This window comes from Oryctolagus cuniculus, chromosome 8 (genome assembly GCF_051225735.1).
Source record: "Oryctolagus cuniculus isolate XC-2025 breed Fujian yellow rabbit chromosome 8, ASM5122573v1, whole genome shotgun sequence".
In the NCBI taxonomy this organism is placed as follows: domain Eukaryota; kingdom Metazoa; phylum Chordata; class Mammalia; order Lagomorpha; family Leporidae; genus Oryctolagus; species Oryctolagus cuniculus.
Window position 1 is genome coordinate 126,993,128 of NC_142874.1, and position 102,437 is coordinate 127,095,564.

Sequence of the window (102,437 nt, forward strand, 5' to 3'; positions counted from 1 at the left end):
TAAACCACTGTGTCATCCCTCTACTCAAAAAATCATTAACCACTGTAACTCATTGTTCTAGGAGAATATTTTATATATTTTATGACCCAAGTTTAACAGAGATAAGAATAAAAGGAAGCTCAGATTCCTGTGTAAACGGGAGGGATATTTTGAAGTGAGCACATTCAGGTCATGACAACTGAATGAATATGACAGACCAAGGAATGGATGCAGGGAAATTAGAAAATAATCCCTAGTTTACACATATTGAATTTGACATGTCAGAAACAAATTCACATAGGATTCTAGGAGGCAGAAGGTAATCCAAAACTTGAATGTGGAAGAATTATAGCAAATATGTACAGAAATTTGTGGATCTAATGGATTACATTTCCCAATTTAAAAAACAATGCTCTGGATCACTGGTGAAATGGATGTTGGAATGATATCTGGAGAAATAAAAAGGAAAGCCAAAAAATTACTGTTATGTAAACCAAAGGAGGAGAGAATTTCATTAGGAGTAAATGATTTAACATTATAGGGTACTATAAAATGATCAAGAAAGGAACAAGTTGAATAGCCTATAGATTTGACATTAGAAGAAATTGTTTTCTACAAACACTTTAATATTAGTTTGTGAATGAGTTTTTATTGGATTTTGCTTGTTTTTTTAAAAAAAAGATTTATTTATTTATTTATTTGAAAGTCAGAGTTACATAGAGAGAAGGAGAGGCAGAGAGAAAGAGAGAGAGAGGTCTTCCATCCATTGGTTCACTCCCCAGTTGGCCACAGTGGCTGGAGATGTGTTGATCCGAAGCCAGGAGCCAGGAGCTTCTTCTGGGTCTCCAACGCAAGTACAGGGGCCCAAGGACTTGGTCCATTTTCTACTGCTTTCCCAGGCCATAGCAGAGAGATGAATCAGAAATGGAGCAGCCAGGGTATGAACTGGCACCCATATGGGATGCTGATGCTGCAAGGCGGTGGCTTTATCTGCCATGCCACGGTGCCAGCCCCAGATTTTGTTTGTTTTTAACATAGAGTTTTGGAGTTTGAAAAGATTGTGCAAGTCATTTATTGTAACCATCCATGCAATAAATTCTCTCCCAGATTGTATTAGTTGGCTCAGGCTGCCATAACAAAACACCATAGACAGGGAGGTTTAAACAATAGAAATGTATTCTCTCACAGTTCTGGATGCTGGAAATCTGAGGTCATGGCATCCTCCGGTCAAGTTCCAATGAGGGCTAACTTTCTGCCTTGCATACTGCTGCCTTCCCACTGCGACCAGTAGAGAGTGTTTTGGCACCTGTTCCTCTTTTTGTAAGAGCATTACCCCTATATATTATGTCCTCTTTTAAGCTTTATCAGTTCCTTACTGGTTCTATGAGAGTACTTTGAAAGGTTCACAGAGAGCTGGGCATCTGGCCTAATGATTAAGATGCACGAATCTCATGTTAGTGTCTGGGTTTTAAGCTTGCCTCTGACTTCTGATTCCAGATTCCTGCTAATGTGGACTGTGGGAAGCAGGATGATGGCTCAAGTAATTGAGTTCCTTCCACCCATGTGGGAGACTTGATTGAATTCACAGTTCCCAGATTTAGCCACAATCCAGTTCCCACTTGCAGATATTTGGGAAGTGAGCCAGAATACTGAAGCTATCTTTTTGTTATCTCTCTACTTCTCAAACAAATAAAAAATGCTTAAAGTTCATGGAAATTTGCATTATTTTATTTTTATTCTTTTTTACAAGTTTTTTTTTAATATTTTATTTATTTATTTATTTATTTGAGAGGTAGAGTTACAGACAGTGAGAGGGAGAGACAGAGAGAAAGGTCTTCCTTCCATTGGTTCACTCCCCAAATGACCACAACAGCCAAAGCTGTGCACATCCAAAATCAGGAGCTAGATGCCTCTCCTCAGTCACGCATGCAGGTACAGGGGCCCAAGGACCTGGGCCATCCTCCACTGTTTTCCCGGGCCACAGCAGAGAGCTGGATTAGAAGTGGAGCAGCCAGGACTAGAACTAGGCATCCACATAGGATGCCAGCACCACAGGTGGATTAACCCACTGGGCCCCAGCCCCGGCCCCCAGTACCAGTTTTTTTGAGTGGTATTAAGGATTAAGGCTTCTAATACTTTTCAAACTATTCAAAAATATTGAACAGGATGGAATGCTGCCAAACTCATTTTATGAGGCCAACATCATTCTGATTCCAAAATTGAACAAAGATACAAAACAAAAAAAAAAATACAGACCTATATCCTTGATGAACATATATGCAAAAATTCTCACCAAAATATCAGTAAACTGAATCCAACACCACATCAAAAAGATCACACATTACAAATGGGATTTATCTTGTACAGTATGGTTCAATATTTGCACATTGATAAATGTCAGAAATCACATCAGGAAATGAAGACGAAAACTATTTGGTGTTCTCAATGGAAGCAGAGAAAACATTGGATAAGATTTCAGATAAGATTCAACATCCCTTCATGATTAAAATCCTACACAAATTAAGTGTAAGAGGAACATGCCTCAAAATTATAAAGGCTACATATGACAAACCAACAGCCAATATTATACTAGGCAGGGAAAAGTTGAATGCATTTCTCCTCAATCTAGGACAAGACATGGATATCCACTTTTACCACTCTTAATATAGTACTGGAAACATCAGCAAAAGCACTTGGGAGAAAGATATAAGGGTAACAAAACTGGAAAAGAGGAGGTCAAAATACTCATGTTTGCAGACGACACGATGTTGTACACATAAAAACCTAAACACTCCACCAAAAAGCTGTTAGAACTGAAAAATCAATTCAGTAAAGTTGCTGATTACAAAGCTAATATACATAAACAGGAGCTTCTTTAGATGCTAGTGACAAACTCACAGAGAAATCAGCAAAGGAAATCTCATTCACAATAGCCACACACAAAAATCAAATATTTAGGAATAAATTGAACCAAAGAAGCTAAAGAGATGTACAATGAAAATTATAAAACATTTGATGAAAGAAATTACTGAAGACTCAAAAAATTGGAAAGATATTTGTTGCTCATGTACTAGAATACTTAATATCATTAAAATGTCTATGCTACCTAAAGCAATCTACAGATTCAATGCAATTCTTATTAACATACCAAAGACATTCTTTACAGAATTGGAAAAAAATCTTAAAATTCATGTGGAATCACGAAAGATCCAGGATAGCCAAAGCTACCCTGAGGGAAAAAAAGCAAGCTAGAGGCATCACAGAATATTATAAAGCTATTGTATTAAAATATCATGCTTTGACATTAAAATGGATACATAAATCAATGGAACAGAATAGAGAGCCCAGAAATTAATGCAAACACATACATCCAATTGATTTTTGACAGAAGTGCTCATACCATACATTGGAGAAAGGATGATATCTTTAATAAATAGTGCTGATAAAACTTGGTGCACATATGTAGAAGATGGAAGTTATATCCCTACCTCTCATCATAAAGATCAACTCAATATGAATCAAAGGTCTCAATTTAAGACTGAGAATAAGAGGCTGCTGGAAGAAGATCCAGGGGAAATTTGGTGTAGGTGACTTCTTGGAGAAGACCTCCCCCAAAGCTTGGGTAACAAAAGCAAAACTAGAGTAGTGGTATTATATCAAATTCAGAAGCTTCTGTACTGCAAAGAGAACTATCAATAGAATGAAGAGACATCCAACAGAATGGAAAAAAATATTTGAAAGCTACCTATGTGACAAAGGATAAATAGCCAGAAGAAATCAGCAACTAAAAACAGTCAGCAACAACATAACAACAAAAAATAAATCCTGCTAAGAAGTGGGGAAAGGACTTCAAGAAACAGCTCTCCAAAGAAGAATTACAAATGGCCAACAAATACATGAAAAATGCTCTACATCACTAGCTATCAAGGAAACACAAATCAAATCCACAGTGAGCTATCTCCTCACCCCTTTCAGAGTGACTGTTTTACAAAACACAGAGAGTAACAATGGCTGGTGAGGAAGTGGAGAAAAGGAAACTCTTATACACTGTTGGTGGGAATGTAAAGCACTACAACCATGTAGAAAATAGTACAAAAAATTTTTTTTAAAACCTAGAAATAGACTTCCATAAAATGCAGGAGTCCCACTACTAGGTGTATATCCAAAAGGCATGAACACTTTGTACCTAAGACATATAAGCACCATTGTTGCTAGCAACACTGTTCACAATAGCCAAAATATGGAGTCAAACAAGGTGTCCATCATCAGATGAATAGGTAAAGAAAATGTGTAGATACACACACAGACATACACACAATGGAATAATACTCAGCTATAAAAAAAGAATAAAATTCTGCCATTTGCATCAAAATGGATGCAATGGAAGACATCTGATTGAGTGAAATAACCTGAACACATGGATATAAATACACATATTCTCCCTTTTATGTAGAGGCCAAAATTTAAAAAAGGAAAAAATCAAAAAACAACAAAAAAGAAATTTCTGTGTGTACCAGTATTACTGCAAATATAGTTTTGTCAAGCTTTGTTTTATATATTTGTCAAACAAGTGGCTAAGAAAGATATCTATTATAGTTTTAATAATCTTTGATTATTTTAAAAATTTATTGTATATGAGTGGAATGAACATCTTTTCATTAGTTTATTGCTTACAGCCTTTGCATATATCCCTGCTGAACTGTGGCCTTTTTACTTGTTGAATGCTTTATTTAGTGGAACATTCAGCCTTTCACTATAATGTAAATTTAAAATGTTAACTCAAAAATTCTAAAATGAAAGAAGGCAAAAAGAAAGAAAGGAAGGAAGAGAAAGAAAAAAGGAAAGAAAGAGAGGGGGAGAAGTATCATTATATTCTTAGAATTGGATCTATGAACTACATTAAATCTGTTCTTTTTGTATTAATATCACATTAACATGAGAATTGTGTTATAGCAATTGCCATGCACTTGCTGTGACTCTAAGAATCTAATATATTAATAAATTATTTAAAATAAAAATAAATTTTATAAGTATAACTTAGAATTAGCTGTAATTATATTAATATAGTTATTTGATATTTATGTTATTAGAAAAAAATATGGTGGTTTCCAGGGACTGGAAGTCAGGGCAAGGAGTTGTTGGTGTTTAATGGATACAGAATTTCAGCTGGAAAGATGAAAAAGATCTGGAGATTTACAGCAGTAATTGTCACAAAGAGTCGGATAGCCTTAATTCTAGAGAACTATATGCTTTAAAATGATTACAATGGTAAATTTCATGTAATTATCATTTAATCACAATAAAAAACAGAGAGACAGGAAAGTAAAGGTCACAGAGAGAACAAAGGAGATGACCATGAAAGGGTAGAGTCAGAGACCAGAGTTAGCAAGACACAAGTTAAACAGCTCCTGGTATCCCTAGCGCTACAAAAGGCAAGGAAGAACTCTCCTCAAGTCTCAGGAAACTACTAAACTTGTATAGGAAGCAGAGTTGTCAGATAAGAGAATCAAAGAGAAGACAAAGGGTTTTAAGGAAACAGGAGAGATGAGAAATTTTTGCATAGGAAAGTGTGAAAGTGCACGGCTGAGGGATATATAAAATGACTTCCTGCAGTGTTAGGGAACCGGCTTTAGGATCATGGTGAAGAATTTAAAATTGCATCAGTATGTTTGTGTTTGTGTATTTCCCTCCAGCTGTAAAAAACACTAAGGAACAGGTAAAGGATTGTGGAACTTTGGATTTATCCAAAGTAACCTTTCCAACAAGAGAGTGTAAATTATCGGAGAGGTAACAGAGTTTATAATAAAGTAAGGAATGATTCTTTCCTTTTCCTATCACTGCCTTACTCATCAAGTACATTAAGAACAGAATAAGAACTAAGCAATTATCTGTGAAATGCTCTGCTTAACACATTAGGTTCCTCTGGAATATCATAATATAATAGAGTCTGAGCTACTATGCGCAATGATTTCTTAACAGGGTGATATTTTCCATCTCTTCATTCCAACACGACAATACTTGTTTGTCACCTGGTACCATTTTAAAAATTTCCCTTTTTCAGACAACAGTCTGAAAAACTATTATTAATTCCATTTACACTCGAGGAAGCAAACATCAGAAGGACCAAACAATTGCGGGGTAAGAGCCCTGATTTGCAGGCAAGTGTGTCTCCCTCTAAAGTCGAAGCTCCGTATACCAAGCCTGTTGCCACCCATAGTGAAAGCTGCCATTTATTGCCAGGGAGTGTGCTGGACAGTTTTGCAAACATTTGCAGTTTATGCACAGAAGTTCTGCACATAGATGTGCTATCAATTCACTTTGTGTAGGAGAAAGATGCTGCCCAGAGGGTTTCATTAATCTGTGCAAGTTCACATAATTAGCAAGGAGGACAAGTGCCATTCCAAGCCAGTGCCTTTTTCACTATGCCAGGGAAAAGAGGGAAGAGAAGAATATAACTATGTGTATTCCTTGTTTCGTTCAATAGAACGATCTTAACTGTTTTCTCTTTTGAACAGGGCATTTAGCCTAGCATGTAAGACATGAATGTCCCACATCAGAGTGCCTGCGTTCAGTTCCTGGCTCAAGCTCCTAACTCCATCTTCCTGCTGCAGCAGAACCAAGTAGGAAGAAGGTGATGGCTTACATAATTGAGTTCCTGACTCCCTAGTAAGAGACGTGGGTCCAATTCCCAGCTTGGGCACAAACCCAGTCCCAGCCGTTGTGGCATCTGGGAAGTGAACTAGTAGATGGGAGTTCTCTATCTATATCTCAATCTCTGTATTTCTGCCTCTCAAGTAAATTTTTAAAAATAAAGTACGTACAAATGAACTAAAATCCTAATAATAATAGCCAATATTTCCCTACTGAGGCACTATGCAAGCATTTTACATATATTAAAATTCATTTACTTTTCACAAAAATCTGTGAAGTCGTTATTAGCATTATTTTTATTTTATGAACATGGAAACTACTAAGATTTGAACTCTAGCACTTTAATTCTGGAGTTTCTATGAATTAAAGCACCATATTGTCTCAAAGTTTTGGAAGCAGTGATGCTAAAAATCTTTATTTAAAGCAGTGTTTCCCTTTAAACAGGTACCATTTGGCTGTCACAGTGTAATTAGGAGCAAACACTAACTATTTTTACTCTTCATGTTGCTGTCAAAAAAAGGGTAATTTGTGACTAATCAAACAGAAGGAAAGCAAGATTCCCCAGGAATATAAACAAAACAATACATCTTAAGTAAGATGCATTTATGTTTCTCTGTAGAGTTGTGGGGGGGGGGGTGCTATTTGTGTGTGTGTGTGTGTGTGTGTGTAAAATAGGCGAATGGACCCCAAAAACACTAGCTGCTGCTTAAAAGGAAAGGGGCCAAGATCAGAATTTGCTCAAACAGGGTTTCAGTCATATTTTTATGGTTTCAACATGCAAAAAATCATGTATTCATAATGTTGTCTAATTAAAAAATGTGTTTCTTCTTTTTCAGTTGCCTTCACTCCCGTAAATGTCTCTATTCATATATTTATTCCATTAACTCACTTTGGGAACATCTTTGTTTGATATTCATTTCTTTGTTCTCTCAGAAATAGGTATCTTTTTTAAAAAATATAACATATTAATAATTTCAGTATTCCATTGTAAGGCATGAAGATATCTGCTGTTCAAAAAGAATTTAAGAAGTACTTCTTGAGTTGTATTTAAGAATATCTGATTGGTTTTATTGTGAGCTTTCATGTGAAGGTTTCTTTAAGATATTTATATACCCACAAATCTCCTTTAAACTCCTAGTGCATTCCTAAAATATTTTTCATTCAAATCAAATCCTTGCAACCTGTTCCTTCTCCTTTAACAAAATTGGCCAATACAAAAAAAAAAAATATTGCATTCTTGTTGAGACTGTGTTGTCTCTGTTTTCTTCAAGCAATTCTATGGGTTGAGGCTTCTCTGTTGAAACTTGTTGAACTAGTTTCATTTCAAGGACTTGTAATCTGTTTCCTTAATTTCTTCCCGCTGTAGACATCTACCAAATCTAGAGATGTCATTCAGTTGATTAGAAAATCGAGTTCAGTGGGTGCAGACCTACAAGATCATATTCTTCCTCCTGTTGGTGATGTATCGGTAAGTTCAGTTTTGTGGGATATACACCTTGTTTGCTGTCCTGTGTCAGAGGCTAGATCCCGGATGTGTCGAGGAGGACTACTGGTGAGGTATCCTTAATGGATTCAACCTGCATTGTTTCTTCTCATATTTGTGGAATTATGATAGCAGGCCAGATTAAGTAATCTCTGTGTTTAAAGTCAATATTTTTGTATTAAAAAAAAAAACTCTCATTGTTGACATTACTTTATGTACCAAGAAATAGCTGGGCTTTTAGAAGAAAAACTGTATTGTTCTGTGTACTGACTGATTCTGAACTTCTTGGTGGAGGTGTGTGTGTGTGTTCTTTTCTTTTAAGAAAAACCTCTTTTCAGCACTCTGACAAAACTTACCTTCTCTGGCACTTCCCCTTTAGCTGTTTTTCCTTGTCATTCATGGCTGGTCCTTTTGGACTAATGCATATAAGGGAGCCAGGAGTTGTAGAGACATCTGCCTTCACGGCAGAAGACCAAAACTTTTTGATGGGAGAGTGAGAACACAGGAGAGCAATCATGAGGGAAACATATCTACTCTAAAATTCTTCCCATGAAATAGTGAAGAAAAATAAAAACATACATTAATTGAAATTATTTTTTTTCCAAAATAGGGTTGTCCCACAGAAAGAAGGAAAAAAATTCCTTGGCATATCTTTATGTACAACTAAAATAGTGATTTTAAACAATTATGATAACAATAATAATGTTCATTTTAAAATGTATGCCATTTTAAAAACATTATTATATTTGTTATTTCATTAAATTGTCAAAACAGCTTGGTAAGTTCATGGGACAGACATCATTAGCATCCATCTTATAGTAAGGAATCTGAGAGAAATAGGAGTTAGGGGGCTTTTCCATCTCTACAGGATTGTCAACTGTCAATATCACAGCTGTAATTCCTCAGAGTTCGTTTTTCCTTATTCTTTACTGCAATCTCTCTAGTAGCCATAATTATTCAAGGAAAATTTCAGCGATAAGAATTTGGTAATCAACTGAATTCTGTTAATGAACTTCTCTGGGTTTCTTTCCCACTCATAAAATACCCATTTGTACCATTCCTTCAGTGAGCACACAGTGATTTTCAAAAGGGTGCTTTTGAGACCTTTTAAAAGAATTTAAAATGCGTCACACATATTCAACACTCCATAAATATTTAATAAACAAATTAATGAAAAAGTTAATATCTTGAATTAATGTTTTGCTTATTTATTAAAACCTGCTGAATTTGAAAATGTTTCCTACATTTATAAAAATCATTTTTGTTAAACAGGATTTCCAACTTCTCATCTCACATTCCCAATTATTCTTTTTAAGTTATATCTCAAAATTATAGACAACACAAGCCCTCTTTCCTTGTGTTACAGGAGTATATTCAGTTTATGGGATGTTGCATGATTAATATTGGTGATCAGCGCTATAGTTCTGGACAAGGGTAACACAAATTGGTAAAGAATAGTGACAGTCGGAAACACTAAATGCTTACATTTTCTTTAAGCCAAATTCATGCATATTAATCCAAGATTTGGAGGATTTCAAGAAGAAGGCATATCATATTAACAAGCAGGCTTAAGCATTGAAGAAATGCAGATGTCTAATAATTACAAGGACAGCCTCGGTCTTATTTTATTTTATTTTATTGAAAGATAGAGTTACAGACAAAGAGAGGGAAAGACAGAAATTCTTCCATCCGCTGGTTCACTCCCCAAATGGCAAAAACAGCCAGAGCTGGGCCTATCCAAAAGCCAGGAGCTTCTTCAGGGTTTCTCACTCGGGTGCAAGGGCCCAGGTACTTGGGCCATCTTCTACTGCTTTCCCAGGCCATAAGCAGAGAGCTGGGTTGGAAGCAGAGAGCAGCCAGGATGCGAACCAGTGCCCGTATGGGATGCCAGCTCTGCAGGTGGAGACGCTGGGCCCAGCAGCGTCAGTCTTACCTACACTCGTTCTAAAAGGTGTTTCATAGTCATGCTTACCATTCTCATTTCTCCACTAACAAGAAACGCAATGTGGAAAAGCCTTGCCAAAACATGATTGATTCAATTCTTGCTGTTTCTACTATCATGAACCTGTGGGTTTTGTGACCTCATTCTCTATGTTTTTAGCGCTCTGATTTTGGTGCAACTGTCCATCTGTTGGCCTTTGCCTTGAGGAATATCTATACTCCTATTCTTTCCTATACTCCTTGTTAATTGAGTGATTCATTCTTTTTTTTTTTTTTTGACAAAGTGGACAGTGAGAGAGAGAGAGACTGTGATTCATTCATTTTTAAACATCAGTTGTGTTCCTTATATAAGATGAAATGCCAATTGACTTCTTTATCTGAGATTGTTAGCCTGTTGCCAGAAGTCTGGTATCTCTAATTTCCATATAGATATTTATTTTAGGTGATGCTTAATAAATGATAAAGTTCGATTCCTCTTTTGCCTCATCATTTTTAGAGGAAGAGGTAGTCCGGCAAGTGCTTTCTAAGCACTCCTGCTTAACATTTTGATTTCATTCTAAATAATCGTTCCAGTCAATGTGCTAATTTTCCAAAACCATTCCCTAATACATTCTAAAATTGTATCTACAGAGTTAATATCAAAACAGCAACTAAAACATGCAAGTTATCTACAGATTACTAAACTTTATATGAATTATCAATTAACTACAACTTTTCAGTTGGTTTTCAGTAAACTCATAGTGCTTACTATATGCCGTGGACAAATTATGCTATATTAGCTCATTTTATTCCCACAACAATCCTACAACAGGCACAATTATTTTCTTCATTTTATAGATAAAGAAAACACAGTAGCAACATGAGGCATTTAGTAGGAAAGCTTGGATTTGAATCTAGGCAATGGAGCCAGAGCCTGAGTTTAACTAGTAGAAAATTTGTTTTTCTTTTATTAATTTTCAAAAGAAAAGTAGCTTTGTTTTGAATTTAAAAATTGAGTAAAACATGTATACTGATAGTCACTAGTCACTCTGTAGGTTTCTATCTGTATTCAGGGAAATGAAATATGTGTTCATTTCATTGACATTTGAAGGTTGATTTATCACATTTTCTTCTTGGTTCTGCTTTCTTTCTTTTCTAATGGTCTGGTATATTGGGAATAACATTTTGCACATTAAAAAGAGGGGGATGGCAGACACATCCAATTATTCGGTACTTGTAAGCCAAGATTTCAGAAACTTTTGAACAGATAAGAATATGATTTCATAGTGGATGGTGAATTATTTGTGATTATTAAAATAACAGCTACTATTTATGTTCTGTTTACTAAATATGAATCATTTGGCAAATATTATTTATTTTTTATAATTCTCATGAGTGAGGCACTATGATTATCGTTTCATTTTGCAGCAAAAAAAAAAAAAAAGTTGCTGGATTTTAAACTGAAGTCATCCATACCTTCCTATTGCCAACATAAAAGCGTTCACATTCTTTTTTAGGGTGGTCTAGTTACAAACAGGACAGACAGTTTGGAACTCAGATAATGCATTCCCTTCCCTTAGCTCTGTGGCCCCTGTCACTTTCCTTTCTGAATCTCAGTGTCCTCATTAACAAAATGGTAACAATAGGTCTACCCCTCCGAACTGTGGCAAAAATTACATGAGGTTACTTATATGAACACTCCTGACCCAGAACAACATGTGATATGTGTTGGAGTTCTTCATTTCTTTACAGCACACCTCTGGGAAGTATTTGTTACCATCATTTTTAAGCTGAGAAAGCTGACATTCAGAAAGGTTTCCTACATGTAAAGTAAGTCATTGTAAAAATTAAAAGAATATTAAGAAAAGGAGGAGGAACAATGGAAGTGAGGAAGGGAAGGAGGCAGGGGATGAGGTGGAAAGTATCTTTATGCTCTTAGAACATAAATACAGCCGGCGCCGCAGCTCACTAGGCTAATCCTTCACCTAGCGGCGCCAGCACACCAGGTTCTAGTCCCGGTCGGGGCACTGGATTCTGTCCCGGTTGCCCCTCTTCCAGGCCAGCTCTCTGCTGTGGCCAGGGAGTGCAGTGGAGGATGGCCCAAGTACTTGGGCCCTGCACCCCATGGGAGACCAGGAGAATCACCTGGCTCCTGCCATCAGATCAGCGCGGTTCGCCGGCCGCAGCGCCCCGGCCGCGGCAGCCATTGGAGGGTGAATCAACGGCAAAGGAAGACCTTTCTCTCTGTCTCTCTCTCACTGTCCACTCTGCCTGTCAAAAAAAAAAAAAAAATTAAATACATGAAATGTGTTCCCTTTATATAAATAAATTTTAAAATCTTTTTAAAAGAGTCACAAGTAGGGATGGAAGCCAAAGTCTTCTGACCCTAAAATGTAAGTCCTAGTGTGCAATGTCAGATGCCTATCAAAGATTGCTCTAGGCAGACGAAGAATGAGAGGAACCTTACAACATCTTGAGCTTTTGTTTTTGTTAACCTAATGGAAGTCTGCTATTTGTGTTGTTTTAAATATTTTTCAGAAAAGACATTTACAATACTTGATTATTTTCAATTTTATAGCATAGATGGAATCAAGGGTTTAATGATTGTACCATGAGTTTCATGAGGTTAAAAAACCATAAACCATCTTACTCTTCTATGCCTCCCAAAGCCAAGCATGATGTGTAAAACATAGTCAGAGGCTCAATAAAAATATGGATGGATGGATGGATGGACGGACAGACAGATGGACGGATGGACGGACAAATGGCAGGGTGGAAGAGTAGATAACTGAATCAATGGACAGTTGGACAAAAGAAAGGACAAAGGAGGAATAGGAAATAATTTAATAGTTGGTAAATTCCTTGAAGCAGTTTGTAAAGATATATTGATGTTTCACAAGACTCTAATATAAGCATTTTAATATAAACAATTCATTTTATATATATACATATATATGTATATGTATTATTCCAATCTGGGCTTTCACCTGCAATTTAATACACACCTTACAAATTTTAGTGGGTGGGACTGAAACTTGGGCCAAAAACATGTTAAGACTAAACTCACACACACACGCAATATAACAACATTAGGCACGACCTATCTTTGCCAGCAAAGTAGAACATTGTGTAATGGGCTCTGTTTTGTGAATGAAATCCTTACACCCTTATTAATATTCTACTTATTAAATGGCATTTCCACTTTATTGTGGCACTTTTGGTCACAGCGGAAGACATATTTGCTAATTTATGTTGCATCAAAAATATTTTGGAGACTTTCTGGAACCCTACCTATCTAAGCAACGTGCTGTGGGGCAACCCTGAGATAATCTTAAAATCCAAACTGCTGTTTTCACCACATCATTTTCTCAGCATGGCTGATTTCTATCAAGTTTATAAGCAACACCACAGAGAATGATAAACGATCGCGTTTACATATTATTCACTATGTGCCAGTAACTTTATGTGTGTTAATACGTTAAGATATTGGTTTTATCTGCATTTTACAAATGGAAGAACTAAGACTCAAAAAGCCAAGTGCCTTGTCTTACACTGTGGAGCTAACAAGTGACATGAATGGGACTTGAACTCAAATAGTCTGACTCCAAAGATTGGGTACTTATCATCAATGCTTTATCACCCCCAATTAAAAGTCAATTCAATCATGTTGCTTTTTCTAAAAAAAAAAAAATTATTTATTTATTTGAAAGTCAGAGTTACACAGAGAAAGAAGGAGAGGCAGAGAGAGAGGTCTCCCATCTGCTGGTTCACTCCCCAATTGGCTTCAATGGTCGGAGCTGTGCCAATCTGAAGCCAGGAGCTTCTTCCAGGTCTCCCATGCAGGTGCAGGGGCCCAAGGATTTGAGCCATCTTCCACTGCTTTCTCAGGCCATAGCAGAGAGCTGGATCAGAAGTGGAGTAGCTGGGACTCAAACTGGCGCCCACATGGGATACCAGCACTGCAGACGGCAGCTTTCCCCACTATGCCCCAATAATATTGCTTTAATTCAAACTAGCATGTGATTATGCTCTATCAGTAATTCAGTGACTAAGTACCACACTCTTTAAGAAAGGCTTTGCGGATACAAAGTTCCTGATTTTCCTATTCTGATTTCCCTGAGCTCCTCCCTAACCTCAATGTATATACCATTTCACACAGAAAATCATATTTGGCCTAAATTCACATATTTTACTCTATTTTGTACCTTTTTGGCCCACCCTCACTCCCACTTGTTCCTGGAAATGAGATACAGAATTCCCCCTTTCTGTTGCTAACCTTCTTGACAATGAAGTATTCCACGAAGCACCATACTGGTGAGACTGCAGCTATAGCCACATTCTCAAAACTGCTCTATGAGACAGAGGAGTCCAGGAAATATCAGGAGAGGTGACAGCAAGAAGTATATTTGGAAACCTTTGTCACAAACAGTGACAAAGATATCAAGTGACAAAGATCTAGGTGGTGTAGGAGACACTTGAGTTGTATCCATGCTTGGATATAAAAAACCAAGACTGGTGGCTGGCGCTGTGATACAAATTGAGCCAAGACTTGCAACTCCAGCTTTCCTTTTGAACACTGGTTCGAATCTTGGAAGCTCTACTTCTGATCCAACTCCATGCTAATGGCCTGAGAAAGCAGCAGAAGATGGCCCAAGTGCTTGGATCCCTGCCACCCATGGGAGAGACCAAGAAGAAGTTCCTGACTCCTGCTCAGCCTGATCCAGCCCGAGGCATTCTGGTCATCTGGAGAGTAAACCAGAGGATGGAAAGCTTTCTTTGTGTCTCCTTCTCTCTCTCTCTCTCTCTCTCTCTCTCTGTGTGTGTGTGTGTGTGTGTAACTCTGCCTTTCAAATAAATAAATCTTAAAAAAAAAAAAAAGACAGAAAGCCTTTACTCCCATTTGAAAGTACTAAAGGCTTTAAGACTTTCAGTGGTGAGATCTTATTTAACTTTATTTAAACCAGTTTTTCCAAACCCACTTAAATACAGAAAAGTCCCCTTTTCCCTACTACTTGTGACATGGCTTAAGAAATACTACAATGCTTTGTATGAGTTATTCACTATCTTCAAGTTCTTTCAGACTTTAGAAGAAGATAATGTCCACAAGTGACATATCAATAATTGAAATCTACAGAGAATTCTTGACAGCATAGAAAAAAGGCATCAAATTTGCTAAAATCCTCCAAAGTTTACAGTCAATCCCAATATGGTCATTAATTTTCCCTATACACACCTGCCTCACAGCCCTCCTTCCCTCCAGGTTACCTTGGCCCACTACTCTGGGGAGGGGAAGGAAGGGAATCCTAATTTTTTGAAAGTACATGCAAATTTTTTTGTTTTTTTTTTTTGAAAGTACATGCAAATTTAAAACCAATAGAAATGGAGAAGATAACAAAGGAAAATCAAATTCGAGACTTAAACACAATGAAGATTAGTGGAACTTCTGGTTGGTGGAACCTCTACCATCATTTCATAAGTCTTTTCCCTACCTTCTATACTGCTTGAAATTCCGCAAATTATTCAGTTGCATTAATAGGAGGATTGTTCTGAAAAAAAAAAAGTCTCTCAAAAGAATGGGCTTTGGAGTCAGAGTCCCCCAGAGTGAGGTTAACTGCCTCCTGGCTGTAGGAACTCAGCAAAATTACTTCTCTCTCAGAGCAAGTTGCTCATCTATAAAATGACCAAAAATAACTCTGCTGACAAGGATATTTGAAATATAAGATGTGACAACATATGAGGGAATTTTAAAAGGTTCATGGAAAATGAAATTAGAAGGTAAAATTTTTAAATATAAACTCTATTACTCAACATAGGCTCTGTCAAGCTCAAGAAACTTTTGGAAGTGAGAACCGTATCCATTTAGTCTATCCCTAAAGATCTGAGAGTTCTGGGAATTTGGCATGTCATTTCAGTCCTCTTTACATTATAACTGAATAAAAATGGGTGCCTTTTAAATATTTATGTATTCATTTATTTATTTATTTGAGAGATCTAGAGGCAGAGAGACAGAGAGTGAGCTCCTCATTGCTGGTTCACTCTCAAAATACCTGCAACAGTCAGAGCTGGGCCACGCCTGAAGCCAGTACCCAGAAACTCAATCCAGGTCTCCCACATAGGAAGCAGCAGCCTGACCATTTGAGCCATCCCCTGCTGCCTCCCAGGGTGCACATTAGCAGGAAACTATAATTGGAAGCAGATCCATGACTGACTCAGGCACTCTAACATGGGTTGCAGATGTCCCAATTGGAAGCTTAATTTCTAAACCAAACACCTGCCCCTCAATGCATATTCTAAGATTATGAATCAAAAAGGAGTCATAAGGAGTGCCTAATGATTTCACTCTGAAGATCTCACAAAACTGCCTTTGTCGATGAAAGCAATGACCAAACACATGTGGTCAAGGTTTTCCCAGTTGTTTTTGTCGGCAGCTTTAGCCAACATTCTCAAAACACTCATAATAAGCAGTGCCATTCCTTGTCCCTCCAGAAAGTCAAAAATCTGGTGCCATGACTTTGTTCTTAACCAGTCTGTTTTTTTTTTTTTTTATTTTCCTTCTCAGAGGCAGAGTGATAGACTCAGACAGAAAGGGCTCCGATTCGCTGGTTTACTCTCAATTTCCAGGTCTGGGACAGGCCAAAGTTTGGAGCCAGGAACATGATCCAGATCTCCCATGTGGGTGCTTATAACCTAATTAATTTAAGTCATCACCTGCTGCCTCCCAGGATCCATATTAACAAAAAGTTGGAATCAGAAGCCAGATCTTAGAATTGAACCCAGATGCATCTCAACCTTTACCTACTAGATCAAACATGCACCCCGATCTATCTGCTTTTGCTTTGACTAGTCCACTTTCCCTCTTGGTAGCCATGGCTTTGCTTATGCTTTGCATTCATGATCACACTTGGAAACTGTGGGGAGCAACTCGGACTAGACTAAGTTACTGGAATTAAGACTTATTCTATGCATCTGCTCTCCCACAATATGGCGCTGGGAGAGAAGAAAACAGCTTCTACGCAGCTGCCTCCAGTTCAGCCAATAAACTGTAGGACTTGCTCCTGATTGGAGGAGAGCAGCGTACTTGGCGTGTGGGCAGCCGAGTTGGGATTGGCAGAGGAGGACTATAAAGGAGGAGAGAGACGGCATGCACCAGGAACATCTAAGGGGAACATCTAAGGGGAACATCTAAGGGGAACACCTGTGCAGCCCCCGAGAGAGCCGGCCGGCGGTGTGCCGCTCCCCCGCGGAAGTGGGGAATGTGGCAGGGGGAACCGCCCTTCCACGGAGGTGGAAGGACCAGCAGCCAACCCAGGAAGGACCAGCAGCAAACCCGGGGAGGGCCGAGCAGACGAAAGAACAGCGCAGGGTCCTGTGTCGTTCCTCCATGAAGAGGGGGAGCGACATAATGGTGCCGTGACTCGGATATGAAGCCTAGGCAGGGTTTAGTGTCGTTCCTCCACGAAGAGGGGGAGCGACAGAAACCATGTTTCATCCCCTGTCACAGTTCTTCAAAGAAATACTTCAGGATCTGGATCTCCCTTGCTTAAAATTTCTCTTAAAATCTCTGCTCTTGTCTGCAGGCTACCTGAGCACAGCAGTTTTGGTACCCACTGAGTTGAATGCTTGCTCAGCTTTGATTTTCAAGCAGAATTTTGTAAGTGGGACCATTTGAGGTGTCGTCTGCTGTATTTACTGTTTCTGCTGTTAGTTGTGAATCATCTTCAGTTAGGGCACCAGTGAGATTAATTTTTTCCTCACAAATAGATGTGGATGATCTGAAACTGCAGGCTTAATTTTCAACATTGTCCTGTCACATTTTTTTTTATTTATTTATTTTTTGACAGGCAGAGTGGACAGTGAGAGAGAGATACAGAAAGAAAGGTCTTCCTTTTGCCATTGATTCAACCTCCAATGGCTGCCGCGGCTGGCGCAGTGCGGCCGGCGCACCATGCTGATTCAAAGCCCAGAGCCAGGTGCTTCGCCTGGTCTCCCATGCTGGTGCAGGGCCCAAGGACTTGGGCCATCCTCCGCTGCACAGAGAGAGTCATAGCAGAGAGCTGGCCTGGAAGAAGAGCAACCGGGACAGAATCCAGCGCCCCGACCGGGGACTAGAACCCGGTGTGCCGGTGCCACAGGCGGAGGATTAGCCTATTGAGCTGCGGCGCCGGCTGTCCTGTCACTTTTTGAAATGAAGTATCTATTTGTAAGTGGCTGATCATTTTGGAGCATTATCTCTATAAATTTTTCACAAAGTATCGGTGGGCTCCTCATTTTTCCATTCAAGCTTCACCACAAAGTTGATGTTTTTTCTTGTTTCAGTTTTAATAAGGTTCATGTTACTCTGATTGGGGCTCTTTTCAGCTGACTCCTCATACTTCTAAGTGCCTCAGGCATGTCATTACAAGTTAGTGTGAGTTTGAGTCCAAAAATATACAGGCATACTTTTTTTCATAATATGAGTTTTCTGTGATTATTTTGAACACATTTTATAGAGAGGTTGTTGGTATCAACAATCCCCATAAAGTTGTCACTTCCTAAATAGTATCTCTTTTTAAAAATATTTTATTTATTTAATTGAGAGATAGTTACAGAGAGAGAGAGAGAGAGAGGTCTTCCATCAGCTGGTTCACTCCTCAAATGGCCACAATTGCCAGAGCTGGGCCGACCTGACACCAAGAACCAGTAGATTCTTCTAGGTCTCCCATGTGGGTACAGGGGCCTAAGCATTTAGGCCATCTTCTACTGCTTTCCCATGATATAGCAGAGAGCTGGATCAGAAGAGTAGCAGCCAGAACACAAACAGGTGCCCATATGGGATGCTGGCACCACAGGTGGAGGCATGGCCCATAGTGCCAGCCCCAATAGTATCTCTTGTTCTTATCATTTTTGGTACTAAATGATGATTCTCTAAAAGTCAAAGAGTACACAAACATTCAAATATCAGAGTATATTAAGTCATCATAAAAGGTTGTTTTTCATATAGCAAATGACTGAGTTCACCTGCTCAGAGAGAAATATAATTTACATTGATTAAAGAGGAGTTAACATTTCTGTTCTTTAAAAAAAAAAGATGTATTTATCTATTTGAAAGATAGAATTACGCAGAAAGAGGGAGAGACAGAGAGAGGGAGCCTACCATCCACCAGTTCACTCTTCAAATGGTCTCAATAGCCAGGGCTGGGCTGGGTGGAAGCAAGGATCCAGGTGCTTCCTCTGGGTCTCCCACATGGGTCTTAGGAGCTCAGGTACTTAGGACTTCTCACATTCCTTTTCCCAGTTAGTCAGCAGGGATCTGGGTCAGCGGTAGAACATCAGGGACACGAACCAACAATCATATGGGATGCCAGCATCACAGCAGCCTTACCTGCTACACCACAATCCCAGCCCTACCATTCTGGTTCTTTAGGAAGTTTCCTTCAGAGATGTACCCCAGTCAACTTGAATGGGTTCTCTTTTCAGTTACATTAGAAGTACATGAGTTGGCCTGGGAAGCTGACCAACAATGCCTTTTTAGATGATAGTATATTTTGAACTTGAAAAAGCTGTTTAATGAAGTTTTATGTAATATAACCTACCTGTAAATGGGCATTTGTATAAGCATCACATGCATCTACATGTGTATAATGGTACCTTATATCCATCTACAAGAGAGCAGAAAAATAATCGTGAAAGGAAAACTTTGGCACATGTAGGTAATATGATAAGAGAACTGTAGCTGGAAGCAGAGTAGTAGAGCAGTTGCCTATCAGGGAAGGCTTTTCTGGGATCAGAAAGATCCCTGAGGAGTAGGGGGTCCAGGATGTCTTCCACTTAATTCAGAATTTCTTTGGACTCAGGTATGAAAGCCACCAGCTTAAAGATGGGAGGAAACTGCATGTCCCAGCTCTGTTTATTGAAAATTCATGCTCTTCCACACGTTCCTCAAAGTGTTTATCTTTCAGTAAGTAAGATATGAGAAAGCAAAGTCACAGAATCACTCAAATTTATCCATGTTTTCATTAACATCTCTAGAAAAATGTGTCAGGAATACACCCTTTGAAATACTGAATCATCAAACATAATGAAGGTGTAATGGATATGATAAATTGGATTTACAAGAGATTATAGGTTGTATTACTCAGAATAAGATCATCTGTACTTGCCCTTTCCTTAAAAGAATGCAGAGTGCCAATTAGGTCATGATCTGGGATTACATGTAGCTTTCTTACCATTTTAATTTCTAAGGGTTCACTTTGTACTCCTGAAAGTATGACTTGATTAAAACATCCCTTAATCTTGCAATTCTATGCCAGCATAGAATTTTCTTTTCATGGAAGAGTTCACAAGCACCACTCCTTACAAAAATTAAAGATTTAAATGTCACAAAATTTCTTTGAAGGCTGCAGGTTTCTATTTTCATGAAAGTCATATTTTCAGTTGTGGTAGGCAGAATTCTGAAAGCCTTCAAAATTCCCACCTTCTGGTGTACTTACACATTCTCCAGCAATTCAATCAAACAGTAACCTAGATGTTGCTATGAGAGGAGTTTGAAGATATAATTAATATTCCCAATCAGCTTGACTTTTTTTTTTTTTTGACAGTGAGAGAGAGAGAGAGACAGAGAGAAAGGTCTTCCTTCCATTGGTTCACTCCCCAAATGGCCACTATGGCCGGAGCTACACCGATCCGAAGCCAGGAGCCAGGTGCTTCCTCCTGGTCTCCCATGTGGGTGCAGGGCCCAAGCACTTGGGTCATCCTCCACTGCCCTCCCAGGCCACAGCAGAGAGCTGGACTGGAAGAGGAACAACCGGGACAGAATCCGGTGCCCCAACTGGGACTAGAACCTGGTGTCCATATGGGATGCTGGTGCCGCAGGCAGAGGATTAACCAAGTGAGCCACGGCACCGGCCCCTGAAGATGTAATTAATATCCCCAATCAGCTTGACTTTTACATGGAAGAGATTATCCTTAGTGAACCCAATGTAATCCAGTGACATCTTAAAAGGGACTGGACTTTACCTAGAGAAAAACATGAGCAGGTGAGAGAAATTCGATGTGAGGGAAATTTTCTTCAATGAGTCTAAAGATGGCATGGGTCCCCTGGTAAAGAGTGGAAGAAATCCAGAGGCTAAGAGGAGCCCCTTAACTGTAAGCCAGGAGGAGAATGGGTTAAAGGCACTGGATTCTGCCTAATAGCTGAGTGAGCTTGGAAGAGGATTGCAAGTCTCATATGAAAGAGCAGACCCAACCAACACCTTGATTTCAGCTCTGTGAGATCCTCAGCAGAGCCCAACCATGCAACATACAGAATTGTGAGCTAATACATGGGTATTGCTTTAAGTAGCCAAGCTTACGATTATAATACACCTTCGTCTGATAGATATTCAAGGGCAAAATGGTGCCTACCTACTTATAAATAGGCAAGATTCCAAAGGGCTTTATTAAGTGCATTTCTTTTCCAATCCAAAGTAAAAGTAGGCAAAGAAATAATAACCTCCACAGGATGGGAAGGTGATGGCACATTTCTGTTTGCATGAATTGCTTATTTATGTCTATAAAAGTTGGTAGTAAGTTGAAAGTTTACCCATAAACAATCAGGTGCCCACAGCCTTGACCTACGTTTCCTAAGCTTTTGTCACTTGGCCTGGGTGCAGGCTGTATTCTCCAAGAGGAGAAACATTTTGATGGATGCTTATCTCCCTGGGTTGTCTGTCAGCATTTTCCTCCAGGTGGTCACAGCTGTTTCTATGGGACTGAAGGTGCCACTGCCATGCACTTGAGCAGTGTATCAATGACTGCCGAGTTGCTCTTCTGCTAAGGATACCATGGTTCAGCCCATTACACCATGAGTTTCTGTGTCTGGACAGTGGGGACTGTGAACTCCTATCATCTACTTCCCCTGCCTGTTCACCATGATCAGCTGTGCTGTAACAGGGAGATTGGTTTAAAAGTTGTGAATACCTTTGAGTTCTAACCTTTCTCCTTTGGACAGTTTTCATTTTCAAATAGCTTAGACATACAGAGAGGATTCTCTGAGAAAATGAAGAATCACACCAATAGAGAATGTAGGATTCTATGAATAGATAAATACGTAACAGATAAATGTCCTCAATAATTAACCAAATAGCATCCATGGCAAGGGAATCTGGATCTGAGAATAAACTTATGTCCTAGAAGTTAGAAGACTTGAGTCTGAGATGATTATTTTATTATATTACAGAGGTCACTTAATCGTATTTGGACATCAGTTTCTTTGTTTGGAAAGTGGTTAAATTATACTAAGTAATATATAAGGTATCCTTCACTTCTGAATGTAGGCTTTAAGCTATATGAAAGGTTAAGTAATGCCACATCACACGATGCTTCTGTTTGTTATATTAGCATTAGCCTTTGTTCTCAGAGGACACACTGACTTTCTACAAACAGTTCTCTATTTTTTTTATCTTAGTTTATTTGAGATTCTGAGATAGAGAGACAAAGAGATACAGAGATGGTGAGAGAGCAAGAGCGAGAGAGAGTGTGCTCCTATCTGGTTCATTCCCCAAATTACCAAAATGGCTAGAGATTGGGTAGAGCTGAAGCTGGGACCTGGTGAACACAATACAAGTCTCTCTTGTGAGTGGTGGAATCAAATTATTTGAATCATTACCACTGCCTTTCAGGATCTGCATTGACCAGGAGCTGGAATCAGAAGCTGGAGCTGGGGTAATCAAACCCAGGCACCTCACTGTGGGATATGGACATCTTAAGCAATGTCCTAACTACTAGGCTTAATGCCCAAGCCTACTAGATTCTTTTTAATCAGTCAATACACATTTGGAACATATTCTCCATACCAGCTAGAATTCAGGTATCCAAGTTTCACTAAGTATGTTGGCTAAAATTATTACTTATGGCCAAATCATCATCTTAACTGCCTAGATCTAGTTTGTACCTTTTATCTTACTATTTACGTATAAAAATATTTTTATATTTGACAGGAAAGCTCCTATAAAATCAACCAATAATTTCAAAAAAATCTGTTTAGTACAAAGCATTGCAATAAATTCTGTGAAGGAGATATGCAAAATATATTCTGCTCCCAAAGAATCTGGGCTATCAATATACATATGTGATAAGATAACCTTTGATAAAGTAGTTAAAATTCATCACAATAGCAAGTTGAAAGGAATGGGCATTAGAGTTGGATAACTCTGGTCCTTCTAAGACACTTGACATTAGCAAGTTTGGTAGCTACTCACTCAGCCTTTGTTGTTTCACATGTAACACTGGTATAAACCTGCCTGATTCTCATAGAATATAAAGTTCCTGCTCTGTGCCAGGAAAGGTATTAGGTGTTAATGTAAAAAGATGGACAGCCCATTGAGGAGTTCCAGTCAACTGTGGATGAACATAGCTGCAAACAAATACTTGACACAATGTGATGATCATAAGGTGCTAGAAAAAAAGTGAAGCTATTTTTCCTCCAAAATTGTGGAAATGTTCTATATTACTGGTGTGACACAGAAAAAAAGAGCATAACACCACATATGAATTTTCAAAAATCTAACCTAGGTGTTGGACCTAAATTCCAGTGCACAGGAAATGAAAGAGATAGAAGAACATGTCAAATATAACAAAAAAGCAATCAAACAGGTTCAGAGAGTGGAGCATTCTTTTCTTTTTTATTTAAAATTTTTAACAATGTGTAATGCTGAATCATTATCTACAATCACTATACTATGCAAAAGAACCTCCTACTTTCTTACTTCTACCTAGTTATAACTAAGTACCCACTAATCAACCTTCCCCAATCCCTCTCTCCCCACTCTGGTAACCACCTTTATATTTTCGAATGCTGTGAGTTCATCTTTTTTTCTTTAACTCTACATGAGTGAGATCATGTGATACTAATCTTTCTGTGCTTAGATTATTTCACTTACCATGTCACAAATGACAATGTTTAATCCTCTTCTATGATTGATTAATATTCTATTGTGCAGATGTACCACATTTACATTATCCATTCATCAGTGAATGGGCACTTACACTGCATCCATTTTTTTTAGTCACTGCGAATAGTATTGCAAGAGACATGGGCATTCAGATGTCTCTTCAAGAGACTGATTTCATTTCCTGTGGGCACATAACTAGTAGTGGGATTACTGAATAATACAGTAGTTCTACTTTTCACTTTTTGAGAAATCTTCATCTGTTTTCCGCAATGGTATTCTAATTTACATTCCCATCAACAGCATACAAGATTTCCCCTTTCTCTGTATCCTCACCAACACTTGTCTTTTTGATAACAGCCAATATAATTGGAGTGAGATAGTATCTCATTGTACTTTTGATTTGAATTTGACTGATAATTAATAATGTTGAACATTTTTTTTCACCTACCAGTTGATCATTTCTATGTCTTCTCTTCAGAAATGTCTGTTCGGATCTACTACCATTTTAATTAGGTTATTTCCATTTTGCCATTGAATTATTTGAGTTCTCAATAGAGTCTGGATATTAACTCATTGTCAGAATGTAGACCTCCCAAATATTTTCCCCCATTTTGTAGATTATAATTGGAAATTTTTCATTTGCTGTGCATAAGTTACAAAAGAGACTTAAAAGACATTACAATCAAGTGTACTACATTGGTCCTTGGCTCTTCTGGTTTGTTAAAACAATATATAAATATAACAAGGACAATAAAGAAAATTAGAAGATTGAGTATTATGAGATATTGGAGTAATGTTATTAATATTTTAGGAATGTTAATTATGTGATTTTGTTGGAAATGTCCTAATTGATTATAATAATTATTTGCTGAAGAAACTTGCTGTCTATTTCACATTAAAATGCACATCAGAGAATGAATGAAGTAAATTCTGTAAAAATGTTAACAGCTGATAAAGTGATTTGATGAATATGAGTGTCCTATTATACTATTCTTTCTAATTTTCTATGTGTCTGAAAGATTTCACAGTAAAGATAATAGATAAAAAGTGAATGAGAAATAGATTTAAAATCAATTCCTAAACTCTAAAATTTAGATGAACAAATAAAGAAATAAGTAACAGCATTGGAGAAAGGAGGAATGGTCCTCTTTTCAAGCACCTGAACTACATTGGACCACTCCACTGAGAGAAGTCAGACAGGGTTACCACATGCCTCTAGAAATAGAAACCAAGAGCAACATATCCATCCTACATCCTGATGCTTGTAACAATCTCCATCAGGTCAAGATAACCCGGATCAAAATTGTAAACAAGTGTCTTGCTGGCAAGGGCAAGAGAAATTACAACTTTTCAAGGAGAACAAAAAAAGCCAATAACCACTATAACTGTAACGCGAGAGTAACTTGTGGGCTTTTCTTTCTGCAGGGCAGTTGGATTTGGTACCCGAAGGAGAGCCCTGCAGCCATGGATGATCACCCTTCTGGTTGTGTTATCAATGATAGTGGTGGCAGTGGTCATCGGTCTTCTAATTCACTTCTTAGTCCCTGGTAGGTAAAATTAAGGATTTTACTCAGTTTGATATCATTTTTCTGACAAGCTTAATTTGCATATAAGTTAATAAAATTTTATTCAAAAAATTACGATTCTACTGTAAATGTCCATTCTTGGAATATACTTTTAATTTATTCAGTCATTTCATCAGCAAATAATTACTGAATGCCTATTCCATGCAGGGACTTTTCTGGGTACTCAGGACATAGCATTCAAGCAAAAAACAAATTTCCTAGCTCCTTGAAGCTCCTAAGCCAATACTGAACTTTAGGAATCTACATGAAAGATCAAAATTAATAATTGGCTGAAATTTATTAGTAGTCATAATATATGACTTTCATCATTCATTATATATTTAAATGAAAAACTATGATAAGTTGGTTGCTAAAATTGGTTCTTTTAATCACAGCCATCATTTTATTTCCACTAAACTTCTAAAGCAAAAGGAAAGCATATATTAATGAAATAATGAATTACAAAATGATAAATTATGATTCAATGTTATCACTTATTTTTAGAGAAAGAATTTTATTCTTACCCAAACAACAGCAAAGGACTGTATCTTTATTCGCTAGTATGTTTTTAATCACACAAATAAATCATTTCAGAATTCTTTCTTTTCATATTGCATCTCTGAGGAAAGTAAAAAGCATTTACATTTTTTAACAAATTCCCACAATGTCACTCTCACGTGGAAGTATAGTACAATTATTATCTAAAACTGCTTACTTCAATGGTTTTGTCAGTTGTTATCCTCCAATGATATAACAATCACATAGTTTACAACAGTGACAAAAGATTCTCAGGGCAGCTAATTTGGTTTCATAAAATCCTTTATAAAATGAGAATGTGACTTGATAACAGCATGGAGTATAGTATAGTATAGTATAGTATAGTATTATTACTTAGTTAAGGGAACCAAAAAGCATTGCAGGGCCCAGTAATGTCCCAGTTAGGAGACTGTCCATCCTAAGACCCTTGTTTCTTTTCTAAATCTATGATCAGGAAACCCATTGCTTCCTCCCTGAGCCACGTTGTGCAGGGATCAAGGGTGTTGATCTCTATTGTTAACTCTTTTCAGCTTTCTTGCCTTTTCCGGGCCTTAAGATAACCAGATTCCCAGGAGTCTCCACTGCTTGCTCTTCTTGTCTGTCTTTCTTGATAGCCAAGCAGAGATCTGATCAACTTACCTGTGTGACCCACTATTTTCAACTTTACCTTCAGACAGCCTTTTCCCTGGTCTTTCTTACCATCATTTTTTAGTGTGCCTGGTTCTTTCATCACAAATTAAAATTTTCAAAGATGGTCCTTTACCTCTGTTTTCAGTAGAGTACAGTCATCCCTCAGTTTCTGCAGAGGACTGGTTCCAGGACCACGTCAGTATATTAAAATTGGTGGATGCTCATGTCCCTTATGTAAAATAAAACAATGCTTGCATAGTACCTGTGCACAGTATCCTGTATACTTTAAATCATCTCTAGGTTATTCTGAATATCTAATACCACGTAAATGCTACATAAATAGATTTTATATGGTATTGTTTAGGAAATAATGACAAGAAAAAAGTCTTAACATGTTCATCAGAGACCCAATTTATTCATTTGTCTAATTGATATACAATCATTGTACATGTTTATGGGGTACAGTGTGACATTTCAATACATGTATATACTATAGGAGTGTCAACTTAGGATAATTAGACTATCCATCACCCCAAAATCTATCATTTCATTGTGTTGGGAACATAGTCCTCTTTTCTAGCTCTTTTGAAATGCATAGTAAATTATTGTTAATTGCAATTAACACTCCTGTAATTTTATCTCCATTAACCAACTTCTCCCAATTCTCCCTCCCTTATATCCTTCTCAGTGTCTGGTTAACAGAGGCAATTTATTTTTTAATATTTTTCACAAACAGTTGATTGAATCCATGAATACAAAGGCTGATCGTATTTGGAATACACATTTCAATTCAGCAGTGGGCAATATAGTAAAGAAATGTTCAAGCTCTTAAGCCAACATGTGTCTAAGTTATTTAATGATCCTGTGCCTTACTTTCTTCAACTTTAAAATGATGGAGATGTCAATCTTAGAAAGCTAACCTGAGGACCATATAAGTTACAACATGTAAAATATTCAGAACAGTACATAGCAAATAGTAGGCACTCAATAAATATCAACTACTGTTATTAACTTAGCACATTATGATGTCTATTATTTTTACAACATTCAATTAGAAAGCAGCTTAGAAGTACATTCAGGGCTTCATACAATCCCCATTACATTGAGTCTTAGATTCAGACATCTTCAACCAAACCACTTAGTTCTCCCACTTTTCACTCTCGTCACAGGCCAAAAAATGGAGTACTATCATGGCACCTTTAAAATGTCACATCTACAAGTCAGTAACAATTTTGGACAAAACAGCACATATCAATTTAAAGATTTAAGGGAGATGAGTGAAAACATGGTAAGTTGGATAAAATTTTTTCTAGCATAAAATAAAGGTGGAAAGAATTTTGTGAATCATTTCCTCTATTTCCAAAAACATGATTTTTGATTACCTGCACCCAAATAACTTTGCAGATTCCTGAGCTCTGCCCCAGACCTGCTACATCAGTGTCTGATGGAATGGGTAGCTAAGGAGAAGAGAGGGGGAGGAGAAAATGAGTTTTCCCATGAAACAAATGGATAATTCTATAACCACTCTTTCTATCTCAGCCCCTTATTTAAAGGTAAAAATTGAAGTCAAGATATCCCAGCTTATTGCTCCCCAAATTCCAACACAATATTTCCATGATGGAAAAGACAGACTGCACCAGAACTACTTTTTTTGTATGATCATACATTTTTTAAAATTAGACAAAATTTTAAGATTTCTAGTATTTTTAAAATATATGAGATAAGCAGTGCCAATCAAAAAGGTCGATTTTATCTTGCTAATATATTAATGAAGACCTATTGTGTAATACTGAAGTTAAATAATGAAAATTTTCTTAAAACTAAAATACAGGACTGCCCCAATACAGGAAAACAAAACTTGGTTGGGTAATAGTTCTGCCAAGATGTCCATAAGTCTTCACTCAAAAACTAAGTTCAGATTCCAATAAAAAAGTACAGAATTCCAGTTATTTTAAAAGGGAAGAAATGACAGTTGTATTGGTTTGATTTGATCAAAAATGAACCTTTATAGTTTTCATAAACTTTCATTTCTTTCTCAAATCAACTGTAAATTCTTCATATTACATCTATTCCTATCCCACAACAGACTCAACTGCATCATATTCATGGTAATATCATAGATGATGTTTATAATCTATATTTTCAACTAACATTAAATCATGCATAGTTTTTCTCTGGCAATATACCCCCCCCAACCAATAATTAATGTTTACATATTGATATGTATCCTTCCATTCTTTTAAATTCAGAGCCTCTTAGAAAATAACAACTGGGCCGGCGCCGCGGCTCACTAGGCTAATCCTCCGCCTTGCGGTGCCGGCACACCGGGTTCTAGTCCCGGTTGGGGCGCCGGATTCTGTCCCGGTTGCCCTTCTTCCAGGCCAGCTCTCTGCTGTGGCCAGGGAGTGCAGTGGAGGATGGCCCAGGTGCTTGGGCCCTGCACCCCATGGGAGACCAGGAAAAGCACCTGGCTCCTGGCTCCTGCCATCGGATCAGCGCGGTGCGCCAGCCGCAGCGCGCTGGCTGCGGCGGCCATTGGAGGGTGAACCAACGTCAAAGGAAGACCTTTCTCTCTGTCTCTCTCTCTCTCTCACTGTCCACTCTGCCTGTCAAAAAAAAAAAAAGAAAAAGAAAAAAGAAAATAACAACTGGCTGGCGCTGCGGCTCACTAAGCTAATCCTCCACCTGCGGCACCGGCACCCCAGGTTCTAGTCCCAGTTGGGGCGCTGGTCCTGTCCCGGTTGCTCCTCTTCCAGTCCAGCTCTCTGCTGTGGCCAGGGAGTGCAGTGGAGGATGGCCCAAATGCTTGGGCCCTGCACTCACATGGGAGTCCAGGAGGAGGCACCTGGCTTTGGGGGGCGAACCAACAGAAGGAAGACCTTTCTCTCTGTCTCTCTCTCTCTCTCTCTCACTGTCTAACTCTGCCTGTCAAAGAAAGAAAGAAAGAGAGAGAGAGAGAGAGAGAGAGAGAGAGAGAGAAAGAAAGAAAGAAAGAAAGAGAAAATAACAACAGCTATTTTTTAAGGAATGTTAGAATGAACCTGGATCAGCACATATCCTCCAATATCTCCTTTACTCCCCCAACCCTGTGATATCACAAAACCTTCTCAATGTAATAAGAAAAATAATCTAAACCTCCTTAGCTAAAAAATTTTTGAACAATGGCAAGTGCTATAATATGTTGAGAAAGTATGAAATCTGTATACTGTTTCATATCCAACATTATTGTTGTTAACTAAAAAATTCTCTTTACTGAAGTGAATGGGTAGGAATGCAAGAGGTCTTAACTAAGTGAGAGAAATACAGAGGTGCATCTGTTAACAGAAACTGTGTTTGAAAATGGAGTCTTAGGGTGATGTTAAGCATGTTTCTCTGAGTTCAGAACCCTCAGGTTCAGAAGCTGAGTTAAGTAGTGACCCATTTTGTCATCACAGGCACTTTCCAGACTCTCCCCTGTTGTTTTTTGTTTATCCTCCTTATTCCTCTGATATAACCCCAGTTCCCTACCTCTGCAGGCCGTTATGCTGTACTTCCATTGCATTCTTTTGTTTGTATGCATTTTTGCAAAAATATATGTTGCTTTGTGTGCACATATTTTTAACATCTTCTGTGTTATAAAAATAACTTGATAAAGTCAGTTTGTGTTCATCCTTTATTTTCTCAGAACCTTTAAAGATCTATTCATGACAACATGGATAAAAGTAGATTATTATTAAATGACACATGATGGTTCATAGTGTATATCTACCATATTTTACCTGCATACCTGAGAGTCACCTCCGAAAATACTGCACTAAACAGATCCCCACTTACCTCTTTTGAATCCATGCAAGTTGTTCTGGGAGCAGCATTACTAGGTTGTTGAGCCTGCACATGCTTCATTTGACTCACTGGAGCAGAATTGATCCTTAGAATGGCTTTCTCAGAGCACACTCCAATCTGCAGGGTTCTATGTCTCATACATTGGTTTCTTAGTCTATTCAGGCTGCTATCAAGAAAACACCAACCACGGACTGGCTGATAGAGCAAACATTTATTTCTCACAGTTGTGGAGACTGAGCATCTGGTGAGGGCCCTCCTCCTGGTTCATAGAAGCCCATCTTCCTGCTGTGTCCTCACCTAGCAGAAGGAGCAAGAGTGCTCTCTTTTATAAGAACACTGATTCCTTTCATCAGTACTCTACCCTCATGACCCAAATAACTCCCAAAGGCTCCATCTCCTCATCCATCAACTTAAGAATCTCTAAATATGAATTTCGCATGGGATACAAACATCCAGTAATACTATGTTAACAGTACTTAGTATTATTTTACTTTCTATTCTTGCCCACATAATAAACATAAAATAGTATCTTATCTGTGGTTTAATTTGCATTTTTCTATTTACTAATGCACACATTACTTCATATGCTCTTAGCTTTCGAGGTCTTCATTTCTATAAAGTACCTATCATAGTCTGCCCAGTTTTCCAATAGAGTTGTCTTGTTTGTTTAATTCATATTTTTTCAGGCATTTCTCATATTTTCTATGTGTTAATTGTGCATTTGTTATAGACATTGTGATCATTCATTCTGTCTTCTATTGATACTAATCATGTTGTCCTTTGTGAAACAGAAATCCAAAGAACTCATATTCATCAATGTTCTTGGCCTCATGTTTATGTTTTGAAGGTTTTTAAAAAAATTCCCTCTCTCCTTCTAAGTCATAAAAATATTTTACTGCATTTTCTTTCACTAACTCTATAGTTTTCCCTTTTATATTGGGTCTTTAATGCTTCTAAAGTCCACTTTCGAATGTGATATTAGGTGGGGATCCAGGCTTTATATTCCATATAGGGTTCAGATATAACCAACTAAACAACCTGAGCTTTTATGAGTATATGGTATGATTAGTGGACTCATTGCATTTCTTGGCACTTGGGTCTTGTAGAAGAAGATACCTGATCTGTCTCCTCAAATTTCTCCCAATCTCTTCAGAGAGATGTGAATAACATGAAATTGAACAGCATGACATGATATAATTCAGGACTAAATTATATACTGAAGACAGTAAGTTGAGGAGAATATCATAGAAATGGAATATCAATGAGGGTTGCCATGATTAGGAAAAACTTTGTATTATGTTACCCCTGGTCAAAGCAGTCAGGTATTCTCCCCCAACCCCCACCAACTGAACTTTAGAAAAACTATGGGAAGGGTTCACGCTTCATCCTGAGCCACTCCTGTTTATTGTTGCTAAATCCCAATGAATAAAACCAGATTCTTCTCTCTGTCCTATATGAGTGCTAATTACACAGCCAAGAAAGACAGGTTGTAGGTCCTGTTCTTCCTCATAATTTGGGTTTTACTGATTTGAATACAAATAGAGATAGAAAAGTAAAATGAGTTCATGTGCTCAGATACTGCTAAAACCCATCTCAGTTCCCTGAGATAATGAGATAGACATATCTCATCATTAATATTCAATAAAGACTCTACTAACCAGACACCTGTAAAGATCCCCCTCAACTTACAATAGGGTTACATCATGATAAAGCATATGATAAATTATAAGTTGGAAATATTGTAAGTAAAAATGCCTTTAATGTACTTAACCCATCCAAAATAATAGGTTAACCTAATCTATCTTGAACACTTACACATAGGTGGAAAAATCATCTAATAAGAAGTCTATTTTTTAACAAAGTGTTGAATATCTTATGCAATTTATTGAACACCTGGATCCAAACAATGCTGGCAACACAGTACAGTATTGAGTCTCAGTTATTTCCCCTAATCGTCACGTGGCTGCCTGGAAAGTCTGGCTCCCTGCCACTGCCCAACATCATAACAGGGTTTGCTAACACATATCTCTAGCCTGGGACAGGATCAAAATTCAAAGTTCAAAGTAGTTTCTACTGAATGTGCATTAATTTTCCACCACTGTAAAGTTAAACATCCTCACTTGGGAGCCATCTGTAATTCGTGATATTCTCAAATAGGTAAATAATCATCATTATTCAATTTTACTTGTTTAAGTGGAGTTGCTGACTGATGGAGTGTTTCACTTAGAGAATATACTTCAGAAATAGCAAAATATTTTTAAATCATACACTCATGAATGTGAAAGTTATAAACTTTAAATACCGTTAACAGTAGTAATAACTAACATTTATTGAATATCAAGTATCACTCTAAACACTTTATATGTATTATTTTAGTTAATCCTCAAAAGAAATATCATGAGGTAGGTGCAATTAATATCCCAATTTTACAGGTGAGAAAAATAAGGCCATTGAAAGATTGACTTGCTGAAGGTCATATGGATGGTAAATTATACAGTTAGGATTTGATAGCAAACATTCTGATTTGAAACTTCTGTCCCCATGATGCTTATCATCCAATAGAATCATCTATGTGAGTTTACTCCCCATCATCCATCCTTTAAAATAGCAGAGGTTAAAAGTTTATCCCTGGTATATCATTCGTTCAATTATACGATTCACATGGGCCCACAACCACCATCTGAATTAGCAATAGCAACAGTTAAGGGAATTTACTTAAAATATTATAACCTTCCTGTCCCAAAAAAACACTACTGCTGTCCCTAATGAACTCCTAAATTTTATCTCTTTTATACTTAAGTACACCAGAAACAGGGTCCAAAATGATCTCAAAAGATCCTGGAGACTATAAGTATAGAGTTGTAGAGAAACAAGAAGTGAGTTAAAGAGATAAATATAGGATAGAATCACTCTCTAAAGGAATTAGATGGCAAAGATGAGAGGTATGGCTCTTACAGATATCACAGCAGGAAGTTCTGTGCAAGAGCAACAGGCTCCGGCTGGCGCCGCGGCTCCCTAGGCTAATCCTCCGCCTGCGGTGCCAGCACCCCAGGTTCTAGTCCCGGTCGGAGTGCCGGATTCTGTTCCAGTTGCTCCTCTTCCAGTCCAGCTCTCTGCTGTGGCCCGGGAGTGCAGTGGATGATGGCCCAGGTCCTTGGGCCCTGCACCCACATGGGAGACCAGGAGGAAGCACCTGGCTCCTGGCTTTGGATTGGTGCAGCGTGCCAGCTGCAAGGTGCCAGCCATAGCTGCCACTAGGGGGGTGAACCAACGGAAAAAGGAAGACCTTTCTCTCTGTCTCTCTCTCTGTCACTGACTAACTCTGCCTGTCAAAAAAAAAGTACATAAGGAAAAAGAAGTAAAAGTTAAAAGTTGTCCACTGCTTGGAGTCACATTATGGCCCTGTGCCCAGGGAGGAGATCCAATTTGGAAGCTTTGAGGAAAAAAGCAAGCAGAGACTAGCAAGGAATTTCATGTTTCAGTGATTAGATTAAAAGTTCAATGATTAGGAGAGCTGTATGTGGAATACAGCTGAGTTCTTAAGATCTCAGTCTCACATTCATTCCATCAGTGAAGATCAGGCATGAGAGAAAGAGAAGGATACACATCACTACATTTCCCTTCAACGTGTTAAATTTGAATACTGAAGGGAAAAGCTAGTCACTGCGCATTCCACATCTAATCCGAACTGTAGCACTGCAGGGCAGGATTATTGTCCCCACCGTACGGATAACAGAACACACCTCTGAAGTTAAAGTCCACAGCTAACAAATGATGAAGCGGGAGGGCTTTGAAGCTGCAGAGTTAACCCCAAAAGTGTGGTCATTCCACTAAATTGTTCTACTTGTCACAAAGACTCGTGTAAGAAAATAGGAGACAGAAATATTAAAACCCATGTCAATTCTCTCATGTAAATCTTTAAAATATTCTGAGTCAGATGCCAGATTCCTTTCTCTCTCTCTCTCTCTCTTTTTTTTTTTTTTTTTTTTTTTTTTTTTTTTTTTTTTTTTTTTGACACGCAGAGTTAGACAGTGAAAGAGAGAGACAGAGAGAAAGATCTTCCTTCCATTGGTTCAGCCCCCAAATGGCTGCTACGGCTGGCACGCTGCACTGAACCGAAGCCAGGAGCCAGGTGCTTCCTCCTAGTCTGCCATGCAGGTGCAGGGCCCAAGCACTTGGGCCATCCTCCACTGCCCTCCCGGGCCACAGCAGAGAGCTGGACTGGAAGAGGAGCAACCGGGACAGAATCTAGCGCCCCGACCAGGACTAGAACCCCAGGGTGCCGGCGCCACAGGCGGAGGATTAGCCTAGTGAGCCACGGCTCCAGCCCAGATTCCTTTCTCTTAACCAATACATCGTGTTTACTTATAATGTAAAGATGGCCTCATCCTCATTTACTCATTTCTCTGTGTCAGTTTTTTTTTTCCTTTTTTTTTTAACTTTTATTTAATGAATATAAATTTCCAAAGTACGGCTTATGGATTACAATGGCTTCCCCCCCATATCGTCTCTCCCACCCGCATCCCTCCCCTTTCCCACTCCCTCTCCCCTTCCATTCACATGAGGATACATTTTCGATTATCTTTATATACAGAAGATCAGTTTAGCATACATTAAGTAAAGATTTCAACAGTTTGCTCCCACACAAACATAAAGTGAAAAATAATAGATGATTTTTTAAATGATGATGAAATCAGATAAGACCTATTGTCATGTTTAATCCCAGTGAGAGTCAAGTTGGGAATTGATAATTTCTTCTTCTTTTTTTTTTACAGAAGATCAGTTTAGTATACATTAAGTAAAGATTTCAACAGTTTGCACCCCCATAGAAACACAAAGCGAAATATACTGCTTGAGTACTCGTTATAGCATTAAGTCTCAATGTACAGCACATTAAGGACAGAGATCCTACATGAGGAGTAAGTGCACAGTGACTCCTGTTGTTGACACTCCTGTTTATGGCATCAGTAATCTCCCTATGCACCAGTCATGAGTTTCCAAGGCTATGGAAGCCCCTTGAGTTCTCCGACTCTTATCTTGTTTAGACAAGGTCATATTCAAAGTGGAGGTTCTCTCCTCCCTTCAGAGAAAGGTACCTCCTTCTTTGATGACCTGTTCTTTCCACTGGGATCTCACTCACAGAGATCTTTCATTTAGGGTTTGTTTTTTTGTTTGTTTGTTTTTTTTTTGTTTGTTTGTTTTGTTTTTTTTTTTTTTTTTTTTTTTTTTTTTGCCAGAGTGTCTTGGCTTTCCATGCCTGAAATACTCCCATGGGCTTTTCAGCCAGATCGGAATGCCTTTAGGGCTGATTCTGAAGCCAGAGTGCTGTTTAGGACATCCACCATTCTATGAGTCTGCTGAGTATCTCGCTTCCCATGTTGGATCACTCTCCCCTTTATTTATTCTATCGGTTAGTATTAGCAGGTACTAGACTTGTTTATGTGCTTCCTTTGACTCTTAGTCCTTTCATTATGATCAATTGTGAACTGAAATTGATCACTTGGACTGGTGAGATGGCATTGGTACATGCCACCTTGATGGGATTAAATTGGAGTCCCCTGGTATGTTTCTAACTCTACCATTTGGGGCAAGTCAGCTTGAGCATGTCCCAAATTGTACATCTCTTCCCTCTCTTATTCCCACTCTTATGTTTAACAGGGATCACATTTCAGTTAAATTTCAACACTTAAGAATGTGTCAGTTTTTAATGAGAAGGCAACAGTAGAATCAATCAATAGAGAGAGGAAGAAGGTTGATGCATATGTTTGTATATGTATAACCAACAGAAACTAGAGCTGGAGGAAAGGTGTGGTTTGTAAGCTTTCTGAGGGAAGTTCTTTGACAAAGGATATAGTATGAGCCATCTCTAAACTTCCTGATAATTTGCCAATATAGCACAGTCTTTACTTTGCCCAGATACTCAATTTAGATGACCAATCACAAATATGGCACCACATTTGACACTAAAGGAGAGGTCAAGAGAAATTATATTCATAGAATAATCCAAATATTTAAAAGACAAAAAATCTGAAAAGGACATGAACAATCTGAATAATAACCTTTCCTGGCTTCTGGCATTCTGGCTTTAAATTTCTTTACTACAACTTTAAACAGACCCAAATAAGATATTTTCCTCGTTTAAAAAAGGTAATTTTTGGATATCTAGGCTTTTGAGTGTACTGAACATTAATATGTTATCCTTTATAATAGTAAATTACAAAACTACTTTGCATTTCAACTTCAGCAATATATACAACATAGGATGAGGTTTTCCTGTGTTTTGGTGTTTGCTGTAAGTGTGTAGTTAGTCCCAGGTGTCTGTCTGTTTCCTTCTTACAGTCCAAAGAGAAATACTGAGGAAGGACTTGTGCAATCAAAGAAATGACTGATAATATCACAAAGCACACCCCATACAGTGACCTCATTACCTCCTGCTTAGGGTAACCCGAAAGTCACACTTTCATGGCACTCCACCCAAAGCAACCACAGACCTGGTATGACCCCACATCCATCTCCTTTCTCCAATAGACTCAACACTAACTTAAAGCTGTGGGAGTTAGGTGCCATCCACAGAAGGGCACCTCAAAATCCTGTGGGCCTCACTCAGTACTCAGGTTGGCCCAACTGTATGCAGGCTTAAGAAAATGATCCACAGTTGACTTCTTGAATCAAAATGAATCAAATTTAAAAATCCAGAATTTTTAACTAGATGCAGAAACACCTCTAAAGGACTGCAATCAGAACTACTAACATCATAGTCCTTATCTTGTAAGAAGTGAAAAATACTGGCTCCAAAAAGGATGTAAGAATTACTGGTCCTCTTACACACTATTCACTGCTCACCAGCGTGCAGGTCCCTGTGAGCTCAGCCGGAGGTCAGCACCGTGAGCAGATCAACCAGCTCCAAAGCTGGACGGCCAGGCCCCAGTCCCAGCTCTGTGGCTCACTGCTGTGTCACCGTGGGCAAGTCACTTCCTCATCTGGATAATGCACATAATAATACTACCCATCTCGGATGGTTGATGTGAAAAGGAAATGAGCTCCAATACAATGGAGTTTGTGCTTGGTACATAGTTGGTAAACATACATAATTATTAGTACCATAGCAACTATCATAGTCTCATCGTGGAACAGGTTTCTATTGTCTGTAAATGGCCACAAAGAGGAAAAAAAGTGCCTTCCGATAATCACGTGTAATTTTCTTCTTTCTCTAGTAGCATTGTTCCTAATCTGATATAAAGTGCACACACACACACACACATTCATGTGAAGATGTCCTGGTAAATGCAAGGCTTTCTGATTCATTCTATACAAAGATTCATACATACAGCATGCAGAACATTCTCGGCAATATTGTGGAATATGAAAATATAGATCACTGTCTCTTTGCTTAAAGGATTTGCCATATAATAAAGCAGATAATATATTTGCATAACCATACTAAGGAATAGGTGTAAGAGGGATAAGAAAAATTAAGACAAGGGACGGTAGAGATTAGTCTGGGGATCAAGGAATAGCGCTAAAGAAGGCAGTATCTAAGATGTCCCATGAAGGACAAATGTGATTTAGAAAAGCAGAGCTAGCAGAATGGCAGAAAGCTACAGACCAAAGGAACAGTTGAGGAGGGCAAGAAAACCGGAAAATGAGGGCCACGTCTGAAAGAGGCTGGTGGGTCAGACACTGGGCAGGCAGCTGGATGGCAGGTAATGAGGTTCTTGAATGTCTGACACCATGAAAAGAAGCTCAAAGGTAAATGTACCCATCTGTGTTTCTATCTTCAGGTTAGCCTTTGTAGCAATCAAACTTCGGTTAAGCCTGACTTAAAATTACAGGTGTATTTTTATTTTTTTTAAAGATTTATTTATTAATTTGAAAGTCAGAGTTATACAGAGAGAGAAGGAGAGGCAGAGGCAGAGGCAGAGAGAGAGAGAGAGAGAGAGAGAGAGAGGTCTTCCATCCACTGGTTCACTCCCCAGATGGAGCTGTGCTGATCTGAAGCCAGGGGCCAGGAGCTTCCTCCGAGTCTCCCACATGGGTGCAGGACCCCAAGGACTTGGGCCATCTTCTACTGCTATCCCAGATGATAGCAGAGAACTGGATGGGAAGAGGAGCCACTGGGACTAGAACTGGCGCCCATATGGGATGCTGGTACTACCGGCTGGGGCTTTAACCTGCTGCTCCACAGCGCCAGTCCCCATAAAGGTTTTTTTTTTTTTTTTAAATGATCTTATACCATACTTTGCATGGTGCTGTTACTATAATTAGGAGAAAGCAACGGAATCCAGTGTTTTCACAGATTTTTTTTTTATTCCCTTAGTTCTGAGGAGCTCAGGAGGTGTTCTAGTGAAAGAAACTGCTTTGTTATATTCCATTATCCCAGCCTCAGGGACACATTATCTTAGGCGTGCAATCTCAACCCTGAAACACCCCTAATATGAATATGTAGACAGATGTCAGGGCTGCTGGTTTGGGACGCACCTGACAGAGAATGGCTGGCGACATGTGTAAGCAGAGTTACCTGGAGAATGCAAGCTAAATGGCTGGGTGCTTCTGTTTGTTTGACTTTGTCAGCCTCTCCCTAACTTTCATTAAATACCCAACTAACCTTCAATTGCCCTCTTAGAACTTAATCTCAGTGCAACTTCCAACATTCGAAAATCATCAAGCAAAGAGTGATCTACCCTGATACGGGGGTCTTTTATTCAATATCAGTAGATGATTCCAACTATAAAATTCTACAAATGGCCCAAAATGCAGGATAAGATAGATTTCCAAATCACTAACTCTGTATAAGACTGTGTAAATTATAGTGTATTTAGAACAAACTAGCAAGTAGCCTTTTTGAAAGAAAAATAAAGTACACCCTGAAACTTCTGTGAAGTTGGAATGTCATGATGTAGATGATGGCAAGAAGAACGTTTCCATAGAAGCAAGCCTTAATCTGCAAGGAAACATCAAATCAGGGAGTCTAGAAAGATGGTATATAAGGTTACGTTTATGTTTGTGCTTTCTCTGATGCCCCTGATGTAAATCCTTTAGTATAGAAACCCTTTGACCAGATCTTTTTCCTGTATTTCTCAAAGCACTATCCTCAGACCACCTGTGTTACCGTAAGATTCCTCAGGTTTCCAGAGACAGGTCACGAGATTCAAATTATAAAGGTGAAACTTCCGTATTCTTATGATCACTGAAGTTACTTCTACCTTGATTCTTCTGTTGTTATTCCTTCAGCTCTTCTCTTCCCACACAAACTACCCATTCAGAGATGGAGCCGATACTGGATTTAGATATTCTTCTTAGCAGGCACATTGCCAGATGCATGATGTCATTTACAGAGTCAAAAACAATCCAAGGCTTTCCCCAACAAGTCGCAAACTGCCAGGAATCAGTTGTGGGTAGAACTTATTCAGAGGATAATTACAAACCAAACTTCTTAAGCACCCAACTGCTGTTTACTTTTCTTCCTTTTAAAATGTATCGCTTTCTTCCCTGTGCCTTTGTGTTTGCTTTATTTTCTCTTTAACACCCCCACCTCCAGATATTGAGTAATAGTACTGATTAGCAAAAGAAAAGTGATTATAATAATGTCATTCTTGCAAAAACATGCCCTTAAAATAGTTCTGTTTCTTACATATAAACCCTGAACCATTTAGGTTCTCCTTACTTGATTACAAACGAAGGTACCTGGATACTTCAACCTCTCTATTATCTAAATGCTGTCTTTAATCTTAAGTTTATAGCTATCACCAAACATATTTTTACAAGTTTTACACTTTATCTTTAGGTCAATCAACTATTCATTTGAAAACTTATTGCCATATGTTTTAAAAAGGAAATTCAGAGGCTGGCAGTGTGGCATATTGGTTAAGCCCCACTTGTGATGCTGGCATCCCATATGGGCACCAGTTCAAGTCCCAGCTGCTCCACTTCTGATCCAGCTCGCTGCTAATGTTCCTAGGAAGGCTTCGGAAGATGGTCCAAGTACTTGGGCCCCTGCTATATCCATGGGAGAAGTTCCTGCCTTCAGCCTATCCCTGCCCTGGCTGCTACAGCCATTTGGGGAGTGAACCAATGGATGGATCATCTCTTCTTCCCTGTCTTTTCCTCTATGTAACTCTGCCTTCCATATAAATAAATAAATAAGGCTTTAAAATAATTTTTAAAAATGAAATAAACTGTCACAATTATCAGGATAGCTGTGTGATAGAGTAGAAAGACATGGACCCCACAGATGGAAGACAAAGTTTATTATTTATCTGTGTGATGACAAGGAAATTCATACAATTCCTCTGAGTCCCAGTTTCCACTTCTAATTTTTAAAAAATGAATCAAAAATAATTCCTATTTTACATAATTACTGTAAAGCATAGGGAGATCATATATATTTTGGTTTCTAATGAAACATTCATTTGTGAATGAATGCCTGGTAGTACTAAGAAAGCCATAACTTGGCTTTTGATCCCTGAAATGACCTTCTCTTTATGTCTGTGTGTGTGTGTGTTTCAAAAGAAGAGTTGGTTTCCTTGTTCTTTCCTTTGGAGATTTTTGTTTTGTTTTTACACATCTGGCTCATATAGTGACAGAATTATCACTGCATTCAAATGGCACTATTGCCACCAAGTGGTTCCTAAGAGTACTGCTGGTATGACAAACCACAGCTTTGATTAAAACTGCAAATGGACCAAAAAGAGTAGCTTTTCTTCTTCCTTGGTGACATACACTGAGTAACAGCACTTTAACCAAACACTGCAATGACATTGTACTCTTTCTTCCTCCATTATTTACTCTGGAAACTACAACCAACAGCATGTATTCAAAAATCTTTGGCTCTCTCCTAACTCCCTAATGCCTCCACCTTATATCCTACAACTAAAGACCTATAGAGAAAGCTGAGATCACAATGCCAGGATAGGGGCTGCAAATCCACCAGCATTCACAACCAAAATATACCCAGTATTTTATATAAGCTTCATTCTCATATAGGCCAGGAAATGGAGACTCAAACTGATTCAGTACTTTTCCCAGATTGCCAGTTCAAAAGTAGCAGGACAACTCAAACCTGGGACTGAGCCAGGGTTTTCTCTACCATCTCTCAAAGCCTCTCTTCATGCCCCATCTCTGTAATGAGCCTTTCTGTTATTCTTTCTCTGCAGATTTAGGAAGATAACTTCTAGCCCACAAACCTACATTAGCACATTAGAATGACGTAGCGAGATTTTTTTTAAAATGTATTTATTTATTTATTTGAAAGGCAGAGTTACAGAGAGGCAGAGAGAGAGAGAGACACAGAAAGAGAGAGAGAAAAAAAAAAAGAGAGAGAGAGAGAGCGTGTTCTTTCATCCTCTGGTTCACTCCCCAAATGGCTGCAATGGCCAGAGCTGGGCTAGGCAAATGCCAGGAGCCAGGAGCTTCTTCCAGGTCTCCCACATGGGTTCAGGGGCCCAAATACTTGGGCCATTATCTGCTGTTTTCCCGGGTGCATTAGCAGGAAGCTGATCGGAATTGGAACAGCCGGGACGTGGGATGCCAACACTGCAATTGGCAGCTTTACCCACTATGCCACAGTGCTGGCACCCCTAAGGAGATTTTTGAAATTATGAGTACCTAAATCCCTAGCAGACCAACTGAAACCAAAATCCTGAGAAAACAATGTAATTTTTTTAATTCATCAAATGATTCTGTTGCATTATGAAGGTTGAGAACCAGCAATTTAAATAACGATATTATTTCTGTGAATTTTTTCTATTGCTTTAACAATTAACTAAGAGTATATTCTTATAAAATATCTCATTAACATAATTTCTGTCTTGTAATAACAGGTGGATGAGATATTTATTGACTCGACCTTGAACAAGCACTACATCGAGAATCGGGTAGTCAGATTGACGTACGTATATTTGAGCAAAAGACAAATCACAAACCTTGAGGGACAGAGGGCAGAAGAGACAGGGATCCTCATAGATTGTGTGACTCTATGAGCTAGGCTCTTAGTTTTCCTAAAAATATCTCCACTAGTCTCAAGATATAAGTTAACCACCATTCCGTAAATGAAAATGCTAAGATTTGGGGAGGTTGAGTGATATGTTTACAGTTCCCCAAGGGACAGTTTCCCCAGGTGATAGATCCAGGGTTCAACCCCTTCAACTGATTGGAAGGCCACGGATTAATCAGAACCAGATAGCCTTGGGGAACCCAGCGGCACCTCACTGCATGCACCAAGTATGTTCTCACAATCATTTCAAAGGATCAAAGAAACTTTGATACGTCATTTCAGAAATGTTAAGAAAGCAATGTTGAGTAAAAATGGGATTATAAGTTTTACTTGTAATGAAGCCTTAGGGGCAGGATCATGCCCAAACAAAAGGATCCCCTGTTGTGATTAATTTTCTTTTCGAAGTGGTGGAGGAGGAAGACTCATATCAGTTGAAGAAATTGCTTGGAGGTTGCAATTATGTTATCCTAAAAATCACTAAGCAGAACCTGTTTGCCCTGGGCACAACCTAATGAGCCTCTAGGACTCATCTTTTTAAAGAAAAAAATATATCCAGAGCAGAATTTATTTGAAGGACATAATAGTCACTTTTCTTACAATAGACCAATTTTCTTTTTTTGGCAGACTTATTTCAAATCTTTACATCTTTACTGAGTAGTTAGTGAGGAGGCAATAGGCTTATAAATGATGGAACTTTCTAGATTTCACACCCTCTACTTTCAAATTCTGATCTGTTATAGAATTCTAACAATATATTTCACAGTCCTATGGACTACTTTGGATTTGCAGGCATTTCAGCATGTAATTTTTATATGGATCCAGAGAAATTCTACTTAGTAAACAATGTTAACTTCATTGATTTAAGATGGAAAATTACCTGATCGGGTGTTTACCAATTTGCTATAAAATTCTGTTTATTTATATCTTTGTAATCCAGAGCCTGAATAGACTACAGTATATAAAATGTCTCTGATTTAGTGTGATTTCCTGTTGTCTAGCCAAAAGATTCAGGAAGGCAGGCTTCTAGTGTTTTCAGAAAATGGACTTTTTCTAGAGTAAAAATAGGAGACATGGAAGATCAATACAAAGTAGTTTAATTTTTTTATTTAAATTTTTATTTAAAATTTATTTTAAGTTTATTTCTGTTTAATATTTTATTTATTTTTAAAATTATTTTTAAAAAGGAACCAATTTCATATGTAACAGTTTTAAAAGCATAACGATACTTCCCACCCTACTGTCCCTCCCTCACTACCACTCTCTTCTTCTTTTCTTATTTTTTTTAAATTTTACAATGACATGCTTTCAATTTTCTTTCTAATCACAAGACTAACCCTCTACTAAATAAAGTTGTCAAGGATGCTGTAGAAACAATCAAGATATCAGATTATGACTGATTAGTCCAAAATAAAATGAAGGCTTCCTCCCATCCTCAACATTTATGATTTCAACGATTATTTTTAAATATCTGAGTCTCTCCCAACTGTTGTAACAAGCCTTCAAATTGATTATAAAAAATGCACCCAAATCATAAGGAAAGCTAGAAGAGGGGGTATATGAAATTACTCTGAGCACAAGTGACTTAGAGAAGAGTGTGAATGCGAGAGGATTAGCCCTGGACACCCCAGCCTCTATGTCATAATTCTGGGGAAGATGATAGGGGACACTCTGTAGGACAATACTCAATTCTTTGATCATCCACCTTTCCCTTATATGCCATAGTCCACAAGAAGATGGTGTGAAAGCAGATGTCATTATGGTATTCCAGTTCCCCTCTACTGGACGAAGAGCAGTTAGAGAGAAGAAAGTCCACAGCATCTTAAAACAAAAGATAAGGAACATAAGAGCCTTGAGGATAAATGCCTCATCAGTTCAAGTTAATGGTAAGTTGATGCCTTCCTATGTGATCTGAAGTTCTTAATAAGGTCCAAGTTTTGTCTAATCTTAAACTTATCATATTTTCTATTCCAAATAACAGCTATAATTCAGATGGAAGAATTCCATGTTAAAGAAGTGAAATTTTCAGGTTTTATTATTCTCTGATGAAAGCATATTTAAGCTTAGTCATTAAGTGGTTTTCTCAGTAGTAATTGATTGGCACTCATCCCAAAATAAACCCAAACCTCTACCAGTAACAGAAGGTTAATCTGATCTAGTCACTGCCTCTATGACTAAGTAAGGGAAAACACCATGAGTTGAGTAACAGCTGCATTTCTGGGTGGGACCTTCCTAAAACACACACTCATCTCTTGCCTCTGAAAAGTGTGGATAGTTTCTGTATATGGTGACATTGCGAGGTTTCTGTTAGCTTTTTATCCCATAAGCATTCGGGAAAATGATAAAACAACTCTGGGGACATTAAAGCCATCAGAAAAAGAATGCTTTAAAAATCACTAAAGTAGGGGGAAAAAATCACTGAAACTATTTATACATTGTTCTGATTTTCTTATGTTGTTGTTCGCTTAAAGCTGGTTATAGTATTACCACTTTTCTTTAAAAATTTTATTTATTTATTTATTTATTTGAAAGTCAGAGAGAGAGATTGATCTTCCTTCCACTGGTTCAACCTAAAATGCTTGCAACAACCAGGGCTAGGCTATACCAAGGCCAGGAAAAAAGAAGTCCTTCCAGGCTTCTGACATGGGTGGCAGGAACCTCAGTTCTTGTGTCATCACCTGCTGCCTTCCTAGGCACATTAGCAAGAAGCTGGCTGAGAAGCATGGAATGGCCAGGACTCAAACCAGATATTCTAGTGTCTGATTGTATGTCCCAAGTGGTGCCTTGACCCCCTGCACCACAATGACTGCATCTATCACTGCTTTAATTTTTTTTTTTTTTATTTTTTGACAGGCAGAGTGGACAGTGAGAGAGAGAGACAGAGAGAAAGGTCTTCCTTTTGCCGTTGGTTCACCCTCCAATGGCCGCCGCAGCCGGCGCACCGCGCTGATCCGATGGCAGGAGCCAGGAGCCAGGTGCTTTTCCTGGTCTCCCATGGGGTGCAGGGCCCAAGCACCTGGGCCATCCTCCACTGCACTCCCGGGCCACAGCAGAGGGCTGGCCTGGAAGAGGGGCAACCGGGACAGAATCCGGCGCCCCGACCGGGACTAGAACCCGGTGTGCCGGCGCCGCAAGGCGGAGGATTAGCCTAGTGAGCCGCGGCGCCGGCTTATCACTGCTTTAAATGAAAGAAAACCAACCTGCATCAAAGCCTATCTCTATGTTCTTACAAATATTTATTTATTTATTTATTTGGAAGGCAGAGAGAGAAATTTTCCATCCACTTGTTCATTCCTCAAATGGCCATAATAGCCAGGGCTGGGCTAGGTTGAAGCCAGGAGCCAGGAACTTCAACCTGGTCTCCCACATGGGTGACAGATGTCGCTCCCCCTCTTCGCGGAGGAACGACACAGGACCCTGCGCTGTTCTTTTGTCTGCTCGGCCCTTCCCGGGTTTGCTGCTGGTTCTTCCCTGGTTGGCTGGCAACCCCTCCACCTCCGTGGAGGGGCAGTTCCCCCTGCCACTTTCCCCACTTCCGCGGGGGAGCAGCACACCGCCGGCCGGCTCTCTCGGGGGCTGCTCAGATGTTATCCGGATGTTCCTGGTGCATGTTGTCTCTCTCCTCCTTTATAGTCCTCTTCCACCAATCCCAACTCGGCTACCCACACGGCTGCTCTCCTCCAATCAGGAGCAGCTCCTGCAGTTTATTGGTCGAACTGGAGGCAGCTGTGTAGAAGTTGTTTACTCCTCTCCCAGTGCCATATTGTGGGAGAGCAGATGCATAGAATAAGTTTTAATTCCAGTAACTTAGTCTAGTCCAAGTTGCTCCCCACAGACAGGGGCCCAAGCACTTGAGCTATCTTCACCTGCCATCTAAGGCACATTAGCCAGAAGCTGGATTAGATGCAGAATAGACAAGATTCAAACTGGTACTCTGATAAGGGCAAGCAGTGGCTTAACCTGCTGTGCCACAACGCCAGTCCCTATTTCTACGTTCTTTACATGGCAATATCTAATCTGATTTCTATATTCCAGTGGAGTAGGTAATTTCACTTTATTGATTTAAGGGAAAAAAAGAACTTAGGGAATCTAATAACTAAAAGGAGCTGAGATTAAAATCTAGACTTCTAATTTCTTGAGAGGCTACATGAAAAAGGGTTTTGTATTCAAACACATTTTAGACATATTGCCTATGAAACTCATCCCTTATATTATCATTTCAAAGACTTTGTGGAGTGCAGCTAGACAAAAACTGGTTTGCCTTCACCCACTAAGTTGTGTCTGCTTCCAGCAGACAAGTGCAGATCCCCTCCCCAAAGCCCAATAGATACCAGACTTAAGCGAGTCACAGATGAGAACTAAGTGATTTAAGTCAGACATGAATCAGGATGCCCTTCCCTCATAAGGGTCTAGCTGACTCTTCAAGAAGAAAGCTTATCAGGAAGTAAAAATCTGAGGTAATGGAATGGGTAGACTTTTGCTGATCTGACAGAGTCAGCTACTCAGAGCATAAAGCTGTGGGCCTCTCCCAGCCAGGAGGAAGGAAAACTGCCAAGCACCTAATCCACCTCCTTTGTTGGGTAGGAAAGCAAATGAATTGAGGTTGTGCAATAGTGGCCATTCCAATAAGTTACATGATGAGTTCTATGTAATTTCCAATAGCCAGTTAATTTGTCAGGATTTTAAAAGCCTGGGCCATCTGAAACCAGAAATGAAACATGAAATGATCATTGGCTGCCTGGCTTTTTTGTCTCTCACAGGCTCAGCTGATGAGTTTCATCTTATTTTATTGGCTGTACAAGATTAAAAGGAAGGATGTGCTGATTTAAGAGCCCCCTGACTGATTCTAACCCTAATGAGTCACTGTAGGACCACCCACATAATCAGCCCATGCCTTTCACTCCATATTCTCATCTGCAGAATTGTGATGATAAAGTTTATTCTTCCTGAAAACACAAAAATGTTGTGAGAACATATGAGAAAGTAGAAAACATAATGCCAGAACATAGAGGCTATTACTACCTAAAAAGCTGTTAAGTTGCACCTATGCTTTGGAAACATGAAAGTATTAATGTGAATGATTGGTTGCAAAAAGATCTAGACTCTTGAAGGTTTCAGAATTTTTTAATGTAAAGAGTAGAAAAGACCTTAATGGAGAGCTCAATGGAATCCTTCATGTAATTCTTAGATGCATAAATACTGCTATTCAAGAACCCTTAATTTTGAGACTTCCAATAAATAGAAAATTGCAGAGATTCCAGACCTAGTCAAGAAATTATGCTGTAGCCCAAATTTTATCCATAATTTGTCAGAAAACTGTGCTTTGTTTGGGCAAATAACCAGGTGATGTGAGTCTCCCACTAGATGCAATCTGTCAAAGCAAAGTGCTACTGGTAAAGTACTACTGGTAAAGTAGTGACCAGGGCTCTGGTAAAGTATCTCATGGCCATTTCTAACATGTGCTCCATTTCCCATCATCCTTTTAGTTCAGAGAGCCCTGAATACTATTAAGATTTTCCAAATTCAGAAGTGTGTTAGGTGGTGGCCACTTTTGAGATTAATGTGTTAATGTTTCTTTTTATTCCTATATCTGAAAAGTAAAACTATTGGATCAAAATTAAAATATTATGCAGTCAGATACTTGTGAATTGACAGTTTATCTCCAAGGTATAATCATTCTCTGAAAATCCCATCCTCAAAAATCCAATTATATTCACAAGCATGATGCTCACCCTAGAATTATTCTTGGAAGTGGATGACTTGCAACTTGCTGAGAATAAGCTGACAGTTTTAAGTAAGGAATTCTATCATTACACTATTTTTCATCTTAATGGATTACTAAGGACAAACTAAATCACTTTCTAAAGTTGAAACAAGTTCCGGAAGAGTTTCCTCTGCTGCTTCTTCCCCAACTCTTCCTTGAACCTGCAGTATCTCCACTTTTATTAAACTGTCTGTACCCGGACTATCAGTGTGCTCCCTTCTATTCCGCCATCTTGCCGCTCTGCACTTTTGGAAAACCATAATTATATAAGGATATAAACTATTTGTAGATTTTAATCATATACTGTTTGTGCCTTACTCATGCACTTATGTTTAAGATATTATCCACCTAATTAGAAGTTGCCCATAAGTCTCTGCAAACATTATTATAGCAGATAGCCATTATCCTGACTGATCTACATACCCAACTGTCTAGAGTCTATATACGGTCAGTTTTCTCTGATAATTCCTGGTTATTGAAACCATCCAGGAGAATCTCAAATTATCACTTTGTTCTATTTGTTTTTCAGCAATGAGCTCATCAACAGGGAAGCTAACTGTCCAAGCATGTAAGTCTAGCTAGCGTATATAAACAAGTTCAATTTCCACATCAGAAAGGACATTTTGAAATATTAGCTCATAATTTCCTACAGATATTTTACACTGTCTTTGGGAGACAATAACAATTGGGTGACAGGTGTTACATTTTTTCCTAGCTCTAAGACTTATCTTTTAGTCACACTCAAGAAAGATATTTTACAATTTGAAGAAACTATATGTTTCTGGTTTGGAAAATGTGGACTTGCTTTTCAAATTTATCTAATGTTATGAAACATGTTTTCTGCTGAAAAATAAAATAATGTGAAAATGATCCATAGAGAGGAGAGAAACTCTGTTATCTGTGACTGACCTACAAAATGTGCTTAATATTCTCACCCTCTTAGCTGGCAGAGGCTTTACTGACTGACTTCAAATAACTTTCTTATATACTGGAAGATTTTACAAAATGGGCTGAAATCGAGCAGTACTTTACATGCATTCATCTCTGGATTTTGCAAACACCCTAAGCGTTTGTATTTATTTATTCATTCATTCATCCATTCATTCGTTTGTTCAGGAAATATCTTTTAATATCTGCCAAGTGCCAGAAAGTGTGGCAGGAGCTGGGAGTATGTATCATTGAGAGAAAAAGACATGATCCCTACCCTAAAATTAGTGTTCAAAAATAAAGACATAAACAAGTCAGGAAGTATTAAAATAGTGTGATACAGTCTACAAGTAGATACATCCTCCACAGTGCTAGCAGAATCCATCCCAGCTATCCTGTTCTTGTGGGATCAGGAAGTGACACCTGGTTCAGAGGAAAGAGAGGCCACAAATCAAGCAATAGGCAACATGGGTGTTCCCAGGCAAGGGCAGCAGTACATAAAGATGTCTTCAGCAAGCAAGAAGGTGGTCATTTCTTATCATTGAAAGAGGTCAGAATGGTTGGAACATAGAATAGGAACTGGGAGTCATGGGAAAGGGGTGTGATTAACAGAAATCAAGGACCAGAACCACAGGGAAGCATTTCATTGTATTTAGAGGGCAATAAAGAGTCCCTGAAGAGTTCATCCAGTTCAGAAAGATCACTCAGGTTACAGCGAGGAGAGAGGATTGGAGGGGCAAGACTGGCATCAGGAAGAGGGATTAGGAAGCTGTTGTGGTGTTTAGGATGATGGACCACACATTGCTACAGTCTGAACTATAGAATGGCAGTGACAGAAGTCATGTTCTAAAACAGCTGGCCAATTGCAGTATAATCAGTACCAGCAAACTGGATTTTCTTTTTTGATACCTAATTACTGGGAACAAGAATTAAACCTATCATATTTTCTTCATTAGTACCATGACCTAAATAGAATTAATCCATAACATGAATAGCAAAATAGCAAGGTAATCTAATCACATACACATACTAGAGTCCATGCTTATTCCTGACAATAGTGAATGTGATATTTACATGGAAACATGGATCTCTCCCTATTGAAACTGGTCCTAATACATTAACACCTGCACACTTTAGAGACCATTTATTCAGAAAACAGAGGAGAAAGGGGATTCAAACAAATACACAATTGTTTGGCCATGGGGAGTTGTTCTGTAAGGATTTCATGTCACGATAACACTGCTGGATTCCCTAAAACTGGGAAACAACAGTCTTAGGTAGCAGCTCCCAGGATATCTGGATAATTGATGCTCAAGTCTCCAGGATTGGATCATGTATGCTGTGCCAAATCTTTTCAGCTTAACATAGCTTCTGTAGGCAGTATATATCTACATCTACAGAGGTAGGAAATGGGGAAAACTTCAATACATCAGGAAATACAAAGAATGGACAATGAACTAGTACATCCTTATATAATGGTAAATGCAAATATTGCATGGTGATACTTTAGAGTCTCTGCTTCAAAGATTAGAGATTTCTTCTCACTTCATGATCTCATCTTTTTCAGGTTGTGGCAAACGTACTGTCCCATTAATTGTCAACAGAATAATGTCTGGAGACATTGCAGCCAAGGCTGCTTGGCCTTGGCAAGCTTCCCTTCAGCGTGATAACATCCACCAGTGTGGGGCCACCTTAATTAGTAATACGTGGGTCGTCACTGCAGCACACTGCTTTAAGAAGTAAGTCATTGACCTTAAGTTGGACCACTGTACTGGTAAAAATCCTTGAGTCTTATCATGTTCTGGATACCAAGCAATATACCAAATATTATTAAAGTAAAATCAGGAAATCTTTTTTCAGATTCTTTTCAAAAATAATGCTACACTTCAAAACTTATTTGAAACATTTGGTGAGTATAGACAGAATAGCAGTCATTATCCCAGTATTTTACATGAAGTCTTCAGAGTTTTAAACAGAGAAATGGTGTAAGAAAGTAGATATCATCCTACACAAGGTATTGTCTACTAACATAGCAAATGGGTCCCTTCTCAAACAATGATCTACACTTCATATTAGTGTCTCTTTCTGCCAAACACTTGGGCTACTTTCATGCTGATCATAAATAATCAAGTTAATTGCAAAAATGAAATTGAAATCTTCAATGAATACAGAAAGTTGGTAATTATAATAATGAAAAATTGCTCAAATCAAATTTAATGGGATTGATGTGTAAAGAGTTGGTTGAATTTGAACAGTTCACAAGCAAAATGAGAAACTGACAGAATGATAAAGACTTCAAAAGACATTCCTTTGCTTATATGATGGTAGAGGCTCTCTGTGATCTTTATATAATAAAGCGCTCTTGACAATATTACAATATTGCTACAATAGCAAACCTGAAATGAAGAATATAGAATTATGCTTTCATATAATTGCTTTTCAAAGTAATAAAAACTTTATTATTTTTTATTAAATTTAATAAAATCCTAACTAAAATGTTTTCCATAATTTTTAGTTTTACTTCTCAAGATAATAACCAGCCAGATTTTTTAAACCACTATCACATCGAAAATTTTGGATGTCTTTATAAGTAGATTAACTTCATGACCTTTTCCCTGTACCAATTATGAAGATAACAGATCTTCCTGAATATCTCTGTAAAATCAGTAGCAACAGGATTTAATGGACAAATTATGCCCCAGCCAACAGCAGAGCTGAGTCAAATGTCTGTGACCACAGTCAAGTTATTAAAACTTAGTGTATTAAGAAACAGATAATCAGATCTTCTCACATTCTTTTTGACTTCTAATATTCTAACTTTTATTGCCATAAAAAATTTTATGTACCTATGAACAGAAATCTCTATATCAATTTTTAGTGTTCTCTAGATATACATAATCTATGTAGATTGTTTTATATAAATTATATTACTACTTAAAATTTTGATTCACATGTAACTTGTATGTTTTTATGGATAGAGTGTAATATTTTAACACACATGCACAGTATAAACCAACCAAGCCAGGCAACCAGCCTTCCCATTCCCTGTGTTTTTCTTGTGTTTAGATTCTTCCAGGTCTTTACCTCGAGTTCTTTATACAGTATACATTACTGAGATCTATAGTCACCACATTATATTGTGGAATCCGAGAACTTGTTAATATCTGACTGTGCTTTGGCATCCATTTTATCTGATCTCCCTCTATTCCCTTCCCATGCACCTTTCCAACCTGTGGTATTCACTACTCTGAGTTCAGATCAACTATATTTTAACTACCACATACAAGGAAGAACATATTGTATTTGTCTTTCTGTGTCACATAATGATGTCCAGTTCTATCCATTTAGTGGCAAATGTGAGAATTTCATTCTTTTTATGACTGAATGATATTCCATGATGCATATATACCACATTTTCTTTATCCACTCACCTGTCGATGGACATCTAAGTTGATTTCATCTTGGCTGTTGTGAATAGTGCTGTAATTTATCAATTTCAGTGTCTTCAGATATATAACCAGAAGTAGGATAACTAAGGTGTATGCTAGTCCTAGTTTTTAATTTTTTGAGAAACCTCCAGACTGTTCTCCATACTGGCTGTATTAATTCGCACCTCTCACCAACAGTGTATGGGGTTCCCTTTTCTCCACATTCCTGCAAGTATTTGTCATTTTTTTTTTTTTGTCTTTTTGATAACAGCTATTCTAACTGGTGTGAGATGATATTCCACCGTGGCTTTAAAAACTTTTTATTTATCTACTTTAGAGTCAGAGACAGACAGTGAGTTTCCATCTTCTGGTTTACTTCCCAAATCCCTGCAACAGCTGATGCTGGGTCAGGCTGAAGCTGGGAGCTGGGAACTCAAATCAGATCTCCCAGGTGGGTGGCTCCAGAAAGGATCCAACTTCTTGAGTCATCACTTCTTGCTTCCCACGCTGCGCATTAGCAGAAGTTGGAATCAGGAGAGTATCCAGGCACTCGTATATGGGTTGTGAGTATGCCAATCAAAAATGCCTTAACTGCTAGATCAAGTGTCTGCCCCATTCCTGGGCTATTGACTTGCATTTTGCTGACAACTAATGATGTTGAGCATTTGCTCAAGTATTTGTTGATCAGTTGTGTTTATTTTTTGTTTTTGTCTTTGGGAAACATCTATTCTAATCCTTTGTCCATTTATTAACCAGATTGTTTCATTGTGTTGAGTCTTATATATTCTGGATGTTAATCCTTGTCAGATGAATAATTTGCAAGTATTTTCTCCCATTCTGAAGATTTTCTCTTCAATCTGGGGATCATTTCCTTTGCTGTACAGGACCTTCTTGGTTTGACATAATCCCATTTGTCCAGTTTTGCTTTTGTTGCCTCTGCTTTTGAGGTCTTATCCAAAAAGTTGGTACCTGTACTGTTGTCTTAAAGTATTTCCTCTATGTTTTCTTCTGGTAGCTTCATAATTAATCTCAAGTCTTATATTTAGATCTTTGGTTCATTCTGAGTTGACTTTTGCTTAGGGTGACAGGATGGGGAGGGGGTCCAGTTTCAATCTTCTGCATATGAACATCCAGTTTTCCCAGTACTATTTAGTGAAAAGGCTGGCCTTTCTCCAGTGTATGTTTCTAGCAGTTTTGTCAAAGATCGACTGGTTGGAGATGCATGGATTCACTTATAGAGCCTCTGTTCTGTTCCATTGGCCTCTGTGTCTATTTTTATGCCAGTTCCATGTTGCTTTGGTTATAATAGTTCTGGAGTATATCTTGAAATCTGGTGTTTTCATGCCTCCAGATTTGCTCTTTTTGGTCATGATTGCTTTGACTACTTGACTTTTGTGACTTAGAGATTTTTTTCTAGTTATATGATGAATGTAATTGATATTTTTATGGAGATTGCATTGAATCTCTAAATTGTTTTTGAGTAGTATGCAGGTTTTAATAACGTTCTTTCATTTCATAAACACGGGTTATCATGTCAAATTTTTGTGTCCTGTTCAATTTATTTCATTGGTATGTTGTAATTTTCATTGTATGAGTCCTTCATACCTTTGGTTAAATTTAGTCAAAGGACATTTTGTGTTAGCCATTGTGAATGAGGTTGCCCTTATTCTTCCTGTCTTAGAAAATGTATTATATATGTATAAAAATGCTATTGATTTTTGTTAGTTGATTTTGTATCCTGGAACTTTATCAAATTTATCAGCTCTAACAGTCTCTAAGTAGAGCCTATAGGTTATTCTATAAATAAAACCATGCCACCTGCATACAGGTATAATCTAACTTCCTATTTTCCTATTTGTCTGCCTTTTATTTCTTTGTCTAGCCTAATTGCTCTAGCTAAGACTTCCAGTTCTGTATTGAATAAGAGCAATGATAGTAGATATTCATGCCTGGTTCTGGGTCTTAAAGGAAATGCTTTCACATTTTCCACTATTCAATATGATGTTGAAAATAGACATCATATATACCCTTATTATGTTGAGGAATATTCTATATAGATCTATATGATCAAAAGACATGAGAGCTCAATAGATTATTAGAAAGTTTGAAGTCTCTTATGTAGATGCCTACTTTTGGACTGAATACTTCAAAGTAATAGGGCACTTACTTTGCCAAAGTTAGCCAAATTTATGATAGATACATAGTTTTAATTTTCTATTGCATTTATTTTATTTAAGAGAGAGGTCTCCTATCTACTGATTCACTATCCAAATATTCTCAATAGCCAGGGCTGGGCCATAGCAAAGCTAGGAGCCCCAAACTCAACCAATGTCTCCCATATGGGTGGCAGAAACCCAAATACTTGAGCAATCACCTGCTGCCTCCCTGGGTGTGCATTACCAGAAAGCTGGAATCAGGAACAGAACTGGGGCTCAAACCCAGATGCTTTGAAATTGATGTAGAGACCCCAAGAAATGGCTTAACCACTACACCAAAAACTGACCCCAATAATTCTACTTTTGCAAATATCTTTGTAACATCTAACACCAAATGTGAAATCTAATAACTTCCATAACCAATATTTGTTGTTTTACCTGGAACAACAAAGGCCAAATTTATTTGTTCTTTCCTGTAACTGTTGTTTCTTAGTTCCTCTTTTTCAGACCAAACATAAAATTGCTCAGACTCTCCAAACCATAAGTGAAAAATAAACATTATTGTTTTCCCAGTGCCAACTTCAGATACCCTATCATATTTCTTCTTCCCCAAATGTCCTGTATTTTGTCAGTGAATCCTTTCAGTATGCTTCCAAGAAGTAAACAGTACGCTTCCAAGAAGATAGTAGGACTAATGCCATCCATGACAAATAAAATAGGAAGCCTTCAAAAAACATAAAGAATGTAAATTAAATGCACAGGTAACAAGCACCTTAGTAACTGAACAACTCTATCCAAAGCCTGATGATTCAGAGCGTCTGTTGAAATACTGAGTATACATTTATAGCCTATGAAAGACACTTAACCTCTACTGTGTCCTAGACAGTATATTTTATAGATGTGGCAGATGATGTAGAAGTTATGCTTGACCAATTAGCTAATGCCATAGACTGGAGAGGAAACAGACGTGTTGGGTTTAAAAAAAGAGAGAGAGAATGAAACTTTAAAAGACCTTTAAATAGCTAAGAGCAATGAGGAGCAACTAAATGATTAAATAAATGTAAGCAGAATAAATGTAAAACTCTAGGTTGGTTTAAAAAAAAAAAAAACCAAGACTATTAGTAGAGAAAGTAGGAATGTGCTTTAAGTTGTAAAAATGATTAGAAATTTTTGTCAAAAGATAGTTCACTTTGAGGCAGTTTTCCCACAGCTATTTTGCAATTTAGACTGCATCAAAAATGTAGAACCCAGAATACATGAGATGTTAGACACTTCGTGGACAAGATCTTACTTGGGATAGTGAATTCTGTCCAGGATGACACATTTAAAGAACTTGACAACATGAAATGTTTTTACAGTAGACAATGTAGGGTGGTAAAGGAAAGGAATATTATTTCCATACAGCCTTGTCCTTCGAAGTATGATCCATGGATCAACAACTCCCCAACACTAGGCAGTTTGTTAGAAATGAAAGCATCTGGGGGCCTGAGCTATGGCAGAGTGGGTTAAGCCACCATCTGCAGTGCTGGCATTCCTATGAGTGCTGGTTCAAGTCCCAGCTGCTTCACTTCCAATCTAGCTCCCTGCTAATGCACCTTGGAAAGCAGCAGAAGATGATCCAGTTCCTTGGAGCCCTGCATTGATGTAGGAGACCTGGAAGAAGATCTTGGCTACCAGCTTCTGCCTGGCCCATCCCCAGCCATGTGGCCATTTGGGGAGTGAACCTGCAGATGGAAGATCTCCCTGCCCCCATAACTCTGCCTTTTGAATAAATAAATAAATTCTCCAAAACATGAAATGAAAGAATATAAAGACAATCCCAGACCTACAGAATCAGGCAGGAGGCACATTTTAATAAGATCCTGTGATTAAAGTTTAAAAACATTAAAGTTTGGGAAACACTGACTTAAGAGTTTTATCTTGAGAAAGCTGTAGTACAGCTGATAGTTACATTAGTACATATGAAGTACTCTCACAAGGAAGCGAATTGGGGAATCAAGAAAGGACTTGCCAACAGGCAGAGCTTCTCAAAGATGAAAGGGATTACAAGGTGAGGAAAGGGATTCTAAGGTACAGAACATGCCCCCATTTGCAGAAGAGTTCAAGCACAAACAATCACTGATTGAAAGTGTTTTTGTAACAACTATTGCCAATTATTAAGCTCCACTATGCTATTTGGTTAGGAGCCTAAGATTTGTTTTATATAATTCTTATATCCAACCTACTAGGTAAACTCGCCTTGCAAAGCCTTTTTTATTTATCTATTTTTTTACTGAGTGGAAAAGTACTGAAGGGGATAAGAAAATTTAAGAAACTTGTCTGTCGTTACAATACCAGGAGATGGTGGCATTGAAAAAAAAGCTTAAGTCTTCCTGATGCTAAAATCTATCTTTCAAGCTCTGGATCAGTGAGAACAACAAATGATTTTTTTATGACCTTTCCTGCTCTGAGACAGTTTGATATTATTTCACTGTAATACTGAGCTAATACTTAAATCTCATCACATGGTTGCTTATTTAATCAACAAAATTTCCAGGTCCTGTTTTGGGGGTGACTTTCAGGTCAGGTATCACATTTTGAATTTTCACAATTTACTCTGGAATTTAAATCACTGTGTAATTTATATTTATCACTATTAAATTTCACCTTATTGATTCTGGTCCAAGGTAGAAGTTTATAAAGTTTATTCTTCATCATAATTTTGTAACTGATTAAGATTTGCCATATAGAAATATAATAAACACGGGCTATATTAAATGGTATCAGGCCACTGCTTGAAAGGTCCAGAAAAATCATTCCCACTCTAGTAAACAAAATTCGAGGTCTGAGCATGTCCAAGTACAAAAATTTGAGTTACAAGTTCATCCAGGAATGAAGTTTTTGTGGATTTGCACCAACAAAAATCACAGAAGACTGACTGATAAACCAATAATGTCAATAAATTTATTTTATATGTACCTTTTTAGTCAAAAATCAATCAATATATATTTAGTTTTTCTCATTTGAGGATTTTTTGCTATCAGCATGGCCTATGAAAAAGTTTTAAATAATAATCCCAGTACAACTAACAGCTGTCAAATTGGACTTACACTCCAGGGATATGTTTATATGCTTCTTCCATGACTAAAGCTATCTATTAAATAAGTAGATTGAGAGACAAGTATCTATATGGATAGTACTTGTCGCTTTGCTTGTCCCTCATGGCTAACATTAGTTCAAGTAATTAGTTAAGGAACATTAATCTTGCAATTAACAGATATGTTTTGGTGGGGAGAGTATTCTATAAAGTAAAAGCAGAGAAAAGTTAGTAGGCCTGCGATACTAGGCAGAGGTTCACCCACCTAAGCCTTAGTGAAGCAAAAGCTTTAGCAGACGATTGCTCATCGTTACTAAGTGATCTCTCTAGAATCTGTGTGCATGGTGATCAGCAGTAGCGCAAGCCCACCAGTTGTGAGTCCACACTCCACCGTAAACCAGGAGACTGATGCAGCGCTCCTGGCACCCTTGCCCACTTCTGCTCTTGCTCTGCAACAATGTATTCCAGAAAGAACCAACATTATTTTTCAAAAGATAAATTAGACTACCTCACTCCCCCACCTTAAAAGCATCTAGTGGATTCTCCCAAATCACTTGAATAGATCTGACCTAAAATCTGATCCCTGCCTCTCTCTCCGATCTCATCCTGCACAATTCTTCCCCTTGTGTCGTGAACTGTAGACCATCTGGCCATGGCCTTGGGACATTTGCCTAGAAACCTGTCTTTGATCGTCCCACAGCTGACTGCTCATCAGCTATGTCTCAGCCCAAATATGCCACAGCCCCCCACAAAAAAAAAAAAAAAAAACGTTCTTGACTACTCCTATTTTTCTTTCTCACTACCTTATTTTATTTAATTCATAGCCTTTGTTTCTGAAATTATCCACTTCTAAATCTGTGTTAATCTTTTTTCTTCTCATATTCCCATGGGCAGGAACCTTACTGTCTCGTCCACCACTTTATCCCTAGCACTTTGGATAAGACTTGCCACACAGATGTTCAATAAATATTAGCAGAAAGAACACATGAGTGATGTTGTAGGTGCCTTTTATTCCTAAAATCCAATAATTCTGTATTGAATGTCAGGTCTAACATGTCATTTGTATATATTTTACCTATAGACTGTATTTAAATGGTAAAAAAAAAAAAAAAAAAAAAAGCCAAAAACAAACCTGTAATTGGGCCAAGACGTCTCTGTATTGCATTTTGTTAGCCTAAATGTAATGAATGCACACATTCTGTGCAGTTCACGTCTTCTGTGAATGCCTAACCTTTCCCAGCAATGCGAATCCACGTCAATGGACTGTCAGTTTCGGAACCACGATCAACCCTCCCTTGATGAAAAGAAACGTCAGAAGGATCATTGTCCACGAGCGCTACCGCTCCCCAGCGAGAGAGTACGACATCGCGGTGGCGCAGTTCTCCCCCAGAGTCGCCTTCTCAGACGACATACGCCGCGTTTGTTTGCCGGAAGCTTCCGCCTCCTTCCGACCGAATTCGACCGTCTACATCACCGGATTCGGAGCGCTTTTCTACGGTGGTGAGTATCCTAGAGCACCTGCGGCCCTGTCGAATAAGCTCCATCAACATTGCCCTGCCAGCCACTTCCACACAACTGGGTAGGAAACGTTGAAGCTCCTGTTTGACAAGTAACAGAAACAGAACTCAAACTAAATAACGCAGAAACAGAAACACAAAACCAGAAAATGTTGGTCTGGGTAACTTGGAAGTCCAGTTAAGTCTGCTTTCAGACAGATTCAGCATTTCGCAGGGTTTGGGGGATTCTAGCGCCACATAGTGGTAAAGCTGGCTAACAACAACTCCAAGCTCACACCAGCGTCACTCGATGAATTGAAGGGGAAGAAATTTTCCTTTGCCACAATAATCTGAAAAGTCATCGCACTGCCCCAGCTGTGTCCAGCGGCACTCACACTGATTGGCCAATTCAAATGCGCTGATATGTATGCAGCACAATTTGCTACAGTAATCACGAGACTAAGAAATCATCAAAGCATTTCACTCTCTCTCAAATGATTGAATGCCATATATTAGCTTAATTTCCGCAAAAATAATAATGATTTAGTTTTTAATTTTTTAGGCACTCTAATTCAGGCACACTCTGGATTCTAGAATGTGGTCCACGAGGAATTTCTTTAATTCTGCAATTGCAAAAATGAAAAAGGACTCTCCACATAGGACAAAATCTACCCATCAAACTCAATACAATACATAAAAAATTTACTAGTAATAAGCCTTTCATTCTCAGTCTCCCTTGAGGAACAAGAATAACCTTTCAGTATCTTGGCCAGAAATTGGCTTTGTGATCTCCAGATTATTTGCAGATAGTCCATGTTATTTGGTTCCACCTTCAAGAAACTAAAATATTTATTGCTTTCCTTCATGTCAATTTATCAGTCACTGAAAATATTACCATGGTTTATCAATTTTAGTAGAGCTGCAAGTCTGACACCTGTCTCTGCACCCCCTCCAATGGGTTCTGTCATTAGTTTGCAGTCTGTGCTTCAAAATGACGGAAGGGACATCACAATTTCCTTCTGGCTTGGTGGGAAAAGTCATTTTTTGCCCAAAGTCTGACATAATAGATGTGAGGAGCAAGAAAACCTGATGTTTATAGAATACTCCAGCCCACAACAGCAGCATACACAGTGATTACAAGCATCCATAGATCACCCACCCGGAGAGACCATACCCAATTTCATAAAACACACATTAACAAATTTAAAAGAATCATACCATGTGTATTCTCTAATCATAATGATAGAAAACTAGAAATCAGTAACCAAAAGATTGCAGATACTTTCCAAAGCCCTAGAAATCAAAAATCCCTAGGAAAATTCTTAAAAATACATAGAACTGAATGAAAACTATACACATATGTAATGAAAACTATATATTTGCAGGATACAGCAAAAACAGTATTAGCAGAAATGTGTAGCAAATACATACATTAAAAGAGAAGGTCTTAAAAACTGAAAAAGTAAAGAAAGTAGAACCCTAAAACATACCAAAGGAAGGAAATAATAAAGAGTAGAACTGAGTGAAATTAAAAGCAAGGACATAATAGAGAAAATAAATTAAAAATTTTGATAAATTCAATATCTTGTGAGAAATGACATTAAACATTCCCACAGTCATTGATATATATTCAGACTTGCCCAGATTTATAGATTGTGCTTTTAATAACCTGGAATACATTTGCTAACTAGTTTGTTGAAAAAGTTATGAATTTACACTGTCACCAACAATATGTAGATTGTCAGTTTCATAAAATTATTTTATGTATTTTTGTATTTATTTAAAAGACAGAGTGACATAAAGAAAAGGACAGAGACAAAGAAATATCTTCCCTCCACTTGTTCACTCTTGAAATGCCCGCCACAGCCAGACGAGGCCAGTCTGAAGCCAGATTGGAACTCCATGTGGGTCTCCCATTAGGGAGGTAGGGACCCAAGTACTTAAACCATCACCTGCTGCCTCCCAAAGTGTACATTAGCAGGAAACTGAATTGGAAGCACAGGCAGGACATATACGCACGTGTGTGAGTGTGTGTGTGTGTGTGTATCAATTGTATTCAAAGAACAGAATAACATGAAAATCCTTTGGCATATTTCTGAGAAATTTTAAAAATCCAACTTTTTTTAAAGACTTTATTTATTTATTTATTTGAAAGTCAGAGTTACACAGAGTGAGAAGGAGAGGCAGAGAGAGGGAGAGAGAGAGGTCTTTCATCCACTGGTTCACTCCCCAGATGGCTGCAATGGCTGGAGCTGAACTGATCTGAAGCCAGGAGCTTCTTCTGGGCCTCCCATGTGGGTTCAGGGGCCCAAGAACTTGGGCCATCTTCTACTGCTTTCCTAGGCAATAGTAGAGAGCTGGATCAGAATTGGAGCCACCAGCACTGGAACTGGTGCCCATATGGGATGCCGGCACTGCAGGCAACGGCTTTACCCGCAATGCCACAGCACTGGCCCCAGTATTCTTCAACTTTGCTGAATTCATTTTTCAGTTCTAATAGTTGTTTGGTGGACTTGGTGTTTTCTATATGTATAAGAACATGTCATCTGCAAACAGTGACCATTTAACTTCCTCCTTCTCAATCTGGACGCCCTTTCTTTCTTCCTATTGCCTGGCAGCTCTGACTAGGACTTCCAGTGCAATGCTGAATAAAAGTGGAGGAAGTGAGCATCCCTGCCATTGTTATTTATGGCCTTTTATGCTTCTATACTTGATCTGTTCAGAGTTTTTAGTCATGAAGGGATATGCATGAAAGCTCTTCATAAAATATAGACGATAAAGTAAAGCACATAGATGTATAGTTGTTTTATCAAGTCTAGGAAGAAGACCATCTAGGCATTCAAAGTCTCTGTGAGCAATCTGGAACCCATAAACACAAACTTTATGAAATACAATGTCCACCTTAGATATATTAACTAATTATTTTAAAAGTAAAGGTACAAAGGTTTTACACACACACAAAAAAAGAAAACAATGGTTTTCTTACTTATAAAAATGTTATAGGATAATAAGTATCATTAAATTTACCAAAATGTATTCAGAATTTTTTTTCTTTAGAAACTAGTTATATTAAACTCATTATGCACTGAAAATTTTAGCATGAAAAATATTAGGTTGGTGTGTTGGTATAGTAGGTTAAGTCGGCCACCTCCAAATGTGGCATCCCATATGGGCACCGTTTTGAATCCCAGCTGTTCCACTTCTCATCCAACTCCCTGCTAATGCAGCTGGGAAGGCAGTGAAAGGCGGCCCAACTGATTGGCCACATGGGAGGCCCCGATGAAGTTCCTGGCTCCTGGCTTCAGTCTGGCACAGCCCCAGCCATTGAGGCCATGAGAAATGGAACAACAAATGGAAGATCTCTCTCTCTCTGTCTCCCTCTCCCTCTCTCTCTCTCTTTGTGTGTGTGTGTGTGTGTGTGTGTGTCCCTCTCACTCTGTAATTATGCCTTTCAAATAAATGAAATGAAATAAAATAAAAAAGTCTATCTACTTCAGTCTAGCTAAGGATGCTGATTGTGAATATTAAATTTACTTTTTTTCTCCTTAAGGGGAATCCCAAAATGATCTTCGAGAAGCCAGACTGAAAATCATAAGCAATGACGTGTGCAAGCAACCACAGGTGTACGGCAATGATATAAAATTTGGGATGTTTTGTGCCGGATATCTGGAAGGAATTTATGATGCCTGCAGGGTAAGTTGAAGAGATTATTTTGATATCACTAAGTTAAAAACCTTATCTGGCCCAGGAAATGTTGTATGTTTTTAATATTAGTATAAAATGCAGATATTGTGCTATCTTGAAAAAGTTCTGAATGTACATTTCACAACACAAATGTTTCTGAATGGTTTCTTAAAGTAACAAACATAATTTAAATTTCTTAATAAATAGAAATCCAAAAAAGTTCTTTTCCTTACAGGAATAATAGTCTAGAATGTAAATGATTGCATTCAATGAACTATAATGTGAAGTTACATAAATGATATAAATTAAGAGCAAATTTTTTTCTTGCGTTGAAGATTTGGGCAACAAGTATCATAGAAATGTTGTTAAATGATGCCTGATGAATAAATGGCACTTACCTAGTTACAGAATAAGAAAAGAATATCACAGGAAAGAGAAGGAGAATCAAAACTGTGAAGGTGTGGCGTTACAATCCATATTTGAGGAAACCCCAAGGAACCTGCTGGGTCAGAGCTTAAGGAGTGTAAGAGGCGAGAGAATACTTCACAGTGGAAGGTGGATTAGGCCACGTTATGCATGTGGGCTCGCCTTTCCTGGTGATTTCCTGTCTCCTTCAACATCTGCCCGGAATGTATATTTTCCAACAAAAGTTTGACTGTTTCTTCCTGGAGGAACTTGCTTTTTTTTTTTTTTTTTTTTGGAATTCTTTTTTTTTTTTTAATTTATTTAATGAGCATAAATTTCCAAAGTACAGCTTATGGACCACAATAGCCTCCTCCCCACCCCCCCGTGTCTTCCCTCCCATCCACAACGCTCCCCTCTCCCACTCCCTCTTCCCTTCCCCTTCACATCACAATTAATTTTCAATTATCTTTATATACAGAAGATCAATTTAGCATATGTTAAGTAAAGATTACCACATTTTGCTCCCACACAGAAACATAAAGTGTAAAATACTATTTGAGTACTAGTTATAGCATTAATTAAACACCTAAGAGTAATTGTGTATTAATTACAGAGCTCAACCAATAGTTTTAAGTAGAATATAAAACGCATCTTTTGCATTGTTGTGGCTTCCCCCCCGACCTCCCTCCCTCCCGTGGCCCTCCCCTCACCCACTTCCTCTCCCCTCTCCCCCCTTCATCACGTTTCATTTTCAGTTACCTTCATATACCGAAGATCAATTTAGTATATACTAAGCAGGGATTTCAACAGGTTGCACTCACACAACCGAACCAGGTATAGGGTATTGTTCGACTAGTAGTGTTGTTTTTGAGTTTCATAGATAAACATATTAAGGACAGAGATCCTGCGAGGGGAGCATGAACCCAGTGACTCCCGTTGTTGATTTAACAATTGGCACTCTTATTTATGACGTCAGCAATCACCCGAGACTCTTGCTATGAGCTGTCTAGGTTATGGAGGCCCCTTGAGTTCACCAACTCTGAATACTCAATCAGACCTACCTCCAATGGTGGAACTGGAAATGTGCCAGGGGATTTCAACTCAATCTTACCAAGGAGGCAGGTTCCAATGCCAGCACACTTGGTAAAGAGACAAATATAAATACACAACTGATCCAAAAAGATAGGGTAAGTGTCGAAGAGAGTACACAAATAAGACCAGTGTAAGCAAATAATGAAGGATAGAATCAAAAGGGTTGAGAATGATCCTGCGGGGGAAGCAGGTCACACAGCAGACTCATAGAATGGCAAATGCCCAAAACAGCACTCCTGCCTCAGAATCAACCCTTGGGACATTCGGATCTGACTAAAAGGTCCATGAGAGTCTCTCAGGCATGGAAAGCCATGACACGGTGGCAAAAAACAATCTAAATGAAGGATCCTGGCGAACAACACTCCAGCAGAAGGATCAGGCCATCAAGGAGAGAGGCGCCTTTCTCTGAAGGGAGGAAGGAACCTCCACTGTGATATGGCCTTGACTAAACAAATTCAGAGTTGGTGAACTCAAGGAACTTGCTTTTTAACTTGCAATTCTTGGAAACTCCAAAGAGGTGACCCTACATAGTGAGATCATGAAAATGACGTTGATTTCAGGTAGCAGAAAGCTCTGCCCAAAGTCTTCCCAAACTACACAGCTTCTGTCTGGAAATGAGCAGGGACTTTGTAGCCTATGGGCTGGGCAGGAATAGGAAAAAGAAAGCCAGAACTGGGGGACTCCAGCAAGAGGTCAAAACCGTGGGAAACAGGTGGAAAGGGGCAAGAAAAATCCTGGAGTAGATGGGATTCAGGAATCCAAACAGTGAGATTAGCAATGAGCCTCAGGGATGATTCGTGGTGACAGGGAGGCTCCACAGGATAAGAAGCAGAGGCAGGAATCCTGCCTGACAGTGCAAGTGAGTAATAAGACAAAGCTTTGGTCATAGAAAAACAGGGTGAGTTATAAGCAAAGTGACTCAGGCATAAGAATTGAGTGGAGAATACAGTGATTGCAACCAGGGGATGAGCTGAGGGCCCTAGTCAGATAATACAGAAGTCGCAGCACCAGAATCAGTTTGACTTTCTCAGATTTACCAAATACTGATCTACAGCTCAACAAATCCTCTTCCCTATGTATAAGGTTGGTCCCAAATCCTGCTTGGAGAGGAAATAAGACAGAGAGAGGGAGCCTTTAATTTTTCAGTCAGAGATCTAGGTAAGACCAAAACACAAATGACAAATGGATCAGAACTGCTGAAATGCAAACCTTTGACAGCTTTGTCCAGATTTGTGATTCTGCTAACCCCTCAATGGCCACTACAAAACCAGGAGCCAGGTGCTTCCTCCTGGTCTCCCATGCGAGTGCAGGGCCCAAGCATTTGGGCCATCCTCCACTGCACTCCCAGGCCACAGCAGAGAACTGGACAAGAAGAGCAACTGAGACAGAATCTGGCGCCCCAACCGGGACTAGAACCTGGGGTTCCGGCACCACAGGCAGAGGATTAGCCAAGTGAGCTGCGGCACCGGCCAGGATCTCTAGTTGCAACCACACAGGCACTACTACTCTGATTGGAAAGCTCTCTCAAAATGGTGTTCAGAATCATTCCTGAAAACAGCCAGTGGATTTTGGCAACATTTTTCTTTAGGACCCATAATTTGAAATTAGGTAGCTGGTGACATGATATATGGAAAAATTAGTCCTGAAGTATCCCAGGAAGAAACAGAGGAGCAGGGACTTAAACCAGGCACTCCAATATGGGATGCAGCCACCCCAAGCAGCATCTTAATTGCTATGCTAAATGCCTGTCCTTAATCTTTTCTTTTAAAGTGTATTAACCAATAAGAACAAAAGAGAAAGATTGAGAAGAAAATCTGGCACAATTTTGAAGGAGAGAGAGAAGGTGGAAGAATTTTAACTGACTTAGTAGAGAGCTTAATCCATAAATGTTTTAGGTAGAAAGAGGTGCAGAATGCCAATTTTATTTATTTTTTTAAAATATGATTTTATTTATTTGAAAGAGTTACAGAAAAAGGTAGAGACAGAGAGAGAGAGGTCTTCTACCCGCTGGCTCACTCCCCAATTGGCCACAACAGCTGGAGCTGCGCCGATCCGATGCCAGGAGCCAGGAGCCCCTTCCGAGTCTCCCACGTGGGTGCAGGGGCCCAAGGACCTGGACCATCTACTGCTTTCCAAGGCCATAGCAGAGAGCTGGACTGGAAAATGGAGCAGCCAGGACCAGAACCGGCGCCCATGTGGGATGCTGGTGCTTCAGGCCAGGGCGTTAACCCACTGCACCACAGTGCCGGCCCCCAAAATGTCAATTTTAAGTAAAAGTCAGCATCTGAGAGAGAACAGCACACTGAAGGTTGGGGTCAGACATAAGCTAGAAAAACAGAAGGGAGTAGTTAAAGACCTCTCAGAGAAGACTTAACACCTCCCATTTCTCCCTACTCTTAATAACCAGGAAACCACTCCCTCCACTTCTCACAGCACAAGCCCCTCCCTCCAATCTAGAAACTCAAGATCTGGGAAGTAGCTAAGTAGCCACTGAATCTGAGGCCCTTTGAACACAATGACATCAAACCCAGCTGAGAGCGGAAGGGAGTCCTCATGGGCTGACAAGGTGGAGACTATCTGGGACCAGTCCTCAATCTCCTGCCATGTAGCGTCACAAAACACAACAGCAGGTATATACCATTCCTCCAGCTTTCTTCTAAAGCAGGAGATTGTAGTGTTCTCCTCTAGAGAAGACCAGAGCCTAGAGAAAAGTTCCCCACATGCCAATATTTAAAAGACATTTTGCAGAATAAAGAGCCTCAGCCAACACACAAGCATGGAGCTTCAAATCTAGGCTCTAGTGCCTTACTCTACAGCCAATCAGAGAGCAATTAGCTCTGCAAATGTGGCAATAATACAATCATAATTTTAAAAGTCCAGTGGAGGGACTGAAAGCTAAAGTCAAAAATATTTCAGAAAGAAAAAAATACAGTGAGGAGGAAAATAAGAAGAGTTAAGAAAATTAGAGCATAGATGAGTAGGTCAAGCATCAAAAGATGTGAGTTTTGAAAGCAGGAAACATGGGTAGACTTATCAAAGAAGCAATAAGAGCACTATTTCAGGTCTGAAGTGTACTGCCTTCGGTTAAAAAAAGAGCCCAGATAGTGTTGGGTGCAATCAATGAAGAGATTCTTTCCAAGGCCTAGCACTGCCAAGTCTCAGAATACTAGGATAAGGAGAACTGCCTTAAAGCTTTGAAGGAAGCCACGTCAGGCCCACCCAGAACTTCAACATTAATACTAGAAGAGAAAAGACTGTGGAAAATGCAATCAGATTTCAAAGAGAAAATGACTCCAACCAGATCCCTGCTCACGCAAACTAGCTATCAAGTGTCAGGGTGGAATAAAGAATTTTAAACGAGCAGTGACTCAAAAAAAGTACCTCCCATAGCTTCTTTCTTGAGAAACCTCCTGAGAGGTTATCTCAGCAAAGTGAGGGACTAAATCCAGACCGTGGAAGAGTTGGGGTCCAAACACATTGTGAAGCCAACACAAAAGAAGGGTGACAGACAGTCCCAGGATCATAGCTTGCCCCAGGAATGGAGTAACCAAGTCACAACAGAAGAAAGGAACAGGGTGTGTGTGTGTGTGTGTGTGTGTGTGTGAGAGAGAGAGAGAGAGAGAGATTGGGAGAAAGAGAAATATTGACAGAGTAAGAGAGAAAGATGGAGGAAGAGGGAAGCTCTACGCATGTGTGTGTTAAGATGAGGAATATCTTCAGAGGAAGGGGACGAACTCTCAAGTTGTCAATGTTCCTTACCATTAGTAAATGGTATTGCTAGGTCTTAGTAGAGCTTTCAGAGTCTTCAACATTTGCCACAAATAGGTAAGAAACTAGCCACGTGAAAAATGAAGGCATCAAAGTCTGCCAAATGAAGGTAAAATAATCAAAATGTTACTTTACTCATCAAAAATAACACAAAATGACATTAATGTACACCTCAGTTGCATGAGCATGAGTAGTCCAAAACTAAGATGCCATAAAGATGTTGTGAGGGAAAGTCACAGAGAGGTAGTAAAACAGCTAAATTCCTGGGACTAGCATTGTGGCATAGCAGGTTAAGCTGCCACCTGCAATGCCAGGGTGCCAGTTGGAGTCCCAGCTATTCCACTTCTGATCCAACTCCCTGCTAATGGTCTGGGAAAAGCAGTGGAAGATGGCCCAAGTGCTTAGACCCCTGCCACACACACAAGAGACCTGGACAAAGCTCCTAGCTCCTGGATCTTGGATCCTGGATCCTGGCTTCAGCCTGGCACAACCCTGGCTACTGCAGCCATCTGGGGAATGAACCAGTGGATGGAAGATCTCTGTCTCTCCATCTCTCCCTGTAACTCTGACTTTCCTACCTACATAACAGAAAATTTAAAAACTGTGTGTTTTCTTTTAAGAAAAAGATTTATTTTTTATTTATTTGAAAGGCGGAATTACAGAGAAAGGAGGAGCGACAAAGAGAGAGAGAGAGATTTTCCATTTGCTGGCCCACTCCCCAAAAGGCCACAGCAGCCAGGGCTGGGTCAGACCAAAGCCAGGAACTGGTAACTTCTTCCAGGTCTCCTACATGGTTGCAGGGCCCAAGCACTTGGGCCACCTTCCACTGCTTTCCCAGGCGCATTAGCAGTGAGCTGAATCAGAAGTGGTGCAGCTGTGTCTCAAACCAGCACTCCTATGGGATGCTGGCATTTCATATGGAGGCTTAGCTGCTATGTCACGACACTGACCCATCTAAACATTTTCTAAAACATTTATTTATTTGTAAGGCAGAGTTACAGAGAGAGAGGGAGATACACACACACACACACACACACACACAGAGAGAGAGAGAGAGAGAGAGAGAGAGAGAGAGAGAAATATATTCCATCCAGTGGTTCATTCCCCAAATGGCCACAATGGCTGGAACCAGGCCAGGCTGAAGCCAGGAACCTAACACCAGCCCACTATCTAGAAAACAGCAAGCTAAGCGGATAATTTAGTGATATAGGAATAGGATCAGGTATAATATGAAATTATTATACAGGCATTAAGTGACTATGTCTTGGGAACAGGCTGGCCAAGGAAATGTGGGACATAGGAGTATGATTTTTCTTAATCCTTTCACTTTTTCTTTGAACTCTGGATTGTTTACTCTAACAAAAAGAAAATTTAATTTGAAAATGTGGAAAGTGAATCTTAATTGAGCCTTTGTATAATGTTTAAATCTATGGTTAATTCAATGTTCTACATTGGTAATCTATGCATGTATTTCCAGTAATAAAATATGTGGTTCATCAAAATATGTTAAATAATAAATGTTATATTTAGACAATTTTCATTTTTTTTATTGTCAGGGCGATTCTGGAGGACCTTTAGTGGCAAAGGATAATAAAGATACCTGGTACCTCATTGGAATTGTGAGCTGGGGTGATAACTGTGGTCAAAAGAACAAACCTGGAGTCTACACAGAAGTGGCTTATTATCGACGCTGGATTGCTTCCAAAACGGGCCTTTGATTCACTTCAGAAGTTAGACAAAGGGCTGTATGCAGGTCATACATGCATGAGAGTCCAAGTATTCACAGGGCATAGCACAATGACCTGAGACAAAGACTAGGCCTGGCACCATGAGACACTGATATGATGTAGTTTACAACCACGTTAGTTGACCAGTAATCCTTAGGCAATTTATAAAGAGTTTTCTTTATAAATTAAAAATAAATAGAGCAGAGAAAGTTAGATGTTTAAATTGTAAAACCTGGAGTATGAGTCACACAATCAATTTTTGATACTAGTCCATGACATTTTTAGAAGGCCTTTGTCAGGGGTTTCCCCATAAGGGAAAAACCTTTTGAAGTCTTAATGAGGCCAGGAACTCCTTACAGGTATACAGTTCCTCATCATTCCTCCAGGGTCCAGAAATACATTTTTTTCTTCTTATTCTTTCAGGCATTACAAAGAGTTTTTTCCACAAGAAATGAATTCTCTTCTTCTAAATCTATCTCAGGGACACTTATGAAAGAACGTTCTATTCATAAGAAACAAAGTCTAGTGAGAAATCAAGCCCGAAATCACATACCAGTGTTTAGTTGTGAAACCCTTCTTACTCTCTTGTTGATTTTTAAATACACACACACATACACACACACTCACACACAAATAGACCTTACCCTATAGACACGAACAGAGGAAACCTGATTAATGAATGCTATGTGTGAAAGTATCTGAAGAAGTTTGTGGAAGACAGAATTAAAAGAAAAAGTTTGTTTTGGTTCAAAAAATATGAAAATCAATGCAGTTTTTTTCATAATATACATTTTACATGAACTTTCTGAAGCACATTTATATAATAATTAACCAAAAATGTATTTTTGCTTCAAAAATATTGGACAAGTTGATGACAACTTCATGAACAGTACCAGAACAAGTCCAAGAATTTATTTTCTAAATGTAATTACATGCCTTGACCACCAGAGGGAAATTGTGTATGTTATTATAAGATTACATGCCTGGAAAAATGGAGAATTTACTAATACAGGGAAGAATCAAAGAGTGTTGTCTTTCGCCATGGGAAAAATAATGTGACTCCCTTGTATTTCTACCACCAATCATCCCCTACCATGTGTGTCCTGCCTACTACAGCCATGGAACCCTACTTTTTTAAAGTTTTTTAAATACTAATTGTGAGTACCTATCCCATAGTTGTCTGAAAGAAAAAACTCCCTATGTAAAGTATATCATGAATTCATTAGAAGAGTCAGGCTTATGCATTCCATAATAAAAATTAATTGAAAGATTTGTTGAAGCTGCTACTCTGCTTAGCAATGTCCTCAAAACTATCAGCTTGTGGGCTGGAGAATCATTTAGTCATTGAGCCCAAATATAAGCCTAAGCGTACACTTACTTTATTATAATTTCTTTCTAAAAGAGATTTGCAATTCAATCACCAAAAAAGAAGTTGATATGTAATTTAGACTCACAAGATTTTAAAGTTTGGAAGAGACTGCCCAAGTCAGACAGTCCAATGCATTCGTTGTGTCTAAGAGAAGTGAAGCCAGGAAATTTAAGTGGCTGAAGGAAGCTATAGGTAGTTTGCAGGCACAACAAGCCTAGAACTCAGGTACCAATTCCACATTTCCTTTTTCAGACAAAAGATCTTTATGATTGTGCATATTTATTGAATCATCAAATCTGTAAAACCTTTGGTGAATGCTCTGGAGTCTGTTTTAAATTAGGAAACATGAATTTTAAAGGATAGGATTTACTTGGGCAGCTGGCTGTCAATTCTCTGAATGAACTTCAAGACAAGGTCATTGTGTGTGTGTGTGTGTGTGTGTGTGTGTGTGTGTGTGTATGTAAATACATATAGGCATGAAAATTATCCTACATTCAGGTGGTAAGGTAGTACTCTAACTTCTAATGTTAAGATTCAGGAAATAACCTTAGAGAACTTTGTATTTCTAAACTGCTTTGTACGGCTTTTGGATCACATGTAGGCAAATACTGATATATTGTAAATCGAATAAAATTGGTGATTAGAACATTCCAAAAAGAGTATCATGGAGTCTGTGTTAGACCAATAGTATGAATCTTTCAACTGAGATTAAGAGTCCTATTTCCTGGAACTGGTGCTGTGGCATAGCGAGAAAGCCAACCCCTGCAGTGCCGGCATCACATGTGGGCACCGGTTTGAGTCCTGTCTACTCCATTTCTGGTCCAGCTCTCTGCTATGGCCTGGGAAAGCAGTAGGAGATGGCCCAAGTCCGTGGGCTCCTGCACCTATGTGGGAGACCCTGAAGAAGCTCCTAAGGACTGAACCAGTAGATGGAAGACCTCTCTCTCTCTCTCTCTCTCTCTTTCTCTCTCCCCCTCTGCCTTTCAAATCAATCAATAAATAAATCTTAAAAAAAAAAAATGAGTCCCATTTCCTTTAAATAAGTAGTTTGGGTCACCCAGAGGCAGAATTACTCAGCTTTGGCACTGCCAATATTTCAGCCTGGATAATTCTTTGTTGTAAGGGGCTGTCCTATTCATTGTTTTATATTTAGTAGCATTTCACTAGAGGCCTAAAGCAAACTCCTTCCGCCAAATTCTGAAAACAAAAACAATTATCTCCAGACATTGGCAAATATCTTTCAACCAATAACACTGCCCACTGTTGAAACTATTTTGAAAACAGTTGCTAATTTCTAGAAATGTGACAGACTCCTTAAAGTTATGACACTGAGTATTCAAAATCTATAGTATAATGATCAAGATTTGCATTCACTCCTATGTTCCTAAAAGGCAACAGGAATGTCTGGATCCTCACTCACTGGCTATTTTGAGTACAGACTGATCTTCCCATGGATATCCTAATTTCTCTCATGCCTAAACCATAGTCACAGAGAATCATTAAATATTACCATAAAGAGAAAGTTGTATCAAAAACACACTCTAGTGGAGGTTCACCACAGGTTCACAATCCACAGTAAGAAATATTTTTATATCACATTTTCATACACACAACAAAACACATTCAAAATAAAAATCCAAACAGAAATTTCACAAAACAGTACTTACCCTTACTAAATAGGATGAAATTTAATATTTTTATTCTATTCCATAATATTCTATTCTCTTCCCTCCTTTTTAAATTTTTACTTCATCAACTAAGGTGATTTCACAATCTAATGGGTCACAACCTGTGGTGCCTTGAGAACATCCTAGAATAATCCATCACTATTATTAACACTGAGTTGTTAATATCTCATCTAATCCTACCTCCCTCCTCACCTTCAGCTTCTCATTATACTCATTAAGCAAACTGTGTTAAGTTTATTATTCTATTCAATAATGTTAATGCCATGCTCTCAATTTTCCCTTTGCCTGAAAAATGGAGCCCAAATCCGAGTCACCTTAGTATCTGAGGCCCTTTACAATCTTCCAACAGTCAAAAGAATTTTTCATTGCTGTTCTACTAGATGTTACTCTTTATCTTCTAAACACATCTCTCCTTTGGCCAGCCTGTTCCCTTCATTCTAGAAGATCACCTTCAACTCTCACCTCTGCCAGGAATACTTTTCTTATTATCCCAGACAACATTATTCGCCACCCAAACCTCTTTGAAATTATTTTTGCTGCTCCTGTAAAGTACTTTTGACACTTGCCTCTGTGCTATAGTTTTTATGAACATGTAATGTCCCTTAAAATATTGTAAGTCCCATAGGGCTAAATTCTACCTTAGGATTTTTGTATCCTCTACGGTATTTAGAATAACACTCAGCATTTTGTGTTTTAGGTAAATGATTAGTGCAGAATAAAATAATGGAGCCTGCCTGTTACCTGCTCCCCTCAACTCACTTTTCTTTACCAGCTCTTCCACCTGTACAGACACATTTGGCCTATTCTTGAAAGTTCCTAAAGACCTTCCCACACCAGAAATAACCAAACTATATGCAGACTCTCACTCCTGACAGTCATCTCCCTGAAGTCCCTCTAACTCCTAAACTTTTCCTATATATCCTTAAATGAGCACACCCCAGTCTACACTTATACATGGAAATGAGTTCAAGAAGCAAACCTCGTTGAGGTTTCACTTTAAGTTCCCTTTTTTGTTTGTTTTTATTTGATCCACCAGTGCTGCGTTTCCTCTCATACTTCAAAGAGGGAATGGTAGGCATCCATGTATACTCACCTCACTGAGGTTCTTTCTTGTTGAATTTTCCTAGTGGGAAATAATAGAGATAAAATAAAAATCCTAACAATATATACTTTTAAAAAGTTCACAGAAATAAAGGGATTTGAATTTCATAAATAGTATGTTTCGTAGTTTTTTATAAATCCATATAACACATCTGTTAGTTTCATTTTTCCATAAACTCTTTTCATTTCCCACAGAGAATAACATAGAAGATAATTAGAGATTTCTGGATGAAGGAGCAAAAGGCATCAGTACAAGGGAACTGATTTTTTTAAGAGCTGCAGAATTCTTCTGTGGTTGAATTATGTTGCTGTAGAAAATACAAAATTACAAATAGTACAAATTTTTCTGTTAAAGTGGGAACTCTCTTTTTTTTTTAAGGCAGAGTTACTGATAGAGGGAGAGAGAGGAAGAGACAGAGAAAATTTCCACCCACTCATTCATTTCCCCCATGGCTGCAACAGACAGGGCTGGACCAGGCCAAAGCCAGAAGCCAGGAGCTTCCTCCAGGTCTCCCACGTGGGTGCAGAGGCCAGATGGTATGGGTCATATTCTGCTGCTTTCCCAGGCACATTAACAAGGAGTTGAATCAGAAGTAGAGCAGCCAGGACTCCAAATGGCACCCATATGGGATGCCAGCATTGCAGGCGGCAGCTTAACATGCTATACCACAATGCTGGCCCCTGGAACTCTTTTTTTAAACCATGTTATTAGAGACAGATGCTGACAGGCACACCTACTGAGTGTTTCCATCCACTGATTCACTCCCCAGATATCTGCAACAGCCTGGGCTGGGCCTGGGATCAGAGCCAGGATCAGGTAATGCAACCAGGACTTCCATGCGGATGGAAAGAACTCAGTTATTATTTGATCCATCATTGCTGCCTCCACAGGGTCTCCACTGCCATGAAGCTGAAAATGAGAATCAAACCCAGACACTCTAATATGGGACATGGATATCCTAACCACTAGTCCAAATGCCCACTCCCAAAGTGGAAGTCTTCTTTACAATAGGTACAAGCAGAGAACAGAAACCACATTTTTCTTTAACTTAATAGCTGAATATTATGTACCTTAAAATTCTGTAGGAACTGTGGTGTTGACGTGGATAGAGGACCAGTTCAGAACTAACAACTTCATGAGGGCATTAGAGACCAGCAGGCTGGTGTTATATCAATATTAAAGATAACAAGTAAGCTTTAACAGTCAGAAAAAAAAAACACAAAACAGAAATTCTTAAGATTACACTAACTACTCTCAGCCTTGAAATAGATGTTATGAGTTTGAGTACATTAGATGATGTTCCGTAGCATGCAAAGTTATTGAAAATCTCTGTTAACCTGTTGCATGTTTTGCAGGAGCTATAGGGATCATGTTAAGGGACTTAGAGGGAGACTTAGATTCCAATACAATAGTACTGGTGGACTTCAATACTCCACTCTCAGAAATAGATCATCCGGACAGAAGATCAACAAGGAAACAGCAGATTTAATCGACACTATTGCCCAAATGGATCTAACAGATATCTACAGAACTTTCAATCCTACATCTAAAGACTTTACGTTCTTCTCAGCAGTGCATGGAACCTTCTCTAGGATTGACCACATACTAGGCCATAAAGCAAGTCTCAGCAAATTTAAAAGAATTAGAATCATACCATGCAGCTTCTCAGACCACAGCGGAATGAACTTGGAAATCAGCAACTCAGGAAACCCTAGAGAGTATGCAAACACATGGAGACTGAACAGTATGCTCCTGAATGAACACTGGGTCATAGAAGAAATCAAAAGAGAAATCAAAAACTTTCTGGAAGTAAATGAGGATAACAGCACAACATATCAAAACTTATGGGATACGGCAAAAGCAGTATTGAGAGGCAAGTTTATAGCAATAGGTGCCTACATCAAGAAATCGGAAAGGTACCAAATAAATGAGCTTTCAGCGCATCTCAAGGACCTAGAAAAATTGCAGCAAACCAGACCCAAATCTAATAGGAGAAGAGAAATTATTAAAGTCAGAGAAGAAATCAACAGGATTGAATCCAAAAAAAAAATTACAAAAAAATCAGCCAAGCGAAGAGCTGGTTTTTTGAAAAAATAAACAAAATTGACACCCCATTGGCCCAACTAACTAAAAAAGGAAGAGAAAAGACCCAAATCAATAAAATTAGAGATGAAAAAGGAAATGTAACAACAGACACCACAGAAATTAAAAGAATCATCAGAAATTACTACAAAGAGTTGTATGCCAGCAAACAGGAAAATCTATCAGAAATGGATAGATTCCTGGACACATGCAACCTACCTAAACTGAACCATGAAGACATAGAAAACCTAAATAGACCCATAACTGAGACAGAAATTGAAACAGTAATAAAGGCCCTCCCAAAAAAAAAAAAAAAAAAGCCCAGGACCAGATGGATTCACCACTGAATTCTACCAGAGATTTAAAGAAGAACTAATTCCATTTCTTCTCAAACTATTCAGAACAATTGAAAAAGATGGAATCCTCCCAAATTCTTTCTATGAAGCCAGCATCACCTTAATCCCTAAACCAGAGAAAGATGCAGCATTGAAAGAGAATTACAGACCAATCTTCCTGATGAACATAGATGCAAAAATCCTCAATAAAATTCATGCCAATAGAATGCAACAACACATCAGAAAGATCATCCACCCAGACCAAGTGGGTTTTATCCCTGGTATGTAGGGATGGTTCAATGTTTGCAAAACAATCAATGTGATACACCACATTAACAAACTGCAGAAGAAAAACCATATGATTATCTCAATAGATGCAGAGAAAGCATCCGATAAAATACAACACCCTTTCATGATGAAAACTCTAAGCAAGTTGGGTATAGAAGGAACATTCCTCAATATAATCAAAGCAATTTATGAAAAACCCACAGCCAGCATCCTATTGAATGGGGAAAAGTTGGAAGCATTTCCACTGAGATCTGGCACCACACAAGGATGCCCACTCTTACCACTGCTATTTAACATAGTTCTGGAAGTTTTAGCCAGAGCCATCAGGCAAGAAAAGAAATTAAAGGAATACAAATTGAGAAGGAAGAAGTCAAACTATCCCTCTTTGCAGACAATATGATTCTTTATTTAGGGGATCCAAAGAACTCTACTAAGAGACTATTGGAACTCATAGAAGAGTTTGGAAAAATGGCAGGATATAAAATCAATACACAAAAATCAACAGCCTTTGTATACACAAGCAATGCCACAGCTGAGAAAGAACTTCTAAGATCAATCCCATTCACAATAGCTACAAAAACAATCAAATACCTTGGAATAAACTTAACCAAGGACGTTAAAGATCTCTATGATGAGAATTGCAAAATCTTAAAGAAAGAAGTAGAAGAGGATACCAAAAAAATGGAAAAATCTTCCATGCTCATGGATTGGAAGGATCAATATATTCTAAATATCCATTCTCCCAAAAGCAATTTATAGATTCAATGCGATGCCAATCAAGATACCAAAGACATTCTTCTCAGATCTAGAAAAAATGATGCTGAAATTAATATGGAGATGCAGGAGACCTCGAATAGCTAAAGCAATCTTGTACAACAAAAACAAAGCTGGAGGCATCACAATACCAGATTTCAGGACATACTACAGGGCAGTTGTAATCAAAACAGCATGGTACTGGTACAGAAACAGATGGATAGACCAACGGAACGGAATGGAAACACCAGAAATCAATCCAACCCCGGTGAGAATGGCTCACATTCAGAAATCTACCAACAACAGATGCTGGAGAGGATGCGGGGAAAAAGGGACACTAACCCACTGTTGGTGGGAATGCAAACTGGTCAAGCCACTATGGAAGTCAGTCTGGAGATTCCTCAGAAACCTGAAGGTAACCCTACCATTCAACCCAGCCATCCCACTCCTTGGAATTTACCCAAAGGAAATTAAATTGGCAAAAAAAAAGCGGTCTTCACCCTAATGTTTATTGCAGCTCAATTCACAATAGCTAAGACCTGGAATCAACCTAAATGCCCATCAAAAGTAGACTAGATAAAGAAATTATGGGATATGTACTCTATAGAATACTATACAGCAGTAAGAAACAACGAAATCCAGTCATTTGCAACAAAATGGAGGAATCTGGAACACATCATGCTGAGTGAAATAAGCCAGTTCCAAAGGGACAAATATCATATGTTCTCCCTGATCAGTGACAACTGACTGAGCACCAAAGGGGAAACCTGTTGAAGTGAAATGGACACTATGAGAAACGGTGACTTGATCAGCCATTGCCCTGACTGTTGATGAACAACTAAATACGTTATCCCTCTTAGTATTTTTTTCTCTGTTCTACTTAATACTATTGGTTTAATTCTGTAATTAATACACAGTTATTCTTAAGGGTTGAAACTTAACTGAAAAGTGATCCCTGTTAAATATAAGAGTGGGAATAAGAGAGGGAAGGGATGTACAATTTGGGACATGCTCAAGCTGACTTGCCCCAAATGGTAGAGTTAGAAACATACCAGGGGATTCCAATTCAATCCCATCGAGGTGGCATGTACCAATGCCATCTCACTAGTCCATGTGATTAATTTCCGTTCACAATTGATCATAATGATAGGACTAAGAATCAAAGAGATCACATAATCAAGACTAGTGTCTGCAAATACTAGCTGATAGAATAAAAAAGGGAGAGAACGATCCAACATGGGAAGTGGGTTACAGAGCAGACTCATAGAATGGTGGATGACCTAAACAGCACTCTGGCCTCAGAATCAGCCCTAAAGGCATTCGGATCCAGCTGAAAAGCCCATGAGAGTATTTCAGGCATGGAAAGCCAAAACACTCTGGCAAAAAAAAAAAAAAATGACATAAATGGAAGATCTCCGTGAGTGAGATCCCAGTGGAAAGAATAGGCCATCAAAGAAGGAGGTACCTTTCTCTGAAGGGAGGAGAGAACTTCCACTTTGATTATGACCTTTTCTAAATAAGATAAGAGTTGGTGAACTCAAAAGGCTTCCATAGCCTTGGAAACTCATGACTAGAGCATAGGGAGATTACTGATGCCATAAATAAGAGTGTCAATTGGTAAAGTCAAAAACAGGAGTCGCTGTGCACTTACTCCTCATGTGGGATCTCTTTCCTTAATGTGCTGTACATTGTGATTTAATGCTATAACTAGTACTCAAACAGTATTTTTCACTTTGTGTTTCTATGTAGGTGCAAACTGTTGAAATCTTTACTTAATATATACTAAACTGATCTTCTGTATGTAAAGATAATTGAAAATGAGTCTTGATGTGAATAGAAGGGGAGAGGGTACGGGAAAGGGGAGGGTTGCAGGTGGGAGGGAAGTTATGGGGGGGAGCCACTGTAATCCATAAGCTGTACTTTGGAAATTTATATTCATTAAATAAAAGTTAAAAAAAAAGAAAGGTAGGATCCTGGAGAATTACATGAGTGGACATTCATGAGAAAAGGCAATCACTAGCATTGGGAAGTCAATCTCTAGGACATCAAGCAGAGTTATTTCAAGGGAGGAAGGTGGAATAATCCCTGTTGTTACATTGAGGTGGTATCTCTGAGGTTCCAGACAAAACCCCTTCCCAAACATAGACTTTTGTTTAAAAGTGATCAAAGTAGAAAGGCACGAAATGGATCACTGGAGAAACATAAATGTCTTCAATTAGCCTTAAAGAATACCATTTATAAACTCTTGTCAATTATCTTGTTGGCATCAAGGCCTAAGTGGACAAAACAGAATTCTTGTCAGTTCCATTCTTAAAATTGTATTAAATGTGGTAACATGGGCCAGCGTTATGAGTAGCAGGTTAAGCCACCACCTGCAATGCCATCATCCTATACGGGTGCCGGTTCATGTCCTGGTTGCTCCACTCTGATCTAGCTCTCTGCTATGGCCTAAGGAAGCAGCGGTGGATTTGGGCCTCTGCACCCATGTAAGAGAAATAGATGAAGCTCCCGGCTCCTGGCTTCAGCCTGGCCCAGCTCTAGCTGTTGCTGCTATTTGAGGAATAAACTAGAAGTTGCACGATATCTCTGTGTGTTTCTCCTTCTCTCTCTGTAACTCTGTCAAATGAATTTTAAAAAAATAAGTCTTTTAAAAAATGTGATAATATAACCCGGTTCCATCACATACCACATTTGGGTTGTCCAGCACAAATCTTACCTGTAATCAGAGTTCCTTCTGCTTCATCAGGGATCTAGATAGGCAACTGGGAAACAAGACATGGCCACTCCTAGGTCAAGAGTCATACAGCAAGGGTCCCCAGCTCTGTTTCCTCACTCCCACTGTGTCTGAGGCAATGAAACTCTTCCTGGTGGAAAAGCAGAGAGATTACGCCTATCTTTCTTGGAAACTACTCTAAAAACAGTCTGAGACTGACCCAAGTCTGACATTGCGGCACAGTGCCAGCATCCCATATTGGAGTGCCAGTTCAAGTCTAACTGCTCTATCCCACTTCTGTTCCAGCTCCCCACCAATTCTCTGGGGGAAAACAGCAGAAGATGGCCCAAGTACTTGGGCCTCTGGCTCCCATGTGGGAGATCAGGATGTAATTCCTGGCTCCTGGCTTTAGTCTGGCCCAGCCATGGCTGTTGGTGGCCATTTGGGAAATGAACTAGTAGATGGAAGTTCTCTCCCTCTCCTCCTTCTCCCTCTCCATCACTTTTCCTTTCAAATAAATAAAATAAATGTGAAGAAAAAGAAAAGAAAAACAACATGGCCCTCACATCGCCTTTCATTGGGTGTAATATGGCTCTAACAACATGCTTAGGGTTACCATCTTCTGGCTACTCCACCTGCTATTGGATTCAAATTCTTTATCGACCTCTCATTAACATGCCTTGAAAAAAAATTACAAAGTTAGAGACCAGAACAAATGATATAAAAAAACACAGAATAGATTCCAGGGTAAACTGAATTGCTTCTCCCTAATCCATGACTACAAACTGACCCTTCATCCCAGACAGCTATCATAGTATTAAATGTTCTTCTCAAAACCTTGAAAAACAAATATGGATGAACTAGTAGAAAAGCTTCAGTATTACTAAAAAAACAACTCAAATACGTGCTCTCCCGATAATAAATCAGGGTTGTGACCTTTGTGTGGGAAGGATGTTATGATACATGTTCATGGTTCCAAGTGACTTCAAACTTTGTTCAACTACCTCTCTATAGTCATATATTTCAGTTTGATACAGAAGCAAAAAGCTAATATAAATCTGATAACTGGGCTAACATGCAGCACAGAGGCCAGAAAACCCTATGGGCACCAGGCCAAGACCCAGCTGCTCCACTTCCAATCCAGCTCCAATTAATGTGCCTGGGAAAGTATCAGGAGATGGCCCAAGTGTTTGTATTACTGCCACCTACATGGGAGACCCAGATGGAGTTTCAGGCTCCTGGCTTCGGTGTGGTCCAGCCCCATTGATTAAGCCATTTGGGGAGAGAACCAGTAGGTGGAAGATCTCTTTCTCTATGTGTCTCTCCCTTTGTCTCTGTAACTCTGCCTTTCAAAAAAAATGAATCTTAAAAAAAAAAAGACTTGATCATTGATGCTCATTTGAAATAACTAGATTATTGAATACAGGTACAAACAATCTTCTTTGTAAAAGATTATACTAACAAGTCACAAATTTGCTGGAGGATAGGTAGTATATGGAGTTGAATTGGATTTCAGCTCCACAGGACACCAGATGCATGGCTGAGCCTGTCATTTGAGCTCTGTGATTGTTAATGTTATTTGTCTGCTTAACTGGACCATGCCACTCAGATATTGGATTAAACATTTTTCTGGAAGTTTCGGTGAAGGTATCTTTGGGTATAATTAGAATTTATCCTTGTCCATTTTCTGTTACCATAACAAAATACCTGAGACCAGGTAACTGATACAGAATAGAGATTTACTTAACTCACAGTTCTTAAGGCTGGGGAGTTCAGGAGCAAGGCACTGAATGAATGGTAATTGCCTTCTTGTTGTATTAGGCATGGCAGAGGACATCACATTTTAAGACAAAGCACGCACGCTCAATAACATCTTTCTCCCTCTTCTTATAAAGCCATTAATGCCATGCTGGAGGCCTCACCCACATGACCTAATCCAATTCTAAGTAACTCCCAAAGGCCGCACCTCCAAATACCATGAGTGCAGGACTTTGGGGATTAAGCTTCAAACACATGAAACCGGGAGACAAACACAAACCACAGCAACACTTAAATCTGTGGCCTCTGAGTAGAGCAGATAGCCTCTATAATATGGGTGGACCTCACTTGGTCAATTGAAGGCCCAAACAGAAGGAAAGACAAGCAAGAAGGAATTCTGCCAGTAGGCAGCCTTCAGCCTTGAACTGTAACACTGGCTCCTCCCTGGTCTCCAGTCTGCTGACCCACAATGCAGATTGTAAGTCTGCAAGTTGCTAGCCTCAATAATTGCATGAGGTGATTCCTTAAGATAGCCTCTTTCTATAGACAAACATCTTCTATTGGCTGTATTTCTCTGGGGACCCTTGACTGATAGAAACCCTATCAATTTAAATTCCCTTAACTAAAAATTAGGGACAAGTATAACTATTTCATACAATGAGAATTGTAAATGAACTATATCACCAATAATACTTTATAATGTGATATAAATATAAGCTTGTCAAAGCCAAAATCCTGGTAAAGAAAATGGAAAAGTTGCTTCATGCCAATAATTAAGACTTTATTGTTTCTACTGAAAATTCATAACTTCATTCTTCCTTCCATTTTTTTTCTATTTCACCTCATAAAAAATTGTTCACCCGGATATCTACCTGGACCCCTTCCTCACAGTATTCCAGGCAGAACAAACAGGAAGATTTTAAATACACCAGGGCAGCGGGAATGGGTAGAGAAGCAAGGGGATAAGTGAGCCGTCACTTCACAATCCAAGGGAAGGAAGATGGCTTGGACTAGGGCAGTTGCAGTCAGGGAGTAAAACGTAGTCAGATTCTGGATGTTTCCGTGCTGAGAAGATTTGCTCATGGGTTCAATATGGAGTGAGAACCACCATAAAATCCCAAATCCATCCATGACCTATGTCACCTGGTTCCTGTTAACTCCCTTACCTTGTCCCCATCCCCTCCCCACCATGCACACTGTGCCCCAGCCTGGCTGCCTCTTTCACAGTCTTTAAAGACACTGATCCAACAGGGACCTTTGAACCCCCTGCACCTCTCTCTAGGACAGTCTGTCTCTAACAGACTGCTTTTCTCTCATCTCCTGCAGGTTTTAATCAAAAGTCACTTTCTCAGAGAAGACTTCCTGGAGCGCCCTATCGAAATTGCACATTCTTGTACCCTTCTCATGTTTGCTTTTCCCCTTAAAACATATACATAAAACATATACTACCAGAGCCAGTACTGTGGCCTGCAACAGTGGCATACCATATGATGGATGGTTGAAATACTGGCTGCTCCACTTCCAAACCAGCCCCCTGTTATGTGCCTGGGAAAGTAGCAAAATATGGTCCCTGCACCCACGTGGGAAAGGTAAAGTGACATAGAGAGAGGGAGGGAGAGACAGAGAGATATTCTATCCATTGGTTCACTCCCCAGATGCCCATAACAAGTCAGGAGCCTGATACTCCATCTAGGGTCTCCCACATGGCTGTCAGTTCTTTGGCCATCTTTTGCTGCTTTCCTAAGAACATTAGTGGGTAGCTGGATTGGAAGTGGAGCAGCCAGGACTGGAAACAGTACCCCAACATTGGATGACATCATCACAAGTGAAATATTAACCCACTGCATGGCAACGCCAGAACAAATTCTTATCAACTTTGAAGACATTCCTGGTTTGATCTAACTTAACACATACCCAAAATGAATACATAAAATTCACTTTGAGGGACCACAGAACTAAATTAGGACAAACCCAAGTTAAATGTTCATAAAGATCAGTAGAACACGTTTATATATATAATATTATATATAGCAATATTTTCAAATGAAAATCATAAATAGGAGATCATAAGATTAAACAACTTAAATTGCAAGTGTTGGATTTTTAGTCCATCCAGTTTATTTATGCAAATATAGTTAGTAATTCCACAAAGCTAGATAAGTCTACTTATTAGTTCTGTATCAGAATTTTAACTAATCAAAATAATATCAACACTATAAAATTAACAGAAAGGATTTCAAAAGTTGTATATTTAGGAATAGTTATAATAACTATTTATAGTTATAATAGTTATAATAACTATCTATTTCTTAAAACATATGAATCCAGATGCTTTTAGGAAAAACATTTTGTGTATATAATATTTCTTCATGTTTTCCATGGCTTTTTTTTCTGTTGAACTATCCTGCTTATTTAATCAGTTTTGTTTTAATTTTTCATAAAATTGTTTATGCTCTTGATTAGTGTTAGTACAGTCTCACATAAAAATTTCTTATTAATTCTGCACCTGTTTCATTTATGTTTTTTCATTTTAAAGGTGTTGCCTATTCGTGTACTATTTATCAATTCAGATTGTCCTCTTTGTCCTGGTTAATGTTGTTTCTCTGAACCTCTGTCCATGCTCTCTCTCTGTATTTGTGTTCTGCCTTTGCTCTTCCTCTTGTCTTTAACTTTCTTTTTATCTTCGTTATGTGTGTGATAATGTATGGCTATCTCATAACTGAATGTTCTTCTTAAAACCATCAGAAGAGGGGCAGGCATTGTGGCATAGTGAGTTAAGGCAGGATTTGCAGCTCAGTATCCCTTACTGAAGTACCAGTTCGAGTACCAGCTGGTCCACTTCTGCTCCAGCTTCCTGCTAATGAACCTGAGAAGGCAGCAGAAAATGGCGTAAGCACTTGGTGCTCTGCCATCCATGTGGAAGATCAGAATGGCATTCTTGGCTCCTGGCTTCATCTTGGCCCAGTTCTGGCTGTTGTGGCCATTTGGGGAAACGAGCACATAGAAGATCTCCCTATCTCCATCCCTCCTTCCCTTTCAAATACATACATAAATAAACCTTCTAAAAATAAATAAATAAAACCATCAGGAGAGCATCTGCTTTTCATTACATATGTTGCAATGATTCACAGATATTGGAAAAATAAAAAGTATATTCCTTTAGTATAACATCCATCACTTTTCTACCATTTGTTTCTTACTGTTAACTTCTTCATTATCTATAGTTTATTCCCCAAAAACACAACTGTTCTGAGAAAAATTAGTAATTACTGCCAGGTAGTTCCCTCATTTAGTAGATTTACTATAACTTGTCCATACTGGTCTAATCATTCTGTTTTAAACAAATATAGTTTGTTTCCTTTAAAGTACTTGAAAACAAAACCAAAAAACATTTTGTGCTAATATTTATGCATTTTATTTTCCACAATGCATTCACCTTTTCCTGTGTTCCGATGAACCTCTTCTTTGCCAGGGACGCAGTTCATGCTCTTTTTTTTAAAAGATTATTTATTTATTTATTTATTTGAGAGGTAGAGTTACAGTGAAAGGGAGAGACAGAGAGAAAGGTCTTCCGTCCGTTGGTTCACTCCCCAAGGGCCGTAACAGCCAGAGCTGTGCCGATACGAAGCCAGGAGCCAGGGGCTTCTTCCAGGTCTCCCACAAGGATGCAGGGGCCCAAGGACTTGGGCTGTCTTCTACTGCTTTCCCAGGCCATAGCAGAGAGCTGGATTGGAAGCAGAGCAGCCAGGACTAGAACTGGTGCCCATATGGGATGCCAGCGCTGCAGGTGGAGGATTAACCTACTGCGCCATAGCAGTGGCCCCCAGTTCATGCTCTTTTAGGAAGCGGTGGGAACCACAGGAGGTTCCCTGGGGTATTAAAAAGAGCATTCACCATGGAAATTCATACCATGAGTTTTAAGACCTTTAAACTACAAAACCTTCCAGCTATAAATATACATTTTGAAAATAATCACTTTGGAACTCATAGAAGATTTTGGCAAAGTAGCAGGGTATAAAATCAATACACAAAAATCAACAGCCTTTGTATACACAATGCCATGGCTAAGGAAGAACTTCTAAGATCAATCCCATTCACAATAGCTACAAAAACAATCAAATACCTTGGAATAAACTTAATCAAGGATGTTAAAGAACTCTACGATGAAAATTACAAAACCTTAAAGAAAGAAATAGAAGAGGATACCAAGAAATGGAAAAATCTTCCATGCTCATGGATTGGAAGAATCAACATCATCAAAATGTCCATTCTCCCAAAAGCAATTTATACATTCAATGCAATACCAATCAAGATACCGAAGACCTTCTTCTCAGATCTAGAAAAAATGATGCTGAAATTTATATGGAGACACAGGAGACCTCGAATATCTAAAGCAATCTTGTACAACAAAACCGAAGCTGGAGGTATCACAATACCAGATTTCAGGACATACTACAGGGCAGTTGTAATCAAAACAGCATGGTACTGGTACAGAAACAGATGGATAGACCAATGGAACAGAATAGAAACACCAGAAATCAACCCAAACATCTACAGCCAACTCATATTTGATCAAGGGTCCAAAACCAATCCCTGGTGTAAGGACAGTCTATTCAATAAATGGTGCTAGGAAAATTGGATTTCCACGTGCAGAATCATGAAGCAAGACCCCTACCTTTCACCTTACACAAAAATCCACTCAACATGGATTAAATACTTAAATCTATGACCTGACAACATCAAATTATTAGAGAGCATTGGAAAAACCCTGCAAGATATAGGTACCGTCAATGACTTCTTGGAAAACACCCCAGAAGCACAGGCAGTCAAAGCCAAAATTAACATTTGAGATTGCATCAAATTGAGAAGTTTCTGTACTGCAAAAGAAACAGTCAGGAAAGTGAAGAGACAACCGACAGAATGGGAAAATATATTTGCAAACTATGCAACTGATAAAGGGTTGATAACCAGAATCTACAAAGAAATCAAGAAACTCCACAACATCGAAACAAACAACCCACTTAAGAGATGGGCCAAGGACCTCAATAGACAGTTTACAAAAGAGGAAATCCAAATGGCCCACAGCCACATGAAAAAATGTTCAAGATCACTAGCAATCAGGGAAATGCAAATCAAAACCACAATGAGGTTACACCTCACCCCAGTTAGAATTGCTCACATTCAGAAATCTACCAACAATAGATGCTGGAGAGGATGTGGGGAAAAAGGAACACTAACCCACTGATGGTGGGAATGCAAACTGGTTAAGCCACTATGGAAGTCAGTCTGAAGATTCCTCAGAAACCTGAAGATAACCCTACCATTCAACCCAGCCATCCCACTCCTTGGAATTTACCCAAAGGAAATGAAATTGGCAAACAAAAAAGCAGTCTGCACATTAATGTTTATTGCAGCTCAATTCATAATAGCTAAGACCTGGAATCAACCCAAATGCCCATCAACAGTAGACTGGATAAAGAAATTATGGGACATGTACTCTATAGAATACTATACAGCAGTCAAAAACAACGAAACCCAGTCATTTGCAACAAGATGGAGGAATTTGGAAAACATCATGTTGAGTGAATTAAGCCAGTCCCAAAGGGACAAATATCATATGTTCTCCCTGATTGGGGACAACTAACTGAGCACCAAAGGGGAAACCTGTTGAAGTGAAATGGACACTATGAGAAACAGTGACTTGATCAGCTCTTGTCCTGATGGTTGATGTACAATGTAATACTTTATCCATTTTAGTATTTTTTTTGTTCTAGTACCATTGGTTGAACTCTGTAATTAACACACAATTATTCTTAGGTGTTTAAATTTTAACTGAAAAGTGATCCCTGTTAGGAAATTGGAAAACATTATGTTGAGTGAAATAAGCCAATCCCAAAGGGACAAATACCACTTGTTCTCCTTGATAGGTGACAACTAACTGAGCACCAAAAAGGAAACCTGTTAAAGTGAAATGAATATTATGAGAAACGGTGACTTGATCAGCCCTCACCCTGACTGTTGATGAGCAGCTTAATATGTTATCCCTCTTAGTATTTTTTTTTGTTTGTTCTACTTAATACTTTTGGTTGAATACTGTAATCAATACACAATTCTTCTTAAGTGCTGAAACTTAACTGAAAAGTGATCGCTGTTAAATATAAGAGTGGGAATAAGAGAGGGAAGAGATGTGCAATTCGGGACATGCTCAAGCTGACTTACCTCAAACGGTAGACTTAGAAACATACCAGGGGATTCCAATTCAATCCCATCGAGGTGGCATGTACCAATGCCATCTCACTAGTCCCAATGATCAATTTCTGTTCACAATTGATCGTAATGATAGGACTAAGAACCAAAGGGATCACAGAAACAAGAATAGTGTCTGCAAATACTAGCTGATGGAATAAAAAAGGGAGAGAACGATCCAACATGGGAAGTGAGATACACAGCAGACCCATAGAATGGCAAATGTCCTAACAGCACTCTGTCCTCATAATCAGCCCTTAAGGCATGCGGATCCGGCTGAAATGCCCATGAGAGTATTTCAGGCATGGAAAGCCAAGACACTCTGGGGGAAAAAAAAAAACCTAAATGAAAGATCTCTGCGAGTGAGATCCCAGTGGAAAGAACAGGTCTTCAAAGAAGGAGGTACCTTTCTCTGAAGGGAGGAGAGAACTTCCACTTTGACCATGGCCTTGTCTAAAAATCATCAGAGTCAGTGAACTCAGGGGGCTTCCATAGCCTTGGCAACTCATGACAAGAGCCTAGGGTGATTACTGATGCCATAAACAAGAGTGTCAATTGGTTAAGTCAACAACAGGAGTCACTGTGCACTTACTCCTCAAGTAGGATCTTTGTCCTTAGTGTGCTGTACATTGAGATCTAATGCTATAACTAGTACTCAAACAGTATTTTTCACTTTATGTTTCTGTGTGGGGGCAAACTGTTGAAATCCTTACTTAATGTATGCTAAACTGATCTTCTGTATATAAAGAGAATCGAAAATGAATCTTGATGTGAATGGAAGGGGAGAGGGAGTGGATAAGGGGAGGGTTGCAGGTTGGAGGGACGTTATGGGGGGGAAGCCATTGTAATCAATATTCTGTACTTTGGAAATTTATATTCATTAAATAAAAGTTAAAAAAAATAAATAATTAATTAATAAAGAAATCTTTTGAGAAAAAAAGAAAATAATCACTTTAAAATTTTAACATAGGCTCAAGTCAATATATGACAAAATATTGTCTGAGTTCAAGGAAATTATAATGAAATTTCTATTTTATTTTATCATCATCTTGGCTATCTTTCATCCCATTAATGATGTTAGAAAGAGTCTGCTAAATCGGCTGGCGCTGTGGCTCACTAGGCTAATCCTCTGCCTGAGGTGCCAGCACCCCAGGTTCTAGTCCCGGTTGAAGCGCCGGTTCTGTCCCGGTTGCTCTTCTTCCAGTCCAGCTCTCTGCTGTGGCCCAGGAGGGCAGTGGAGGATGGCCCAAGTCCTTGGGCCCAGCACCTGGCTTCGGATCAGCACAGCACACCGGCCATAGCGGCAATTTGGGGGGTGAACCAACAGAAGGAAGACCTTTCTCTCTGTCTCTCTCACTGTCTAACTCTGCATGTCGAAAAAAAAAAAAAAAGAGTCTACTAACTCATACTTGCTTAATACAGAACAGGAGTCATATCCATGTGTTGCTGTATTTTTATATTTACTTTAATACAGTTAAAATAATTTTAAAATTCCAACTCATGGTTTTATCACTGCTCAAAAATTCCTTGAAAATGAAAAGACAGATACAAAAGGCACAATACTGGAAAAAGCAAATCAACACCATGTCACACTCAAACTGCCCTTAGTAACTTTAAAAAAAGATTATATCCCTTATAGCAAGAAAACTGTGATTTCCTTTTAAATTTTAACCTGTTTGAAAGGCAAAGAGAGAGAAAAGCCAAGAGAAAACATTTTTTTAAAGTTTTATTTATTCATTTATATATTTTGAAAGTCAGAGTTATGGAGAGAGAGGTAGAGACAGAGAAAGACAGAGATCTTCCATCCACTGGTTCACTCCCCAGATGGCTGCAATGACCAGTTGGCCAGGCCAAAGCAAGGAGCCAGGAGTTATATCAGGGTCTCCCACATGGGTGGCAGAGGCCCAAGAACTTGAGCAATCTTTCATTGCTTTTCGCAGTCCATTAGCAGGCAGCTGGATAGGAACTGGCATAGCCAGGACATGAGCCAGTGCCCATATTGGATGCCAGAATTCCCACTATGCCACAACATGGGCCTTGTAAATTTTAATCCATTTTATTTATTCGAAAGGAAGACAGAGTCAGAGAGAAAGAGAGAGAGAGTTCTTTTTTTCACTGGTGCCTGCCTCAAATGTTCACAAAAACTGGGGTAGGGCCAGGCTAAAGCCATGAGCCTGGAATTCAATCCAGGTATCCCACACGGGAGGCAGGAACCCAGGTGCATGAGCCATCACTTGCTGCCTCCCAGGATGCACATTAGCAGGAAGCTGGAGTCAGGAGCAGAGCCAGGACTCAGACCCATTCTGATACGGGACGGCAGCATCCCAAGGAGCAGCTTAGTTGCTATGCCAAATGCCCACCCTAAAAGCTATGACTTCTCGGGATTCTGCCTATGTGTGAAAAGGGCAAAAATAAATAACAAGGTTTATTGCCAGAGTTCTCATTCCATGTCCAAAATAGTTGTTCAATTCTTTTAACTTACTTATTGGAGAGACAGAGAGACAGAGATGGAGACAGAGTGACATAAAGAGACGTTCTATCTACCTGTCCACTCTCCATATACCTGCAATAGCTGGGACTGAGCCAGGTTGAAGCCAGGAACCAGGGTCTCCGTCCAGGTTCATCACATGGGTGGCAGGGACCGAGGTTCTTGAGTAAACACCGGCTGCCTTCCAGGGAGTGCATTCACAGGAAGCCAGAATCGGGAGCAGGGCTGCGACTGAAACTCGGGCACACTGATGAGGGATGCAGGCCTCCCAAGCAGTGTCTTATATGCTAGGCCAAACACCCACCCTAATATAAGACAAGTTTAATGATTTCTGACACTCACAATGAAGTCAAATATTAAAGAAGTATCTTGGTGAGGAGAGGACCACTCTTTGGTCATAAGGAATCTACTCCGTCACAACAAACCAAATGGTGGTGCTGGTTAAAGCTCTCTGGGGAGGTAAGACTAACCCAAATCTATTTGTGTGGGGAAAATGGATGGTTCATCTAGGATGGATGTACACAGTGGTCAACTTGCCACCAACTGATAGGTTTCTTTGTGGAATAGTGCCGTCCCCCAGGTGTAGTGGGTCTCTGCTGATAGCAGGAGGACTGGTGCTATAACTGCTGGTTCATGATGCTGTCCCCAGGCAGGGCTTGTACCTCTCCCATGAGGGACATGCCATTTAGGTACTCTGGGGTACCTATTTGTGCCAGTATGCCTAGGGTTGAGGAGGTTTCATTAATAAAGCCTGGACAAGGAGGGACAAGTTGATCCCCTACTAGTATCCCTCTCTCAGGCACATTCTTCTTTTAAGATTTATTTTATTCATTTGAAAGACAGAGTTACATAAAAAGGGAGAGACAGAGAGAGAGTGTGTGTGTTTTCCATCTGCTGGATCACTCCCCAAATGACCACAAGGTCCGGAGTTGAGCCAATCTGAAGCCAGGAGCCAGAAGCTTCTTCTGGATCGCCCATGTGGGTGCAGGGGCCCAAGGACTTGGGCCATCCTCTGCCTCTTTCCCAGGCACATTAGTAGGGAACTGGATGGGAAGTGGAGCATCCTGGACTCAAACCGGCACCCATATGGGATGCCAGTACCACAGGCTAGGGTTTTAAGCCCCTGCACCACAGTGCTGGCCCCTCAGGCACATTATTGATTGTCTTGGGGAATGGTTTATTAGCTGAACTTTCCCATGTATTCATTTTTTTGGTGAATCTTCCGGTTTTATGTAATGAAACCATTCCACCCTGCTCACTTTTCTGAGCCTTCTACTCCCTTCCACTGTCTCCTGTAACAATTCTGGCATTTAAGCCTTGCTCAGCATAGGCCATCGCTTTTTCCAGACTTCCAGGAAGCTTACCAACTGTAAGTATACATGATTCCCGGACTCCTTGTCAGTTGTTGAACGCTATTTCCTGGGAGACTGCTCCCACTTCAGCAAACCCTTCCTCCCCTTAATCAAGCACCCCCAAAATACATTCCCACAAAAAGTAGTCCCACCCTCTCTGAGGGTACTTGCTGCCTAATTTATTCAGCTCCATTAAGCTACAGATGATTTTCTCTCTCTTCAGGTGCAACACATTCCCAGTTGATTTGGCAAAAACCTGACTGTGGCAGTAAGCCTGGCGCCAGGACCGGAGATGCATTCAGCTCCTGGAAAGGCGACTCCTGCCTGTGCGGAAAAGGCCTCTGCAATGTCTCTCCAGAGTACAAGATACCAAAGGAGAGAGTAGAGCCACTTCTTCCAAAGAAGTCTGCAGAGTCATAACCTTCATGGCCATCTAGCCAGATGTCTACCTCCGATGCAGCAGGTCTCCGGTTTTCCCAACCACAGCACTGACTCTGGAGTAACGGATCTGTCTCAACGGGAGCATTCGGCTATCACAGGATCTCAGCCACTCTACCCAGTCCTGTTCCTGGTATTCAGCTTTTCCTGCTTACCTACTGTATATGATGAGGGCTACTTAATAATATACCAGAAAGACTCTTGGGATCCCACACTCAGATTCTTCAATTATTATTAACTGTCCTCAACCTTCCCTTATCTACCTGTTGGGCCTATATGCAACTAGTAACAACCATGCAATTCCACTCTACTTCTGTTTATCATTCCCTTTCCTTATTCCTTTCAAATGCATGAACGATCACACTGAAAATTACATTTACCTCTACCATCAAGCCAACCCAGGTCACTACTAGTGAAAGCTCTAAAAATCAGACTACAGGGACAGGCATTAAGCCTAGTGGTTATGATTCCCACATCCAAGTGCCTGGGTTCAATACCCAGCCATAGATGCTGACAGTGCAGACACTAGGAGATAGCAAGTGATGACTCAAGTAATTGGGACCCTGCCATCTACATGGGAGTTACTAGCTCCTGGCTTTGGTCTGACCCATCCCCAGTCATTGCAGGCATTTGAGGAGTGAACTACTGTGTGAAAGTTCACCCTCACATTCTCTTCTCTTCTCTCTCTCCCCCCCTCAGATATTTATCTTTTAAAAACTAAAAATTTAAATCAGACTATGGCCTTGTGCTAGAGGCTGTCAACATGCCACCTACCACCAAGTCTTCATTGCCTGCTAGGCAGTGCGTGCTCCAGTTTTGTGTTTTTTTTTTTTTTTTTAAGATTTATTTATTTATTTGAAAGGCAGAGTTATAGAGAGAGACAGAGAGAATCTTCCATTCTCTGGTTCACTCCCAAAATGGTCACAATGGCTAGTGCTGAGCCAGGCAAAAGTCAGGATCCAAGAGCCTCCTCTGAGTCTCCCACATGGGTGGCAGGGGGCCAGGAACTTGACCATCTTCCACTGCTTTTTCCAGGCCACTTGCAGGTAGCTGAATTGGAAGTGGAACAGCCAGGACAGGAACCAGTGCCTATATGGGATGGCAGTAGTGTAGGCCACAGCTTAATCTGCTATATCTCAGTGCCAGACCCGAGTAATCCAGTTCTTATACCTAATTTTAATCTGTTTCTCTTAGTGCCAAGTAGTACAAGTTAAATTGTTGTGATGCCTCTTAGTAGTTTTTTTGTCTGTTCTACTTAATATCACTGGTTTAATTCTGTAATTAATACACAGTTATTCTTAAGTGTTCAAAAATTAACTGAAATGTGATCCCTGTTAAACATAAGAGTGGGAATAAGAGAGGGAAGAGATGTATAATTTGGGACATGCTCAAGCTGACTTGCCCCAAATGGTAGAGTTAGAAACATACCAGGGGATTCCAATTCAATCCCATCAAGGTGGCATGTACCAATGCCATCTCACTAGTCCAAGTGATCAATTTAAGTTCACAATTGATCATAATGAAAGGACTAAGAGTCAAAGGGAGCACATAAACAAGTCTAGTACCTGCTAACACTAACCGATAGAAAAAATAAAGGGGAGAGTGATCCAACATGGGAAGTGAGATACTCAGCAGACTCATAGAATGGCAGATGTCCTAAATAGCACTCTGGCCTCAGAATCAGCCCTAAAGGCATTCGGATCTGGCTGAAAAGCCCATGAGAGTATTTCAGGCATGGAAAGCCAAGACACTCTGGCAAAAGATCTCTGTGAGTGAGATCCCAGTGGAAAGAACAGGTCATCAAAGAAGGAGGTACCTTTCTCTGAAGGGAGGAGAGAACCTCCACTTTGACTATGACCTTGTCTAAACAAGATAAGAGTCAGAGAACTCAGAGGGCTTCCATAGCCTTGGAAACTCATGACTGGAGCATAGGGAGATTACTGATGCCATGGACAGGAGTGTCAATTGGTAAAGTCAACAACAGGAGTCACTGTGCACTTACTCCTCATGTAGGATCTCTGTCCTTAATGTGCTGTGCATTGAGATTTAATGCTATAACGAGTACTCAAACAATATATTTCACTTTGTGTTTCTATGGGGGTACAAACTGTTGAAATCTTTACTTAATGCATACTAAACTGATCTTCTGTAAAAAAAAAAAAAAAAGAAAAAGAAATTATCAATTCCCAACTTGACTCTCACTGGGATTAAACATGACAATAGGTCTGATCTGATTTCATCATCATTTAAAAAAAATCATCTATTGTTTTTCACTTTATGTTTTTGTGTGGGAGCAAACTGTTGAAATCCATACTTAATGTATACTAAGCTGATCTTCTGTATATTAAGATAATCGAAAATGAATCTTGATGTGAATGGAAGGGGAGAGGGAGTGGGAAAGGGGAGGGTTGTGGGTGGGAGGGACGGTATGGGGGGGAAGCCATTGTAATCCATAAGTCGTACTTTGGAAATTTATATTCATTAAATAAAAGTTAAAAAAAATTGTTGTGATGTAAATTTTGCTGTGCTATATCCTCTAAATATAAGGAAACTGATATTTTAGTTGTGCTTATTATGACTCTTCTTTTACAGCTCTTATTCCATTGCAAGCTTTTTCTTTGTAACATAACTTATAATGAAGCCAAGTGGCTGGATAATAGCAAGGAAGTCCATTACTTCACAGTGGCAGGCTGACAGCCACACTGACAACTCTGCACCCAGACGCAATTGAGATAGCTTAACTCAGGACTTCTCTCTCCAAAGTTAACATCTGGAATCTAAGACAATGTACCTTCTTGGGCTACAATGCTAGTGCTTTCCAACTGCAATTTGAGACACATCTCACTGTTACTCCACTTACCTGCAAAACTTCATGCTGAAAAGGCACTAGCCACAAAGGGCTTTGCTGGGGGGAAATGCTCTCCACTCCATTTCTGATAGAATGATGGCTTCTGGACCAACTGAACGTTACCTTTAAGGGACCTATCTTCTTGGACCATTTGGAATACCTTCCCCATGGATGCATGGCTCTCAGTCCATTACTAGCACTCTATGACTGACTACTTTTCTTTTAACTATTTTTTCTAACTTTTCATGTTTCTCTTTTGCTTATTCTCCTTGTGTATGTCTTTTAATAAACTAATTAATTCAGGAGCAATCTTTGCCTCATTTGGTTTGTAGTTTAGAGTAAAAGAACTTGCTGGCACCACGACTCAATAGGCTAATCCTCCGCCCGCTGCGCCGGCACACCAGGTTCTAGTCCCGATCGGGGTGCCGGATTCTGTCCCGGCTGCCCCTCTTCCAGGCCAGCTCTCTGCTGTGGCCAGGGAGTGCAGTGGAGGATGGCCCAAGTCCTTGGGCCCTGCACCCATATGGGAGACCAGGAGAGGCACCTGGCTCCTGGCTTTGGATCAGTGCAGTGCGCCAGCCGCAGCCGCCATTGGGGGTGAACCAACAGCAAAAGGAAGACCTTTCTCTCTCTCTCTCTCTCTCACTGTCCACTCTGCCTGTCAAAAAATAAATAAATAAATAAATAAATAGTAAAAGAACTTAAAAAAAAAAGAACTTGCCTCTCTTAAAAAAAATATAACCCTTGAGGTTGAAATTGTCACCAAGTATTGAGGAAATCACTCACTCTGGCTAGCCCAGCATGACCTGAGTTTTCTTCTCAGCAGACATACAGAAAAGCAACACCCACTAAAGGAAATGAGGAGATGCTGGATTGGGCAGGACTGGTACAGCAGTGAAAGTCTGACAAAACCTCTGGCAGACCAGCAGGGTACTCTGGAATAAACACCACCTGTTAAAGAAATCTACATTGCATGGAAATGGCAACAACCTTTTATCATCACCATGTTCAATCATTGGTTGGCAGCTACCCAGAGAGCAGCATACTCTTGGCTTAAACACTGAAGTAGATCCTGATAAAGCTAATAGCTAGAGACAGTCTGGTTGTACCAGTAGTGAACATTTTTTTTATACTAAGCTTTCACATCTGGAGCCTTGCTGACCTGGAGACTGCTCTTCACATGGGGTAACTAAATCCTAAAAACAGCAAATCACTCCTCTGTCAGTGTGTCTTCCTTATGCAAACCAACCAGTCTAGACCTCATACTCCAAACCATCTCCCTTTTGGAGCTTACCCTCTGGGTTGCATCTCCTACTCGAACCAACACAAGGTCAGAAACCAGGTAAGTAAGGGCAGCCCCTATACTTCAGAGTTCCTGAAATTGTTCAAACTAGTCAGTCCTAAACCTGACTACCCTGCCTCACACATTCCTTCCAGTGGAAACCATAATAAAAGCCCTTAACCTTCTGTTCTTTCCTCCTGACTGAATTTTCTGCTTCTCTCTGCAGATCTGAACCTTCCTCTCAGGAACCGTGAGTAACAGATTTTATTTTTACTGGCTTATCTCCTGATATATTGGCCTCACCATACCTAAATAAAAATAAAATCTACATGTAAAAGACAGGGACCCATCATCCTTACAGCTAAGCAGAAAACATTGACTTGAAGAATATAAAGGATATCTCTGTGTCTGCTCCAAGAGTGATTTTTAACAGCTGAAACACTGGTGCAGTACTGCAGAAGGCAGTAAATTTTTAATCACTCACTCAATAAATCAAAAGTCATGTATTATTTGAATGAGTGCTAAACCACATACGAGGTAAGGATGACAGGCTCCAAGAACATAGTATTCCTCTCCCTTACAGGTCCTATGGTCTATTGTGCGATAATTCCCCCACAAAAAATGTGCTGAGTATTACAATGAGTACAAGAGGAGTAAACTGATGGGGGATATTGTTGAGGAATCAACCTATTCTAAGAATTAAGAAGGGCATACACAAATAAGCCTATATAAGCAGACCTAAAAATAATTCTAATTTGGAAACTAACAAGAAATCTATTCAAAAAGGTAGGAAAAGATGGTCCAAGCTGAGGAAACTGGTCTATAAGAAATGTAGAGAGTGGCCGGTGCCGCGGCTCAATAGGCTAATCCTCCACCTTGCGGCGCCGGCACACCAGGTTCTAGTCCCGGTCGGGGCGCCAGATTCTGTCCTGGTTGCCCCTCTTCCAGGCCAGCTCTCTGCTGTGGCCTGGGAAGGCAGTGGAGGATAGCCCAAGTGCTTGGGCCCTACACCCCATGGGAGACCAGGAAAAGCACCTGGCTCCTGCCTTCGGATCAGCGCGGTGCGCCGGCCGCAGCGCGCCAGCCGTGGCGGTCATTGGAGGGTGAACCAACGGCAAAAGGAAGACTTTTCTCTCTGTCTCTCTCTCTCACTGTCCACTCTGCCTGTCAAAAGAAAAAGAAAAAGAAATGTAGAGAGAGTATTCAAGTAACTAAAAGAAATTGGTTAATAGAGCAGAGAAGGAAAGGAAGGTGAAAGGCAAGACTTAGTTACTACAAGCTTGTGCCAGCTATATTACATGCAAAAAAAAAAAAAAAAGCACTTGGAAAGTTTTTAAAAGCAGAATGATAATCTCAGTTTGTAATGATCATTCAGTAGATGTGAAGAATGGACCACAATAGACAAAACTTAAGACACAGAGAAGACAACAGAAGGCTGTGGCAATAATTCCCAGTGGAGAGATCACAGTGGCCTGTATTCATGTCATTGCAGAGGGGATAAGGAGAAGGAAAGAAATGTCCAGAAAGCATTGAGAAAAGAGATGAAACCAAAGATGGCACCTAGGTTTCTGGTGTGAAAACCTGGGTGAATAGGAGATGCCTTGTGAAGAGAGAGAAGACAGGAGAAGCAGGTTTAGAAAGAAGAAGGAAGGAAAAGGAGGTGGATACAGAGCACAGGTGGGAAGATTATCCTCCCCAGGGAGGAGGAACACCTCTTCCTTCTACTCTCACAGGAAGGTCATGGGCAGATGCATTTAGAATTAAAGATATAATAACAGGAAGTTGAGGGAGTGTCCATTCTAAAGCTTCTATTTTTTCCTCCCAATAATAGAAAGCTAAGTCATCTGTTGAAAGTAAGGGCAGAAAACAAGAGAACAATGCTTGGAGAAGAGAACAAAAGATTAGACATAGTTTTTTTGTTTTGTTTTGTTTTGTTTTGACAGGCAGAGTGGACAGTGAGAGAGAGAGACAGAGAGAAAGGTCTTCCTTTTGCCGTTGGTTCACCCTCCAATGGCCGCCACTGCTGGCGCGCTGCGGCCGGCGCACCGCGCTGATCCGATGGCAGGAGTCAGGTGCTTCTCCTGGTCTCCCATGGCGTGCAGGGCCCAAGCACTTGGGCCATCCTCCACTGCCTTCCCTGGCCACAGCAGAGAGCTGGCCTGGAAGAGGGGCAACCGGGACAGAATCCAGTGCCCCGACCGGGACTAGAACCTGGAGTGCTGGCGCCGCAAGGTGGAGGATTAGCCTATTGAGCCACGGCGCTGGCCTAGACATAGCTTTCTAACCACTAAAATGACTGGAGACACCTAGCTGTTTTGCTAGATAGTATTGAAGAGGCAGCTAACACAGTCATATGTTGATAATATGACTAACATTAAAATAAGTGCCACTTAAATGGTCATTGGGTTATACTGTCCAAAGATTATTTAAAATCCTTTTGTAGATACACTTAATAATATTAATAATCAAGTCTACCAGCCAGACCCTTCAGTAAATAAAATAATTTACAGGCGTGCAGCATTCCATATAGTATTTATGAGCTGTGATTAGCTCCCTGAATGTGAAGGAAAAAGTACAGGAATCAAATTGGTGCCTGTATTCAGGAAGGTGATAATTATTCTCCATAGAAGAAAAGAGCTTTATGGAATTCAAGGAGGCCTGTGTAGAGAACTTAGGAAAAGGGTAAAGGATGCAGACTCCTTTTAATAAGATTAACTATTACCTATAACCAGGAGGCTTCTTCCACTTCTTACTATTTTTTATTTATTTATTTGAGAAGTAGAGTTACAGACAGTGAGAGAGAGAGACAGAGAGAAAGGTCTTCCTTCTGTTGGTTCACTCCCCAAGTGGCAGCTACGGAGCTGCACCAATCCAAAGCCAAGAGCAAGGTGCTTCCTCCCAGTCTCCCACAAGGGTACAGGGGCCCAAGCACTGCTTTCCCAGGCCATAGAAGAGAGCTGGATTGGAAGAGGAGCAGCCGGGACTAGAACCGGTGCACATATGAGATGCCGGCACCGCAGATGGAGGATTTACCTACTGCATCATGGCACAGGTCCCCACTTCTAACTATTAAAAACTGTTTTTAAGAAAAAAAATCTATATGGATAGCACAAGAAAATAGCTGCCAGCCAATATGAAAGCCATCATAGAGTGTAATGAATATTGGACTTCTTTTTTTTTTTTAAGATTGATTTATTTATTTGAAAGTCAGAGTCACACAGAGGGAGGAGAGGCAGAGAGAGAGAGAAGTCTTCCATCCGCTGGTTCACTCCCTAGACCACTGCAATGCCTGGAGCTGTGCTGATCTGAAGCCAGGAGGCAGGAGCCTCTTCCCAGTCTCTTGAGCGGGTCCAGGGGCCCAAGGAGCTGGGCCATCCTCCACTGCTTTCCCAGGCCACAGCAGAGAGCCAGATTGGAAGTGGAGCAGCCAGGCCTTGAACCGGCGCCCATATGGGATGCCGGCACTTCAGGCCAGGGCGTCAATCCACTGCACCACAGCACGGACCCCAGAGTGTTGGACTTCTTAAGTCATGTTTTTACAAATGCATTAGGGATAAGAGTGATTTGAAGAAGAAAAAAAATTACAATTTAGGGACATGGGCATTAGAAAATATCCAGGGCCAATTTCAATCTGCATGAGTGCTCCAACCCTCAGAAGTTGTGATCCCTGTGTGCTCACCTCCCAACACACACACACATACACACAGGCAAATACACACTGCCTTGAAAGAATGACTATGCTGCATACTGCTAAACATGCCAGGAGCTTAACATTCATTAGTTCATATACTTTGACTTTACTGAATTTAATTTTCACAACTCTATGAGAATAGTATTTTAGTGCCATTTTTAGATGTAAGAAAACTAAGGCTTAGAAAGATGAAAAACTTTTCTGAACAGGCTGGATAGTAATTGAAAATGAATATTGATGAAGAATGGGATGGGAGAGGGAGTGGGAGATGGGATGGTTGCGGGTGGGATGGAGGTTATGGGGGGGGGAAAGCCGCTATAATTCAAAAGTTGTACTTTGGAAATTTATATATATATATTTTTAATTTTTTTGACAGGCAGAGTGGACAGTGAGAGAGAGAGACAGAGAGAAAGGTCTTCCTTTGCCGTTGGTTCACCCTCCAATGGCCGCCGCGGCCGGCGCACTGCGGCCAGCGCACTGCGATGATTCGATGGCAGGAGCCAGGTGCTTCTCCTGGTCTCCCATGGGGTGTAGGGCCCAAGGACTTGGGCCATCCTCCACTGCACTCCCTGGCCACAGCAGAGAGCTGGCCTGGAAGAGGGGCAACCAGGACAGAATCCGGCGCCCCAACCGGGACTAGAACCTGGTGTGCCGGCGCCGCAAGGCGTAGGATTAGCCTAGTGAGCTGCGGCACCGGCCCTGGAAATTTATATTTATTAAATAAAAGTTGAAAAAAATAAAATAAAATTCAATAAATCAGAATGAAAAATGTCAAGATTTTATTAAAGAAATATGCTAACCATAGATAATGCTGTTTCCACTACCTCATGCTTTCTGAAACACAATAGGATGTACTTATCTCTCTACCCTCAACTACTTACAAGTCATAATCCACACAATTAAATCTGACCACACTTGCAAAATCCAATCATTACCCAATATTTAAATTTACATTTAGAGTGAATGGATATATTTTTATTTAAATAACATCTTCAGCTTTTGAATGATAGGCACATTAATTATCTTTCCTTTTCTATCATTACAATAACCTTTATAAGGGAAGTCATGACAAATTCATTCCCTACCACAGTCATGTGACTCTGCTATTTGGACTTCATGACCAAACTCCAAATTCAAAGAAAACACTATTGGTCCACACCTCCTTAGATCATCTGCCTTTTGGATGCTTTTGCTTACATTGTTATGACGGGCTACACTGAATGACTCATACTTCCTTCAGAGCCAAGTCTTTTAGCAGACATTTGTAGAGAAAATTTCAGAGTCTAAGATTCAATGATTCGAAGATATTCTCCTCACCAGACCTCCTCCCCCTCGGCCTTGAAAGGGAAAAGAACTACTCTCAAAAACTCTTACATGGCATGACTTATCGTCCACCAAAATAAAAAATCTCCACTCTCTCCCTGAAGGCTGTTCCTATCAGTCCTCCCCAGTCAGGTTGCATTGACTTTGTGCCTCTGCATTTGGAGGAGTAACATCAAGTGTACAACAGAAAGAAGCATTCTCAAATGCTCTGCATAATGAGATTCTCTATTCGTGACTTCTGTGGTGGCTGTCCCTTAGGAATAGAATAGGTCAAGGCCTATCCTGCCACTCCCTGAGGATCTACAGACAGTCCCTGCTATGAACAATTCCCTTGCTTCACAAACCATAATTTCATGCCCCACCTTCCTTTCTGTGTTGAGTTCATCACAAGCATGCAGGAAGTCACTTTCAGATTGAATTCAATTTTCCCCATGCCACTCCCCTGACTCATTCTGAGTTCTGTTGTGAATCGTAAATGAGTGCCAGGCTCTGCATTAATACATTAAATTATTGTATGTTCAAACAATGTATACTGACTAAGCACCTGCTTGGCAAGAAGGAATTGGACGAGAATGACAGGAAATACAAAGATATATGAGTTAGGGCAGGCATATTTTGGGGAAAGTCCTATAAATAAAAAAAGAAGACAAAACTTCAAATCACAGGAAAAAT

General features: G+C 39.4%; 1 protein-coding gene across 3 annotated transcripts; it reads left to right on the forward strand.

Annotated features, from left to right (window-relative positions):
• The first annotated feature begins 7,925 nt into the window (after nt 1-7,925).
• TMPRSS11A (transmembrane serine protease 11A) lies at nt 7,926-71,826 on the forward strand. Of its 3 annotated transcripts, XM_070048074.2 has the most exons (10): nt 7,929-8,098; nt 25,369-25,490; nt 27,845-27,963; nt 42,317-42,384; nt 44,212-44,372; nt 48,780-48,818; nt 50,745-50,916; nt 59,078-59,337; nt 62,884-63,026; nt 69,839-71,826. In XM_070048074.2, the coding sequence occupies exons 1-10, from the start codon at nt 8,091-8,093 to the stop codon at nt 69,998-70,000; spliced, it is 1,254 nt and encodes a 417-aa protein (XP_069904175.1). In that variant the 5' UTR covers nt 7,929-8,090; the 3' UTR covers nt 70,001-71,826. The 3 variants fall into 3 exon arrangements, with proteins under 3 accessions (XP_089158829.1, XP_069904175.1, XP_069904176.1); XM_070048075.2 differs by lacking the exon at nt 48,780-48,818 and having other exon boundaries at nt 7,931-8,098; XM_089302703.1 differs by lacking the exons at nt 27,845-27,963; nt 42,317-42,384 and having other exon boundaries at nt 7,926-8,098.
• The last annotated feature ends 30,611 nt before the right edge of the window (nt 71,827-102,437 follow it).

Excerpts from the sequence above, each read along its gene's own strand:
- TMPRSS11A (XM_070048074.2), top strand. Across the intron at positions 44,373-48,779 it reads CTCATCAGTTCAAGTTAATG|CAATGAGCTCATCAACAGGG; the intron begins GTAAGTTGATGC and ends TTTGTTTTTCAG. Across the intron at positions 63,027-69,838 it reads GAATTTATGATGCCTGCAGG|GGCGATTCTGGAGGACCTTT; the intron begins GTAAGTTGAAGA and ends TTTTATTGTCAG.